Below are 144,179 nucleotides of genomic sequence, written 5' to 3' on the forward strand. Positions count from 1 at the left end.
TGTTTACAACACTGGAAGACCTAGATTTTGCAGATGATATTGCCTTATTATCATCTCGGCATGATCATATGCAAGAAAAGACCAACAGACTCAGCCATTTCGCAAGCCAAACCGGACTCCAACTCAACACACAGAAAACAGAGGAAATGAGATTAAACACCTCATCTCAAAGAAAACTAGAGGTTGATGGAAATGAAATTCAAAAAGTTGATAAATTTATTTATTTGGGCACAGTCATCAGCACTAAAGATTCTACACAAAAGGACATCAAAAACAGATTGGCAAAAGCAAGAACATCATTTCAAAAACTAAGGAACATCTGGAGATCAAAGCAATACAGCCGAAAAACAAAAATCAAATTATACAATAGCAACGTAAAACCTGTTCTTTTGTATGGAAGTGAATGTTGGAGAGTTACGAAAGCAGATATGAGGGCACTTTCTTCATTTCACCACAGCTGCCTCCGACAAATCTGCAGAATATTTTGGCCTAATACCATCTCGAACACCAACCTACTAAAAATGACAGAGTCGTCATGTATAATCGACGAGATAACACAGAAGCGCTTCCGGTGGCTTGGACATGTTTTGAGAAAGGAAAACTCAAGCATAACAAAAACAGCCCTTAGATGGACACCACAGGGAAAGAGACCAAGAGGACGTCCCAAAACAACATGGCGGAGGACAATAGAGAATGAATTAAAAGACCTAAAGATGACATGGGGAGAGGCAGAAACAATGGCAAAGAACAGAACAGAGTGGCGAGGACTTGTGTTGACCTTATGCTCAGATCGGAGCAAAGAGGATAAGTAAGTAAGTAAGTAAACGTGGAAATGTATGTATATTTCTACTTTTATATGCCTTCAGATCTGCAAATATTTGTTTAATTTTCAATTTAAAACAGTGTAAATCTCTTTCACTTTCGCCTTTTCTTTTCCAGTGTTTGAGAGGTATTCTTTAAGTGTGGATTTTTCTTTGTCGACATCGTCGAGGTCTAATTTTCTACAAATAAAAAAAAAAAACAATTTCAATGTCTATTTCCACCTTTGAAAGTTGTAACATTTTTATAAAGAGGAAGCTTTTAAATGATAAATTAGGATCAGGATAATTAAAGCTTAATTTAAAATACACGGGGGCCTCGGTGGCCAATTGCAAGTGGTCAAAACAAAAGTAGTTATATTACTGTAATTAATAGCCAGTCAACACTCAGAATGTGAGTTCGAACATTGCTCATGCGGGTGCACTCGACTCCAATCTTAATTGACTAGGATCGTCAGTTTTCCTATCGAAGGTCGGTTGTTTTCTCCGTGCACTCCGGCTTCCTGCACCAATAAAAAATGGCCGCCACGAAAAAGCCCAAATGTGGCTCTAAAAAGTGGCGTTTCAACACCAACAATCAATCAGTTAACTACACGGTGCTGAAGACAATAGAAAAGAAAAATATATGAATGCAAAATACATCCCGAACAATTCAAAACAAACATATATCTCATAGACATGTAAAAAGAATGAAGTCCTCGCTTCTTTATGGATGGCAAAAATTAGCAAGACACCAGTAAATGCAATAAATGTGCCACGATATTTCGTCATTCTAACATACTATTGATTCAATTTTATATGCATTTACTTTATGAAATATTTGAATTCCCACTTTGCGGTTCACTGAAAATGTAATAGTGATCGGCGAAACAGGGTGCATGTCTTCACATACTCTTGATAAATAAGAGATAAAGATGATTGTGTTTTAAAAGCTTTAGTTAAAGCCCTGGCATTTATTTATGATACACGTGTATGAATGCTGTAGAATGGACATATTTCTCGTTTTTATATTGATTATCATTTGACCGTTGGTTTTCCAGATTGAATGGTTTTACATTACTAATTTTTGGGGCCCTTTATAGCTTGCTGTTCGGTGTGAGCCAAGGCTCCGCGTTGAAGGCCATACTTTGACATATAATGATTTACTTTTATAAATTGTTATTTGGTTGGTGAGTTGTCTCATTAGCACTCATACCATATCTTCCTATATCTCTATATGGGAGACAGCTTAAAAATTTGAACTTAGAAATTTAAGATTAGAAATGAATAAACTTTATTACTTTATGAGCTTCATCCGTTATAATGCGAAACAATATATATATAATACTATAATATGCAACCTTTGTAGGCGAATCATATACATTCCAATTTTCTTGCATGGTTATTTTTTTCTCTTACATATATAGCTAGTTTTAAAACAAAATATGCATTGAAATCAAAAGATTTTCTTTCTTTTTTAAGTAGTGAAGTGTCTTTAATGAAAAATGCATTATGAATATCTGTCTTATTAAAATGAATGCAAGGAGTATACACAAACTCACTTTGTAAAATCTTTGGCTTCTCTTACTGTTTCTGGTAATTTCCTATTTAAGGTCTCTGGAAGGATAAGACAAAGTAGTCCCGCAGAAACGGAACAACCACCAAATATAACTAATGGTAAAGCTTGTCCAAATTTGCCTCCAACAACATCAGCCTATAAAATAAAGCATACACTATATGCTTTACCAGTATAGTATACTATATGGCAGGATAAGTCTGTAAATACACCAATCTGCATTCACTGTGCGAATCTGACTACGGACTTCCGAGTAATAGGACCCAAATGACATGTATCATCTTTATTTAATCTCCTTATTCATAAAATGCTTCCAAAGAAAAATTCTTATAAATATGTTGATGAAATTTTTATCAATAATCATTTACAATCAACATAAAACACGTGGTAAGGGTAAATATTACTTAAACTAAAATAGAACTTAAAGAAGAATAAATTTAACATAAATAGAACAGCATGTTCAACCATATCTTTGCGTACAGTCTAGGTCAAAAACATATAACGTACTGATTGAGCTACATATGGAGCCACCATTCCACCAATTCTTGCAATACAGGAGCTTAAACCCATTCCACTGTTTCGGACCACAGTAGGATACAGTTCCATGGAATAAACATAAATAATTCCGAAGGCTGCAGCTGAACCCATTTTTCCAATGATGGCTAAAGTTAGAGTTAATGGTTGCAATTCTGAAATATAGCAAGGCAAAATAATGATAGAAATGCAAAAGGTTTTCAAATTCCAAAGAAGATTATATTGTCATGGTATCTTATAAATTGTGTAGGAATGAAATGTTTCTTTTTATAGCGTTATTGTTTTGTTAAATTGTCGATGGATTCACATTAAAAATTCCCAGCTTCATATTAACAAATTTGTGCATGAGCAACGCTTTTACAACCATTTAAGATCATAAAATATTTCTTTTGATTTTTTATGGAATATTTTAACATTTTTGCTGATAGCACATGCAGTCGTATCATTTATATTTAATACAGAAATACAATTTCATATTGGAGTGTCTCTAGATTGTTGTCAACCAATGTGTGTATGTATGTGTATGCTCTGTAAGATTCCTCCGTTTTTCGGAGCACCCCTTCAGAGCTGCCAGGGTAGTGTAGTATCCGTGTACACTCCCTTTTAGGACTAATAAAGATGTGTCACTAACGTATTTACAACAATATCTACAAAAACAATCCCCAGCCAAACACAAAGGGAGTGCTAGGACAACGGAAAGTCTGTTATTATGGTGAAGGTAGCCGGAACACCCAACAGAAACAGATAAACCGAAGAGATATCAGTAGATCTGCAGGTCAAAATAGGGTCAACTTTGACCAACCTAGATCACCAAAGTAATAATCATAGTTGAAACCTCAGTCTGCGTACCAGAGAAGTGAATAGGAGGGTTAACATCGCCCTTCTCATGTCTGAAATTTTCAGCTCACAGATTCAGATTCGAACCGAACATTCAGCACTGGACCACGAACCCGCCTCAAAATCAAAATTACTGATTCTAATGGAACAAACATATAAAAAGTAAAATAGCAAAACAAATAAACCGAACTCCAATTCTAAACGGAAAGTACCTGATCAAATGGAAAAAATCAACGCTCAAACACTTCAAACGAATGGAAAACTACTGGTGTCTTCCGTCCTTATATTGAAATTAAATTTGTTTTTTTTTGCGGCAATATATTTAATTTAAACGAATATCACCTTACCATCACCTCCATATAGAACTGTAAATATTGTACATATACAAGCAGCGCCTCCAACAACCATACAGAAACAATGGATCTTTTTTCTTCCAGCGCGGTTTAATGTTGCCATAACAAGCAATTTAGCAGGAACTTCTACGATTGCAAGTATGAAAAAGTTTAAGTAAAAATTTCCACCAATATTGCCTCCAGTATGCATGGTTACTCCATAGTAGACCATAGCAATCACTATCCTGAAAATAAGTTGTGATTACTTCATATGCAATCCCGTTAAATCTATAAACAAATGACGTGTTTATAAATTTCTGTGAACGATGGTCAAATTATAATTGTAATTCATTTCATTTTATTAGTATTATCATTAACTGAACACAAAGTGATACCGATTATAACCTCGATATTTGGTTTAATTTTTGTATTCGTTTTATTTCTTATTTTCATACACTGAAATATAGCATTGAACTTTAAAGTATTTCTTTTTACATCCCAAGCGTTTTATTTGTTTTTGAAAGCACCTTTTTTTTAATGAAATCTGCATAACAGAAGCAGTATGCCATGAGACTACAGAAGTATATTATGAAAGATGAGTGCGTGTTTAAATTTATCTCTTCGACCTTTTGTCGGAAACGATAATTTATTTAAAGCTTTTTTTATCCTCCAACATTTACAAATCGGTTCTAATCTCTTTTGGTTTTAATCCAAAGGATGAAGACCAGGATCTTCCATCCTTATATTGGATTCCTAAGCTTCAGAAGAATCCTTATAAGGAAAGGTATATTGCAGGTTTTTCCAAGTGTTCCACAAACCCCTTTCTAAAGTTCTTACTGCCATAATCACTGCAGTCCAAGAACGGCTTCCGAAATATTCCGAAACGGCATATTCTAGAAGTAGTGTTATTCAGATGTGGATACTGAAAAATTCAAAAGAGTTATTGGTGAATTTACAATCTCAATCATTAAAACATTATACCAACATTAAAACCTTTGATTTTTCTACTCTTTATACCACTATTCCACATACTAAACTTAAAGCGCGACTGAAAGAACGCGTCAGCTTATGTTTCTTTAACAAAAAGGGCACTAGACGTTTTAAATATCTAGTTTTGGGCAGGAATTCAGCTTACTTTGTGAAAAATCATACAGAGTCAAGAAATAAATACACCGAAGAGGATATCACTGCCATGCTGGACTTTTTAATTGACAACATATTTGTTGAATTTGGAGGTTTGATCTTCCAACAGACTATTGGAATCCCAATGGGTACCAATTGCGCTCCTCTACTTGCAGATTTGTTTTTGTATTCCTATGAAGCAGAATTTATTCAAGGGCTTGTACAAAAGGGTAAAAAAATAAATAAGCCCAGTCTTTTAATTTCACCTTTCGGTATATTGATGATGTACTGTCTCTTAATAATAATAGTTTCAGTGATCACGTACATTTAATATATCCAAGTGATTTTTAGTGGAGTTCGTGTTGTTTCTTATTTCTTATTTATAAATGTTGATGTAAATGTCCTTTGGTTTGTGAGTCTTTGTTTACTCCTTGGTTTTGATTGTTATTGTCTTATAAAAATAGATCTATGAAATATAAAGGAAAAAAGACAACATTAAAAAAAAAAGAGGAAGAAATATCAACCTTATATTTATAACGTGACGGTACCAAAATTCCATTCAATTTGACAGTTGTTTTTAATTAAGTTTATTTATGATTCAGACAAAATTTTCCATTTTGTGTTTATTGTTTATTTGTTGTTGAAGTTTCATTATTGCGGAAATTGTTCCACCTATTAAATTTAAATTCATATTGAATCATAGAAAAACGGGTTTCAACAGACCTCCAAACGATCCGGAATGCTATAATAAGGAGAACCCAATTTGCATCCATGCTTAAATTCACATCCTTAAAAACCAAATAACAGATATTTTGTTTATTTTTTTCAAATATTTAGACCAATTTGACATTGGTCCATGCTTACTGTTCATTTTTTTAAGAAATGCATGCCTGTTACACATTTATTATTTGGTCATTTTTAAAAGACGACTTTTTGAGCACATGTGTCCGTAGATTTACCTTTTCTAGAGAATGCTTCATCTGTTGATATAGACTGGGAACGTTTTGTGTATATTTCAGATATATTTAACTACATTGAAAGACGTGCATAATGTTAAATCATAAAAAATACAAATCATTTAGTTTCAAAGAAAACGTGTAAAATTTCCTCAGCAATTTTTATCGAATAGGTGCAATTTGGGTACTCGGTGTAATTTGAGAACTGTGACATTAGGTGTATAAATATCTCATACGCAATTATACCATATAAAGTATATGAATCAACCGATTGTATCTTACAATTCTATGGTCTGGTCTACGGTCTGGGGTAAAATATGTAAAAGTTGACACAGAAAATACACAACGTAAAAAACCCTCCGGTTACAGCTAAAAGAAGAAAACAAGAAAAGGCAGTTTAAGAAACTATCAAAATATCAGGAGAACGTATTCACCAAAAAAAATTTTTTACGGGGAAAATGAAATAACTGAAAAGAAATGAAAAAGAAAAGAGAAAAATCTATAATAACATTAACGATACCATTTTTCCTGCACCAGATGCGCATTTCGACAATACATGAATCTTCAGTGATGCTCGTGGCCAAAATATTTGAAATCCAAAGCTTATATAAAAGGTGATCAGCTATAGTCCAAAAGGTCAAAAAAGAATAGCCAAATCCGTGAAAGGAATCAGAGCTTTGCATGAGGGAGATACATTCCTTAATTTATAATAATTTCTAACATTTTGTAACAGCAAATTTTAATAACAGAAAAAATCCGTATTTTCATGCCAGTACCGAAGTACTGGCTACTGGGATGGTGATACCCTCGGGGACTAACAGTCCACCACCAGAGGCATCGACCCAGTGGTAGTAATAACATTAACGGTACCATTTTTACTGCACCAGATGCGCATTTCGACAATACATGAATCTTCAGTGATGCTCGTGGCCAAAATATTTTCAATCCAAATCTTATATAAAAGGTGATCAGCTATAGTCCAAAAGGTCCAAAATGATTAGCCAAATCCGTGAAAGGAATCAGAGCTTTTGCATGAGGGAGATACATTCCTTATAAAATGATGGTGTTTTCTTCCGCGTCATCTGAATTCTGGTTGTTAGTTCTCTTATCTGCAATTATACCACATCTTCTTATGGTATACAGACACCTTTGTCATTTGATATTCACGTAACGTTGAACATTAACATTTCGCATTTTTTCCCCCACTAATCTAACAGAATTTCTTTCAATATTTACCAGTTCCATAGAAGTATGATTGTTCTTTTAGTCATTTCTAATGTAGAAAACAAATGATACACGTTAGCCGTCTTTGGAGTCTCCAATGTCTTTTCATCTATCAATCTAGATGGGATCTTTTTCTTGTTTACTTTTGCTATTCTTTGTATAATTTTTTCAGCATCATCATATTTTCCCATGCTTAATAGCCATCTAGATGATTCTGGGATCATCCTATGAGGAATTTAAAAACAATTCAATTATCATACAGATTGTATATATTATTTTAAAGCATTACCAAATATTTGAAAGCGTCTAGGTATTGTAATACCATGAGTATATAAACTCATCATAGATACCAGGACTAAATTTTGTATATACGCCAGGCGTGCGTTTCGTCTACAAAAGACTCATCAGTGACGCTCGAATCCCAAAAAGTTAAAAAGGCCAAATAAAGTACGAAGTTGAAGAGCATTGAAGACCAAAATTCCTAAAAGTTTTGCCAAATTCAGCTAAGGTAATCTATGTCTGAGGTAGAAAAGCCTTAGTATTTCAAAAATTCACAATTTTGTAAACAGTTAATTTATAAATGTAACCATATCAATGATGATTCATGTCAGCACAAAAAGTGCTGACTACTTGGCTCGTGATACCCTGGGGGAAATAAATCTCCACCAGCAGTGGCATCGACCTTTTGATATTTGTTTATGCTCTGACTTTTTTTCGGTATTCTTTTATTCTATTTTTTATTTTGATCAGAATTCACTATCAAAAACACTTTCCCATACTAATGTTTTAAATGGAGAGCAAAAGTAAACTATGGTGTCATAATATAACCTACAAAGAAGCAATAAAACGCGTAAAAGTCATAGATGTAGCTATGAATACATATTGGACAAAATGCTTATTATATTTCCTGTAGACAAATTTGATTAATTATAAAACAATGTATTCGTAAACCTACCACCAATAAAATAAGAAAACTGCGAATGGAGCACCGACTGCCAGCTGTACATAAAACCAGTTACGCAAAAGATACCCCATCAATGCTATATACATTATACCAAATGCAAAGAAGATATGTATAGGAATTCCGGTAAGGACTCTCTTAGACGGTCCAACATATTCCAAACCTTTGGAGAAAAATAAAGAAAATAGATGTGTATGAGTCGATTATGTCTATTTCACTTTTGCATAATATTTTTTTTAACTTTTCAACAGCTTAGAATTAATGATCATAAAAACACTGCGTGTTCTAAAAGTCAGCTAAATACTACACTGGATTTGAAAAAAAAACCTAAAGTATTTCGATTTACCAACACTCATTCATTTCAAAATCATTTTAAAGTCTCAAAGGGAAAAGGGGTACAAACGGGAACATAAGATTAAATATTCAGCAACAGACACCTAAAACCCAGAAGCAATATACAGCGATTATAATTTCTTTCAAACACAAATTAAGGAAAAAAATACCGTTTCCAAGGAGAAATTAAATATAGTCTCTAATCATATATTTTGTAGATAATACAGTAGTTTTAAATGTTTGATAAATAGCCTGCTGTTTAATCTGTATCTTTGATGCACACCGTTTATCACACCCCTAGTCGGATTTCTATTATATTGATCGATCTTTGATTTTTGGCTACCGGTATTCTAATGTTGCCTTTATTTATTGACAACAATATGTGAGCAAACCGAACAGACATTATATGTTATGTTCAAAACTACGGTACAGCAGTCAGCATTATACTATGATATAAATCAATATAAAAACAAATAACCATGTCAACAATGAAAAACTAGAGGCTCTAAAGAGCCTGTGTCGCTCACCTTGGTCTATGTGAATATTAAACAAAGGAAGCTTATGGATTCATGACAAAATTGTGTTTTGGTGATGGTGATGTGTTTGTACATCTAACTTTACTAAACAGTCTTGCTGCTTACAATTATGTCTATCTATAATGAACTTGGCCCAGTAGTTTCAGTGGAAAATGTTAATAAAAATTTACAAATTTTATGAAAATTGCTAAAAATTGATTATAAAGGACAATAAATCCTTAGGGGGTCAATTGACCATTTCGGTCATGTTGACTTATTTGTAAATCTTACTTTGTTGAACATTATTGCTGTTTGCAGTTTATCTCTATCTATGATAATATTCAAGATAGTAACCAAAAACAGCAAAATTTCCGATTCAGGGGCAGCAACCCAACAACGAGTTGTCCGATTCATCTGAAAATTTTAGGGCAGATAGATCTTGACCTGATAAACAGTTTTACCCATTGTCAGATTTGCTCTAAATGCTTTGGTTTTTGAGTTATAAGCCAAACTGCATTTTACCCCTATGTTCTATTTTTAGCCGAGGCGGCCATCTGGATTTGATGGCCAGGTCACCGGACACATTTTTAAAACTAGATACCCCAAAGATGATTGTGGCCAAGTTTGAATTAATTTGGCCCAGTAGTTTCAGAGGAGAAGATTTTTGTAAACGATAACTAAGATTTACGAAAAATGGTTAACAATTGACTATAAAGGGCAACAACTCCTAAAGGGGTCAACTGACCATTTCGGTCACTTGACTTATTTGTAAATCTTACTTTGCTGAACATTATTGCTGTTTACAGTTTATCTCTATCTATAACATGTATAATAATATTTAAGATAATAACCAAAAACAGCAAAATTTCCTTAAAATTACCAACTCAGGGGCAGCAACCCAACAACCGGTTGTCCGATTCATCTGAAAATTTCAGGGCAGATAGATCTTGACCTGATAAACAATTTTACCTCGAGTCAGATTTGCCCTAAATGCTTTGGTTTTTGAGTTATAAGCCAAAAACTGCATTTTACCCTTATGTTCTATTTTTAGCCGTGGCGGCCATCTTGATTTGATGGCCGGGTCACCGGACACATTTTTTTAAACTAGATACCCCAAAGATGATTGTGGCCAAGTTTGGATTAATTTGGCCCAGTAGTTTCAGAGGAGAAGATTTTTGTAAAAGATAACTAAGATTTACGAAAAATGGTTAAAAAATGACTATAAAGGGCAATAACTCCTAAAGGGGTCAACTGACCATTTCAGTCTTGTTGACTTATTTGTAAATTTTACTGTGCTGAACATTATTGCTGTTTACAGTTTATCCCTATCTATAATAATATTCAAGATAATAACAAAAAACAGCAAAATTTCCTTAAAATTACCAATTCGGGGGCAGCAACCCAACAACGGGTTGCCCAATTCATCTGAAAATTTCAGGACAGATAGATCTTGACCTGATAAACAATTTGGCCAAGTTTGGTTTAATTTGGCCTAGCAGTTTCAGAGGAGAAGATTTTTGTAAAAGTTAACGACGACGGACGTAGGACGACGACGGACGCAGGACGACGACGGACGCAGGACGACGACGGACGACGGACGACGCCGGACACCGGACGCAAAGTGATGGGAAAAGCTCAATGGCCCTTCGGGCCAGGTGAGCTAATAAAAAAGCATATAGACACTCTTTTGACAAAGCACATATTAAGCAAAAATGAAAATATAAGGAAACAAAAATTAGAGTAATGGCATACAAGGAACGAACACGTATCAATATATATGTTTTTGTCATTTTGTTTATATAATGGTTGATGTATGTTATTAGGTCTTTCCACCTTTCATGTGGAAAGACCCATTGATTTTGTTCTGATTATTTTTTTTTTCTTCCACCTAATTTTTTTCTTGCGGTGTAAAAATGTTTCAAAAGATGTCGCTTAGTTTTTTTGTATATGAGATCATACAGTCTATACGCTTTTGAAACTCACCCTGTTTAACCGAACACTTTTCTTTGTAAGAGTTATCTCCCCAAACACTGTTTTTCTTGTTATCAGATCTCCTCCGCAACCGTAAAAGAAAGCGACAAATTTATTTTTCCAAATTGCTCGTTATATCCTCAGGATGTTACGTTTTATTTTGACCGAAGCTTTACGAAGACCCCATATGAGAGTAATTTCCCCTTTTGTATTGAAATAAGTGAAATAAATTTGTAACTGGAAAACCATAAGTGATAGAGGCCTAGGGTCTTTTGATTTGAGGCCCTTGCTCAAAAAGTATGAAAATGAGGTCAAGGTCAAAGGTCAAGGTCATGTTCAAATTTTTGATTTTGGCTTGTTATCTCTTATTTTCAGAAATCATACAAGATATCGACAAAATATTTTCACACAATTGTTAGTTACGACATGTCGTAACACATAAATTTTAGTCAAAAGGGTACGTAGACATTTGACGCGAGTTTTCCCCCTTTTTATATCTAATATCATACGTATGGTAATATAACTCATTAACAATATAAAGTAGAGGACTAGAGTCTTTTGATTTGAGGTCCTTGGTTTATGACCTTGAAATTGAGCTCAAGGTCATATGCTAATTAAACGTTCTAGATTTTGACCTTTGCTTTTACCTCATATGAACACATGATAAAGCCATGGGACTTTTTGCATTAAGTTGTAAGCAATGTGACCTTAAAAAACACAACCGGAAGTGACCTTTTGTAAACCGGAAGTAGCTATTTTTTGTACTATATCAATGTAAAAGTATATAGAACCATATATTTTTGGAATCAGTGTCAAGTAAACTATCAAACAATACCGGAAGTAAACTTTTTAAACCGGAAGTAAAAGATTATCTCCCTTTAATATATATTTTTTTATAGAAACCATATATTTTTTTAATAAGCTTTCAAAAAGCTGTCATTTGGCGCTAAAATTGACATTTAAAACCAAATTTTAATATTTTCATATAAAAAAAAGGTCTTAACTGGTGGAAAGACCATCAATGGTTCTCTGAACAATTGGTTTTTAATTATTATTATTTTTTTTTTATCTTTTCAAAAAATTATTTTGACTTTCGAATTAAAGATAATGTATCTTGTTCAGTGCTGTATGTTGACTTTTAAATGATGTTTTGTTGTTATGTTGGGTTGCTCTCTCATTGACGTTTATATATAACATCTCCTATCATCTCCTATCATATACTATACATACTCATGACACAACATATCATAAATCCACCGTGATGTGCAGCACCAATCATGAACTCAAGTATTACAAATACTAAAAAACTCTGCGAGAAAGCAACGCCAACAGCCATTGCCAATGTTATAGCGGTTGATATCAAAAACGTTTTTTTTCTTCCAATTCTGTAATAAGAAAGCAAATTGAAAACCGAAATGAATTGTTATTTTTTCTATTAGGGTAAATTATATTTTTCTTTAGTTTCAATTGGGTCAATATGAAATGCAACGTCCATAATACGTTGTCTTGTTTAACACTCTATACTAGCCATGTTTTGCTGTTTCTTATCTAGTAAGTTGTAGCAGGTTTCAATGAATATGTAAAGATAGCCATATTTATACGATGGTATTTATAAGGTTGTAGAAGTAGTGAAGTGACTTAAAGGAATTTGTCAAAATATTACCCATTTTAGCATATAAATTGATCACCTGTTTTGCATATAGCTATCAAAGGTACCAGGATTATAATTTAATACGCCAGACGCGCGTTTCGTCTACATAAGACTCATCAGTGACACTCAGATCAAAATATTTGTAAAGCTAAACATAATATCTTTCTCTGTCTCTCTGTTTGCCTGTCTTGTCTGTCTCTCTCTCTAGTTAAATTTTCTTACTTGTCTGACAATATACCAAATGACACATCACCAACAAGAACTCCACCATAAAATATCATCTGGGCATGTGATCTTTTAATTGCGTCATCGCAAACAAAGTTCATCTGCAAATACAAACCTAACTAGTATAGGGATAACGTTTCTGTGTATAAGTTTATTCCAATTATATTCATTGTTCGCCCCATTTGATAGTTTAATGTTCCTCGATCTGGTAGAGTCAGGCTATTTTCAACATTGACCCTTGATTATATATTCTCGACAAAAAACTAACTCTCTTGTTTTTCGATATTTTTTTATTTGTTGTAGAGCATTAAGTATTGCCTTGTATCATATAATCAACTATTGTCAGCTGGAATAAATCGTTTGATTTGAATCGACAATTGATTTTGAAATTTCAAATGAGTTCGAGGACAATGATGGATTGCAGTGTACAACGTCAAGGTAGTAGCAATTATTATTTTCGTTTCAGGACGAGAACATGTAAATGAGGTATGAATATTAACCTAACTTTGTGCTAGACTGATTTCTAGCTGGATTTTAATGTGCTAGTTCATAGACAAACAGTCCAAATCATATCATTCTATCCGGGTTTCTTAATCTGCCTCGAGACGTGACGACTAGTTTCTCCTCCAAAATCTCAAGTACTCAGCTGAGAAAGCAGCAACTACCGATTACCATGTCTATAAATTGTTTGATCCCACTAAGAAACAAACCCACAACCTCCAACACTAGAGGCGAGCATATTTTACTGAGCAGGCTTGTTGATTAAGCTTATACCACAAAACCCCTAAAGCGATTCCAAATAGTCTTTAAGATAGTACTGACTATGACACAGACCTTTGAAGCAAATGTTTCATGGAAAGTGTTGGTATCATACACCCATTTGGAACATTTGACCGTGTCTCTGGTGTTATTTCTGTACTGGTAGTAATGACAGCGATCATACTTGTGTATCTCATCATGAGATGGTGGAATTGTTTTGTTAATTTTACTGGCATGCTGGTTGTTCTGTACATTGTAAGTATCATTGTTCAAACCAGGTATCTGACATCTAAAATTGAAATAATAATATACAGTGCTATTTATGTAAGAAAGCAGATGAACCAGGGGTATTTCAAAGCACGTCTCGTCCTTTAAATAAAAGTTCATTGAAAGATAACAAGACATTGTTGGTTAATATTCCGAATCAATTCCACAAGAAATACACGATGGTTTTGGGGTATAGATTCCATTTACTGACGTTGTTTATAATAGTAATAACGTTTGATAGTATACTTTTATTTGTCTTTGCCAATTATTACTTTTAACTGTTAAGTATATTTTTGGCAATATCAATTTGACGTGGCTCGTATTTTTTTTACATTTGTATCTATAGTTTCTGTTTGTTTTGTTCACACATCATTGACAATACAATGGAATTTTATGCGAATATTATACAAGTTAGAGATTTAACTAGCCATAAAACCAAGTTTAATCCACCATTTACTACATAAGAAAATGCCTGTACCAAGTCATGGATATGACAGTTGTTATCATTTCGATTGAAGTGTTTGATCTTTTAATTTTGTCATTTGCCTAGGGCATTTCCGTTTAGAATTTTACGGGTAGTTTGGTTATTTTTGTTATTTCATTTTTTAAATGCTTTTTTTTTTAAACAAATGACAGATATAACTACCAAACTTTCCTACGTTCCATTTTTTTTTAAAATAGTGTGTGCGAAACCAAGGTAGCAGTTGATACCTCCGATACAACAGTTATAAATGTATATATTAAAACAAATTTAAAAAAAAAAGAAAATTATTTATTTCTTGATAGAAAAACGATATAGGACTAAAATAATAAGACTGTTCATTACGATACTTTTGTCTTCATCTTTCAAGGCTACAGAACAGTAAATTTTGGTGTTATCAAATTCTTACCTTGTTGTATGCAAGAACATGTTAGCTTTAAAGGCATTACAAATCTTTTGTCAGTGACATAATAAAAGGCAATATATAATAAATTCTAATGAATTGTATCAAGATTATATCGATACTAATTATCAAAGCATTATTCCCCCATTTCACGATACTTATATTGATAAAGTTAACCCGTCTAGAAATCATCTTTATTAATATTTTTATTTTACTGATCAGGCCTGTTGATCAAGCTTATAATCACTCATTGCGTCTGATAGTTTTTGGAGCAAAACATAATTTGGTGGGGAAGTTTGAAATCTCAAAACTAGCTTTAGATGTGTCTCCACATGAGGAAAAATAGCATTTGTTGGTTTATGTTTATCATAATTTAATCATTGAATTAACTGGTGCTGAGAGGAGAACTTTTTATAGTTTTATATTGCTACTTTTTGATCATTTAGCAGCATTACGATTTTGAAAGAAAACTTATTATCTCGGTGTCGTCCTGAACATGCATGACATATGTGCCACTGGATGTTAAGCAACCAACAAACAATCAATATTGTGTCGGTGTTTTTGTTTATGTGTCAGAGTCTATCTATATGCTTATTGTTATCTTACTGCTTTGCACGTTTGCAAATCTGTCTCCGCGTGTTGGTTCAGCTTAGGTCTCATATGATATCACAATGAAATAGTTCCGTCCTGATATAACCATGTAATATTTGTTGCTGAACAATAAACACCAATCTTTTCATCCTCTTACTCATCAAATCAAAATTATAATTATAACACAAAATTATTTAATTTTAAGTTCATACCTGTGTTTTGGAGCATGCATAACAAAGACCAACATCATCATATAGCATCCCGTACTGATAGCTGGCAAACATAGCAACAAATAGAGACGTTTCTGGTAGTATCCAAACTCACCGATGTGTTTTAAAATGTCATCAAATTTCATGCTTGTCTATAAAATATGTCAATGTCATCAGAATGTATATCAATATTCTCATCAACCACAGTATAATGTATTAGAGATATACACATATAAATTTGCATACAAAGTATAAAACATAAATACTATTGCACAGAGTCGACATAAACTGGTTACCCAGGAGAATCTACGCATTCAATAATTATTTGAATGTGCACAAATTGTTATATATTTTACTTTTAGGTCAACCGTAAATTTTAACAAGACGTTCGCATTGGCTAGATTTTACTACTAGAAAGCCTTTTTTAACATATTGTTATTATTTAGTAAGGTTTTACATAATTTATTTATAGCATTTAACATACATGTCACTATAAGTTCAAGTTATGATTTTACAAGCACTATCATATAATGACATCTAATATATGCAAATTATGTCAAAACATTTCATTTTACAAAACATTCAAATACTGTTAAAAGCTTCAGGTGTTACATGATATTTTTTTGAAAGAGCTATATGATGTTAAAAAGACATCGCTGATTGTTTTATAGATAAAATTGTTAAACTTATTTTGAACCGATTTAAGGTAGTAGGGCAAATTTGAAAAATCATCTTTACAACGAAATAATTTCTTGTTAACACTCAATTTTCCCTTATGGGCACAAATCTTATCAATTTACAAATGTCATGTGCAATGCATAATCTATTCAAGCTTCTTATTGTAACTTCTTTGTTTTATTCTCCTTAAGGTGGTACCCAACACTTTAACTTAAATTAATTTGGCTCGTTTATTTTTCTTAAAATTTTGACAAAGTATTTACTTTGACCCTTTGACAAAAATATAAAAATTTCAAAAAATTTGAACCAACCGTTTTATCAGAAAAATTACACTGGTTATATAGCAGTTTGACCAACACTTATTTTGATCATTGAGAAACTTAATATTTCTTAACAACATAACGTTTACTTATTAAAACGTTCAGCTGATTTTACAGAGTTATCTCCCTGTAGTGTTAGGTACCACCTTAAGTAAAGTAAGTAAAATGACGGGTCAATTACATGTTTATCTAATCGAACTATCCTATTATAACAAATTTAGATTGTTTTAAAACTTTAGTCAACAGACCACTGTCAGTAGTGATAACGAAAGATTTACTGTCCATCTAGATTAAATTACAATAAATAAGCATCAATTTTAAAATATTATTATTCACTATAAGATTCGTGCTGTTATTTTCTAAAAAAAAAAAAAAGTCAGTGTCTTTCTTAGAACTTCGGTATCCTTAGCTTTTTAAGTACGATACAGCGATTTGTTTTAATGCCCCATATAAAATACTATTTATTTCCATTGAGGACTTCAATAGCTCCTATTAAAAGGTCATTTACAAATTTTATGCAGATTCTAGATTTATTTTGTCAACGATTAGAAAATCAACAATATAATTTCAATACTAAATATTAGAAAAAGTCAGAGTATGGCTTTAATCGCCATTTCTGCAAAACTAATATCTCGAAAATCAGTTCCATAACCTATTAAAATTTTAGCTTATTTTGTTCCTTATGTTCTTCTGATTTATAGTATCAAGTTAAAGATTTTTTAAAATTTTCACCTGGCCTTATTGAGCGAGTCATATTGATTCTAGGTAAAAAAAATTATGGTAAAGCATACTTTAGATAAGTTTCCAACGGATATACTCCTATATCAAGTACAATGTATATCCTCCATCTTTTAATGATGAATAGAAATTGAAATGTTTGTTCATTAATTATTTTCTCGTTTTGGACATGCATGATAATTGCTACTGCTCGAAAATCAAAAAACCGTTAGTCACTCGAAAATACTTTTAAGTATATCATGACGTACTGTAAATTGGATTAATGATAAAATTGTACAGAAGTATTATTAAAGTGTGTCAAAAGAATCGGTATTGTTCAAGCACATTTCGCCTACTATCATTGTCAAAACACCTCTTTGCGTCGAGCAGTTAACCAGGATCCAAGACTCAAGCAAATGTGAGGTGTTGATTGCCAAATAAAGACGTCAGGGGAGGATCCAGCCACTTTCAAAAGGGGGTTTCCAACCCAGGATATAGGGAGAGGGTTTCCAACCATATGTCCCCATTCAAATGCATTGATCATCCAAAAATGTAGTTTCAACCCTCGGAACCCTCTTCATCCGTCACTTGAAGATATGTCCATATTCGACATCATTCAATGAATCAGTTATGTCCATATTAACTTAATACAAATGACATATCACCCAAGGAGTGATATGAAAATGTCGTACTATTGCCAAATGAGACAACTCTATATATACTGGCTCTAAAACCAGGTAAAAAAAGTAAAATAACAAAAAATACCGAGCTCCAAGGAAAACTCGAATCAGAAAGTCCCTTGTTAAATGGCAAAAAAAAAAAAAAAATAGCTCATACACATCAAACGAATGGAAAACAAGTCATATTCCTTACTTGATACAGGCATTTCCTTATGTCGAAAATTGTTTAAATTAAACCTGGATTTGATCATATACCAAGTATGTCTCTTATCTTTAATAAAAAATACAAATTGAAATTCATTAATTTTCTCAAAACATGCATGAGATATTTTCTACTTACCGAAAAGGAAACAACAATCCACCTCCCCCTGAAAATGCCAGTATCAAGTGAGGAATGTAACTGTTGTTTTTCACTCGTTAAAAATACTAGTATTTAAAGTCTTTTAATATATTGTCAAAAAAGTTTAAAAAGTTAACATCTTACCTGGTATACAAATCGTCAGGCCAGAAGGAAAATATCACCAGATCAGTCACTTATTATAACAACCATGAAGAAATGAATGACAATTATTAAACAGTTATATTATAAATGTATGCACTTCATGTCTACAATAAAGTATTTTCGCATGCGTGATGTCCATTAACCGTGAATATATTTTGCACTTTTATCATAAATGGGGAGACTTTAGTGAAAAGTATTTATATTCTGGATTTTATTGTTAAGAATTTTTGTTTAAAATTTATTTTGTTTACACAAATTTGATTTCATGTGGAATAGAATTCCTGCTTTAGTGCGAAAAGTAATTTTTTATTGGGTTCAGTTAAATTACAAGTAGGATTTAAACCAACATCCAATCTCATAGCTTCTATATATGTTTTTAATACAAACACTTAAATTTCACGTAAAGATACACATACTCAGCAAACCAACTTTTTTCGACTAGAGCAACATATACTGAGCAATCAGCAACATGAGTGTAATCATAATAGACATATCCGAAACAGGTATTTGGTACGACAAGATCCTGTTTGTCAGTAGCCAATATCTGAAAAAGGCCAAACTGCGTACAATTAATTATCTATAACTACTATACAAACAGATTTAACTAGTGGCGTGGATAAAGACAATGATTCTTCACACAACTCTGGCGATGTAATACAAAAACACTATTATAGAAAAAAATCGGGAAAACATCAGTGCGACCCATTGAAAAAATCAATAACACGTACTGAAGGGACGAACAAGGTACGGAAACCAAATGGAGATATGCATTTAAAAACACTTAAATTATATGTGGTCAACAACACTGGCAATGAGACATTTGACAGAATTATGAATGAAGTACTTACGGTACAATTTATTTCTGGACTAATCATCTGTAAAGATCAAACTAATAGTAACAGACCTATGGTCTACATTCAAAATGGTCAACCCTAATGAATAAGAGTTAATCTAGTTTGTTAATCAATAATCATTTGACAGTATGAGTGCCTTTGTTTACGATTTTACTGTACATGTATCAAGGTAGAAGGGTCAAAATTTAAATCCTTAGATTTTTTAAATACTAATTATTTGTCAAACTGTTGATAATATATGTATCAATCTTTTTCAAAAACATAATAAAAACTATAGCTTTCTTTTGCAAAATTGTCAAAATTTATATATATAACGATGAAAACCCAAATTCTGTGCGATGAAAAAACTACATCATACAATTTTAAGATAAAATATGAGAAGTTAGCTTTAATAAAAGAGGGACGAAAGATACCAGAGGAACAGTCAAACTCATAAATCGAAAATAAACTGACAACGCCATGGCTAAAAGTGAAAAAGACAACCGGACAAATAATAGTACACAAGCAACAACATAGAAAACTAGGGGTGATCTCAGGTGCTCCGGAAGGGTAAGCAGATCCTGTTCCACATGTGGTACCCGTCGTGTTGCTCATATTATTAAACACCATGTAAATAATCTAATTCGGTGGGTCACATTCATGAAAAGGGAAGAGGATTGTAGTAACAAACATATCTAACAATATGAAAGTAGAAAAGGGTGGATTGAACCTGGTTTTGTAGCTAGCTAAACCTCCAACTTGTATGACAGTCGCATCAAATTTGATGCGCGAACATGGCAAACAGACATAAAAGGTAAACATGTCAAAAATAGGGATACAGCAGTCAACATTGTGTTATGATCTTAATCACTATAAAACCAAACAAACAAAAACAACAAATAAGCACAAAAAACCATATATCAAGTTAAACAACCTCATTCATTCCTTTTTGCTATACGATTTTATTTACTTCTAGTAATCCACCCATAAAGGATTGAATTATTGAAAGTACTGTAACCGAATCCTCACCCTGGCAGGCACATGGTTAGGTCAACATTAACTCTGACGTAGAATATCGCATGTGACGTACATCAGTTGATCAGCATGTAAACGTCACAAGGGTAGATATGAAACATTTTTGTCGTTCAAAGTATGAACATAATATAGTCCTTTCAGGCATTTCATCTCCTAATCTAAATTAGAATTTGCCCTTGCCCTTTTTGCCGCTTGTCTATATGCTTATTGTGAATTTCTTCCACTTAATTTTCCTGTTGTAAATGTATTTGAATACCTGATAAATTTGGAATATAAATATGTAGCTGGACAAAAGAAAATGCACGGTAATATGTTTATTTTTGTAAACAATGAAACATGGATAGTTATCATCTTCCCTGAGTTAATAAAGAACTACCCGTTGCGCAATTGTTTACTACTGATAAAATATTCAATATAAATCTATTTATATGAGAGAATTTATTGTGATATGAGAGCACCAACCTATCTTTTTTTCACCCAACTATGCCACCTGAATTTTCTTTTTTCGATAAAAATTATGAACACAATGTAGCATTTTATAGAATTGTTGGATATGTCAGTTTTCTAAATCATCTAGCTTTGTTGTGAGATAAATTCATGCATTAAAAAATAAAGAGAACGAAAGAGGTCAGCGTAATATTTGTTTGTGTTTAGTGATGAATGTTCATATTTGATGAATTTACAAAATTAAGAATTATTAACATTTAAGCCTTTATCGTTCTGCCTTCTTTGTAAAGTATGATTCCGTCGATATAAGTTTGATTGAAGCAAATGATTTATGAAAATTTGATTTTGAATATACTGATGATGGAGCAAGAAACACTTTTTTCTCATCAAATTTATTTACAAGAAGTGATATTTTTTTCAAACGCAGGTGAATATATCCCTCTATAATCCGACCCCCTGAATTTGCCACTAGTTCTCATGATTTCTTTGCTGAACCAAAAGAAGTAACATTTAAAAAAGGTAGTAATTTTATTATAAGTATTTTTAAATGTATCTTAAAAGTCTATTTTGTATATTTTCACAATAGATCACCTTGTTAAGATTTTGTATTCACTTTCTGGCAAGTATTGAATAAGACCGCAGACCGGACTATGATACCATGTTTTAAGCTCAACAGTAGCTCCATTCATGTTGTTTCAGATATTTTATTTGACATATTACCATGTTTTGAAAAAAAAACTAGCATTTTAATTAAATGCCATTTCCCCCATCTTTTTATTATAACAGATGTATAATATATATATCTACAAAACCAACCACTAGTTCAATATGAAGATTGCGTTTTTAGTATTATTCAAAATTATTTATATTATGTGTGAAAGAAGAACAAACCGTAAAACAATTTTTTTAGCTGAGTTAGAAAATTTTCTTGTTTTTTACTAGATATCACTATTGTGCTCTATATGTTTTATTTTTCTAAAATGTGGTAATATACAATTTGATAGAAATTGCAATCTTTCTTATTTTTCTGTTTGAAATCTGACTTGGAATCTTGTATTAATGTACAATTTTTGATTGAGTTAAGCCTGCCAATTGATATTTTAACGTGTGTTTTTCTATGTTGTGATGTTATGCTATTGTTTCAGAAAAAGGGAGATGGTTTGGATCCATTAAAACGTTTAATCCCGCTACGAATGTTTGCACCTGTCCTAAGTCAGGAATCTGATGTACAGTAGTTGTCGTTTGTTTATGTAATTTATACGTGTTTGTCGTTTCTCGTTTATAGATTAGACCGTTGTTTTTCCCGTTTGAATGGTTTTAAACTAGTAATATTGGGGCCCTTTATAGCTTGTTGTTCGGTGTGAGCCAAGGCTCCGTGTTGAAGGCCGTGCATTGACCTATAATGGTTTACTTTTTTAAATTGTTATTTGGATGGAGAGTTGTCTCATTGGCACACACACCACATCTTGCTATATCTATTAGAACGTTTTTAATTAAACTAAATTATGTTGATGAGTTTTAACATTTTACTCTTGAACACATGTCATTCATCAACGTGTTGATTTCCTAAGCAATCATTTTGATGTCATTTCCAAAAATTTTCTTCTTACCACATACTATCCTATGTTTTAAACATTTTATTCATTAAATTTAGCTTTTCCTACAACCTGTTTATATCTTCGATGATTTTGAGAAATTTGAAATGTTGTGTGTCATATTTTTAAAGCATTGATTGAAAATACTACTATTTTGTTCAACTTGTTTTTCTCATGAAAGTTCAATATTTAGGTGTGAAGTAGCAGAATGAAAAATATTGACCTACATTGTAATTTTAGTTAGTTTTTAAAAAATAAAATCATAACAAAATATGTTGGTTCTTGTTTTGCACTGCAAGATGATGGTTGTCATACTTAAAATGAAAGACATACTTAGTAGACCATATAATTGTTATTTCTTGATAAGGTTTAATAGAATTTATTTTTAGAATGTAACATACATGTCTTTTGAAGTTCATGTTACAAATCTACAATATATTAACATCAAATACATGCATATGACAATCAAATTATTATTTTTTCTTTCCAACAAACATTGATATACCATCAAACGCTTGTGGTTTAAAATTTGATTAATGACTCTCAGAAACCGTTGGTTGTTTATTTCAATAAAATTGTCATACTTATTTTGAACCTATTATTTAAGGTAGTCAAAATATGTATTTAACATCTTTAACACGAAGTATTGTTATTATTCGAAATAATAATGATTTTATCATCCTTTGCATGGATTACCTAAGACGTATTTGACACCCTTTTTTTGAATTTTGAGTCCTCAATGTTCTTTAACTTTTTACTTGTTTGACTTTGAAATTATTTTGAACGGAGCGTCACTGATAAGTCTACTTTAGTCAAAACGCGCGTCTGCCGTATCAAACTATAAGCTTGGTACCTTTGATAACTAACTATACTCCAGTGGTATTTTCCAATCTCTCTTTACCACTCAAATTCTTATTATTTTACAAATGTCACGGTCACTGCACAGTTTACTCAAGCTCATTATTGGTTTTTGTTTCACTTTTTAGCTTTTCTCATCACTTGGCGTCCGTCGTCCGTCGTCTGTCGTCGTTAACTTTTACAAAAATTTTCTCCACTGAAACTACTGAGCAAAATTTAACCAAACTTGGCCAAAATCATCATTGGGGTATTTAGTTTAAAAAATGTGTCCGGTGACCCGGCCAACCAACCAAGATGGCCGCCATGGCTAAAAATAGAACATAGGGGTAAAATGTAGATTTTGGCTTATCACTATGAAACCAAAGCATTTAGAGCAAATCTGACAGGATCAAATTGTTTATCAAGTCAATATCTATCTGCTCTAAAATATTCAAATGAATTGGACAACCGGTTGTTGGGTTGCTGGCCTCCCATGGCCAATTGCTAATTTTAAAGAAATTATGCCGTTTTTGGTTATTATCTTGAATACTATTATAGATAGAGAAAAACTATAAACAGCAATAATGTTCAGCAAAGTAAGATCTACAAATAGGTCAACATGACCAAATGGTCAGTTGATCCCTTAAGGAGTTATTGCCACTTATAGTAAATTTTTAACAATTTTCATTAATTTGGTAAATATTTGTAAATTTTTACCAAAAAATTACCTCTGTTACTAATGGGCAAAGTTCATTATAGATAGAGATAATTGTAAGTAGCAAGAACGTTTAATAAAGTAAGAACTTCAAACAGATTATCATCACCAAAACACAATTTTGTCATGAATCCATCTGTGTCCTTTGTTTAATATGCACATAGACCAAGGTGAGCGACACAGGCTCTTAAGAGCCTCTAGTTCTAATTGCAAACTGATAAAAAGATGAGTCGTGTTGTTTTTATTATATCAAACTGTCCAACATGTTTAGAATGTTTCTACCAGAGCAACAGACCATGGAGTGCTTGCGCAAGTAAATTATTATTCTAGATTTGTGAATCGCCCATATCATTACGAATACTCAATTTTAATCTTAAAATAAATTAAAAAAAAAAAGAAAAATGATTAAATACTATTATATTCCTGATTTCTAGTGAAGCTTTAATGTGTACATTGGACTGAAATAGTATCTGACGATGCAGAAATGTGAAAAAATAAGAAGATGTGGTGTGATTGACGATGGTAACACTTGCCACCACAGGTTTAGAGGATATAAGTTTAGAAATCACATTAGACTTATAAATTATGATAAAATGTCTAATTTAGCAGAAATGAACACATTCTTAACATGTTTTGTCAAATGAGCAGTTATTACTACATTGGACTTGCGTCTCATGATGTCTTGTCAAATTCATAATAGTAAATATATTGGACTAAGTATTATTATGTTTTGTCTAATGAGCAGTATTTACCACATTGGACTTGAGTCTTATGATGTTTAGTCTAATGAGCAGCAGTAACCGCATTGGGCTCGGGTCTGTTGATGATTTTTTTCCCCAATGAGTAGTAATTACCATACTAGACTTGAGTCTTATGATGTTTTGTTTAATGGGCAGTATTAACCACATTCAACTTCGGTCTGATGAAGTTTCGTCCCATTAGCAATAGTTAACACATTGGACTTGAGTTTTATGATGTTTTGTCGAATGAGCAGTATTTACCACATTAGATTTGAGTCGTATGATGTTTTGTCTAACGAGTAGTAGTTACAACATTGGACTCGAGTCTGATAATGTTTTGCCCAATGAGGAGTAATTTCCACATTAAACTAATATAAAAATAAGGAGATATGGTATGATTATCAATGAATCAATCCACCAAAGCTAAAATGAAGTGAAAGTAAGTAATTAAAGGCAGCAACTGTACACTCTTCAATATGTATTCTGATGAATTATCCAGCGAGGCAGTTATTAATGTATTGTCAAATTAAGTTGAACGATTCACATAGTCTGATTACATATTATCGAATGCAGCAGTACACATAAAACTAAGAGATGTGGTCTGAATGCCAATGAAACAACTATTAAAAGGGGTCTCAACTCAAACAGTTTAACAGCTTAGCAGTTTACCTGTGACGTTACTTTTTATGTCCTCAATTAATTTTTATTAGTTATACGTTGAATATCAATATTTTGAGAAGTTATCTTAAACAATGCCATCTAAATCTTTTATTTTATTAGATATTAAAAAGTATAAATAATATTAATTAAACATATAAATATATATAAGCAATGCATATTTTTACTTTTTGATGCCTTCAGACCTTTTAATATATATGTTTTAATTGTCTAAATGAAACAGTGTATATTTTCGACTTTTCGTTTTCACTATTCGAAATGTTTTCTTTTAGTTTGTTGTTTTCTTTATCCGTATCGTCGATGTCTAATTTTCTAAAATAGAAAGAGCAATTCTTAATTGACTACTTTAGTGTACTCTTTTAACATTATAAATCAACTTGAATGGAAGCTTTTAGATGAAAAAAACTAAATGCAAAGAAAAAATGATAACTGGCTTATTGAAAATCATTTGATAAAAGAAAATTACTAGATGCAAAATATCAGTTGTTTTTGATTCGTCAATTGTTTTATCGTCTGAAAGAAAGTGTACACTTTGTCGTCATGCACCAAAAATAACCGTGAACGTCATTTTGCAATAATTTTTACCGTTATTCGTCACGAAGGTAACCCCCATCATTACCCTCTTTAAATCGTTATATTTATTTCATTTAATGTGTCTTTAAAATTTAGATACAAAATATACTAATGACACTTATAGCTGAGGTTCTGGGTTTGGTTTGAAAGAATCAAGAACAACGGATAAAATATGCAAAATAGATGGCATAAAAAAAAGAATTAACAAAATATGTCAAAAAAGTAAAAAAAAAGAGAATAATGGGGCATTCAAAGAGATAAAGAAAATGGGCCAATTGAGAATATAAATGGGGCACTCCAATATAAAGAATGGAAAATAATTGGGAGTCAAGTATGAAGAAAACCCTTTAAATAAAACACATTAGAAATTAACTCCCAGACCAACTTTAAAAGATAATAAGAAATCAGTATTGTATGAAATAAAGAAAAGTCATTGGAAAAAGAAATTCAAACGTTTCTTTATCATATATTTCAATAACCTTATTAGTAACAAAACTTACTGCCAAAAAAAAAAAAGTGACTTTTAAACGAAGTCAATATTTTTAATAATAACATATATTGTTCTTAAACAAAATTATAAAATCATTCTACATGTGTCATTTACATCTACATAACTTCATATCATACCTACAACCTACATGTATTGAGCAAAATCAATTTACTTGCATGATTGCTATGTTTATGAAACAGTAAAGGTGAAGTGCATTGTATATGTTAGGTTTTGTTTTCATTTTTATGAAATATAATTGTTTGAAACCATTATGAATATTTATCTTATTAAAACATATGAAAAAAGTAAAATCGCAAAAGAAGTGTAAACAAACTCACTTTGTAAAATCTTTGGCTTCCCTTATTGTTTCAGGTAATTTTGTATTAAGGGTTTCCGGAAGGAGCAGCAACGTAGTCACGCAGAAACGGAGCAACCACCAAATATAACTAATGGTAAAGCTTGTCCGAATTTACCTCCAACAACATCACCCTATAATATAAAACAGACAGTCTATGCTTAACTGGTATATAGTTCAACTTCAGAATATGTTGATATGGAAATACGGAAACATTTCCGATGTTTGTCCTTATGTAAAGGATTTAATTGTGACGTCATGTTCAAGGTAAAAAAAGAAACGCTATCATCATTCAGGTAAACGTTGTTTTTGATATTTGATATTTACATTTGATATAACTAATACATGTGTATATTTAAACGATGAATATCCCTAGTCGGCTTGTAATTCTAATCGAAATCTCAGGTTGATTTTTAAGGTAGGACTCCCAGGAGAACACATTTTGTTTGGTATAAAATAGCATGCTGATATAATTCCAAACTAATTTTTAAATGTAAGGCATTTATTTTTGAATTATTTAATTAACTGGTATTTTCTTCCGTAATCAAAAACATCAATTTAGAGGAAACAATAGGATATTTCCTCTTATTTTACTCAAAGTCCCGTGATAAATGATACCGGCAGAAAGAAAAAGATTTCTACGCATATGCGTCGAAAAAAAGGGGAAATAGTTAACGATTTTGAGTTCATTATTTTTTTTTATTTTACTACTGTTCCCATTGCAGATTAGCTGACAAGATTGTTCTTAAAATAATCATACGGCAAACACTGTGTAAATATTGCTCCATAATTTTAACCCACACGATGAGTAATAATATTGTTATAGTACGAATTTGTGAAATCTGTTTTTTTGCATGTTTCATGATTTGCACATAATGTTTTGTACGTATGTATAAAATTCTTGTATGAATGCTTCAAGATTTCATGAATGTATGACTATTGAACAGCGGTATGCTACTGTTGACTTTTTTATATAAACAAATGACATCAATATTAAAATCACAAATTATGTTAAAATGGAAAAGCATTCAGTTTTGAACAAAACATCATTGATGTTAAACCAAGTCCACTGTTTCGGACCACAGTAGGATAAAGTTCCATAAAAATAGATATAAATAATTTCGAAAGCTGCAGCTGAACCCATTTTTCCAATGATGGCTAAAGTAAGGGTTAGTGGTTGCAATTCTGAAATAAAAAAAATACAGAATGATGATGAATGTTGATACCATAAAAGTGTCGAATACAGAAGTTTGTATTGTGATTGGTCTATATAAAATAATTATGTTGTATAGATTAGACACATTCTTACGTTTTCGATTAGTATCTGATGAATTGTAATGGCATAAAAGTCTGGGCTGGTAAAATGGGAACAACTGAAAGAACAGTTAGAATATGTCGACAGTATAACTTTGTTGTGCAAATAATGCATAAAACACAAATAGAATACTATTTTTAGTTTAACAAACTAGGAAATTCGTTCCTTTATTACCGTTTCAAGACAATAACAATCAAAACCAAGGAGTAAACAAAGACTCACAAAACCAAAGGACATTTACATCAACAGTTATAAATAATAATTAAGAAACAACACGAACTCCACTAAAAACATGGAGTGAAATCAGGTGCTCCGGAAGGTTAAGCATTTCCTGCACCGTATATGGTACCAGTCGTGGTATTTCTTTGTTCAGTTCAGTAATGATGGAAGGTTATTATGACTGAGGAAGAATATCAGATATGATTTCTGACACACTTTTGTCATAATGGTCAATCAGCTCATGATGGCGACCGTAAAATTTCTTGAGTGATGACCTTAATTTGATTGATTCATAGCCCTGTCTTAGCAACTTTTGAGAAAGCAGTATTCTTCGTTCAACAAAATCAACGTACTTAGAGCTAGCTCTAGAGTAACGTATAAATTGAGACACATATACTCCATATGCATGTGCCGCTGGGGTGTTGCTTAACAGAAATGGAAAGTTAACTTAGGAAAATTAAAATCATCGCTTTTGTCATAAACTTTGGTATTCAACCTACCATCAGTAGTCATTTCCAGAAGAAGGTCTAAATATGAAGTAGATTTTTCTGTGTCGGTAGTTTCTTTAATTTCAAGTTCACTTGGATATATTAAATGTAAGTGATCACTGAATGTAGTATTATTAAGGGACATCAAAACATCAATATACCGAAAGGTGAAATTAAAAGACTGGTCTAATTTCTTTTCTCGTTTCTGTACAAGCGCTTGGATAAATTCTGCTTTATAGGAATATAAAAACAAATCTGCAAGTAGAGGAGCGCAATTGGTACCCACTGGGATTCTAATAGTCTGTTGGAAGGCAAAACCTCCAAATTGAACAAATATGTTGTCAATTAAAAACTCGAGCCTGGCAGTGATATCCTGGTCGGTATATTTTTTCTTTGACTCTGTATAATTTTTCACAAATTAAGCTGAATTCAAGCCCAAAACTAGATATTTAAAACGTCTAGTGCCCTTTTTGTTAAAGAAACATAAGCTGACGAGTTCTTTCAGTCGAGCTTTAAGTTAAGTATGTGGAATAGTGGTATAAAGAGTTGAAAAATCAAAGGTTTTAATGTTGGTACAATGTTTTTTTATGGAAATATTCTTTATAAAGCACAAAAATGTCAGTATTCACCTCAGAAACTAACAAAACCTTTAAATAGACTTATTAAGAAGGGATATAGTTACGATACTGTTGTCAGGTCATTAAAGATTGCATATTTTGGCGTTAATATTGATTCACTTATAGGGTCTTTGCATCGGAACTAAACACATTTATTCAAAAACCAGTTATTGGCATGACACGGGTTATGTTCTTCTCATATATGTTATGATGGTATGACACTAAACCCCTAACGGGAAGAAGTGTGCCTGATATTCATATGATGAAATCATAATCTTTCAATCAGTTTAATTGAAGTCTGGAGCTGGCATGTCAGTTAACTGCTAGTAGTCTGTTGTTATTTATGTATTATTGTCATATTGTTTATTTTCTTTGGTTACATCTTCTGACACCAGAATCGGACTTCTCTTGAACTGAATTTTAAATGTGCGTATTGTTATGCGTTTACTTTTTTACATTGGCTAAAGGTATAGGGGGAGGGTTGAGATCTCATAAACATGTTTAACCCCGCCGCATTTTTGTGCCTGTCCCAAGTCAGGAGCCTCTGGCCTTTGTTAGTCTTGTATTATTTTAATTTTAGTTTCTTGTGTACAATTTGGAATTTAGTATGGCGTTCATTATCACTGAACTAGTATATTTTTGTTTAGGGGCCAGCTGAGGGACGCCTCCGGGTGCGGGAATTTCTCGCTACAAAAGAAGACCTGTTGGTGACCTTCTGCTGTTGTGTTTTCTATGGTCGGGTTGTTGTTTCTTTGACACATTCCCCATTTCCATTCTCAATTTTATTTAATGATTGAGATTGTAAATTCACCAATAACTCTTTTGAATTTTTCAGTATCCACATCTGATTAACACCACTTGCCGTTTCGGAATATTTCTGAAGTCCTTCTTTGACTGCAGTGAGTATGGCAGTAAGAACTTTAGAAAGAGGTTTAGTGGAACACTTGGAAGAACCTGCAATATACCTTTCCTTATAAGGATTCTTGTGAAGCTTAGGAATCTATAAGGATTAAAGATCCTGGTCTTCATCCTTTGGATTAACACCAAAGGAGATTAGAACCGATTTTTGGGTTTCCATGTTAATGTTGAGTGTACATAATATAAATTTGATGACGCAAGGGTTATGCATGAACAATTTCCATTGGACGCTTCTTTAATTTTTTTTTACTATGCAATTAAACTTTAGATATACTTATTTTGTTAATGTAACTTCAATAGCCTTTCCAGGATTTGTTTTGACGTGACAAATATAGTTATATAGTATAACAAGCTAAGCTTGAAATGCCCCCCCCCCCCCCCCCATTAAAATTTCAAAACCCTAATCCGTGATCATTAATATACATTAAACAGCAAAATAAGCATTGATGCAAGATCTACACAAAATATTTAGTTTAGGAACCTTTGGTTTTGCCAGTTTCTCTTCGACTTATTCTGGGTTTTTGCTGTTCCTTTGGTTTCTTCTATCTTTTTTCATGATATTTTATTTGGTTTATTTAGCATGCAACAAGTTTGTGGCAACGAATAAACGACTAATTTTAGTCGAAATAAAAATACACCTCACCATCTCCTCCATATAAAACTGTGAATATGGTACATAGACAAGCTACACCTCCGACAACCATAGAAAAACAATGGATCTTTTTTCTTCAAGCGTGGTTTAATGTTGCCATTACAATCAATACGGCAGGAACCTCTACGATAGCAAGTATGAAAAAATTTAAGTAAACATTTCCGCCCAATGTGCCTCCAGTATGCGTCGTTACTCCATAATATACCATAGTAATCACTATCCTGAAACAAATTGTTAATAATTTATGATTTAATGCAAACAAATCTATAAAAACAATACTTGTTTATTAAAACATTAGCAGTTAAACGTTTGTCAAATTACATGGAATTATATTATTTAATTCATTATATATTTGAATCACATGTAGTATCAACTGATAGAATGCATCAATATATCAATTACAAAATCGATATTAATGCTCCTCTATCTTCTGAAGCACTCGAGATTGATGGATTTTATGTTGCTCAGTCTGTAGTTGTCTATGTAACATTAATGAACTTGTTTGATTTTTGTCGTTTTACGTTATTTGCGATGGCATTGTGGGTTTCTCTTTGAATAGATCAGCCTCTTTATAATATGTTCCGATCGATTGATTATGTAGACAACTGCGTATCTGTTTTGTTTTCTTATAAGATAAGTCAATCAATTACGGTTTTATATTTCAACAATTTTACAAAGGATCTATAAAATGTAAACCAAAAAAACAAAAGGAAAGGGCACGGAGCAATCAAAGAGCTGGACAGTTACTTTAAGATTTGAAAGAAGTGTAATTACATAAAGGCTTAAAGCAAAGATACAGAACATTACGTATGACCCAAATAAACAAAAATAGCATACACTAGAAAGTAACAGTAACAACGTTTATAAAAAATACAAACGGGTAATATTAATCAAAAAAATTAAAAACAAACACATGACCAACAGGTGAAAGCAAATAAAGGCAATAAAGGCAATAGTAGTATACTTTTCTTGAACAGCCATAAATCGAAACTGAGGGAACAACATCAACTATGGAAGACATAAAAAAAAACCGAAACAACAGAAATATATGAACTGCTACAAAAAACAAACACCAACATACATAGAAATGGAATGTTTTATAACATCTGCCTTATTTCTTACATGGAACATAGCATTTTCAGAAACAAATGGTTGTTTGAACCTGGATTTATGGCTAGCCAAACCTCCCGCGTGTATGGCAATGTTGAAATGACAGCTTAAATGACAGCATAACGTGACATAAAAATAGTATATCTCATCATGTAAACCAGAGAAAAACAACAAATACATAAACCTCATTTATGACAGTAAATAAAACAGCAACATAGAATTATGAACTGTGCGCCACATGAATATATCAACGCCGCAACAGGAAAATTTCATTATTTGAATGTAGCATGGGGATTACGATTAGAATTGTGTTATTTGATGCATTTTCTTACAATGACAAGAATATTAAGATAGACATATAATTGTATTTACTAACCATGTCAATTGTTCTTCCAAATCAGACTGTGTAGTAATTTTTGTGCATATAGTTGCTTTAACCTTTAAATTATTTTAATGAACTTGGTGATAAGGTATCTTTACTTTTTCATACATAAAAAAAATAAAAATAGAATTGAAAGCATAAAACGATAAGTTATTAAACAAATAACCAATCAGAATTACAAATAAAACATTACAACTTATTACATGGTATTTCACATTTATTTCGCACTAATCTAACCGAATTTTTCTGTAAAATATTTACCAGTTCCATAGAAGTATGATTGTCCTTTTAGTCATTTCTAAGGTAGAAAATAAGTGATACATGTTTGCCGTCTCGGGAGTCTCCAATGTCTTTTCATCAATTATTCTAGCTGGGATCTTTTTCTTGTTTACTTTTGCTATTTGTTGTATAATGTTTTCAGCATCATCGTATTTTCCCTGTCTTAATAACCATCTAGACGATTCTGGTATCATCCTATGATGAATTTAAAACATATATGTATATCTTATTGGAAAAGTACGATCTAAGTATACTTGTTAAATAGTTTAAAGGTAAAAAATAGCAGGTGTGCTGGAGGAGTCCAAGTATTCAGTTTTTAAAACTTTTGATATTCGTTTAAGCTTGGACAATTTAGTTCTTTTTTATTCGCTGTTAGTTGTAAAAGAGGGACGAAAGATACCAAAGGGACAGTCATACAAACAGTATTATCAACTAAAAATACATCCTTATACTAAGGCTATTAATTGAAATCAAGAGTAAACTATATTAACAGCGTTTCATAAAAGTTTATAAAAAGCCATAAAAACGCTTAAAGGTAAAAAAAAAATGTAGCTATGGATTTATCAGACAAAATAACCTGACAAAATGCTTATTATACATCCCGAAGACAAAATTTATCAATTATAAAACAATGTATTCGTAAATTTACCACCAATAGAATAAGAAAACTGCAAACGGAGCACCACTGCCAGCTAAACATAAAACCAGTTACGCAGAAGATAACCCATTAATGCTATTTACATTATACCAAACGCAAAGAAGATATGTATTGGAATACTATTAAGCACCCTCTTAGACGGGCCAACATATTCCAAACCTTTGGAGACAAAAGAACAAAATGTGTATAAGTCTGTTATGTCCATTTCATTTTTGCAGTATGATTTCTTTTCTTTCCAACAGCTTACAATTAATGATGATATAAACACTGCGTGTCATAAAAGTAAGCTTAATACTATAATGGATTTAAAATAAAAATAAAAATATTTCGTCGGAAAACTGAGAATAGAATTGGATTTATGAACAATCATTCATTTCAAAATTCGAATGTTTGACAATATAACATTAGACCCAAAGGGAAACGGGAACATATGATCAATCAATTTAGCAACAGACAGCTAAAACCTAGAAGCAAAATATTGCGACTGTAATTTCTTCCAAAAATTTAATCAGGAAAATAAAAAAGATTTCCCAGTAGAAACCGAATAAAGTATCTTATCAAAAGCACAATCAAAGCTCGAGAACATCAAAACAACCGCAAACAACTGTCACATTCCTGATTTCGAACAGGCACTTCCTTATGCTGGATTAAACCAGGTTTAAAAGCTAGATAAACCTTTCACGTGTTTGACAGTCGCATATAACTACTTTATAATGAAAAATTTTGACTTTTGAAATCCGGTAAACTACTGTTGCCTTTATGTATTGACAACAATGTCTGAGCAAACCAAACAGACATAAAAGGTTAAAATCTCTCGACAGTTAAATTTTAAATATTTAAAACGCTCGGCGAGCTCACATTTTAAATTTGAAAATTTAACGGTCTCTATTGGATAAATATCGTATCACACTCGATGCAGTGGTAGAATCTATATATATCATAGCTCATTTTATCACATGAGTGCCATTGTTATATATACATACTCAGGACATAACAGATCATTAATCCACCGTGATGAGCAGCACCTATCATGAACTCAAGTATTTATTACAAATACTAAAAAAGTCTGTGAGAAAGCAACGCCAACAGCCATTGCTAATGTTATAATGCATATATGGTTAATAACAAAAATGTTTTCTTTCTGCCAATTCTGTAACATGAAAGGAAATAAAAAATAAACATGAATAGGTTTTTTTTACTATAAGGTAAATTGTATTTTTCTTTAGTTTTAACTGCCATACATCGATAAAGAAAAACATATTGTAATATAATTGGTGTCAATATAAAAATATAATATGTAATTCATTGTCTTGTTACGCCCTCTATACAAGCAATGATTTGCGGTTTCTTATTTTGTAAGTTGTAGCAGGTCTAAATGGATATGCAAAGACAGAAATATGTATACGATGATATTTATAAGCTTGTAGAAGTAGTTAAATGGTAAAGAAGAATTTGTCAAAATTTTACATTTCATACCATATAAAATAGTTACTGTTTTTGAAAAATATCGCTCTCTCTCTCTCTCTCTCTCTCTCTCTCTTAAAATTGTCTTACTTGTTTGCCAATATACCAAATACTACATCACCAACGAGAACTCCTCCATAAAATATCACCTGAGCTTGTGATGTTTTAATTGCGTCATCACAAACAAAGTTCATCTGTAAAGGAACACCTCATTTGGATAGAAATTACATCTCTAAGTTTATTCCAGATGTATTAATGTTATGACACTCATGAAAGAATAATTACATCGTAATCTTAAGGTGAAATGAACAATGTTTATTGCATGGTTTAATGTTCCTCAGCTGTTATGTAGTATCAGGCTGTTCTCAACACCGACCCTTAATAACGGTAAAAAATCTAATCTTAATATTCGGAGAAAAAAAATAAAAATAACTCGCATGTTTTTCGATGTTTTATTTGTTGAAGTGCATTAATTATTGCCTTGTGTCATATAATTAATAATTGTCAGCTGAACTAAATCATTTGACTTTTATCGACCATTGAATTCGAAATGTCAAATGAGTTTGAGGTCAATGATGGATTGCGATGTACAACGTAGCAAATATTTCAGGACGATAGCATGTAAAATTTGTGAAATGAAAATGAAAACTGCTAATGCTAGACTGATTTCTTGTTTGATGTTAATGTTCAAAGTTCATAGGATACAATCCACATTATATCATTCTATCTTAGTTCATTATTCTGCTTTGTGCCGACTAGAAACAGCACATACCAATGTTCATATCTATTGTTTGATCTCCCTGGGAAAATACACACAACCTCCAACACTGGAGGAGAGCATATTACCACGAAACCCCTAAAGCGATCCTAAATAATCTTTAAACAAAAATTAATATGACACAGACCATTTAAGCAAAAGTTTCAGTGAAAGTGTTGGTATCATACAGCAATTTAGAACATTTGACCATGTCTCTGGTATTATTCCGGAACTGGTAATAATGACAGCGATCATACTTGTGTATTTCACCATGGGATGGTGGAATTGTTTTGTTGATAATAGCAGTAGTAGTAGTCATCTTTAATAATATTTCTATTTTACTGAGCAGGCTTGTTGATAAAGCTAATAATCACTCATTATGGCTGCTATTTTTGGAGTAAAACATTATTTTGTAGGGAAGTTTGAAATCTCAGAACTAGCTTTAGATCGCCACATGTGCATGAGTCTGTATCTTTTGCTGGTTTATGTATATCGTTATGGTTTGACCATTTAGATAATTGGTACTAAGTTCAGATCTTTTATTCTTTTATATTGCTACTTTCTTGCTTACTAAGCAGTATTAGGATTTAGAGAGAAACCCGATTATCTCGGAATATTTTTTATGTGTCTTGGTCTATCTCTCTGCGTATTGTTATCTTACTGCTTTTCACGTTTACAGCCCGTCTCCGCGTGTTTGTTAAGTACAACAGTTAATTAGTTTTTATAAATAATCACATTGATATAGTCTGTAATATGTGTTGCTGAACATTAAACACTAATCTATTCATCCTCTTCCTTATCCCATCAAAATTATAATCATGGCACAAAATTATTTATTTTAAATTCGTACCTGTGTTTACGATGATGCATAACAAAGACTTACATCATCATATAGCAGCCCGAACTCATAGATGGCAAATATAACAACAAAAAGAGGCGTTTGTGATAGTATCCATACTCACCGATGTGTTTTAAAATGTCATAAAATTTCGTGCTTGTCTACAAAATATGTCAGTGTCATCAGAATGTATATCTGTATTCTCATCAACCACAGTATAATGTTAAAGAGATATACACAAATAAATTTAAAGTACAAAGTGTAAAATATAAATGCAAGTTCACAGAAGCGACATAAACTGGTTACCAAGGGGAATCTATGCATTCAATAATTGTTTGTATAAATGTGTACAACTTGTTATATTTTACTTTCAAGTCAATAGTACATCTTAGTAGGACGTTCGCATTGTCTACATTTTACCATTAGATAACCTTTTTAAACTATGTTGTCATTACTGATAAAGGTTTTATTTTTAGAATGTAACATACATGTCTCTATAAGTTCAAGTTATAATTTTACAAGCACTATCATATAAAGACATCTAATATATGCATATTATATTAAAAAAAATTTACAAATAAATTTAAGAGATTGAGGTGTAACATGATGTTAAAAAGACATCGTTGATTGTTTTTGTAGATAAAATTGTTAAACTCATTATGGACTTTTCACAAAAAATCTTACGAGTATCGTAAGTGAAATCTTAAGTCATTTTCACAAAGGCGGTCGTAAGATTATTTTTTATCTTAAGAGTATTCACAAAAAATCTTAAGATAAATTTTACTCTTAAGAGTAATCTTAAGAGTTTTAGGTTTTTCACAAAAAATCTTACGTAAATCTTAAGAGTAAAAAATTATCGTAACTTTAATAGTGCTATTACCCACTCTTAAGTATATATTTTAAACTTAAGAGAAATCTTAAGTTAATAAAAATGCTGCCTTATTTATTTTCGACTTGTAAACAGAAGAGCTTTGAGAAGAGATCGCGTTTTTCGTGACAGAACCGACGACCTTGATTTTCTTAATGATGACCAGCTAATAGCACGGTATCGTTTCCCCAGGCAGTCTATTTTAGACTTAACAGACACACTCAGAGATGCAATTGAAAGACCTTCCAACACATCAAATGCAATCCCTCCCAATATTCAAGTAAGTATAACACAACACAAATCACATGTTTCTTCCGTCTTGAAGTTGAATGTGCAAATTTGGATCTTTCTATCACGTCCGCTATGAAGTGAGTGATTGCAAAGTATGTTACGCCAATCCCGAACACTTACAAAAAATTACATAGCAAGACTGGTTGTACAGATTTTTTAGAATGTTAAAGATCAATAAACCTTTCTTTCCAAAGTCTAAAAGGAGTAGGTCCGGTAAGACCCTTATTTGGCCCCAAAATATAGCAGTTTTACAAAATTGTTAAAATGTAAACTTCTAGTTATCTATTGGAAAGAAGAATGGTTCTGCTACATAAATATGTGCTGTTTTTGACAATACAATGCACATATATCGGATACTAGCACCATAAAGTCATGCTAAACTACTGAAATCTTCACAATTTTAGCATTTTAGTTAAATTTTTGACGGTTTTTGTCTTAAATGAAAGTGGTCGCATTTGTGTTCATTCATAATATTAAAATGTAAGTTGTATTTGATGATAATACATAACATATATAAAGGTTGAGGATGAACACGGATGTGGCCACTTTCATTTTTGACAAAAACGATCTGAAAATTGACATTTTTTGGCATAGCTGATAGATTTTTCATATCTAAGCTAGAATCGGAGCCTTTTAATGACAAAATCAGTTAAAATCTTTCACATAAAATAATTGAATCAATTGAAATAGACACTTAAGTGTTTAAAAAGTGTTCAAAATCTTTCGTCAGATGAACCTGAAATTTGAGGCCAAAATCGGCCCTTACCGTACCTACTCCTTTGTCAGAGTGGAGCCAAAGTTCATAAGGTGCTCGAATATACCGGACTGCTCTGTACGATAACAATATCATATTGTCAATAATTAACCCGGTCTTTGCTATGCAACAACAAATACGTAATTTTCTACATCCAGCAGATCGATATTGATGTCAACATTGAAAATTAACACACATTTTCCACACGTAACTTGTTGTATAAATGAAGAAATCTTCGAATGTAAACTCCGTTGACGCTTTGATAAAGAGTGCTTTCTTTCACATCCGCATTTCTATCAAGTATGGCATGACAAGTTAACATTTAAAACAATGATTACTACAGATGGGAGACACACATAACAGAACAGTACAAAATAACATACATTGTTATTCGTAGGACATAGGAGAGACCATATGATAATTTGGATATATTGGACCAACTTGAAAACTGGGCCAATAATAAAAAATCTAAGTACATTTTTAGATTCAGCATATCAAAGAACCCCAAGGATTCAATTTTTGTTAAAATCAAACTAAGTTTAATTTTGGACCCTTTGGACCTTAATGTTGATCTAGACCAATTTGAAAACGGGACAAAAAATTAAGAATCTACATACACAGTTAGATTCGGCATATCAAAGAACCCCAATTATTCAATGTTTGATGAAATCAAACAAAGTTTAATTTTGGACCCTTTGGGCCCCTTATATATGTGTGTACTCACATTTTTTCCCATGATTTTAATGTATCCTCTAGTGGTGGTCCTCCTCCAGTTTTATTCACTACCTGGAGTCTGGCAGCCTCCTTCTTCTTTGCCAGGCTTTGTATGTCCTGCCATTTTTTGTTAATGTCAGCCACATCTCGTTTTATGGCCGAAGGTTTTACAGAGTTAACACTGGAAATCAATTCAAGATGTTGTTTAAAATGAAGAAAAAGCATGTTTCCTGTACTATCTAATATTTTATACATGATCATTTCTGACTAGTAATACATTTTTTTTTAAATTGGTATTCTTCTCCAGAATGTATAGGGGATAAAGCCATTATTCGCCGGTTATATATAAGGCAAACAATATCACTGGGGTGATAGTGAGCAATGTAAGTAAGAAAGTAAATTTTATTCAGAGTCGGCATATATATATACATAATAACAGACAAAACGAGAGCTCTGGTGAGCTATTTAAACAACTATAATAATTACATAGGTACGATAAAAAAAAGACACAGAAAGTAAGCTTTGGCAGGTTTAATTTATATTTTATTTCTTGAAATCACTGTTTCTATTATTTGTGTGTAATAAATATGACAAATGAGTTTATATGGGATCTGAAATCATTGCAGTAAATAGTTTAATAGTAAATGTACATGTACCTATCAGTTATCTCTGCATAACATTTATTTTTTGCATCATTCGAAACAGTCATACTAAACTTCCCTTTAATCAATCTAATATTGGCAGCGATACCATCAGTTAGATCATTGAGCTCACTTTCTGTCCAATTTGGCTTTCTCTTCTTTTCATTCGCCATTTTGGAAAGTGTAAACAGCAGAAGACATCCTGACAGTTCTCTTCGTACAACATGTCTAATAATTTGATCTAACCTTATATATCAAATGGTACCCATAAGTTAATGTTCACAAAGGTACACAAACGATATAAAAAGCCGATCTATAAAAATCTCGAGCAGACATTGTCAGTGCGATTTCACATTTATAAATTATTTTCATCCATAAATTTCTGTGAATGGAGCTCGGAAGTTGGAACTGGAAGATAAATAAAAAAAAAAAAAAAAAAAAGAGTCATGCAAGTATCACGATATCGACATACATAAATCAGAATAAAATATACATTTATGGTTGTTTGTTGAATCCAAGCAGAAATATCATTACTTTAAACAGTACCAAGCACCTTGTCCGTGTGCTGCCATTTTGGATTGAAGTGATAATCGGAAGTCGTCATTGCGCATGTGAAACAAAAGTGAAACAAGGTTGCTATGCAATTGTTTATCATCTTTACAACGAAATAGTTTCTTGTTTACATTCAAATTTTACACTTATTTTTTCTTATGGCCACACATCTTATCAATTTGCAAATGTCACGTGTAATGCATAATGTATTCAAGCTTCTTATTGTAACTTTTTTGTTTTATTCTCCTTGGGTAAAGTAAGTAAAATGACGGGTCAGTTGCATTTTTTGTCTTATTATAACATACTTTTTTTGAAACTGAGTCAACACATCATTGTCAGAAGTGATAGCGTATATATAAACCTTAACTATAAACTATTATTTATAACTATAAAATAAGTGCTGTTATGATATTTTCTAGAAAAGTCCCCATCTTCCTTACGACTTCGAGTCGTTAACTTTTTGACTACAATACCGGGTATCCACAACAAATGCTATTTGTTTATATTGAAGACTTCGATTGACCCTATTAAAAGGTCATTAACAAACTATATGCAAATTATATTTATTTTTTCAACGGTTAGAAATCCATATAATTTCAATGCTAAATTTAAAAAAAAAGTTAGAATAAGGTTTTAACTGCAATTTTTTTAATTCAAATATCTCAAATAGCAGTTCATTAAAAGAGGGACGAAAGATACGAGAGATAGTCAAACTCATATATTGAAAATAACTTACAACGCCATGGCTAGTAATAAAAAGACAAACAGACAAATAATAGTACAGAAGACACAACATAGAAAACTAAAAACAAAGCAACACGAACCCACCAAAACCTATGGGTGATCTCAGGTGCTCAGGTAGGGTTAGCTGATACTGCTCCACATGTGGCACCCGTCGTTTTGCTTATGTTATAATATTTGGTAGGTCACATTCGTGAAAAGGGAAAGGTATTTTAGTTACGACATAAGGAACATATCCGACATCATCTGTAAAACGGTTGTTCCATAACGGCCAACCAACTCATGATGGCGTCCGTTAAATTAAAGAAGAGATGATTTCAACTCCACCGTTTAAGAGTTTCCTTGTGAGCAACAATCCTCTATCAAAAACATCATGAAAGGAAATACAAGTCTGGGAATACCGCTTTAATTGGGAAATATATACTTCGTATGCAGGAGCTGCTGGAATGTTGCTACTTTGAAATGGAAAGGTCACAATTAGGAAGCTGAAATCATCTCCTTTGTCGTAAAGTTTTGTTTTCAAGCGACCCTCATCATGCTCATTGTCAATGTCTAGATGTAAGTCAAGATATGAGGCAGACTTAACTTCATCTGTAGTATCCTTTAGCTCTAGATCGATAGGATAAATTTTTATTATTTATACCTATAATTATTTTAGCTTATTTTGTCCTTTACAAATTTTCTACTGATCTATAGTATAAGTTTTTACCTGACCTTATTGAGCGAGTAATATTTATTCTAACTTAAAAAGGAAATGCTAAAGTATACTTTAGATAAAGTTTCCATCTGGTATCATATCCTCTTTTCCTTAATAACAAATACAAATTGAAATGTTTTTCATTAATATTTTTCTCGTCTTGGACATGCATGATATATTTGTAACTGACCGCAAATCAAACAACAATAAATTAATCGATAAAATGTCGATATTGTCCAAGCACATTTAGGCTATCATTATCAAAACACCTATTTGTGTTCAGCGGTTAACCAGGATCCAAGACTCAAGCAAATGTTACTTTTTAATTTTTCAAAAAAGACATAAGAGGCGGATCTAGTAATTTTCAAAAAGAGTTTTCCAGCCCAGGAATAAGGAAGGGGGTTTCCAACCATATGTCCACATTCAAATGAATTGATCATCCAAAAAAAGTGGGTTCTTACCCCCGGAACCCTCTCGATCAGTCACTGCAAAATATGTCTACATTCGACATCATTCAATGAATAGTTATGTCCATAATTACTGAATTCAAATGACATATTATCCAATGACTCAGTATTATAAAAAATAAAAGATGGCATACTATTGCCAATGAGACAACTGAAAGTCGCAAAAGAACAAGGTAAAAAAAAAGTGACGGAACAAAAAATACCGAGGAAGATTCAGATCGGAAGGTCTCTTATCAAATGTTAAAAAACAAAAGTTCAAACACATCAAACGAATGTAAAACCATTCATGTGGTAAAAGAATTTCCTTGTGTAGAAAATGGTACATTGTATATGATTAAACCTGGATTTGATCATATACCAATTATATCTCTTATCATTAATAAGAAATACAAATTGAAATATTACTCCTTTCTTATTTTTCTGAAAACATACACGAGACATTTCTTACTTACAAAAAAGCAAATACCCCGCCATTATTAAAACAATGATCACTTTAGTGTATACTTATAACATTATAAGTCAACTTAAATTGAAAATTTAGAATAGGAAAATCATAACTAAATGCAAAGAAAAAAGCTAAACGGCTTAAATCAAAAGATTTTTAGATGCAACATACGAGTTCCTAGCGTCCTTAGATACTGACAGGGAGATATAGAATTTTAGCCGTATTTGGCACAACTTTTTGGAATTTTGGATCCTCAATGCTCTTTAACTTTGTACTTGTTTGGCTTTATAACTATTTTGATATGAGCGTCACTGATGAGTCTTATGAAGACGAAACGCGCGTCTGGCGTACTAAATTATAATCCTGGTACCTTTGATTGATAACTATTTACGTTTACTGTCATCCAATCAGAACCATTGATACACATGAATTGCATAACAATGTACATTTTAATTCAAAAGGCAGAGAGCTTTATACTTTGAAATTAGAAACATTAGATATGCATGAACTTTATTACTTCATTGCTTCTCCTTTATATTGTTGACCACTGTTATATTATGGAACCATTTTAGATGAATCATATATACTCAAATTCAAATCACGATGGTTATGCTTATGTTACAAGTTTTAGAACTTGATGAAGTGCATTGTATATGTTAGGTTTTTTTTGTTTTGTTTTATGACATACAATGGTTTAAATTCATTATGAATATAAATCTTTCTAAATATATGAAATAAGTATACACAAACTCACTTTGTAAAATCTTTGGCTTCTCTTACTGTTTCTGGTAATTTCCTAGTTAAGGTCTCTGGAAGGAGCAGACACAGTAGTCCCGCAAAAACTGAACAACCACCAAATATAACTAATGGTAAAGCTTGTCCGAATTTACCGCCAACAACATCACCCTATGAAATACAGCAGACAGTTTATACCTAACTTGGTATATAATTAAATTCAAATACGGAAATACGTTAAAAAGGGGATCGAAAGATACCAGAGGGACAGTCAAACTTATAAATCGAAAATAAACTGACAACGCCATGGCTAAAAATGCGAAGGACAAACAGACAAACAATAGTACACACAACAAAACCTAGAAAACTAAAGAATAAACAACAAGAACCCCACCAAAAACTAGGGGTGATCTCAGGTGCTCCAGAACGTTTCCGATGTTTGTCTTGTTTTTAGGGATTTTAAATGTGACGTCATTTGCAATGTAACGAAAGAAACGCTATCATCAAACAGGTAACGTGTTTTGTTTTATATCAAAGACTTTTACAATACCAATTTGTTATAAATGATATCTTTAAGGAAGCTCGCTTGTCATGTTTTTGGGATTTTTGTCAGATTTTCTGAATCCTCTGGTTTTATCCATTTGAATGCCTTAAAAAAGAAATGCCAATTAAACCCCATTTTTCTTTAAATAAATCTTTTACATGTATAATGATAAGCCATCTGTAAAAAGTCTTATAAAATTTAAATCATTTTTTTTAATAGTTTTTGAGAACTTAAAGTTGTCAATGAAGAAGCTATGAAAAGTCCAGAGAGAATATTTTCCCACCAAAATATCAATGGCTAATATCTCGAAAACAAGCACATTGACCTTTATTATTTTTTTGCTCTTTTGATTTCTTTATTTATTCCTTATCAATATAAACTAGTGTTTTGAAGAATTTTTTTTTTTGAAACTGAGAAGGGAACTCCCTTAAGGTTGTACCCAACACATCCACTAAAATTTACTTGGCTCGTTAAATTTTCATAACATTTTGACTCAATATTAACTCGAACCCTTTGACAAAAATATTAAAATTTCATAAAACATGAATCCCACTTTATCGTAAAATTTTCATTGGGCATATAGCAGTTTCACTAACTCTCATTTAAATCATTGAGAAACCTAACATTTCCTTAACAATAAGAACCTACTGATTGATCTACATAAGGAGCAACCATTCCACCAATTCTTGCAATCCAGGAGCTTAAACCCATTCCACTGTTTCGGACCACAGTAGGATAAAGTTACATAGAATATACATAAATAAGAGCGAACGCTACAGCTGAACCTATTTTTCCAATGATGGCTAGAGTTAAAGTCAGTGGTTGCAATTCTGAAATAAAGAAGATACACAATGATAATGAAAGTGCATAACATAAAAGTGTCCATTACAGAAAATTTACGTGATGTAGTCAATATCAAATAAATACTAGTAAGTTTTATATGGAACGCGCGTCTTGTGTATTAAATTATAAACCTGGTACCTTTTGATAGCTAACATTCGTGTGTTTCTCTGTCCCATGTTATCTTTCATGTATTTGTATTGTAGTACTGTCATGCAATGTTGTCATTTTAATGCTATATCAACATTGCCATAAAAGCGGGAGGTTTGGCTAGCCACAAAATCAGGTTCAACCCACCATTTTTTTCTTCAATGTCTTTCACCAAGTCAGGAAAATGGCCATTGTTATATTATACATGTAGTTCGTTTCTTTGCGTGTTACATTTTAGTGTTGTGTTTCTTTTGTGTCGTAGTTCTCCTCTTATATTTATGTGTTTACCTTAGTTTTAGTTTGCAACCTGGATTTATTTTTTTCTCAATCGATTTATGAATTTAGAGCAGCGGTATACTACTGTTGCCTTTATTGATAAAGATTTGACGCTCATACTTTCGTTCTTACGTTTTTAATAATTATCTGATGAATTGTTACGATATTAAGTACTGAGCCAAATTAATGATAACAGATTAAAGACAGTTAGAAATGTCGATAGTCCGTATAAAAAGATATGCTACAACTTTGATGTACATATAATGCGTTAAACAAAAATATAAATACTATATTCTGTTTAACGAAAGAGGAAATTCGTTCCTTTGTTAGCGCTTTAACATGTCTAATGTTTAGTAGATATAGGAAGATGTGGTGTGAGTGCCAATGAGACAACTCTCAATCCAAATAACAATTAATAAAAGTAAACCATTATAGGTCAATGTACGGACTTCAACACGGAGCCTTGGCTCATACCGAACAACAAGCTATAAAGCGCCCAAAAATTACTAGTTTAAAGCCATTATAACGGGAATACCAACGGTCTAATCTATATAAAAAATAGTGTACATAAATTATGATGACAATGTTTATGTATAAACAATTTCAACTGAAAATTTGTAGACATTGAGTTATAAAAGACGCTTGTTTCCCTTTTTGATATGTAAAACACTTCAGATCTACTTAATTTGTTATTCATATTTCAATAATCTTCCTAGCATTTTTTTTGACGTGACAAAAATAGTCAAACAGTTTTAAAAGCGAGGCTAGTAATGGTGAAACCATTTGAAGATTTAAAAACCTATCCATGATATTGCACATTTTCTAGTACCAGAACACAAGTACTAGTAGTCAACGGTAGAGTGTTTTTAATCATAGCTTTAGTAAGACTTGTTTTGTGTCATATATAAGAATATCGTTACGAGCAAACCGTCATCTGTTCCTTGAATAAGTTATCACAGCATTTGAAATTACTATGAGATACCTGTCAAGTATTGAATCAGAATCTGAAATCACTTGCAGAGCGCATGATATCATCACCAGTTTCTAGTTCGGTTTGTGAGCTACTGGCTTTACTCACTATAGTAGTTATTGCCCTTTCAGATGATTTTTGACATTTTTTTTAAATGTTTTTTTGTTGTTGTAGAAACTGATAGAGTTCAGAATCGTGGGTATAAATCATCTTTTTTAAGATATAGGATTTCGCAATTTGTTCTATAAATTAACATTTGCCTATACTAATAAAATAAACATATGGGGCCACCGTTCATTTAAGCTCACAATATGCCTTCGAAAGAAGCATGCATGTTTGTTAAGGTACTTTTTTTTCTGTTGAACTAGTAGTAGTAAAAAAAGAAATGTCGAAATAAAAGAGAACTGAACTACAGAAATCGCTTAAATTTTACAATAGTTTAGTTTAAATACAGTTTATTTGAGAAAAAAAACCAAGATAGGTCATCGATGAGTTAAAAAAGTTATTTTTAATTTTAATGGAAAAAAAAATGCATTTTTTTTTACCAAAGAAGGATAATTTGGAGCTTTTTGAATGATATAAACATTTAAAAAGTTATCTGGTGCCACGAATTTATTTTTTGGTTGATTTTTGTACCATATCATAAAATAACAACTGAAAGTGTAATAAACAAAATTAATAATGAGTTATCAAAAGTACCAGGATTATAATTTTATACGCCAGACGCGCGTTTCGTCTACATAAGACTCATCAGTGACGCTCATATCAAAATAGTTAAAAAAGCCAAATAAATACAAAGTTGAAGAGCATTGAGGACCTAAAATTCCAAAAAGTTGTGCCAAATAAATTTTTTTTTTTTTTTCAATTTTCCTGATTTTTTTGTAACCTCGAGCCTCCTTAAATACATGTTTAATACGCAATAATGCACTTTAAACAGCAAAATAAGCATTGATGCAAGATCTACACAATAGCTTCAGTTAAGCGAATAAGACCCTTAGAAGTATTTTATTTTACTATAGGGTTGGTGGTTACTTTTCAATTTTTGCTGTTTCCTTTGTTTCTTGTGTCTTTTTTCTGATATTTTGTATGGTTTATAAGGCATCTAACACTTCTATGGGTACGAATAAACGACTAATTTTAGTCGAGATAAAAATACACCTTACCATCACCTCCATATAAAACTGTGAATATTGTACAAAAACAAGCTACACCCCCATCAACCATACAGAAACAATGGACCTTTGTTCTTCCAACGCAGTTTATTGTTGCAATTACAAACAATTTAGCAGGAATTTCTACGATAGCAAGTATGAAAAAGTTGAAGTAAAAATTGCCAGCAATATTGCCTCCAGTATACATCGTTATTCCATAATATACCATACCAACCACTATCCTAAAAACAAGTTGTGAATTATGTGTGATGCAAAGCAAACAATTCTATAAAAATATTTCCTGTTTATCAATAGCTGTAAACGCTAGCCAAATTACAATGTACTATATTAATTCATTCATTATATATTTGGATCACATGTAGTATCAATTGATTGAGTTTATATCGATATATCGATTATGCTTCTCTACCTTTTGAAGCACTGGAGATGTATGGAGTTTATGTTGTTGAGTCTATGTAACATTGATAGACTTGTTTGTCTTTTTTTCGTTTTTAGTGTTTTACCATGGCTTTGTGAATTCTCTTTTGAATTTTTTGCCTCTTTGTAATCTGTTCCATTGTTTGTTTTGCTTATAAGAATAGTCAATTGATTATTGTTTTATATTTCAAACATTTTACAAAGGAATTTATAAAATGTAAACAAAAAGACAAAAAGAAGGGAAAAGAGTATTTCAAAAGTTACATTCTGTATGCTGGTGTGATGTTCTAAAATATATCACGAGGCTTCTCTGAAACATAGGATTAAGACTAATGGTAAAGACAAAACCCTAACAACGCACCAAGTAATCAAATAGCTGGCAGATACCTTCAGTTCAACATGACTTAATAGAATTGAATTGTTTTGCACACACGACAAATAAAAAAATGTAAGAAGGATAAATGGGACAGGACATGATTTATGACAATAGGGACTATAAAAGTATGCCCCAATAAGTACCGACTATCAGGTTGTCAGTATATTGATATCGTGTATAAGTGGTTCTATACCTTCAGCGTCCTTTAAACCCTTGCTGATAGTTGTCTCATTGGCATTCATACTACATCTCCTAATGTTTATACAGACACATAAGTAATTTGATATACATGTCACGTTGAACATTGATATTTCACATTTTTTTCGAACTAATCTACCAGAATTTCTGTAAAGAATTTACCAGTTCCATAGAAGTATGATTGTTCTTTTAGTCATTTCTAAGGTAGAAAACAAATGATACACATTTGCCGTCTTTGGAGTGTCCTGTGTCTGTTCATAAATTATCCTAGATGGGATCTTTTTGTTGTTTACTTTTGCTTTTTGTTGTATAATTTTTTCAGCATCATAATATCTTCCCTGGCTCAAAAGCCATCTAGACGATTCATGTATCATCATGTGAGGACATTAATACCTTTATCTATATCTTAATAGAACAGTACGATAATTATTTTTGATAGATAGTTTTTGGTGTAAACATAGCAGATAAGCTGGAAGGCGTCCAAGTATTCAGTAAAAAGCATAAAATACAAAAATTAGATATGAAAAAAGTCGACAAAATAATTTGACAATGTGCTTCTTATGCATCAATATAACACAATGGAAAAAGAAATGACTGTATTATTAAACGAGGTTTGTGTAAACTTACCACCAATAAGATAAGAAAACTGCAAACGGAGCGCCTACTACCAGCTGTACATAAAACCAGTTACGCAGAAGATAACCCATTAATGCTATATACATAATACCAAACGAGAAAAAGATGTGTATAGGAATTCCAGTAAGGACTCTTTTAGATGGTCCAACATATTCCAAACCTTTCAAGGAAAAATAGAACAATATGCATTTAATGTTTTTTTTTAATTTTAATTATGGTAAAAGTGTAAATGCTGCATGACTTATGAGGTGAATTTCGTAAACAAACAGAAGCTGAAACGTATTTTTTTTTTATTATTAAAACCAAGGTCATGTTAAATAGGTTTATTAGGAATACTGGGAAATAAGTTCAACTAATTATGCAACTGTTACTGTCAAATAAAACGCGGTAGCTATATATAACCAAATATCGAACATGTTTTTTACATATTACATATGTTACAGACTTTTGAATACCTCGAACTTTCCTTTAATTTGTATACTATATTTCTTATGAATATTTATTGTGCAACATTTCCTTGATAATGCATCCAATGCTATGTAAATATTTAACGTATGGTTTTACTATGGAGGTCGAATAGAGGTAATTTATTGACTATATTAAGTTAAAAATTTCTAAGAAATATACTAAAAAAAAAATCGTAAGAGAAAAATAACCAAAACCAAAACAGAACATTTTAATTAGAGATTGAGAGGACAAACCCCACTTAAAACCTGAAAGTCATCAACCATTTACATAATTAACTCGAATGGCATGGCAGAATGAGAAATTTAAGAATCTGAAAATTCATTTTTACATCTGTTCGCGAGAAACTCCTTGCTTACGGCTAATGTTGGTAATTAAAATTAAAAGTCATACACAAATAAAATTTTGAACACAACACATTTTGTTGACGCATCTACAAAAAATATACACTACTTAAATGTTAATATATAAAATATCACTCTGTGGTATAGAATAAGAAGTTTATATGGGAAACATTAATTTGCAGCTGAAAGAGAAGATACATATGTTCATATTATATAAATGCAGCGAATCCGGCATGTTGATAAAGTGCATTTCTTAATGTTTGTGTCTACAGGACTTTGTAAATCTGCAAGATTCTTTGATCTGCAAACAATTGAATTTAGCATGCACATAGTGGCCATAATCTCTCAATAAGGTCCCACAAAGCATTTAAGAATTGAATGCTTCTTTTAGTAACTACATTGGGGTGTAAAAGCGTTGACCGAAGTACATTTTGTATGAACGCTTCATTCTAAAACTGTGCGCACGATTAACGCTTTTACAACCCTATAAAGTTACAAAAGAACCATTCAATACTTATAATTACATTTTTTAGCTTAAGGAATAACGCGAGATTGTAGTGTAGCCAATCACAATAACGTATTATAATGAAACATACATGTAATGTAATTATTAGAGCATACAAATATAAGTCACCCTAACATCATGTTGCCGTCTCAAGTAATACATGTATGATACTTGTTATTAAGGGAACTTAATGTTTAGGAGATAACTGTATTGTATTTAAAGCTGAAACGGCACCATTTTGGGTTTGATGATCGCAAATTTAGTTTTTTGGCGACGGGCTTGCAATACAAATATTGTTATCTACTTTGAAATGAAACTGACAGAGAACAACGTCAAATCATACATTTTAAATATGTCATACCTGGTCGCCGCTTGTGCGCACGTTTTCATAACATCAATTGTGAATTGGTAACATGCAAAGTAAGATAACAAAGATATCGAACTCAGAGGCAAAATTCAAAACAGAAAGTCCAGGATTAAATGGCAACTGTCATATCGGTGACGTTATCAAATCAAATTGTACGTTACAAACTATGTTGCATTAGAATGTTAAATATTGATAGTCTATTTAATTCATTGACAACTTCTTCTGACTGGAGGTGATTTAAATACATCTTTATTATGTTAGACCTTTGCAATTGATGTTTTGGATGTTTCGTTGGTTTGGTGCCTCATTGACGTGTACGTTACATGTCCCTTAATAATAAATGCATCATTGTTAAAAAGTAAATTATCAAATTGTGCTCAAAACGTCTTCAAATTCGTTAAAAGGCCATATCAAGAATGTTGAGGAGTATTGAGGATCAAAAATTCCGAAAGCTATTCTCAAAGGTAAGGTAATCTAAACATTAGGTAGAAAGTCTACATGATTCGGAACAATTCACAGTTCTGAAGACATACATACATACTCATGACACAACATATCATAATTCCACCGTGATGTGCAGCACCAATCATGAACTCAAGTATAACAAATACTAAAAAGGTCTGTGAGAAAGCAACACCAACAGCCCGACTAATGTTATAATGGTTGATAACAAGAATGTTTTCTTTCTGCCAATTCTGTAAAAAAAAATGTAATTAAAAATTAGAATAGATTATTAGTTTTATTTATCTCATGATATATTGTAAATTTTCGGGTTTTACTTTAACTCAACACAGAAAAGGTATTATAATATAAACTATTTCATTATGGAATACATCTATAATACTAAAATAACGAGGTCCAATTTGTCAGCCGTCATTGGGTAAAAACGACAAATCAAAGAATTCAACTTTATATATAGCTAATACAGGACAATGGTGTAGATTAAAAATTACACCACTCCAGACCCTTTTGTTTTCCACATAATTAATATTGCCAATAATTAACAAGTTCCGGGTCGAATCCGATACCGATACCAATAGTATATTCACCTGTTACCTATTACTTTATCTGTACGTTCCGCATCTGACAGGCGCACAACCAAACGATGTACTTAGGATTTTGCTATACACGGGTCATAATCACAGGGTTGACACTACTAAATTCAATCATTGTCAAATTGTTCCCTATTGCAGTATTTTAATCAGTAAGACTTTCTAAGATAACAATACGATTACTAAAAATCAGGACTTGAAATAAGGCGTATAGGTACAGTTTTCAATTTGTAAGCGGGCATGACTAAAACAGCGAATCAAGAATTCAACTTTATTTATAAATAATATAGGACAATGCAGTTGATTAAAAAATACTCCATTCCAGGACCTTTTGTTTTCCAAATAATTAATATAACCAATTATCGATAAGTTCCAGGTCACCGGGTTCAAACAGAAAGATTTGAAAGCAGAGAACACTGTGTATCTTATAATCGGCATGACTTTATCATATGACAATACCAATACTAAAATAAGGCTTACGAATAGTTATATTCTTTAATTGAGTAACGGACCCGCGATATCACGGGTATGTTCTAGTAGTTAATAATAGGTACGCTGTCCTCATAGTTCTCCGTATGAAACATGGGTTGCTGCTCTCATGAAATGTATAACACCTACGTTCTAACAAGATAAAATCTCTCTCTATCTCTTAATCCGAGTTTCTTACTTGTCGGATAATATTCCAAAAGAGACATCACCAACAAGAACTCCTCCATAAAATATTATCTGGGCATGTGAGGTTTTAATTGCAAACAAGGTTCATCTGTAAAGACACACCAAATTGAAATAAATATAAAATATCTGTAAAACAAATTCTTTCGAATATTATTTCTTTCATAAATTTCATGCCACTCGTGATAGATAGAGTGCATGCATCACCATTTTAAAGTGAAATAAAACGTAAACAATGCCAAATTAATTCATAATCTTTCTTCGTAATCCTACATATCGCGTATGAAAAGAAGAAAATGACATGCTTAACAGAAAAGCAGCAAATACTAACTAGCAAGTCTTTGGTTTAAACCCATACTAGATGGTAGCACGTGACCACGAGACAAATTAGGTGGTCTAGATAATTTTATTGGATAACTTATTATGACACATACCTTTGAAGTGAAAGTTTCATGAAATGTATTGGTATCATACACCCATTTAGAACATTTGACCATGTATCTGGTGTTATTCCTGTACTGGTAGTATTGACAGCGATCATACTTGTGTATCTCATCATGGTATGGCGGAATTGTTTTGTTTATAATACTGGCATGCTGACTGGTCTATACTTGATAAGTATCATAGTTAAAACCAGGTATCTGACATCTTTAATATGAATAATAATATACAAGGCGATTTTAAATTAAAAGAAAGATATGTCATCTACATGCCAAATTGTTTTTATACAATTGATAAATATTACTTATATTCTTTTTCATGTTTATCTAAAATAATATTAATAGTAACAAATAGAGCCGTTTTTGGTAGTATCCAATCAAACTTCATGCTTGCCTACAACAAAACATTTCTATGTCATCATATGCGGATGCATCTTTATTCTCGGAAATAAAGTTAAATGTGATAGAGAAAAAGTAAAATCACAAAAATACTGAACTCTGAAGATATTCAAATCAGACATTCCCTTATCAAATGGCAATTCAAATGATAAACAACTGTTATATTTCGGACTTGGTACAGGCATTTTCAAATGTAGAAAATGGTGAATTGAACCTGGTTTTAAAGCGCTAAACATCGTACTTGTCTGTCAGTCGCATAAATTCGTATATACAAATAGACGTATACAAATAAATTAACTTGCAAAGTATGAATCATAAATACGAGTGTGCAGAAGCTACATAAAGTGGTTACCTAGGAAAATCTATGCATTCAATAATGAATTGTATACATGTGCACAACTTTTATATTTTACTTGTAAGTCAACAATAAATCTTAATAGGACGTTCGCATTGTCTACGTTTTACCATAAGAAAGCCGTTTAAACACGTTGTTATAACTTATCAAGGTTTTACATAATTTATTTATAGAATGTAACATACATGTCTCTATAAGTTCAAGTTATAATTTTATACGAGCTGTCATATAAACATAACTTATGTATGCAAACTATATTAAAACGTTTGTTTTATATATAAATATATATATATATTTAAATACAGAAAAAGCTTGAAATATTACATGATGTTTATATTAAAAGGGACACTAGCTGTCAAATTAATTTTCACCGATTTGACACAATTCTCATATTTGTTTAATAACAATGTTGAACATAATTATTTAAATTATAAAAAAGTCCAAAATAAATAATTTACAGGACATTAGCTCAAAACATATTGCTTCGTTTTATATTTTTTAGTCTAGACGCCATCTAATTAACTGTCGAGTTGACCTCCCGAAGCGATATATACATAATAAATATAGATATAAATAGGAAGATAAACTCATGCAATAGATTCTTCTTGGTTTATTTAAGTTCATTTATAGATTAAAAACATAAGTAAATCATTATTTTTACCTGTATAAGAATGATTTTTTGAAGAATCGAATCAGTCAATGAAATGATTTAACTCTGTTTTACTTACAATGTTGACATTCTGTTCCTTTAAATAATCACAACACACACAATTCATGCGTTATTAATCTCTAGCTTAGGGGTTAAATTAAAATTCACATGAATACGAATTCCATAAGGTCGAATTATTCACTTGCAAGAAAAAAATCATCATCAAAGTTTCTTAGCTTATTTTGACAAAAATGGACCAAACTTGCTGATCAAATCAAATTATTATTTCCTTATTTCACTTTCATCAATCAATAACTCGTATCTAGTGCCTTTTAAATACTACACGATGTTAAAAAGATGTCATTGATTGATTTTGTAGGTAAAATTGTCAAACCTATTTTGAACCTATTTAAATCATGATGTACTGTAAAATGAATTAATGATAAATTGAACTGAAGTGTTATTATGGTATGTTAAAAGAGTAACACATTTCGTCTACTATAATTGGCCAACCTCCTCTTTGCGGTTAACAAGAATCAAAGCCTCAAGCCAATGTGACTTGTTGATTGTCAAATACAGACCTCTTAGACGAGTCCATCCATTTTCAAAAGGGGCTCTAAAATAACAACAAACAAAAACTCCATGGAAAATAGAAATTGAAAAGTCACTTATTTTAAAAATGGCAAAAACGAAATCTCATACACATGGAAACAAATGGAAAATAACTTATTCCTTACTTTGTATAGGCAATTTCCTTATGTACACAATGGTATATTATGGAACGCCACAGCTGTCTTATGTGGAATTCTGATATTATTTTATGTTGTTTTATTATTACTTACTGATAGTTTGTCCTTACTTAATATGGTTTTGACATTACGTAATGGTGTTTTAAAATAACTCAATATGGAATAGTCATTACTTAATGATATTTCGATATTACACGATATAGTTTCGTATTGACTTTATATAGTTTTGTCATTACTCAATATGGTTTTGTCATTACTCGATGTGGTTTCACCATTATTCAATATGGTTGTGTCATTAGTCAATGCGTTTCTAACATTTCTCTATGTGTATGTAACTTAACGTAATGTAATTGTTTCATTAAATGATGTGGTTTTGTTATTTCATAATCATGATTAGTCTATTCTTTATATGTTTTTAACATTACGTAATGATGTTTCAAAATTTGACGATTTTACACCACTTGATGTGTTTGTTTCATTATTTGATGTGGTCTTGTCATTCTTTGATGTGGTCCTGTCATTCTTTGATGTGGTAATCCCATTACTTGATGAGATAAAACCACGTGACCAATTCGGAAAAACCTGTTCTATTTTAAGATAGATTTCAATGTTGTATGTGCCTTGAATGTGTTTGGCCATCCATCGAATTAGTTCATTCGAATTAAAGTTTGGGCTACTGTTTGAGTTATACTTTGAGTTAGTTTTCGAATTCAAGTCATGTTTAGAATTAAAGTTCTTGTTAGAATTGAGTTTTGAGTTGGACTTCGAATTTGAATCACATTTAAAGGCAGAGTTCTAGTTACAACTTTGAATTTGAGTCAATTCTTGAGGTAGAGTTTGAGTAAGATTCGAATTTAAGTATCATTTAGATTAATTAAGATTTCGAGTTGAAATTAGAGCTATTTTTATATGTCTTTTAGAGGTCGTAATTAAATTTTCTATTGCGTAACAAGCGCTTTTGCTCGGGCTTCAGAAAAGACGGCTCCGGGGTCTGCGTACTAATTAAACAATGTTACAGTATACAAAACGCAACATAGGAGTTGAAATAAAGTACTGTTAAATGTGGTGTGATTGCCAATGAGACAACTATCCACCAGAGTTTAAATGCAGTAGATATATGAAAACATATATATAGTCAGCTACAAAAGGCCACCATGCACTATGTGAAAAAAAAATCACACGAAAAAACTAACGGTCTAATTTACAAAAGAACAATATAACACATATGTATACAACGACAACAATTGAACTTAATGCTCCTGACTTGAAGCAGGTATATGAAGAAAATGCACGTTGCAGAGTTTAACATGTATGTGAGCGATAAATCATAACCTAACATCGGCCTGTAACAGAAGTGTGAAAGCACAACACGAGAAAAAAATGTAAACTAGACAAAGTGATGCCCCGCACTCCACTCATTTAACCGCTTATACCCCAAAAAGGACAAAGTTCAATTTTTTTCTCCCAAAAGAGGAAAAATAATAAAAAGAAAAAAACCCTGACCCAAGCACACCTTCAATACATGTACAAACAGCCAGTAGAGTGATAAATTCCTAGCATTCAAACTGTAGGAGGAGTTATATGGAAACGCCCTACTTATGCAAGTAAATTTTCCCAAAAATAACAAAGTTCAACTTTCTCCCAAAAGAACAAATATTAATAGAAAATAAACCCTGACCACATGCAGCACACCTATATATGTACAAACAGACAGTTAAGAGAAAACTTCCTAGGATTCAAACTGTTGGAGAGTTATGCGGTTATAACTAGTCCATATTGAGATATATTAAAACATCATTACGTAATGTCAAAACCATATTAAGTAAAGACAAACTATCATTTAGTAATAATAAAACAACGTAAAGTAATATCAGAATTCCACATAAGACAGCTGTGGCGTTCCATTGTATATGATAACTTGGATTTGATCATATATCCAGTATATCTCGTATCGTTAATAAGAAAAACAAATTGATATAAATCTCATTTCTTATTTACAAGTATATCAAAACATGCATTTTCTACTTATCTTTAAGCAAACAACAATCCACGTACCCTACAAATGCGAGTATCAAGTCAGGAATGTGACAGTTGTTATTTAACTCGCCTACTATTATTGTCAAAACTCCTCTTTGGTCGAGCAGTTAACTAAGATCCAAGACTCAAGCACATGTAACTTGTTGATAGTCTAATAAAGACGGCATTGGCGGATCGAGTCATTTTAAAAAAGGTGTTCCAATCCCAGGATAAAGGGAGAAGGCTTCTAACCATATACATCCATTCAAATGCATTGATCGTCAAAAAAGGGGGGTTTAACCCCTGGAAACCCCTCGATCCGCCCTTGAAACTTTCCATATTCGACATCATTCAATGATTCAGTTATGCCCATATTGAATAAATTTAAATGACATATCTTTCAAGGAGTAAGTAATATGAAATTAAGAAGATGATGTGCTATTGAAAATGAGAAAAAACTCTATAAAACTGGCTATAAAACCAGGCTAAAAAGTAAATAACATGAAATACCGAACTCCAAGAAAAATTCAAAGTGGAAAGTCCATTATTAAATTGCAAAAACAAAATCTCATACACATTAAACGAATGGAAAACAACTCATATTCCTCACTTGGTACAGGCATTTCCTTATGTAGAAAATTATAGATGATTTAACCTGGATTTGATCATATACCAAGTATATCTCTTGATTTTAATAAGATATACAAATTGAAATACATCTTATTTCTTATTTTTCTCAAAACATGCACGAGATATTTTCACTCTTTACACATGTATGTTGGACCTACATTGATCTGAAGTCTTTAGATATATTGTCAACATTTGTTTATGAAGTTTAACATCTTACCTGGTATACAAGTCTTCACGCCAGAAAGAAAATATCACCATACTATGGATTCATTATTATTCGTTGGATACCAATTTTCGTGGGTTTCATTAATACAGGTGAACCACGAATTCAAATCTTCAACGAATAACTTATTTTCAATAGGTTTTGTATACAGAGATTGGCAAAACCACGAAATCATATATCCACAAATATGCAAGTTTTCAGCAATCCACGAAAATTGATACCCACGAAATTAAATGAATCCACAGTAAATGACAATTAGTAAACAGTTATATTATAAATGTATGCACTTCATGTCTAGTATGAATTATTTTGGCGTGCATCATGTGCAAAATGGAAGATATTTTGAAAATCTTTCATTGATGGGGAGACTTCTGTGTTTTTATTATTTGAAAGAAGTTGTGTTTTCACAAATTTGATTTCATATGGACTATAATTCCTGCTTTACTACGAAAACCTTTTTGTATTTGGTAAAGTTAGATGATTTAACGACATTGTTTATTATATATAAGAAGATGTGGAATTGGTGAATTTTGTAAACATTGGGCTTAAAGTGTTTTAGTATAATGTAAAAAGAGTCATATATAAACTCATTGAAAATAAGTCTTATACTATACAATGTTGTTAGTCTATAAAGTAAACAGCTTACTAGGTATACACATTGTCAGGCTAGATTGAATATATCAACTGATCAGTCACTTATTAATAAATGAATAAACGTTCATATGGATATCTATAAATCTCATGTCTGCAATGAATAATGTTCGGAGGTTTACTAGCATTATCCCTGAATATATTTTGCACACTTTTGGTGAAATTTTCAATAATAAGTTGGATAGTTTGAATAATTTCGTGTTCAGGTAGATCGGGTGTCATCATGTTTCTTGTTTTGTAAAATAGCCAGAAACAATCTCTCTTGAACTTTCATTTAATATGAAAAATCATAGTGTTATCATAACTTTTCTCCTTTTTTAATCAGATACCGACTAAATGTTGTTTTTCAACTTTGCAATATAATACGAGATATATTGTTAATCAGATAATGCAACCTTTATAAAGAAATGTTTTATGAATTTTTCTATTTTGTTTCGAAGCAAGAAAACGAGTCCCGTGACCACGATCTTTTTCTTTGACTTTTATGACAGCACAGCATGGGAACTATCTGTTCATATCTTATCGTAAATTATATCGCATACAAGTCGATTTTCACTGCTCAATCTCTTCAAAATTTGTTTAGTCCAACAATTTGAAAAAGATCTTGAAAGTTTTGTTTCTAGCAGATTTTGCCATAGGATTTCAATTACCACGATAAAGCGTGTTTCGAGTATAGAAGGAAACAAATATTTGAGGAATGAGAATACAGCTAACGCCAAAAAAACGGGATACAACAACACATGAAAGGTCTTTAATTACTATATACATCATTTGATAAAGGTGTATCCAAACTAATGATCGGAACCAAAGAAATCCCCAAGGCCAATCGGATTGTCTGGTTGTTTCTTAAAGGCACCAACACCAGCGTTAAATCTTATCTATGAAGCCTCATTACTGGAAGTTTATAACGAAAGAATGGAAAAATACGAAAAGAAAAATGTAAAGCATTAATGGCCAACTAATCCCTTGGCAGAAGCACTGCGCGGATCCACGTTGTTAAAACCTATATACCACTTTATTGCTATAAAAAAAACTCTGATAAAAGTGCAGTAAAAAGACAACTTAATAGAATTGAGAATTGAAAAAGGGTAAGTGTAAATGAGAAAAAACGACCAAAATACATCCCCAGGCCACCAATAGGTCTTCAACGGAGCGAGAAAATCTCGCACCGGAGGCGGGTTTGAGCTGGCCCAACAATAATATATACTACTTCAGCAGAATTGACGCCATCCTAAATTCCGAAACACATAAATGAACTAAAATTTTAAACTTGTTGTTCTGGAATTGGACGTGTACATTACTTCGGCAGAATTAAGAATGATCTGTAAGATTTCAACCCTCCTCTGATAGCTCTAGCCAATATGGTATAAAATAAACACAGCTTTACGAACAATAAAAGACAATTTAAAAGAAGTCCAAGTCTGGTGTTAAAATATATAAAAGAAGACACTTAGCAAAATGATAATTATCTAAAGAAGGACTACTAACAGTTTTTCTTCTTTTTTAATTAAGTTGTATTGCACCTTTCCTGTTAACAATTTATTCGTTATATAAGTTGTTCACATACCAGCTCCTCAGTTAATTTGATCAAAAGGTTATGTGTTCATTTTATTTGTAATTATTAATATTTTAAGAAGTAATCTGAAACAATGTCATCTAAATCTTTTATTTCATTAGATATTAAAAAGTATAAATAATATTTATCAAACATGTAAATATATATAAGAAATGTACATTTTATTTTGATGCTTTTAGACCTTTAAATATATTTGTTTTAATTTTCAAGATGAAACAGTGTATATTTTCCCCTTTTCGTTTTCACTATTGGAGAGGTATTCTTTTAGTTTGTTGTTGTCTTTATCTGTATCGTCGAGGTCTAATTTTCTACAAATAGAAAGAGCAATTCTTAATAAAACAATGACTATTTTAATGTACACTTCTAAGAAAAATATGGCAAAAAAAGTAACACAAATACACAATAATGGGGCACCTAAAGATACAAAAAAATAGGGCATTCAAATACAAAGAGAATGGAGCATTCAAATATAAAGAATGGTGAATATAAAGGGGCACTCAAATATCAAGAATGGAAATAAATTGAGACTCAGATATGAAGAATACAGACCCTTAAAAAAATCAAATTAACTCATAGAACAAACTTTCAATGAGAATAAGAAATCAGCATTGACATAAAAAAAAATGATTAGAAAAAAGTCAAAACTTTTCTTTATCATATATTTCAATAATTTTATTAGCAACAAAACTTGTCAAAAGAAAATAAATTAGTGCCATTTAAACGAAGCCGAATTTTCAAATAATAAATACCGACATATTTTTTTTCTTATTCAAAATTATGAAATTATAAAGTTATTCTACATAGAATGTGTTGTTAACATCTGCATAACTTCATAATGTACCTACAACCTACATGTATTGAGCAAAATATACACAACTTGTGTTTTCTACAATAACATGCAAGGCTTAGCAACCCAAAAGAATAACAAAAAAGAAAATATGATGCAATGAGAAGTAAAAAGAGAAGTCAACTTCACATCAACATCTCTAATAGTAAGAAGTGAGAAATTTGTGTTGTACCGTGATGCAGTTAACATGGCGAAGAAACAATGAAGAATGATCATAAAATTAAACAAAAGATCACCTTCTACATTCACTGCAGCCACTTGCAACCCTTATTTCAAAATTGCCATGCATTCGGAGGAGATATAATGTATATTGAATTACACAACCTTCGATCAGTGCTTAAAGTCTGAAGCAAAACAATAAGACAATTTCCTGACCACTGCTAGATTGTTTCTTCTCTATGTATACGCAGAAACTATAACAATTATTCCCATTTTCTTTACTTTTGTATATAGGGGGATGTTTTTTCAAATGTTTAAAAAATAAGGAGATGTGATGTAATTGCAAATGAGACATCTATTCATCCGAGTGCAAATGAAGTTTATGTAAACAATTATACGGCAACCGTACATCATTTTTAAAACAGCGAGAAAAAACTCATACCGTATAGTTGCCTATACAATGCATCGAAATGTTTGCTTGTTTGTGCGGATTTTTTTGGCAGTCGTCATTTAATTTTACTTTTTTATGTACATTGCAAGAAGATAGCTGTTATCAGTTATTCATGACATTAAATAGTTGCCTTTCGAGTACATTCCAGAAATCAACAAAGTGGAATTGAACTCTTCATCGTGTTCATTTTCTGGAGGCTATCAGATTAACTTTGTACAGAACTTCATTTTCTCTTCAACATGCCTTTCATCAAACCTACTATCAAATGTACCTTTTGGTCAATTGTTTCAAGAAAACTATACTTTAATTGTACTTTGTGCTATATATATCGATAAGTTTATTGAGCCCTTTTCAAACTTTTGATGTTTTTTCTTACGTCGTTTTGCATATTCCTGTCCGAAATCCGGAGCTCTTTATTTTGTGGTTGTTATAAATTGTTGCTGTATATCATATTTTGTTTTCTTTTTACTGATTTGTACATAAATCGTTAGGTTTTTTTTCATTTAAATTGTTCTGTCTTATATATTCTATTCATTGAAGATCAGAAATATTTACTACTGGAGCAGAGTGTGTCACATGCAGACTATAAGAATCACAGAACTGATCAAGTTTTAAATAGTGTTATTGTCTATTGTCTATTGTATTAGTGTATCATTTTGATATGTTCAGCATCCAGATATAATAATACTGCAAAAACCTTCCACATAACATATAACTAAAGATTACTGTATCAGTGGTTTTATAAATCTTATATGTAACCATGCAGTTTGAGAATTTACCCTTCAGGTTGACTTTGCAAGTGTTAGTGCAAACTGCATAACTCATAATTGTCGTACATAACCGAACTGGTGTGTGGTAATCTGCAGAGGAGTTCAATATACAGGTCGTTAAACTGGAATCATTCTTTTGTCGTGTGTTACATGCAAATCTTTACCAGGACATTGATAAGCACTGATAAAAGGCAATGGTGTAAAGGTGTAACTTGCGATCGGGAATGGTGTGAATGAATGGTGTTTGACATTTAAAACTATGCAAAATATTGAAAAGAACTGATTTTCATGAATAAATTTACAATATTGCGATCCCAATTCATTTAAAAAAAAAATAAAAACAAGAATGTGTCCCCAGTACACGGATGCCCCATCCGCACTATCATTTTCTAGGTTCAATGGACACTGAAAGTAAGGGAAAATCTCTAATTTGGCAATATGAATAAAATTAGAAAGATCATATCATAGGGAACATGTGTACTAAGTTTAAAGTTGATTGAACTTCAACTACCTCGATCAAAAACTTTAACCTGAAGCGGGACAGACGAACGGACGAACGGACAGACGGGCGGACGAACGGACGGACGAACGGACGCACAGACCAGAAAACATATTGCATACAAATATTTTGTAGTCGCACGCTTTCTTTGAAATTAGATTGCATTTTGGTGTAATGTGTAATGTGTAAGGTGTATGGTGCAAAGTGTAACGTGTATGGTGTAATGGCACAGGGTGTATGGTGTAATGGTGTTATGGTGTATGGTGTTAGTGGGAAGTTTAGACCATCAAAGTCCTGTACTTTCTCACTAGTTCAAATTATTATGACGTCTTGAAAGGATATCTTATTTTAGTTTTTGGCTTTCACCCCTAAACCCAATCCTACGACGCAAAAAAGCGTCAAAGCAAAAAATAGAACAGCCTTGGAAGACGTCATAATTATTTGGACTATTTGCTCACCAGAAATAATGCTGAGAAATACAATAAATGTTTAAATTAATCTGTTGTTAACGGGATATAGTCTAGTATTCTAAAGGTTCCGTCCCCTTTCATAGGTAACACCTACCTCATATTAATTTAAATTTAGAAACATTAGATGTTAATGAACTTTATGACTTCATTGCTTCTCCGTTATATTGTTGTTATCATATGATTTTTTATTATCGACTCCTAGGATTCAATATTAAGAATTGAACGATGGACAGTCAGGGCGTGAATTTTTCTTGCTAACTGATTGGAAGATATTACGAGACGTGAATAATCAAAGTTTATTGATTGGTTAGGACAATCCAAACCTAGTAAATGTCCTTCAATCCCGTAGAGTATCGGTTTTGTCCTCTCTATTTCATCATTTATATTCAAATTGCACTTGCAAGATTGCTATATTTATGTAACATTAATACTTAATGCAGTGAATTGTATCTGGTAGGTTTATTTTCATTTTCATCAAATGCAATAGTTTGAAAGCATTATGAATATCAATCCTATTAAAACATATGAAAGAAGTATAAACAAACTCACTTTGTAAAATCTTTGGCTTCTCTTACTGTTTCAGGTAATTTCCTATTAAGGGTTTCCGGAAGAAGCAGACAAAGAAGTCCCGCAGAAACTGAACAACCACCAAATATAACTAATGGTAAAGCTTGTCCAAATTTACCTCCAACAACATCACCCTATGATATAAAACAGACAGTCTATGATTAACTGGTATATATTTCAACTTCATCTGTTGAAAAAGAAATATGAAACGTTTCCGATGTGTGTCCTATCATTAAGGATTTGATTGTGACGTGCTGTTCAACGCAAAAAACAATTAAGCGATATCATCATTCATGTAACCTTTTTTGGTTTCATTTATAACTTATATATAATTATATAACTAATGCATGTGTATATTTAAACGATGAATATACGAAGTCGGCTTGTAATGCTGATCAGATTCTGAAATCTAAGGTTGATTGATCAGGTAGGACATGTAAGGCATTTATTTTTGAATTATTTAAATAATTGACAGTTTCTTTCCGTAATCAAAAGATCAAATTTGCAGGAAACAATATGATGCTCTTTCTTAATTAACTTAAAGCTCTGTGACAAACGAGACCGGAAGAAAGAAAGAAATTTCTACGCAGATGCGGGAAAATAAAAAGAGTAAGAAGAAGTTAACGATTTTGAGTTCATAAGTAATAATAAAATTATTATATGAAAAACAATGTCACCATCGTCTACCAGCTGACAAGATTGCTGTGGAAGAAAATAACAAGACATACATGATGTAAATATTCCTCTATTAGTTAAGCCCAAATAAACAGTATGTAGGTTGTAACAGCACAACACTATGAAATCTGCTACATTTTTTGTGTCATGAATTGTGCAAAAAAACTCATCATAGATACCAGGATTAAATTTTGCATTTACGACAGATGCGTATTTCGTCTAAAAAAGACTCATCAGTAACGTTTGAATCCAAAAAAGTTAAAAAGGCCAAATAAACTACGAAGTTGAAGAGCATTGAGGACCAAAATTCTGTTTAAAGTGTCTTATAAGTATGTTTCAAGATTTCATCGATTTATGACTATTTAACAGCAACATACCCCATCGTTGCCTTTATTTGGAACGTCTTATAAACATTACGTTTTTTGATTTAGTTAAGCCTTCTAATTGATATTTTATTGTGTGGCTTTCTATGTTGTGATGTTATGCTATTGTTTCAGAAAAAAGGAGAAAGTTTGTTACCATTAAAACGTTTAATCCCGCTGCAAATGTTTGCACCTGTCCTAAGTCAGGAATCTGATGTACAGTAGTTGTCGTTTGTTTATGTAATTTATACGTGTTTCTCGTTTCTCGTTTTTTTATATAGATTAGACCGTTGGTTTTCTCGTTTGAATGGTTTTACACTTGTAATTTTGGGGCCCTTAATAGCTTTTTTTTCGGTTTGAGCCAAGGCTCCGTGTTGAAGGCCGTACATTGACCTATAATGGTTTACTTTTATAGATTGTTATTTGGATGGAGAGTTGTCTCATTGGCACTCACACCACATCTTCCTATATCTATTGGACATCAATATCAAAACACGTGGTAATAGTGATTAATTGTATCAAATTTAATATCTGTACACACATTCAATGAATTTAACTTGAATAAAACAGCATTTATTAATATCCCGATTAATTACTCGTCCAGTTAGGTAAGATATACCAAGAACCTACTGATTGAGCTACATAAGGAGCAACCATTCCACCAATTCTTGCAATACAGGAGCTTAAACCCATTCCACTGTTTCGGACCACAGTAGGATAAAGTTCCATAGAGTAGATATAAATAATTGCGAAAGCTGCAGCTGAACCCATTTTTCCAATGATGGCTAAAGTAAGGGTCAGTGGTTCCAACTCTGAAATTAGAAAAAATCATAATGATAATAAATAAAAGTTTCGATTACAGAAGATTGTATCAGGATTATAACCTAGACACTCACACTAGCATACTAACGTTTTCGATAAGCATCTGATGAATTGTTCTGGTATTTTAGGACTAGGCAGGTAAAATGAGAACACCTTCAAGACAGTTTGTATATAATGCATAAAACATAAATATAGATTCTATGTTAAGTTTAATAATCAATGAAATTCGTTCCTTCATAAGCGCTTAATTTTTGAGTGTATGTATAATCTAATGGCACAATGTTTATGAATGAACAATTTCAACCTGCAACTTGTGGACATCGAGTCTTGAAAGACACTTTATTTATTTTTTCACTATTCAATAAAACTTCACATCTACTTATTTTGTTATTGTAACTTTTATAACCTTCCAATGATTTTTATTGACGGGACAAAAAAAGTTCCATAGTATAACAAGGGTAACTAGTAATGTTGAACCAATTGAAGGTTTTAGAACCTTATCCGTAATAATAGAACAAAACATAGTCCACATTGTTCAATTACCACGACACAAATTCTTGTAGTCAACTGAAGTGGGATTTAACATACATTTAGTTACACTTCTTTTATGGTCCCACTTCACACAGAAGACCACGAATATGTCACAACTGTTGTTACCATTATATCGCCATCCTTGTCTCGATTAAGACATGTTTGAATTGGTCATTACAATGAGTATTATGACGAGTGTCACTATTGGAACAGGATCTGATGACCCTACCGGAGTGCATGATATCATCACCAGCTTTTAAGTGTGGTTCTTGATGCTCAGTATTTAGTTTTAATGTGTGTTTGTGAATTTTAATGTTCTATTTAAATGGCAGGTTTAAACACACATTATTAAAAATTAAACAGAAATAAATAAGCATTAATGCAAGATATACACAAAACTCGAGGTGAGCGAAACAGTGTCTTAGAAACCTTTTGATTTGTTTTGGCGTTGAAAGCGTTTTTTTTTTCGACTTGCGAGTTTTGACTGTCCCCTTGGTATCTTTTGTCAATTTTCTGATACGTGTTAAGGTTTATGAGGCAATATATAAATTCATTTTTGTACATACATTAGGCCGTAAGTTTTCAAGTTTGAATGGTTTTACATTGTCATTTCGGGGCCATTTATAGCTGAATATGCGGCTTTAATCATTGCTGAAGGCCTCACGGTGGCCTATAGTTGTTAATGTCTGTGTCATTTTGGTCTCTTGTGGAGAATTGGCAATCATACCACATCTTCTTTTTTTATATATAACTTCAATAAGAGGGGTATGTTTTTTTTTGGTTTTATTTTTTTAACGGTATCAATCAAACATTTTTTTTTTAATACTTAACCCTTTCAGGTATGGGAAGAATATGGATTCAATAAGTGTTTTGTCAGCTGATTGACTAGAAAAAAAATGTCTTCATCTAATTGGTGATCCAAACATTAAAAAAAAAACCTCCCCTTTTGAAGTTAAATTGCCGTTCCCTAAAACGTCTGATGTGTAACAAAACTTCTTACCATCACCTCCGTATAGAACTGTAAAAATTGTACATAGACAAGCTACGCCTCCAACAACCATACAGAAACAATGGATTTTTTTTCTTCCAGCGCGGTTTAATGTTGCCATTACAAGCAATTTAGCAGGAACTTCTACGATAGCAAGTATAAAAAAGTTTAGGTAGAAATTTCCACCAATATTGCCTCCAGTATGCATGGTTACTCCATAGTATACCATAGCAATCACTATCCTGAAAACAAGTTGTGAATGATCTAAAATAAAATCTGAATATTTCTGTAGAAAAAAATAATGTGTGTATTAATTGCTGTAAATAATGGATAAATTGCAATGTATTATTTCATTTCTTCGAAGAAAGATTATTATTTGATGAAGAAGTTGTTATGGCCTGTCATGATTTCTTGATAGAGACAACTGCTACTCATTAAGTAGTTATTAGAAAAGCGTAACAAGTTGTTAAGCTGGTTAATTCCAATGTCAATGTTACGGATTCCATCACGAATTGGTAGGCTGGTATGTAACTTCTTTGTAATAGATGACCTAAGGTATGTTTTAATTGTCAAAAGCGTAATATCGTGTTTTTCCTCAATTGTGTCATCACCAAATAGTACTTTTTAAATAACTTGTATTTACACAGAGTACTGTGATTCATTTATTTTCGTGGGTTCCAATTTTCGTGGATTAAGGAAAACCTGCATGTTCGTGGATGTTTAATTTCGTGGTTTTTTTCGAGGTCAGCATACAAGCCTTTAGATTTTTTTTATTTGTTTAACATTTAATTTCGTGGTTCTCCAGTACTCACGAAATCCACGAAAATTGGTATCCAACAAAAAATAATGAATCCACAATATCATGATGGAAGCCAAAGTAGAGCAAGATCTTCGCAGCCTCCCGAAGCACCTGAGATCCATCCAGTTAATGTTTAGGGAGATAGTGTTGCTCAGTCTACAGTTATCTTTAAAGTACAAATGAACTTTGGTGTCTCTTTGTGGTTTTATTTGCCATGACGTATGAGTCTGTTTCACTTATTCCAACTTATTTTTGCGATCTGTTTAGATTGAATATGTTCACAGTTGCTTGTCCACGTTTTTGGTTATAAGATAAATTATTTAATAAAACTGAGAATGGAAATGAGAAATGTGTCAAAGAGACAACAAAGAGCAAATTTATTTGGAAAAAAAGAGAATATAATCAATGAAAATGACGAAGAGTTTACTTCTGGGTCCCTTGAACTCTGACTAATAGTTGTCTCATTGGCAAACATACCAAATCTCCTTATGTTTATACAGACACCTATGTCATTTGATATCTACGTAAAGTTATATATCAAATGTTTCACATTTTTTGGTACTTCTTTGAATATTTACCAGTTCCATAGAAGTATGATCGTTCTTTTAGTCATTTCTAAGGTGGAAAACAAGTGATACACGTTTGCCGTCTTGGGAGTCTGCAATGTCTTTTCATCAATTATTCTAGATGGGATCTTTTTCTTGTTTACTTTTGCTATTCGTTGTATAATTTTTTCAGCATCATCATATTTTCCCTGGCTCAATAGCCATCTGGACGATTCTGGTATCATCCTATGAGGAATTCGAAACATATAGATATCTTAGATGAAAACTATATAATTAAAAAAGTACGATAAAAGCATTATTGATAAAAGGTTTTTTGCTAAAGCATAGCAGATGTATTGGAAGGCAGGCGTCCAAGTCCTCAGATTGTACGGTCATGAATATTTTAAACTTTTGATAGGAGTTTAAGAGAGAGGCAAATTCAAACTCATAAGACAAAAATAAACTGACAGTTTTATGGCTAAAAAATACTAACAGACAAACAATAGTACTTAAAAATACGTAGAACACTAAAGACTGCTTATACGTTTTGGTACTCTTTTATTCTATGTTATTTGTATTAGAATGATCAACTAAAAATATATCTCTATACTAAGATATTCAATTAGGATCAAAGGTAAACTATAAAAACAACGTTTAACATGACATACAAATAACTTTTATTTTGAAACAGCTTTATCCAGATACATCTTACCATCTATGTTTAAGAGAGAGAAACAAACATATGAAAAAGCATACGAAATGCAAAAACGTCATAGATGAAGATATGAATAGTCGACAAAATAATAAGACAATATAATAGAAAAACACAGTAAATGAAGAATCCTTCCATGGTACAAAATCAGTTAATGCACAAAAACAAAACAATATGCTTAGTATGCATCATGACGTCACAATGGAAAAAAGTAATGACATAATTAATGAAAATAGAAGGTGTAAACTTACCACCAATAGAATAAGAAAACAACAAATGGAGCACCTACTGCCAGCTGTACATAAAACCAGTTACGCAGAAGATAACCCATTAATGCTATATACATTATACCAAACGCAAAGAAAATATGTATAGGAATACCAGTAAGAACCCTCTTTGACGGTCCAACATATTCCAAACCTTTCGAGAAAAAATAGAAAACATATGAGCATGAGTTGATTCTGTCTATTTTCCCTTTTGCATTGTGTTTTTGTTTTATTTCAATTATAAATAGTTAATGGTCATAGTGTACATGATGCATGTCCTTTATGGAAGGTGGATCCTTTAATAGGTTTAAAAGAAATAATACATATGTACATATTATAGTGCAGCAAATCTGTAATAAAATGACATCTTGTAAAAACATGATTGTAAAATGTTAGTGTTTAAAGCACTTTGTAAATATGCAAGATTATTTTGTCTGCAAAACGAATTGAACTTGCCAGGCTAATAGTGGCCAGGTTATCTAAATTACTACACATTGATATAAGCATTATAGCATGCAAATATTTACCACATTCACATCATGTGGCTGTCTCAAGTAATACACCTATAATATTTGTTATTTAGGGAACTTAATGTTGGTTACAACTAAAGAGATAATTTTATTGTAATTTGATTGGGGACAGCATTAATTGGTGATTTGATGATCTCAAAATTTAGTTTTCTGGTGTCGGGTCGTAGCTTGCAATACAATATGGTTATCTCCATTCTAATGAAACTGACAGAAAACAACGTCAACGCTTGGGCGTACATTTTCATAGCAATAATTGTGAATTAATGCCATGAAAAAGTAAAATAACAAAAAAATACTTAATTCCGAGAACAAATCAAAACAGAAAGTCTCTTATTAATTGGCAAAATTAAAAGCTCAAACACATCAAACGAATGGATGATATCTGTCATATGGTTGAATTTCCCAAATCAAAATGAACTTTACAAACGATGTTGCATTAGAATGTTAATTATTGATATTCTGTGACTCCTTTAATTCATTTACAACTTGTTTCTTCTCTACGTGATTTAACTTCAACTTTAAATTGTTTAGGACTGTATATTGACCACTGGATGTTTTAAATGTTTTGCTTGTTTGATGTCGCATGACGTGTACGACACATCGTCGTGCAATAATCATAATCGGATCGTTGTAAAAACCAAAATTATCAAATTATAATTTAGAAAAAGACGCTCTTAATGTCATCAAAAACGTTAAAAGGCCAAATCAAAATAGTTTAAACATATTGTATTTGCTTAAATGTGCAAAAGGGATGAGACACAAGTTAATCACACTGACATAGTCTTCTCCCAAATCAAGAACGTTGAAGAACAATGAGGACAACAATTCCGAAAAGTATTTTCAAACAGAGCTAAGATAATTTCAACATGCAGTAGAAAGTCTTGATGATTCGGAACAATTCAAAGTTTTGAATACATGCATACATACTCATGACACAACAGATCATAAATCCACCGTGATGTGCAGCACCAATCATAAACTCAAGTATTACAAATACTAAAAAGCTCTGCGAGAAAGCAACGCCAACAGCCATTACTAATGTTATAATGGTTGATAACAAAAACGTTTTCTTTCTGCCAATTCTGTAAATAAAATTTAGAAAAAGATTATTATTTTTGTTTCTATCATGATATACTGAGTTGTACTGTGCGTATTGTTGTGTGTGTTTTTATTCTACATTGACTAGAGGTATAGGGGAGGGTTGAGATATAAAAAAAAAACATGTTAAACCCCGCCTTATATCTGCGCCTGTCCCAAATCAGGAGCCTCTGGCCTTTGTTAGTTTTGTATGATATTTGATTTTAGTTTCTTGTGTATATATCGGCGTTTAATATCACTGAGCTAGTATATATTTTTGTGTTGGGGCCATTGTGTTGATGACCCATTGGTGGCCTTCTCTTTGGTCGGGTTTTCGTCTCTGTGTTACATTACCCATTTCCATTCTCAATTTTATATATTTTCGAAATTTTATTGCCTAGAGAACGCATGATAGTTTTTAAAAGAATCGTACTTATAATTTAATACGCCAGACGCGCGTTTCGCCTACATAAGACTTATATGTGACGATTAGATCAAAATCGTTAGAAACGAAACAAGTATACAGAAGACCAGCATTGATGACCTAAATTTCAAAACGTTGTGCTAAATACGGATAAGGTAATATATGTCTTGGATAAGAGAATCCTTCGTATTTCGAATAATTCATAATTTCGCAAACAGTAAATTGATTAAAATACCCATATAATATACTTTCATGTCAACACCGAAGTGCTGACTCCTGGGATGTTGATACTATCGGGGAAAAACGTCCACCAGCATAAAAAAGAAATATAATATAAGCTATATCATAATTGAACACATAGCTGCTTCTTATCACTTTAACATATATTTTTGTTTTAAGAAATATCTCTCTCTCTCTCTCTTCCCATCAAGTTTCTTACTTGTCTGACAATATACCAAACGAGACATCACCAACGAGAACTCCTCCATAAAATATCATTTGAGCATGGGAGGTTTTAATTGCATCATCGCAAACAAAGTTCATCTGTAAAGAAGCAACACATCAAAAAATGAATATTAAATATATCTGTAAAACAAGTTCTCTCCAATTATATTTCATTCATAAATATCATGTCCCTCATGAGAGTTGAAGTGCAACACCATCGTAAAGTGAAATAAAACTTAATCAGTGCTCACTTAATTGCATTATTTTAGGTTCCTCGATTGGATAGCGTCAACCTAAAATCTCTGTACCCAATTTTCTCTAATATCTTTGTCTGTCAATTTATTTTTTCATTTCTTTGCATCAAAAATGATTCTTGATCCTATCCGACGAGTTTGTCTTCTAATTCCTAAATTTAACATGCTTATCTGAAAAGCAGCAAATACCATGAGTAACAGAAAAGCATCAAATACCATGCTTAACAGAAAAGCATCAAAGACCATGCTTAACAGATAAGCAGAAAATACCAATTATCAAGTATTTTTGTTGGCTCCAGGCTCAGCACGTTATCACGAGAGCACCGAGGTGGTCCATATGATTTTATTGGAGAACTGAATATGACACAGACCTTTGAAGTGAAAGTTTCATGGAAAGTGTTGGTATCATACACCCATTTAGAACATTTGACCATGTCTCTGGTGTTATTTTTGTACTGGAAGTAATGGCAGCGATCATACTTGTGGATCTCATCATGAGATGGTGGAATTGTTCTGTTAATTTCACTGGCATGCTGATTGTTCTGTACATTGTAAGTATCATTGTTCAAACCAGGTATCTGACATCTGAAAATTAAATATTATATACCAGCCGATTTGTGTAATTATTAAAAAGATAAGTAATTTACATGGTATTTTTTTTTTTTTTTTATAGAACTGAAAAATATAAATATATGTACTTTCCCATGGTTCATATTTTCCCTTTCTATTGAAATAAATATCATCTTAACTATGATAACAATAGATACCTAAGGTATAACTTTTTTTTTATATATATATTGGTATATATATTAAAACAAGTTTCAAAATGAAACTAAAAAAAGGTCAATTAATTTTTCATCAAATTTTTCTTGGATGTAAGCTTCAAAGGCAACACATAACATTCCTCGATGCCTACATAAAGGGCAACTAACAATTTTTCTTTAATTGTAATACGAAGATATCCATTCATTACCAAAACATGATTCCAACAGAAGAAATTTAATGCAAAGTGATACTTCATACCCATCTTTTTACATTTATTCATTTATAATGCTTACAAGTTTAGGAACCATCTATTTTTAAAAGCTTAAGAATGTAATATTTCAAAGTTTCGTTGAAATCTGGTTCGGATATTACTTAAAAAAATAACACGAGTAAAAAATCAATGAATTTAAAATGATTATAATCAAACGAAACTCTGTTGAAAAATTATGTACTGAAAATAAGTAGTTTTTGATAATTACAATTTACAAATTTCACAACCAATCAGTGTCATCAGCTAAAATATTGACAAAATGAGTGAGAGGTACAGAGAAATGATTTACCAATAATTATTATATACATTCCATATCATTTTTTGTCTTTCCAAAATTCTTAGGTATGTGTTTTTTCAATAATTTATAACAAAAGAATTGAAATAATATGATTTTTGTTCTGGGCACAAAAATCGATAAGGAATAGACAACATGGCCTATTAGACACGTTAAGGCAACACATTTTTTTTTGTCCGTTCGTCTTTTTCATTTTTAGCCATCGCGTTCTCATTTTATTTCGATTTATGAGTATGTCTGTAACAGTTCTTCTGGTAACTTTTGCCCCTCTCTTATCAAACTTTCTAATTTAAACACAAAGCAATGTTTTTAAAGTTTTCTTTTATTATTAAGATTGGTCCAAATAACAACAATAATAATGTGGTTTGAATGCAAATAAGATAAATATCCACCAACGTTCAAATGAAGAAGAAAGCAATTCATATTAATCGAAAGTAAGAAAAAAATAATAATTGTGAAACTGTTGTTTTTATAATAGCTCAAAAATTGGGAAAAATTGATTAAGATTGGGGAAATCATTAAAATGAGGTACTTTTAAATGGTCGTAGAAAAAATGAATTACACCACCATAGATCTTTTCTTCATAAAGTCATAAAAACTCAAAATTCAGGTTAAGAAAAACAGTTTAATTATAGAAATTTATGACTCCTTGGGTGTATATCCTTAAAATGGTTTTACACATGTCATATGTGGGGACCTTTATAGCTTGCTGTTCGGTGTGAGCCAAGACCCCATGTTGAAGACCATACTTTGATCTATGATGGTTTACTTTTACTAGAATGGAGAGTTGTTTCATTGGCACTCATATCACATCTCCTTATATCTATATGTTTATAAAGCGTATAAATACAGTTTTGTTCATGGTAGTTTTTGGAAGAAACATTAATTTGATGGGAAAGGTTGAAATCTCAAAACAAGCTTTCATATTAGCTCATCACTTGTGCACGTATCTGCTCCACATTTTAAGGGTTGTTGATTTATGTTTATCTTAATGTTTCAATCATTTGGTTAATTAGTAAATTGGTGTTGAATGTAGATGTGTAATAAGTTTTATATTTTCTTCTTTCTTGCTTAGCCCGCAGCTTTTTGAACTAGGGAAAACTGACTATCTCGGTGTCAGATTAATCTTGGTAGGGGCGTGTCTATCTTCGGATTGTTAACTTAGCGGTTATAATACAACTTAGGGTTTATATGACCCCGTCCTGATATTATTATGTAATATTTGTGACTGCACTTTAATCATCTACAAATCCAACTCCATCGTCTACTTTTCATCTTCATTATCATCAAATAAAAATAAAATTCATAATCCAAAATGTTTAATCTAAAATCGTACCTGTGATCTGGAGCATGCATAACAAAGACCAACATCATCATATAGCACCCCGTACTGATAGATGGTAAACATAGCAACAAATAGAGCCGTTTTTGGTAGTATCCAAACTCACCGATGTGTTTTAAAATGTCATCAAACTTCATACTTGCCTACAACAAAATATGTCTGCGTCATCATATAAATATACATATTTTATTATTGTAAAGAAAAGTACAATGTTGTAGAGACATATACAAATAAATTACCATAGAAAGTAGGAAACATAAATACAAGTGTAAAGAAGCTACATAAAGTGTTTACCCAGGAGAATCGACGCATGTTATAATCATGTGTATAAATGTGCACAAATTTCTAGATAAAAAAAAAATAAAAAATAAGAAAAATACCAAACTCCGAGGAAATTTCTAAACGAAAAGTTCCTAAGCAAATGGCAAAATGAAAAGTTAAAAAACATCAAACGAATGGATAACAAACAACTGGCATAATCCTAACTTGGTATAAGCATTTTCTTTTGAAGAAAACGTTGAATTAAATCTGGTTTTATAGCTAGCTAAACCTGTCACTTGTATGACGGTCGCATAAAGTTCTATTATATCATATTGACAACGATGTGTGCATACAACAAATAGACATAATAGGTAAAAATGTCAAATATAGGGATACAGCAGTCAAAATTGTGTTATAATCTTAATCACTATAATAGACGGGTTGTTGCTATTCATAGGAATTCGAACATATAATAAATTACATTAGTATTATGCATATTATATAATTTGGTTTTAGAATGTAACATACATGTAATAAAAATCTTCTGAACTTCAAGCTGTAACCTTACATGAAATATCATATACAAAAAAAAAAATATATATGCAACTTATATCAAAACTGTTATTATTTCCAATAACATGTAATATATAAATAAATACCTTGAAATGATAAAATTTAAATTATGTTTGTCAGACGTCTGTGGCTGATGTCCTTGATAAAATTGTCATACTTATTATGAACCTATCTAAGGTAGTCAAACAGATATGAAATTTCATCTTTACAACGATACTATGCCTTGTTTATCCTCCACTGGTATTTATGGCCTCTTTACCGCGGAAATTCTTATCATTTCACAATTACTATGCATAATCTACTCAAAGTTTTTATTGCTCTTCCTAATTGAAATATAATAATTTACATTTATTTCTTGTGCCTGGGGAAAATATAAATATTTGTTCCCTTAAGAAAAAACATATTTCAAGAGGGCATCGCACGAGGAAATACTAGTATGACTTTTCGCGGGTGAACAAATCTTCATATCTCCAAAGTCCAAGGGAAATAATTGTTTTATTCCTCTGCCTATACTTTTATTTTTACTTCTGAACACAAGATATTAATATACATAAATGTTTTTTATCCGTAATTTTTTCATTGCCAAACACAACATACACAACGAAATGACTTTATTGGAAATCGGTCTGTGAAACAGAAATGTCCACATTCGACATCGTTCAGTGAAGCTGAAAATTCTGCATTGAAAATCCTTCAGTGAAGCAAATTACAACATTATACCTCGTTTAATGAAGTAGAAATATCCATATTGGATAGCTTTCAATAAAGCAGACATATCCACATTTGACATCGTGTAATAATGTAGAAATGTCAATGTTCCTTCGACATCGTTATATGAAGCAGAAATGGCAACACTTATTTAGACTTGATATTTTAAAAATATTGTCTAATTAACTTAAGTCTTCTGGCAAATATTATCCAAAAGGGCAGTTATGTCCACGTTGTATTAAATGCAAATAAAGTATTTTCCAAAGAGACAGTAATATCTAAATAAGAAGATGTGGTATGATTGCAATGAGACAACTCTCCAACAGATGAAAAACAAATGACGCAGAATGGTTAGCGATTTTCGGTCACCGAACGAACAAAGCCTATATCGCATAGCAAGCTATAATAAATGGCCCTAAAATTTCAAATGATAACAATTCAAGCGAGAAAACTAACGACCTTAATTATGGTCAAGCAATAAACGAAAAATAAATATGATGTGGAACAATTGCTAACAACCCTTGAATTACATGCTTCTGACTTGGTAAATGCACATACAGAATGTCGACACATGTCTTGAATGGATTTAAGTGTTTTGATATATGGTAAAAAGAGTCATCTATGGCCACACTGAACTTAAGTCTTATACTAAGCAGTATTGTTAGTTTATAAAGTAAACACCTTACCTCTGGTATACAAATATTCAGGCCAGTAGGAAAACATCACCAGTCACTTATTACATCAACCATAAAGAAATGAATGTCCATTAAATTAATAAACATTCATCATCTATGAATCTCAAGTGAAAATGAATCATGTTTGGATGTTGACATGCATTAATCGTTTTGCACTCTTATTGGTCAGATTTGCAATTACTATTTAGAAGATGTCGCGTGAAGATTTTTCCCTCTTGGACTGGATTGTAAAATATCAGGAAATAATTGGTCTAGAATTTTAAAGAAACATGCAAATTTCGAAATAAGAATGTACTTCATTTGCACGACTTTCCATCTTAATGAAGAAAATTATGTGTTTTTCCACATTTTTCCAACAGACCATATTTTTTTATTGTTTTTTTTTCCAACTTTGCCATAAATGAGAAGTTACTCACACAATGTAACCTTCAAAAAGGAATGTGTTATGAGTTGAGAATTCTCACGACTAATAACAACAGAAAAATAGACTTATCAAAGATACCAGGCTCATAATTGTATACACCAGACGCGAATTTCTTATACAAAAGACTCATCAAAGACGCCAGAATAAAAAAAAAAAAAAAGTGATCACGCCACATAAAGTACGCTGTTGAAGTGCATTTAGGGCCAACAATTCTCTTATCAGACTCACTGTAAGGACTCAGAAAATCACTTTACTGCGAATCATAGCTGATACAGACTGTTCGCGACCTTGTTGATAACCTAAACAACAATAAACAAGAAGTAGATAGGATACATCTGAACTACATACAAGTCTTAAAGCGGTCAGTGGCTGTATATATCATAAATATTTGAGTAGTCAATACAGGTTAACAACGCCTATAGCATACTAAGACATGACAAATTGTTGTAAAGGTTGATATATATTATTGTGAGAACAAACGATGTCTGACCTGACACAGTGGAATCTTTAACTGTTTATATCATCAAATGTACTGGTCATATCCATTTCAGTAGATGGACGGTATATCTTTATGACAATTTATAGATACAGTGTATCTACATCTGTAGATATGGGCAGTTTTATGCCTTTTTCATATGTACAGTGTTTATAAAAAAAAATCAGATTTACGGTTTAAACAATCTTTTCGAATGAACAGTGGTGTATATTGGTGTATATACATTTGCACAGATGTACTTTTTATATGTTGTAACTCATATTTGTTTTTTCGTTCATTATTTTTTTATGATATTTATCAATAGACATAGAGATATCAAAAAAGTTCACAAATACGCCCTGATATTTAAATTTAATAATGAAAAAAAAACCACACACACACGGAGAACAGTATGACGAGAACGGCTTGCTATGTCATTATCAATAAGCCAACTACCCAACAAGTGCAAATCGACAAGTAAGTTAATATTTACGGGTCATCGTACGGCCTGTGATCGTAAACAAAAACAATGAATGTTAATGTTGGCCTTGATATAGGATTAACTGTTTAAATAAATAAACATTATCTCAAATTATACAACCAATAACATCAATACTAAGGTACAAAAAAACCCAGTTTTGGCATTACCAATGAAGAAATTATAAGTTGGGAAAAAAAAGATTAATTCTCGATTAATTTTTTTACTTGTTGGTTGAAATAACGTGAAAACATACCTGCAATGTGGTGGAAATATGAACTATAACTAACTTTGAATATTTCAGTGGCTAAATATTTTACTATGGTGTTTACATTTAACCTATCATTATCTTATGTCATCAAACATGTAGATGATAGCATACAAATGGATAACTATCAAATCTGGACAGAAAAGAATTGTCAACATCAAAACCATGTATCTCTAGAGCAAAAGAATTGTCCACATCAAAACCATGTATCTCTAGAGCAAAAGAATTGTCCACATCAAAACCATGTATCTCTAGAGCAAAAGAATTGTCCACATCAAAACCATGTATCTCTAGAGCAAAAGAATTGTCCACATCAAAACCATGTATCTCTAGAGCAAAAGAATTGTCCACATCAAAACCATGTATCTCTAGAGCAAAAGAATTGTCCACATCAAAACCATGTATCTCTAGAGCAAAAGAATTGTCAACATCAAAACCATGTATCTCTAGAGCAAAAGAATTGTCCACATCAAAACCATGTATCTCTAGAGCAAAAGAATTGTCCACATCAAAACCATGTATCTCTAGAGCAAAAGAATTGTCCACATCAAAACCATGTATCTCTAGAGCAAAAGAATTGTCCACATCAAAATCATGTATCTCTAGAGCAAAAGAATTGTCAACATCAAAACCATGTATCTCTAGAGCAAAAGAATTGTCCACATCAAAATCATGTATCTCTAGAGCAAAAGAATTGTCCACATCAAAACCATGTATCTCTAGAGCAAAAGAATTGTCCACATCAAAACCATGTATCTCTAGAGCAAAAGAATTGTCCACATCAAAACCATGTATCTCTAGAGCAAAAGAATTGTCCACATCAAAACCATGTATCTCTAGAGCAAAAGAATTGTCCACATCAAAACCATGTATCTCTAGAGCAAAAGAATTGTCCACATCAAAACCATGTATCTCTAGAGCAAAAGAATTGTCCACATCAAAACCATGTATCTCTAGAGCAAAAGAATTGTCCACATCAAAACCATGTATCTCTAGAGCAAAAGAATTGTCCACATCAAAACCATGTATCTCTAGAGCAAAAGAATTGTCCACATCAAAACCATGTATCTCTAGAGCAAAAGAATTGTCCACATCAAAACCATGTATCTCTAGAGCAAAAGAATTGTCAACATCAAAACCATGTATCTCTAGAGCAAAAGAATTGTCCACATCAAAACCATGTATCTCTAGAGCAAAAGAATTGTCCACATCAAAACCATGTATCTCTAGAGCAAAAGAATTGTCAACATCAAAACCATGTATCTCTAGAGCAAAAGAATTGTCCACATCAAAACCATGTATCTCTAGAGCAAAAGAATTGTCCACATCAAAACCATGTATCTCTAGAGCAAAAGAATTGTCCACATCAAAACCATGTATCTCTAGAGCAAAAGAATTGTCCACATCAAAACCATGTATCTCTAGAGCAAAAGAATTGTCCACATCAAAACCATGTATCTCTAGAGCAAAAGAATTGTCCACATCAAAACCATGTATCTCTAGAGCAAAAGAATTGTCCACATCAAAACCATGTATCTCTAGAGCAAAAGAATTGTCCACATCAAAACCATGTATCTCTAGAGCAAAAGAATTGTCCACATCAAAACCATGTATCTCTAGAGCAAAAGAATTGTCCACATCAAAACCATGTATCTCTAGAGCAAAAGAATTGTCCACATCAAAACCATGTATCTCTAGAGCAAAAGAATTGTCCACATCAAAACCATGTATCTCTAGAGCAAAAGAATTGTCCACATCAAAATCATGTATCTCTAGAGCAAAAGAATTGTCCACATCAAAACCATGTATCTCTAGAGCAAAAGAATTGTCCACATCAAAACCATGTATCTCTAGAGCAAAAGAATTGTCCACATCAAAACCATGTATCTCTAGAGCAAAAGAATTGTCCACATCAAAACCATGTATCTCTAGAGCAAAAGAATTGTCCACATCAAAACCATGTATCTCTAGAGCAAAAGAATTGTCCACATCAAAACCATGTATCTCTAGAGCAAAAGAATTGTCCACATCAAAACCATGTATCTCTAGAGCAAAAGAATTGTCCACATCAAAACCATGTATCTCTAGAGCAAAAGAATTGTCCACATCAAAACCATGTATCTCTAGAGCAAAAGAATTGTCCACATCAAAACCATGTATCTCTAGAGCAAAAGAATTGTCCACATCAAAACCATGTATCTCTAGAGCAAAAGAATTGTCCACATCAAAACCATGTATCTCTAGAGCAAAAGAATTGTCCACATCAAAACCATGTATCTCTAGAGCAAAAGAATTGTCCACATCAAAACCATGTATCTCTAGAGCAAAAGAATTGTCCACATCAAAACCATGTATCTCTAGAGCAAAAGAATTGTCCACATCAAAACCATGTATCTCTAGAGCAAAAGAATTGTCAACATCAAAACCATGTATCTCTAGAGCAAAAGAATTGTCCACATCAAAACCATGTATCTCTAGAGCAAAAGAATTGTCCACATCAAAACCATGTATCTCTAGAGCAAAAGAATTGTCAACATCAAAACCATGTATCTCTAGAGCAAAAGAATTGTCAACATCAAAACCATGTATCTCTAGAGCAAAAGAATTGTCCACATCAAAACCATGTATCTCTAGAGCAAAAGAATTGTCCACATCAAAACCATGTATCTCTAGAGCAAAAGAATTGTCCACATCAAAACCATGTATCTCTAGAGCAAAAGAATTGTCCACATCAAAACCATGTATCTCTAGAGCAAAAGAATTGTCCACATCAAAACCATGTATCTCTAGAGCAAAAGAATTGTCCACATCAAAACCATGTATCTCTAGAGCAAAAGAATTGTCCACATCAAAACCATGTATCTCTAGAGCAAAAGAATTGTCCACATCAAAACCATGTATCTCTAGAGCAAAAGAATTGTCCACATCAAAACCATGTATCTCTAGAGCAAAAGAATTGTCCACATCAAAACCATGTATCTCTAGAGCAAAAGAATTGTCCACATCAAAACCATGTATCTCTAGAGCAAAAGAATTGTCCACATCAAAACCATGTATCTCTAGAGCAAAAGAATTGTCCACATCAAAACCATGTATCTCTAGAGCAAAAGAATTGTCCACATCAAAACCATGTATCTCTAGAGCAAAAGAATTGTCAACATCAAAACCATGTATCTCTAGAGCAAAAGAATTGTCAACATCAAAACCATGTATCTCTAGAGCAAAAGAATTGTCCACATCAAAACCATGTATCTCTAGAGCAAAAGAATTGTCCACATCAAAACCATGTATCTCTAGAGCAAAAGAATTGTCCACATCAAAACCATGTATCTCTAGAGCAAAAGAATTGTCAACATCAAAACCATGTATCTCTAGAGCAAAAGAATTGTCCACATCAAAACCATGTATCTCTAGAGCAAAAGAATTGTCAACATCAAAACCATGTATCTCTAGAGCAAAAGAATTGTCAACATCAAAACCATGTATCTCTAGAGCAAAAGAATTGTCAACATCAAAACCATGTATCTCTAGAGCAAAAGAATTGTCAACATCAAAACCATGTATCTCTAGAGCAAAAGAATTGTCAACATCAAAACCATGTATCTCTAGAGCAAAAGAATTGTCAACATCAAAACCATGTATCTCTAGAGCAAAAGAATTGTCAACATCAAAACCATGTATCTCTAGAGCAAAAGAATTGTCAACATCAAAACCATGTATCTCTAGAGCAAAAGAATTGTCCACATCAAAACCATGTATCTCTAGAGCAAAAGAATTGTCCACATCAAAACCATGTATCTCTAGAGCAAAAGAATTGTCAACATCAAAACCATGTATCTCTAGAGCAAAAGAATTGTCAACATCAAAACCATGTATCTCTAGAGCAAAAGAATTGTCAACATCAAAACCATGTATCTCTAGAGCAAAAGAATTGTCCACATCAAAACCATGTATCTCTAGAGCAAAAGAATTGTCCACATCAAAACCATGTATCTCTAGAGCAAAAGAATTGTCCACATCAAAACCATGTATCTCTAGAGCAAAAGAATTGTCCACATCAAAACCATGTATCTCTAGAGCAAAAGAATTGTCCACATCAAAACCATGTATCTCTAGAGCAAAAGAATTGTCCACATCAAAACCATGTATCTCTAGAGCAAAAGAATTGTCCACATCAAAACCATGTATCTCTAGAGCAAAAGAATTGTCCACATCAAAACCATGTATCTCTAGAGCAAAAGAATTGTCCACATCAAAACCATGTATCTCTAGAGCAAAAGAATTGTCCACATCAAAACCATGTATCTCTAGAGCAAAAGAATTGTCCACATCAAAACCATGTATCTCTAGAGCAAAAGAATTGTCCACATCAAAACCATGTATCTCTAGAGCAAAAGAATTGTCAACATCAAAACCATGTATCTCTAGAGCAAAAGAATTGTCCACATCAAAACCATGTATCTCTAGAGCAAAAGAATTGTCCACATCAAAACCATGTATCTCTAGAGCAAAAGAATTGTCCACATCAAAACCATGTATCTCTAGAGCAAAAGAATTGTCCACATCAAAACCATGTATCTCTAGAGCAAAAGAATTGTCCACATCAAAACCATGTATCTCTAGAGCAAAAGAATTGTCCACATCAAAACCATGTATCTCTAGAGCAAAAGAATTGTCCACATCAAAACCATGTATCTCTAGAGCAAAAGAATTGTCCACATCAAAACCATGTATCTCTAGAGCAAAAGAATTGTCCACATCAAAACCATGTATCTCTAGAGCAAACTTTAACTTCCATTGACCTATTCACTTTGTATCTGGATTGAAGATGGGCGTTATTCTAATTGAGAGAAACGATAAGAAATACTGAATGAAAATAAGATTTAACGGATTCAAGCATATGTGAAAATATAACTAATTTGTGTGCAAGTTACGTTCGAAAATTTCTTAGTTTTTAAATTACCTCTAACGTAATGAAAAGTTGATATGTTTTTCCAGTAATTCACAGACCTCAGATTATTCAACCTATTATCACTTTATATGACTATATAAAATATATAATTAAAAAACCTGATATAAGTGCCGGTGTTGTAATTTCCTGGAATTAAAAATGTTTGCATTTATCTCACCTTTAATTTTAAATCATTGAATTTCATCTACTACAAAAACCTAATGTTAATGACAGTACTTAAATTAATGTGTTCCTAATCAATTTATATTTATATTTACGTAGGAGACGCACAAAATTTAAATTTAAAAAAAAAAATGGGCATTAGTTGAAGTTAAATTTTGCCTGTTATACTTTTTACGAGTAGAGTGTGTAGTGAAATAAAAGTAAAGGAATACAACCATGTGAATATTTTTAAGATTTAAGACGATTAGCATGATTAGTCAACGACCATTTCATTTTCTTGAGGGGGAATTTAAATTAATAACTAGGCCTGGTAAGAACTGAAAATAAATAATTTTCACAAGACAAACCAATATTTTATAGACAGGATGAAAATTAATGTGCTGCAAAAAAAATTTCAGGATACATCTGTGTATAATAGTGAAAAAAATCATGGTTGGTGCGAAAAAAAACCGTAGAAAAAAAAAGCTTGTGTAGAACAAATACAAATAAATCATTTATACCGAAATAAATCAGTTACCCCAGAATATCATATGGTCATTACCTAATGGTAATTATTATTTGATATAAATCTAATTCTGTCCTTCAAAATAAGACGAACGGAAGCAACTCTCCCTATTATACAGCAATGCACATTACTCAGTTGATCCATCTAAATAAAATGCAGAACTCTGAGATATTTTTTTTATAAGATTGTGAGATAGTAAAAACGTTGAAGAAATCGAATTTTGACAAATCAAGTCAGTTTTCTCGTTTGAATTTTTTTTACATTTGTCATCTCGGGGCATTTTATTCTCGTATAACTGACTATAAATGCGGTATGAGTTATGACTATCATAGTTGTTTATTTCTATGTCATTTGGACTCTTGTGACTTCATTGTAGTTGTCTCATTGGTAATCGTACCAAATCTTCATGTTTTAAATTCATACTTAATTCATTATCACAGTTGCTTTCAGTAAAGGATTTAACTTACCTTTTTATGAAAAATCCAATCTGAAAGCCTTTACACTACGGGCTGCTTTTATTTTTTACTGACTTCGGATAATATTTGATAACAATAATCACATGTATGATCATGTAGGTTAAACCAACACAAAACATTAAAAAGGACAACAGGAGGTTAACAGTCGGTATTCAACACTTGACTAGTATCTCTATCATCTGTCAACCTTATCGAACCCATGTATATTATAAGGGTATCAAGAAAAACACATTTCAGTAATAACCAAAAGAAAAATACCACTGACAGGCCCGACTTGAGAAAAGCTCTAATTCAAAAACCTCACCTAAGTACATCATTAAAATGAGTGGGGTCAGAATATTTGTGTCAAGGTTTACAGTTGAATTTTAATTTAAAACCTACATCCGATCGTCAAACAGAAATTATCATTGGTAGTAATCATTGTGCAATCATCATGCATCTGCTTAGAACGACATGACATTGATGTTAAAAGAAACTAATTCGTCAGTTTCTGTAATGCTTTATACATTAAATAATAAAATAATATTTATACTTACTTCTTTTGCCCTGATTTGAAGAAAATCCTCTGGCGCAAGGAGTTAAATAACGCAAGACGACGTCATTATCAGAAATTACAAAATTCTAGTTCCATATACATTATGTTGAACGGTGAATGGAAAACATAGAATTTTCCATAGCCCAAAAAGTATTGCATGGTACTTTATGAAATATTGATAGTCTTCTGAATGCAGATAATACATCAAAATCCAACTATAAATGGTCATTGAAGTACCAGATCGAGATGTATATCGTTATGATTATAAAAGAGAATCCAGTGTTTTATTGCAACACCATAACCCATGATACAACACATACAAGTCATGTATGTATTATATCTCTCCATGTGTAATGAAGGGGGTATGTTGATATATTATCCAAAAGAATAGTATGTAGATAGGATGGATCTCATCTATTTTCCTCTGACATCTGAATATGATTTGATGGGAACTTTTTGCTGGATATGATCGTCTTTGCCTTTGGTTTTTATCAAGGATGACTCCTTTTAATTTTTTTTTTTTTTTTTTTTTTTTTTTTTTTTTTTTAAAGTTCTTTGATAAGAAGTTGATGGTTGGTCTGATTTTATATTCCATTAAAAGGTTAGATGAAGGGTTATTATTAAAAAAAAAAAAAAAAAAAACAACAAAGCTACGCACAAATTCATATTCTTTTAGTCAGTTTCATAGAACTTTGTCTGTTAACATCTCAATCTGATAAATAAACAGTCAGTCTCTGATTTTGTTATACTCAAAGAGCAACATCAAATATGCGGTGTTCAAGAACGTTATGATAATAATACAAGATGACCGGTCGTTCAGTCAGAGTTCAAAAGTGTTTTACCGTTTAAAAACCTCGTTCATACAAAAACATGTTTTTATTAAAAATTCTGTTCATTAGTATTAGTCTAGGCTGGATAGAATGAACTTCTTACCAGTTAGTAACTTGATTCAGAAATGTAAACAGTTTCCAATAACATGTATATTGATATTTTTAAGATAATCACTGTTTAAAGACATATGTTAATCTATTCATTCAGTGAAATCGCATGGCTACATAGGGAAAATTAATTAAATTTCACTCTTTGTAATGAATACTATAAATAATGATTTCTCAGTAATGAACTCAAAATTTTTTGACTAATAATTTCTTAAGTAAGTGTTTGACAAAGTTTAAAAAAATGTGTGTGTGGTTCTTTTATTCAAAATAAAACAGTTTATCCTGATAAGAATTTCTGAGTGGTGAAACGTGCGGTGCTTTAAAATAGGAGGTTTTTAAACTATACAATAAGACGAAAGTTATTTTCCTCGTTTCCGTCCCTTCAAGCAACTGGACCCTTTTGATTTTTGCGTAAAGATTACAAACAACAAAGCTTTTGTGATTTTTAACAACTCTTTACTTTCTATGAGTGTACAGAAATGTATATATAATTGAGCAACAATATTAGTTGTCGACTATCACAGTTGATTACAGTTCTACAGAAGAAAAGTAAGAGAAATAAGCTGACAAGGTCAACGACTGCCTGAACTTAAAGAGTAACGTAAGGGTACCCAAATTGCACCGAGTACCCAAATTGCACCTATTTAGAAAAAATAGCAATCTCTAGGATTCAAAGATTTCCTAGAGACTAAACAATTTGTATTTTTATGATTTGATACTATGTACGTCTTTCAACATAGGTAAACATATTTAGATATACACAAAACGTTCACAGTATTTATCAACAGATGGACTGTTTACTGAAAAAGAAAAATGTACGAAAACGTCACCATGCGACGTCATCAAAACGTCATCTTTTTAAAATTAGCAAATACAATATATTATAAGTATCCATTTCGTAAAATATGAAGAGTAAGCATGGACTTATATCATATTGTTCAAAATATTTGAAGAAATTAAACAAAAGCGAAATCGACTATTATGCATGTTGCGTGTTGCGTGTTGCATGTTGCATGTTGCGTGTTGCATGTTGCATTATTTCTTTTACATTTTTTGTAAAATTGAAGAATTTTTAATTATGATATATATATATACCAAGGAGGTTATATGACCTATGATATACATATACTTTTTGTAAAATTTATTATCAGTCAATGAATTTTCACCATATTTCTTTGACACTTTTTTCAACATCTGTCTTTTAATTAAAGTTTAAAATATTGTCATTGAGCTTATGTTTGTAAACTATATCTTATCTTTAATCAGTTTTTAATTTTTGACAATAATTTGCTATTTTCAGGAGTGTTGAGATAACCAATTGATTGTTTTTCTATACTTTAGCAGACTGATCATTGACTGTTAAATTTAATGTATGATTTTGTTTCAACTCTAATCATCTCTCATTACTACCTCTATATATATTTTTTTGATATCCTGTTCCTAAAGTTGTGTGAACTGGAACTAAATGCCTCATATTAAAAAGTATCCAAGTCCTGGTCAAAATTAAGAATGAAGGACAGAAAGTCACAATTCATTTTATCTGATTATTTAGAAAACACTTTTTTTGCAAAACAGTAAATAGTATTAACAAATGTTAAAATGTGAAAAAGTTGAGTATGTTTAGTGATGACTTTCCAAAATGGGGGTGGGGGTGGGACAAATAAACCGTTTCACATGGGCGTTCCTTAATTTTAACTGTTTTTAATTGTTGTATGGTGTCACTATTAGAGATCACTTCACCTTTAGCTTGATAAATTGATTATTTATTTTAGCCGAATATAAAAATCTGTATGTTGAGAGAAAACCTCTGTCTTTGAAAATAATTAACAGGTCATACAGTTCTATCAAAGTACCCATATCATCTAATTAATACTATCAGTCTCCAGTCTTGAAGGATATCTACAAGCATATTAATATACTGCAGAATAAATTTGACTCATTCATTCAGTTATGACATAAACCTCAACATTGAAACTCAAGTAAACTAAAGGAATGAATATTGAAAATTTATAGCCTTTGTTTTTAGATTCTGTCACTTCAACATTAAAAAAAGTTAAATTTACAGACACTGGTAAAAACATTACATACATAAGTTTGTTCTCGTGATAATTAATTAACCACACTTAAAAATTAAACCACCATTCATCTATCGAAGGTATCGTAGTATAATTTTGAATAACCTCATTGAAACAGCAATCGCACAACAACAAACTAAAAAGAAAGAAAAGACTTCCTTAGTGTACAAAAAATGTCCTTTAACTTTATTTTTTATACAACACGCAACATGCAACACGCAACATGCAACACGCAACATGCAACACGCAACATGCAAAATAGCAGTTCCCAACAAAAGCTCGGTTATTAGACTTTTGACGATGTGAATTTAAGCATGGATGCAATTTGGGTACTCCTCATTACAGAATCATGGATAGTTTGGAGGTTGATTCAAACCCATTTTTTTTATGACTCAATATGGATTCAAAACTAAATTGGTGTACCTATACAATGAAGAAGGACAGGGCTACAAAATAAACACAGTAAGGACATTTTTTTCTTGATCATAAAAAAACGTAGGTGAAAAAACTGTCAAAATAGGTGCAATTTGGGTACTGTCACGTTAGGTCCGGTAAGGGCCAATTTTGGCCTCAAATTTCAGATTTTGGACACTTTTTAAACACATAACTTGATTCAATTAGTTTATGTGAAAGATTTTAACTGAGTTACTCATTAAAAACGCTCCAAATCAAGCCAAAATATAAAAAATCTATCAAATGTGCCAAAAAATGTCACTTTTCAGAATGTTTTTGTCAAAATTGAAAATGGCCGCATCCGTGTTCATCCTCAACCTTTATATATATTATGTATTATCATCAAATACAAGTTGCATTTCAATATTAAGAATGAACACAAATGCAGCCACATTCATTTAAGACGGAAACCGTCTAAATTAATTTAACTAAATTTTCATGACCTACATTTTCATCGTCACAGGTTGAAAGGTACAAAATATGTCTAAAATGCTAAAATTGTGAAGATTTCAGTAATTTACCATGACTTTATGATGCTAATAGCCAATATATGTGCATTGTATTGTCAAAAACAGCCCAAATTTATGGAGCAGAAGCATTCTACTTTCCAGTAAATAACTAAAAGTTTACATTTTAACAATTTTGTAAAACTGCTATATTTTTGGACCAAACGGGGTCTTACTGAACCTACTCCTTTCATTTGCTTTAGTCTGATTATTATACCGTCTTGAAAGCTATTTTATTACTTTTGTTTGACACCTTACATCGACAAAGCAAAAAATAAAATAGACTTTCAAGACTTCACGTCATAATTATTTGGACTAGTCACTACATTTGCTTAAATATCAGTCAAGTGTCTAACTTGAGGAGGCACAAAAATTTCAGCAAAAAAATAAACATTTGTCTTTTTATTACAAGTCTTATTTATAACACTATTTGTTATTACCTTATAATATGGTACAAAAATCACCCAAAAAATCGATTTGATTTGGCCACAGATGACTTTTAAAATGTTTATATCATTGAAGAAGCTCCAAATTATCTCCCTTTGTTGCAAAAATGCCATTTTTGGGCATTGAAATTGAAATATCTTATTTAACTCATCAGTGACCTATTATTATTGTTTTTTTTTCAAATAAGCTGTACATAAACTAAAAACTTGTAAAATTTAAGTGATTTCTGTAATTTTAATACTTCTTATTCTATTTCGATATTTCATCTATTTCTCCTATTAGTTTCACAGAAAAAAAGGACATTTACAAAAATGTATGCTTTTCTTGGAGGCAGATTGTGAGCTTAAATGAACGATGACCCAAAATTTTATTTTTCTATTAATTATATGATGAAGTTTTTTTATAGAAAAATATAGCGAAATCCTATATTAAAAGAAAATTTGATGTATACCCGCGAGCCCCCTTAAATAAGTTATTAGAGAAAAATAACATGTGTTATAACAGATACTTTCATGAGTTGTCTGTTCTTTATTTCCTTATCTATATGTTTGTTATTTAAGAATTGAATGCTTCTTTTTGTAAATTTATTGGGGTGTAAAAGCGCTTCATTTTAAAAATGTGCGCACGGTCAACGCTTTCACAACCCTATAAAGTTACAAAAAGAAGCATTCAATACTTATAATTACATTTTTTAGCTATGATAATGAAAACACGAATGTTATATATTTTTTTATTTAATTCACCTGCGCACTTTATTGTTGGACCACGTGTTATCATGAATGAAAAGTTGTATTGAGCAATGCAACTGCTTACGGAAGAACACGTGATGTGCAGTTAACCAATCAGAATAAAGTATTATAATGAAACATACATCTAATGTAATTATTAGTTAATATATCAAAATATATTTTTAGTGGACTCTTGGGATTTCTTGAAAATTTGCGCAGAAACTTTTTTTAATGCATAACATTCAGCTTGATGATAGATTTTCCAATTTACTTAGAACATTTTTGATCAACCATGGTTAATCTCTAATTATAAAAAAGAAGATGTGGTATGATTGCCAATGAGACAACTGTCCACAAGAGACCAAAATGACACAGACATTAACAACTCTAAGCATGCTTTTGGGATACACTAAGTTGTAATAACAAGGCTTGTCCCAAGTCAGGAGCCTTTGGCCTTTGTTAGTCTTGTATTATTCTTAATTTTAGTTTCCTGTGTATGATTTGGAGTTTAGTATGGCGTTCATTATCACTGAACTAGTATATATATTTGTTTAGGGCCATCTGAAGGACGCCTCTGTGTGCGGGAATTTCTCGCTGCGTTGAAGACCTGTTGGTGACCATCTACTGTTGTTTGTTCTATGGTCGAGTTGTTGTCTCTTTGACACATACCCCATTTCCATTCTTAATTTTATTAGTTATTACAGACATGTAACTTATAAAATGAGACACTTGGGAATTACTGGGAATCTTGCTCAGAACCTCATTACATGCTCTGATCATTATTTCTTACAGTGAACTGAAATATATTGTGATATATGTCTGAGAAATGGCTTTAAAGAGATGTAGAAAAGCTGTAACAACACCCTTTACTTTGATTATTACAGGCATTTATATTTTCTGTAATAACATAGGTGTACTATACATGCTGAAGGACGGGTGTGGGAATTTCTCGCTGCATTGAAGACCTGTTGGTGACCTTCTGCTGTTGTCTTCTCTATGATGGGGTTGTTGTCTCTTTGACACATTCCCCATTTCCATTCTCAATTTTATGATTCGCAAATTATAAACTGTTGAATATATATCTTTCTAAAGTTTAGTATAGATAAAGACAATTATTATACAAATAGAACGTTAACTCGTATACAATTTAACAAAGTAAAGGATGTATATTGCCTCTTTGAAACATGTAACATACATGTACATATGTTATCACAGTTTTTTGATATTTTACCTCACAAATACAATGTATGTTATTTTTCTCTAATAACTTATTTAAGTTAGACCCTTGACTGTTTAATGTATTTTCATGATTATTGAAACACTTTGTTCATCTATTCTTTTAACCCTCCAGTAACTGATTATTAATCTCTCTTTTTTAATAAATACAAGTGTAGGCACATTAACATTAAAGATCGACGTGAAGCAAATTCCTAGACATCACAATAATTGTTAATATATGATTGCAAGGGGAATATGGATAAAGAACTTAAACTGTTAAATTAAACAGACGATAAATAGGCAGGGAGGGGGTTCCAACCATATGTCCCCATTCAAATGCATTGATAGTCCAAAACTTAAACATGTTATATCATAGGTTTATATTAGCAACTTATTGGACAAGTTAAAAAATCAGTGCAGATCAAACAGTTTTAAAAGAGTTATGCACCTTGGATACATTAATTATATGGACAATTGCATCATAAGTGCTTTCATGTTCAAAATTCTGCCCTGACTTTTATGAAACTTATATTATAGATTTATTTTTTCAAGAGCAAGTTCTGATCAAATATTTTTAATCATTGATGCCTCTTGGAACAATTAATTATAACAAGAATCATATTGCATTTGCTCTGAAGTTTTTATTGCTAAGACATAATGTAAAATATCTATAAACTTTTTTGAGAACCAATATTTTTTTTTTAGTTATTGCCCTTGAAAGTACTTTGGATAGATGAAAAATGAGCAGCACAGGGGACATTGGAACTTTGTTCCTTGACTAATATGCATAAACATAATGTATGTTGAATAAATAATCTATTATGTGATTTTTTATATTTGAACTAAGGCTCATGGACAAGGACTTGTCTTCATGCTCTGTGACACCAGTTTCAAGATGTGAAAACCATTTTGTAAGGAAAGAAGAAGATAGAAATAAAGAGATGGATAGATTGGACTCGATTTTCCAGTTGTCTGACTTGACGCTTAAAATTGGCAACAGAAAGCTTTATGTTACTCAGGAAGAGTTTAAGCAGATATCAGTTGTTTTTGAGAAAATGTTAACCAGTGACTTTCAAGAGAAGAAAAAGAACGAAATAGTTTTCACTGGGAAGGATTATAAAAGTTTTGTCTTGTTCATACGTGTAGCACATCCAGGTATCCAGGATCCATTTGAGGGTAAATAAAAACATTATTTAAATGATAAGTCACATATTCACACTGATATATAGATAAAACAAAAATTCCACCCAGAAAAATGTAGAGATGCAATCAAGAAGTTGCTATATTTCCAATAACTACAGTTGCATTAGTTTGAATACAAATTTTAGGCAACATTTTAAATGTCTGCAATGAGATATGAGGTACATGTATAAGTTTTTGAGACAGCATCTCATCAACATAGAACCAGATATTTTACTCATTCCCTATTCCCATTTCCATTCTCAATTTTATTGAACACTGCTATTTTCTATACTGTACAGGGATCTCCATGGATGAAAATTGAATGATGGAGGAACTTTCACCATCATAAACCGTATCTACGCTGTACAGTGTAGCGCGATCGACATAAGGATAAGTGAATATGCTCATTCATTGCTTTTTTAAATCATATTTATTTAAATTTTCATTATAAATTCTGTATAGAAGTATATATTTTTTCAATAATTGCCGTTTGTAACCCTTCAAAGGACAAGCCCTCATGCCCCCTCCCTTTCCCTTAGTCGAGAATGACCAATAGCTATCACGAAGGTCCCCATGTAGTTTTCTTGCTATTTTTGGTAATTGTTATGGGGGTTAAAAATCATGTGGAGCTTATTTTTCACGGACACTGTCAAATTCAGAGGTCATGAACCCATTACCAGTATTGCTGGTTTGCAGCAACGACAAAACGAGTCGTACGGGTTATGTAAAAGGTTTAAAAGATTTGTAAAGCAAACGTTGTCAAATGGAAAAAATATTTAATGACTTTATCTAGCAATCGATGCTATGCAACATGCATCTTTCGAGTCTGAATAGAAACCAAACGCGGATGTATCAATTTGATTGTAAAACTACGAAATGAATTCGGAATTACGATACGATATTTCTTTACAGGAAATATTAAAAGTTTTTCACTTTTTAACTTTTAAAGTAATTCTATATTATTGTTACAATACAGCAGTACTCGAGTTAATTGCGATGAAATAATAATTACTGTTTTACGTCTTATTTGGTACTTCTTAAAAAGGGGGATGCTGATTGATTAAGTCAAAATAAAAGCACGTGGTCCACTTGTTAAACTTTGTAACTGGATTATTAATTTACTTATTTAATCTGAATTATCATAAGCATTTGCGGAAACTTAGTTAAATAATTCGACAAATTAATCGTCTATCTTCAGATAATATTCTCCTGTCTGGTTTGTAGATCTACCTGAACAAGCTCAGGTACAAGTGATTAGCGATCTTAATCCAGATTTCCCTCAGGCGTTTGAACTGTATTGGATTATACTATAAAAAAGCCTGAGCGTTATGCAATTACATGCATTTAATTATAATTTGCTAAAAAAATGGCGTCAGGCTATAAAAACAATCACAGTTTTGAATAATGGCGGAAGACAATTGAACGATGGCGCGAGTCATTTGCCAATGGCGCAAGACATTTGAACGATAGCGGGGCGACATCGTTAAACAGGCCATGGAGATCCCTGACTGTATTGCCATCTCTATGTTGCCCAGTATTTGGACAAGATGTTTTAATAGAGACTACTATTTAATATATAATAATAGTTCATATAAAAAATAAAAGGAGATGTGATATGCAATGATATGATTGCCAATGAGACCATTATCCACCAGAGTTCAAATGATGGGGAAATACATTTTGTATTATGTGTCTTAAATTTATACATATTTGTTATAGGTAATAAAGTCTCACATGGCATTGATATTTCTTTGTTATAACAGATTCTGTATATATACATGATATACATTAAACATTAATCTATTCTTTAACACTTTTAAAAGACAATATTCTACCTTTTCTCACTAAATCCATGAAATAAGTACCATTTGAATAAAAATGAATCTCGGATAAATATTTGTTCTTAATTTATTTTTTTCTTAATTTTCAGAGGACACCATACACCAGATTTTGCCTCTGATTGATGAATACTTAGCAGAAGATGCCAGAATAAGGGCAGATTGGTATCTCACAAAGTTGGTGAAAAAGAAAAGTGACTCTATAACTTCAACGCAAATAGTCCAAAACATTATAGAAGCAGAAAAATACAAGTTACCTAAGTATCTCAATGCCTGCATGAATGTTGCATGTCGAAAGGTATTTAACAAGTTATCACATGATGCTGACTTTGAACATATTTCACTGGAGACAAGATTCAAGATTAGCCTACATAGATGGAAACTTACAGATGAATGCTACGACCAGGCAACCAAAGCGTACAGCATGAATCAGACAACAAAACAACTTGGGGAAGCTGTATATAATATGATCAAAAATAATTAAACTTTTCTCATGCTTATATATTGCCTATCCCTAAAGAACAAATATTATGATTTTTATATATATGGTATGAGAATAGCCTAAACATTTTTAAAGAAAATAAACAAAGGAGAGATTTTCTTCTCATTTTATAGATAGTTTAGACAAAAAGATTTAGATCTGTTTCGATTTCTTCATACAAAAAATAGGGTAGGTAGGTAGGTCAGTATTTTCATTATTTTTTATTTTTTTGCAACATTATTTTGAGTTATGTGGTCTTGTTTTTTTTATGGTCTCAGTTGTCCCTGCCATAGCCAAATTGACCCCATTTTTAATAATTGATTATTTAGGTTTTTGTAAGAAATAAAATGGCAGGACAATGAACATGATGAACATTTGGATGTCTAAAATTGCTTTTGAGACAAGTTCAGTTAATCTTTTCGTTTACAATGGAAATAAAATGGCTTAGGGTCAATGATTTAAGGATTTCAAATCAGGGACCATTGGGTAACCCATGACAGACATATATGTTTTTTTTGGCCATATCATATATCAATATTTATCATCCATTATATAATCGTATCCATTTTAGTAGATACACTGAAGTTTTCTCATCTTTGTTAAAATTTGTTTATGTACATATATATAAGTCTTTGAACAACAACCTTTTCTTGAAGTTAAGTAATATTTAATACATGTAGCTATTTATAATATGTATACATTTGGGATATCAAACATTAGATCTTTAAATGAAATCTTTCAGTTTTAAGGACAATATGTACATGATATAAATTTCTGAAATTCAGAATGCAGAAATTAATCCAATTAACATGATTAATACTAAAATGTAATTATTTCAAATTTAATTGTATTTATTGATCTGATAAGTTTTTCTTCAGTACGCTTTAACTTTCAGAGTATGACAGATACAAAGTCTTCAATTTTTTTTATTCCAATTTTCAAACAAAAAATCAGATATATTTATTCAAACTTTGGAATCTTTCTTTTATTTCCTCATTCAGGATTAATGAATTGTTGTCTCATGTCCATGCTGGTGACTGTTTTGATTGCTATGATTAGTTTATGATTATTTTTTATTTTATTTGTTTTATATAAATAGTTTTGTTGTTGTGTTTATATGATTTCCTTTTAATGTACTTTTACTAAAATTCATTGAAAAGTTAAATAAAAACACAATATTACCTCAGACACGTTTTCATTTAATACATATTAAGTTTTGTCTATTAAAGGTGTTTTTCATGTGAAATGGCTTTGTTTTTCATTTTCTTTTAAACACAGTTTTATATATTTACTTCAGACACATTTTCAAATAAATAGTTTTGAATTGATGTTGAAAAATAATAAAATTATGTCGGGTATAATGCTTTTGTCTTGACATCAGTTTTTTATTGCAGTAATTATTTTTTTCTAATTTTAATGAAGGTTACCTTCATCAAGAATAGGGATGCGTTTTAGAAACAGAAAAATCTAATATGGTACACCATTATTTAAAAATGGGTACATGTAAAGATATCCGATATAGGTTATGGAGTTTCTCATATTCATCTGGATCCGAATTTCGATAAACAGTAAAGTCTGAATAAATTTAATGAAGAGAAGCTTATATAGTATGTCAATTGTATGTTGATTTCAACTCATCAAAAACTTAAGAGAAAAGATGAGCTGAATATTATATCAGAAATGAGAAATTAATTGTTTATGGCCATGGCAACTTTGATCTTGCTTACTAAAAGTTCTTCTGTTTGATTTAAAGTTATGTTCTTTAGCTGTGACCATGCTGGAGGGCAAACTGGTTTATGTTCTTATTTTACTAACTAATTTGAAACATATTGTACCACCAAGTCTGGAGAAGAAATTTTACCAGACTGTAGAAATGAATTAAAAAGGCTTATGCAAATTAAAATTTTTCAGAAAACAAATGTTTAAAAACTGTAGCAGTCAACATAACAAACTAAAATTGGGGAAAGTTGTGCAGTTCATCTTTATTTAGGAGATACTTCAGGAATTTTGTCCTGTAACACTTAGAGAGATGCAGACTACATAAGTCAATGTAGATTGATAAGATCAAGTGCCTTAAGTAAAAACAAACAGCTGACATCAACCAAAATGTGCATTGAATACAAAACAAAAGAGAACTAAATCATGAATAAAGGGAATTAAGAAATGTCTAAGCAATATCATGAAAGAATATAGTTTTAGTCTCTGTAACCAGGATAAATTTGTAATCTAGTAATTTATTTGGTAAGTAAATTCCATATTGGGCTTGGAGTTATGCTATTACCCAATATGGAATTGACTGACTCCATATGTATCATATTATGTCACTAGCATACTATTGTAACATATGTGACTTTTAGAAGAGAAGCCTATCAAAGTGGTCAAGTTTTGAATATGCAGAACCTACTTACATTGGCCTGTATAGAAACAATAACAACTTATTAGCTTTTAATGTGTATTTTCTACATCTATTTGAATCGTGCATCATCAATTTCTTCGTCTGTATAAGCCTTTCTTTATTTTCCTCAACATTGTGTTTTCACTAAGGGACACAACATTGCACTATCACCCTAGATAATCCTATATGGAATTCACTGACCCCATACATATCGTATTGGGTCACTATCGAATTTTGTATCTAATAGTATTTGATTTCCTTTATTACTAATACATGAAATGAAAAATTGATGTCTATCCAAAACTTCGCACCCCATTAAAAGATAAAATTTTCATTTTTATTAAAATAAAAATTTTATTTTCATTTTTATTATTAAATATTTTTCTTATCCCAGCAGTAGATAACCTTAACCGTATTTGGCGCAGTATTTTGGAATTTCGGTGCTCAATGCTTTTCAACTTTTTACTTGTTCGGCTTTGAAACTATTTTGATTTTGTTGACGAAATGCGCGTCTGGCGTATCAAATTATAAGCCTGGTACCTTTGATAACTATTCACAAGAATTTTACTTTACGTGATTTGTATGACACATCTGAAGCATCAATGTTATACCTCGAAAGCAAGTAATATAAAGGCGCTTTAGATATATAGTATTTCTTTTTCCCACATTTAAATAGGAAATCAAACAAAAAGCAGAATAATTCCAAAGTACTTTACTGTCACAGAACAGTTGTGATACCTAAAATGTATTACTCATTTAAGTATAAAACTGTTACTTTCAGTTTAAACTTCAAATTCGAAAATTACTATGAAATTATGGTTTTGAAATAAAGTACCATAAAATTTTACAAAGTACCAACAAGTGCTACATTATTTAAGTACGTTTTCAGTACTTCAAATGTATACAAAAGTGAACATGCAAATGTAGCTGTGGATCACCTGATAATAATAAATCGTGACACAAAATGATTAGAACAAAGCTATCCTGACATTCAATGCCATATTTTCCAAATCGGTTAGTTTTGATTATTAAAGATTACATTTTGCGTCATATGAATTGAATGTCTAGAAAACAATTGTAAAGGAATAATGCAAGTCGGTAAGTTTTTGTTTATTAAAGACCAAACCTTTGTGAAGGAAACATCTTTAAAAAACGCGAAGAAGATACTTTAATAATGAAAAAAAGTTCCTTTCACGTAAGGTTGCTTAAGTTCAGAATGTCTCTAATTTCATTTCTTTACTACACACAGCATCATAACCATCTAATGACTTATTGGATTTTATGCCTTACGAATATATCATGTTCTTAAAGAAGTAAGACATATAGCTTTCAACTTTTATGGTTTACTGTTTCAAGGGTTAGGTATTGAACATCTTCACTGAGAAAAATTGGTTTCATAACCGTTAAGTTGTTAACTGCAATACATATCAAAAAGACGAAGTATGCGTTACTAAGTTTTTATGCATTTACAAAACTCGTTGCAAAAAATTACTAAAATACTGATCTCAAAACGAAAAGTCCCTAATTATCAAATGGCAAAATCAAAAGCTCAAACATCAAACGAATTGATAACAACTGCATCTTGATGTCCAAAAAGTTATATATCTTATTTTTGAGCCTGTTGTTTATTTCTTGCATGGTATCACTCTGCACAGAGTGTGATACACGGGTAACGAAAAGAAATGGTACGAAAATTGAAGTACTTTGATTGGCGTATCCAGCATAATAAGACGATATTACGACATATCCATTGTCTTTGTATTATGTCATTGATGACGGTCAAAGGTTATGACAGTGTACATTTCATCCATGGCAACGAACCTATGTGATTTATCCAATAATATGTAAACATTCACACTTTCACCTGTAATCTTCTTTTTGACAATTTTTTTACATTCTGAAGCGAACAATACGTTTAAAATACCCGATGTTAACATTAGACGCCGGTAAAAGATATATGATGTCATACTGGCATGTTCAAAAGACTGGATCGACGATTCGCGATTTTTTTAGTTTAACACAAAAAATAAAGGCAACAGTAGTATAAACTAGTATTCAAAAGTCATCTGATTATTCAATCGATTGTTAGAAAGCAAATCCGGGTCACAAACTAGAACTGAGGGAAACGCCTCAATTACAAGAGAAAAAAGGGGCAACAAGTTAGGAACACTAAAGTGCAGCAAAAACAAACGCCAAAAACACATAGAAACGAACTGTTTAATAACAACTGTTACTTTTCTGACTTGGTACAGTATATTTTAAGAACAAATGGTGGGCTAAACTTGGTTTTATGGCTAGACAAACCTCCCGCTTATATGACAATGTTAAAAAATATCGCTAAAATAACAATCCGTACCACGCGACAGAAATAGAACCCAAACACATGCAACAATACTCATCACTCAGAAACACACCATCAAAGATCTTCCATCAACGACAGACACCACAGGAATAAGAGTGTTAACATAAGACAAATAGGTTTAACAACTCTTGATTGTCTGTTTCTATTATGCATTGGTAAGGTCTAATGCCTTCTTGAAAACATTGTTCACAACCATTGAACAGACTCTAATTTTCTAATTCTAATTAAAACGATATTGATGTACAATTGTTAGGATATCATCACGTGTTCATTGACCGTTATAAAATGTCCGTTTCACAGATGATTGCAGATATTTTTCAATGTCGTAAGTACAATCTTATCCCTTTTCTCCGAATGTGACATACCGAATTATACTAATCATTGGATTTATACTAACAGGAGTACCATCATGTGGGCCACATATGGAGGAGGATCTGCGTACCCTTCCGGAGCACATATGAGATAATTCCCAGTTTTTGATGGGGTTCATGTTGCCCAGTTTTTAGTGTTCTATGTTGTGTTTGTCTCTATTACGATATTATTTACATCAAAATATCGAAATTTGGACGATTTCATCTTAAAGAAGTCAAATTAAAACGGCGTTGTTTACTTACTATTTTTAGTCAGAAATCCAATTTCCATAAAGTTTGCCTTATTTGCCTATGTAAAAATCTAGACATGTGCATAGAAAAATGTCCGAAACCTTTTCAGTTTCATAATGATACTACATTTATCCCGATTCTCTACTATTTAGGCGAAACGTATAGTCAAAAGATTGCAAAAGTATTACGTTCGAATGACATTAAAATTGTTAGTGTGTCAGAGCATTTTTTTGTATTTGTTAGTTTTTTTTTATACATTATGTTTTATGTTTTTGCTACTTTAATTGGAATTTCACAATTTCGTAGAATGATAAGAAGACTTTGTATATTATTGGATACATTTGGGACTTTTTATTTAAGAATTGAAGAACATTTTGTATGAAGCGCCGAAGCGCTTCATTTTAAAAATGTACGCACGGTCAACGCTTTTACAACCCTATAAAGTTACAAAAAGAAGCATTCAATACTTATAATTACAATTTTTAGCTATGATCATGAAAACACGAATTTTATATATTTTATTATTTAATTCACCTGTGCACTTTATTGTTGGAGCACGTGTTATCATGAGTGAAAGTTGTATTGAGCAAAACAACTGCTTACGGAATAACACGTGATGTGCAGTTAGCCAATCAGAATAAAATATTATAATGAAACATACATCTAATGTAATTATTTGGTCTTATAACAATATTGGTTGGAATTATTTATCATGTTTTTAAGGTAGCCTTGCGTTGCTGTACTTACAGGCAGTTACCTGTTCAGGTATACATGTTTACAATGTTGAATTTGACTATATAACTCGCTTAGATTCTATAGAGCGTCTTTATGTCATTTTTTTTTTTTATCTTTGTTAAAATATGTATCTGTTTTAAAGTGATTTTAAGATTATAAAATAATGTCGAGTGCTGTGTCTCAATGTTTGACAGTTTCACCTTTCTGTCTATTTGTTTTGTTAACAAATGGTTGTCAATATAATGGAATTCTATGCAAATGCCATACAAAAAAAATTGAAAACAATACATTTATTTTTATTAAAAAAAAAAAGCGCTTTTCTGGATTTGCCTTCATCAGGAACGCTTATATCAAAATATTTGAAATACGAGGATGTATAAGTACCGATTCGGAAACAGCTAAAGAGCTACATGACAACAAATACCTACAAGTGAGAGGTTTAGCTACATGTAGCTATAAAGATAGACATATATAGGTTTAATCCACTATTATCTACATTTAAGTTATTAAGAATTCATTCAAAGAAAAAAAAAAGTCGGATTGTTCTGTTATATTATCATTTGTATACGAAACATGCGTCTGACGTACACAATTGTATTCCTAATAAGTGATGAGTTTATTTATGAAACATGTATAATATATCAAGTTGGTTTTTGAATTTTATACTAGCTCTGACTTGCTTCAACTGTCCTGGGATTCGACATCCACGATTTTGTGAACACGTTCAAGAATGCTCTGATAATCAGGTTATATTATTTTACTAATATGAACTATAACAACAGATTTGGTGTATGGGTCATTCTTACAAATATTCAAAGCCTAGTGAGGTATTCTTCATTTTTTACGTGAATTACTTTACTTTTACGATTGATATTTTTCAATATTTTTCATAGACTTAATAGTCAGAGCGTAGACAATCTTTTATGACATTATGTCTGTAGATTTTTGTTTCTTTCTAGTTACTTTGCTGCCTCATTTTATTTTGTGATATAGGATTTTTTTATATGACACTTTTTATATTCAGAAACCTAATTATTGGTAGTTAAATACTTCTTTAAAATAACTTCATATTCCTCGTCTAGCTGTGTCCTTGAGTGAACCACAATATGTTTGATTTTCCCTAGATATGTGGTGTTGAGCGAATTACAGACAAAACAGGAGAGATAATCTACAAAAGTGGATGTATGACTCCAAACGTGAGTACAGTATTATGATATTGTCCTAACGAATATTCAGAGGATGTACATGATTCCTGAAAATAATGACACACACGTTAAATATCTCATACTACCAGTACATGAGTAGGCAATTTTATTTAATGCATTAAAGTTTATGGTGTTACTCTTGACAACGTTAAAATGCAGACCACGGTCAGTACTTAAATTACATAACGCGGAAAAGGTAATGATACTGAAAAGTATTTCATAGTTGATTATATAAAACGACAGCTGCTACGTCAATTGCAATATTTCATATGTTAAATATTCAAAATCATTTTATGCCGAGTTCACACGTTATTCGAATTCGATTCGCATTAACTAATTCGAATTAGTTTAATTCGCATTCGAAACGTTTTACGTCCTAACGTCAATTATAATTTGAATTGCAATGCGCGTCAAATCTGATTACTGTCCAAACGTTAACTTTTAATTTGTATGAACAATCACATATTTCTAATGCGAATTGGATAATTCGAATTAGCCAATTCGAATCAATTCGAATTAAAAAAGAAAAGTGTCTGAACGCGATTAGCGAATTCGATTCGCATTAGATTCGAATTCAATTCGAATTATATGGACGTGTGAACGAGGCATAAAATTTCATTAAATCTAAATTTCAATTTGACATCGAGTGTTTCCTTTGATTCGTATTCCTATACAGTACAAAAGCTATTTATAAGGACACTTTATGCATATAATGCGCCCAAAACACTTTTCTGGTTCAGGACGTCCAAAACCGTATACTTGAAACTCATTCGTCCCTTATGTTGTTCAAAAACAAGGCGGATACGATGATGCTCTGATTATCTCACAAAACACTAAGAAACAAAGTTTGCATTTCTTTTTGTTTTGTGACCTTTGAAATGAATATACTGTTAATTCTAATATGACGTTCTTCAAACGCGATGACTACACATCCGTGGTAAAATATGAATATATTGTATGACAGCTAAACGGTAATGTCACGATTTGTTTTTGGTGCTCCAAACTCACTTCCACGTCATATGTATTTTGAAAGAGTTACCCAAGTTCAATTAGTGTCAATGACGTCATTAAAGTTAACTTCAAAATAGACAATCTAAGCTTCCCAATTGTTTACTTTCAATTTCTATGTAGCAACATTTCAGCAGCGCCTGCTTATATATATATATCCCAGTGGATATGATATTCCCCAGTCAGTTTTAACACAACATTATAACCAAAATAACACAAAACAACATTGAATTTATGTCTTTATCTGCAAACTTTCGGCCCGCTATATCTCCATCAGAAATTAACTGCAACCAGAATTCATTTATTATTTTTCTGAAACGGTGATAATTTGATTGATTGATTGTTGGTTGCTTAACGTCCAGTGGCAAATATTTCATGCATATTCAGGACGAGAACAAGTTTACAATAAATACAATAGGTAGGTTGTTGTAATAGAGGCCATCTAGGATGATGGTCAGGGAAATTTGAACTGCCACTGGAAAATGAGGGTATATTGGATAGGGACAGAAATTTTGCCTTGCAACAGGCCACCTACGGACCCCTCAAAGAGTTGTTGCAAGGGTTCTTAACGTGCAAAGAGCGTGGCACTCTCTTTACACGAGGCATCGGATTTAACGTCCCCTTCTGACGGACGTGACTGCGAACTTGATACATCCCGCACAGCCAAACGGACGCCCCACTTCAGCAAGCGTTTTACTGCCGGTCGGGAGAAGACCAAGTGACCATATTTCTTTACCCCAGTCACCCTTGGGGTTGATAATTTGAAGAAAAAAAATAGTCAATATCATCAAGTGAACATAAATAGTACTTTTATTTTTGCAAACAGACATGTCACTCAAATACAGCTGAATTTAATAGCTCCCTTGCATGTTTCCAATGTTGCTCCTCAAACCTCTGTAATACACATGGATGTGGAGAAGGTATGTTTTATTATATCATTTGCTCAGCTTTATAAAAAACGAAGGATCAATTGAAATTACTTTGTGTTCATTGTCACGAGTCTAATCCCGTCCTTCGTAAACATAAAGAGACTATATTTTGACCGTTTTGGAATATTTGTTTCAATGATGATAACAGATATGTTCCAGTTGTGGTAACTCCAATCCCATCCCCTCTACCTCAAATTAGATCTATCGAATTAGATTTATAAACGGGTTTAACTAACACGAGCAACACACGTTCCACATGTTTAGCAGGGTATGCTTACCTTCTGAGCCACATGAGATCACACCCAGTCTTTTTCAGGGTTTGTGTTCAACAATATCAATAGAGATGTTCCAAAACTGATTGCCTTGCAATATAACGGAAAACGGAGTGTGTTGACAGACAAATTATACAGTTTGATAGTTTCAAGTTGCATTTTGTTTGTTTTTACACAAGTCTGTAATCGTATTTACATTAGTTTAAACACTAATATTATTTAGAGATAAAACTATAGTTCTCGTGTATGTTTAAATTTTTGTTTGCTCGACGATAACGCATTCTTTAAAATCGAATTCAATTTCGATACATAGACTAACGGATCGCCATTATAGCATTCTTATTATCGATGTGAAGTGATGTGTATTTCAATTTAATTTCTTTTTGCTTAATTCTCGCATTACAGATACTACGCAATATGATGGACGTATATGTTATACATGTCAAGGCGTCTTAACACCAGATGAGTGCCATACAGTGTCTTTTTGTAATCAGTTTGAGGTACGAAGTATATACAAATCTTATAAGACTTTTTTCTACCAAAAAAATATTTTTTTGCTCGGTTAAATTATTATTATACAAAAAAGTATATCAGCCGTGACAGAAAGTGGAAGTGTATAATTGGAAGTTGAAATATATAATGAGTATTGATTATCCAGGTATTCAGTCACCCTAGGTTGACAATAATAACGTGTTTTCCAGTTTGAACGATGCATTTATAGACTGTGTTGCGTTGAAATCAGGATATATGTTCCTATCCTTTAACACTCAAGAGTCAATTGAATAATAATGGTTATTAAGAAAAAAAATAATAACGATTTACAAATTATTGATTGTGTTCAAAGATAACCAATATTAAATTGTCAAAGTCCTCTCGGAATTTAATTGTTCTTGCTCGGATTTTATTTGCTCTAAATCTTTTGTTGGACTTGCTTGCTGTCTTAAAAGTTTCAGAAATTAGACGTCATAGGAACCCAAACAAAAAACAATTGAGGAACAAATCATGGTAACAAATGATAAACAAATCGTATGATTTCTTTGTGATTTAAAAGTGATAAAATTTCACATGCAATTGAGCTAACAAATCACAATAACAAATCACGAAGAAATTGCTTACAATTCATAATTACATCATAAACAAATTGTCAAGAAATTGTTTTGAAATCATTAACAAATCAGAGGTAATTGCTTTCCTACATCAAGCAAATCACAAACAAATTGTTTTCAAATCGTAAAGAAATTGTAAAGAAATTGTTATCAAATCTTTAACAAATCAGAAGTAAATCATATTCCTACCTCAAGTAAATCATAAACAAATGGTTTTCAAATTATTAAGAAATTATAAACAAATTGTTATCAAATCTTTAACAAATCAGAAGTAAATCATATATTCCTACCTTAAGCAAATCATAAGCAAATCGTAAATAAATTGGCATCAATCAACAATTCACAGATTAAATCATCCACATCCAGATCAAACATATGTTCTGCCCCTGAAACCACTAAACTTTGAAGCGCAATTGTCTTCATTTTACCTTAAATAGCTACTCCTCTAATTGTAAAAAGGAATACTATCTTTGGTTGCGGTTGGGATGAATTGTTCACTCTGTGTAAGTTTCTCTTACTTCTCTCCCGAATTTGACTATAACAAAATTTGAAAAACCATGGGCAACCGCGTGTACTTAGTAGAATGATGTCGAATAGGTGATGGCTCTTAGTCTTGGTCCAAATCTGCTACATTGTAATATAGCTTTGCCCATTTTGCCCGGGATCTGGTCAGTAAACATCATGCACAATTAAAACATTAAACTTGCCAGTGTATTATGTCTGCTGGCTCTGGAAGCCAGTCTTTAAATGAATGTTTCGATCTGTTTACACATCTTTTACACATTTTTATTTTGAAAATTAATCCTTACAGTACAAAATTATCATTATTATAATGAGATACTGAAATGCACAGTTTCTAAATTTTAATGGTTAATGTTTGAATAGTATTAGTTGAATATGTGAAATTATCAATATAGAGATTTTTTACCACCGTCATCTTTCATAGACTGAATAAAACTCCTGATCTTGCAACCTTCTTTGTTCAGTTAATATAGAACAGTATTTGAAATTTGAATTTGACCTCAACCGGAAGTTAGAGAGATAGATAAACAAAGAAAATTGGAATGCATTAACATTTTATTCATTGTAGCAAATCATCAATGAATCACACCATGATAGCTAACAAAGTTAACAAATCATTTTCAAATCATTTTATATGATATTCTAAGTTAACAAATCATTTTCAAATCATTACATATGATATTCTAAGTTAACAAATCCTAACAAAATCTCACCATTCTAGCTTACAAAGTTAACAAATCTCTTTCAAATCATTTCATACGATATTCTAAGTAAACAAGTCATAAATCTCTTCTTTTAAAGTTTGGACATTTTACATTATCTCCCTGATAGAGTTTGAGTATTTTACATTATCTCCCCTGATAGAGTTTGAATATTTTACCTTATCTAAATCACACTAAAACAGAAACAAATTGCTGACAAATCATACAATAGAAAAAAATCGCAAAGAAATCAGTTTTAGGGAATTTGGAAAATTCTGATTTGTTTATGATTTGTTTAATGAATCGCAAGCAAATGGTACTAACAAATCGCAGAATCACGATTTGAAAGAGATTTGAATACGATTTGAAAGCAATTTGTTCATTTATTTTTCTGTTTGGGAAAAGTTATGTTGATGTTCTGAGAATGAATTCTGAATTAAGACTAAGAGCTAAAATTCATATGCACCTCGAATACTTGTAAATTTTTAAATAAGTTTCTCAAATAACCAGATTAAGGCGGTCACCAAAATTTTAAAAATACACAAACGACATTGCAGTTTATTGAATACACAATTTGAGGTGGAGGTACCAAATATATACCAAATTCGATGCACTTTCAGATGAATTAAAGTACTATTTTTGAATATGTCCATGGCATTATGGGAATATTGAAATACTAAATTTCCATGACCGTCTCATTTGTCCGGTCAAAAAGAAAGTTGATTAACTCTCGTGACCCAAGACATTTTAGTGAAGTTCAAAGGTTAGGATCTCTTTTCAGTACTATCTATTGCAAGCGTTAACACACAAAGTAATCATAATGTGGGTTAAATTGTACGAAACAATCACTAGTAAATGCAGAGACATTATTTACTTTTTATTTTATATAATCAAATTGTAATCACAACAGGAAAAGTTGACCCGAGACCCTTCGTAGGTGTATGTTTAAAAAGCTAGATAGAAACTATCGACAATTAACATATGCACGCAGATCCCATGTTACGTAGAAAACGTAATTTACAAACAAAATGAAGTAAGCTGTATTATTCAGGTTTGAGAGATTGCACGTATATGTTGATGATAATTATACTGAATTTCACTTGTTGAATCATAAGCCAAATTTAACACAGGTGGCTAGCAAACGTTTGCATTTACCTTACTCTTTTCATTTTTGCAATTGTGAACAAAACATAATGAAAGCGATGCAGATTGTCTAAATTGTCAAAAAGCACGGAAAACACGTAATAAACCGTAATTCTATTGGCATTTTATATCCAGGGAGGTTATACCTACCAATCTCATGACTATATACATTTTTAAGTAATTTTCTAGATATAATCATGGATTTCCGTCCAAAATTTGGAACATGGAACTAATTTTAGTCGAAATACAGAATCGATATAAGAGGAGCTGGAAATCAGGATAAGACGTCTACCAAAGGACAAATCAAATTAACAAAACAGTCATTCTTGTTTCCTACGTGTTTAAACAATTGAGTACTAAATTACTAGCGACACTGTTTACCATGTTTACTAAATTAGAGTTTTTTAAAAGCTGAATTGTACTTGTATTATTTGAATAGATATGCTATACAGAAGAAAGGATTCATTTTGGAGAGCACTTTTATCACAGTGGCTGTAAAGAAAAGCATGTTAGTATACTATCTAAACTAAGATGAAATCTTATTTGTATGAAAATTATCAATTGCCTGTGTCCAAAGTTATTTTCATGATTATCCTCCCCTCAGAAGGCTAAGACCAAAACATTTGAGAACCAATAACTAAAAGCTCACAAGAGCCTGTGTCGCTCACCTGATTCTACTTTGGGTTTGGAAAGCATGTAAATTGTAAAAATATATTAAAACCATAACAGATGTAGTATGAGTGCCAATGAGACCCACAATGATACAACTTTCCGTCCAAGTCGCAAAGTATTTTAAGTCAGCAATAAATGTCTAGTAACGACCTTCTACACAAGGCCTTGGTTTTGGATCCAATCAGCTTTGCTTTAGAAGACACTTTAATAATTGTATGTGTTCCAATAGATTCCTTTGCTACATCTCATAAGGAACATTAATATTATGTTTGGTTCCAATCAATTCAAATGTTCTTTAAAAGAAGACATTGGTTACATATTTGCCCAAAGTGATCTATGTTAAACTAAGGTCCTCCTGGTTAGGTGGCCATCGTGAACAGTAAATCGGTAACAACACTTCGTCAACACCGCATAAGGAACATTTATGTAATGTTTGGTTTCATTCCATTCATAGCTCCTGTAAAAGAAGCATTTGAATGTATTGCCAATAGGGTCTTAAGTTTAACTAAGTCCACTGCTGGCGACCATCTCGGATGAGGTTCGGCTACAAAGTAAAAGCAATCGGTCAGCACCTCGTTGGGAAGATTTATGCCATGTTTGAGTCATTCGATTGAGTGGTTCTTAAAAAGACCACATTTGTATCTATTTCCCATAGGGTCTTTTGTTGAACAAAGCCTCCTTCTAAAAGCCAGCCATAATTGGTCAACAATTGTCAGAATCACCTGTATTGAATACATCGTCAGAATTGGATTGACTCTCCTGTATTGATTACATCGTCAACATCGGTTAAGAATCTCATGTATTGATTACACCGTCAGCATTGGTTAGAATCTCATGTATTGATTACACCGTCAGCATTGGTTAGAATCTCATGTATTGATTACACCGTCAGCATTGGTTAGAATCTCATGTATTGATTACACCGTCAGCATTGGTTAGAATCTCATGTATTGATTATGTCGTCAACATCGGTTTAGAATCCCATGTATTGATTACACCGTCAGCATTGGTTAGAATCTCATGTATTGATTACACCGTCAGCATTGGTTAGAATCTCATGTATTGATTACATCGTCAGCATTGGTTAGAATCTTAACTGTTATATCTTCAAATGGGTTTATATCTTTTGTTTTGATTACATCGTCAACATTGGTTAGAATTTCTTTTATTGATTACATCTAGCCGATTTGTTCCTTTATTCTTTGGTTGACCATTATGGAATATCCGTTTCTCAGATGATATCGAATATGTTCCTTATGTTGTCACTACAATACTGATTCCTTTTCGTGAATGTGACCTACCGAATTTGATTTTTACAAATTTACAGGGTTTGTAATAACATGAATAACACGACGGGTGTCACATATGGAGCAGGATCTGATTACTCTCCGGGAACACATGAGATCACCCCAGTTTTTTGTTTTCTATGTTATGTATTGTGTACTATTTTTTATCTTTTTGCCTTTGTCTTTTCAGCCATGGCGTTGTCAGTTTATTTTCGATTTAGGATTATAAAAAAGAAGATGTGGTATAATTGCCAATAAGACAACTCTCCAAACGATATCAAATGGCACAGAAATTAACAACTGTAGGTCACCGTAAGGTCTCATGAGTTTGAATTTTCCTCTGGTATTGTTTGCACTTTTTCCATATCAGTTTTAATTTATGTATCATTCATTCATATAGATGTTTTAATTACGGACGTTATTTATTAGAAACTGATTAGACTTTCTAGCATATATCGTTACAAATAATTTTTCTTATAGTTGCGAACTCTGTTCAATTTTCCGCCAACAGAGATGCTTCCATAATATATAACTCGCTGTTTGATCATGTTGATACGCTATTTCGAAGATTGCAAAGAGGGTTGCTGCTTAAGTTACAAGGAAGCTTTCTGTTGAACACATAGGTCAAAGTGAGGAAGACTAAATCATTTATTCAAAATTTTACGGACGCAATAACAAATTGTTTGACGGTTAGGGGAAATCTGCTTCAAAGTAATTGCTGCAACCACAATCTCCTGCTATATTTCTTGATAGAGTGTTGATGTTGAAAAGGAAGCTAGCTACTACACAAAGAGTTCCAAGTTGTAAATTTGAAATGATTCCTTCGACTAATCGCCAAGTTTATTATTGTACGAGCAACAAAACAGGATCGGAGCACATAATATCTTCCCCTGAATTTGTAAGGGTTCGTGTTCCTTAGTTACAGACAGATAGATAGAAAATTGTATGCCATATACCATCCAATACCATCCAATCAGAACCAATGGTACACATTTATTACATTCGAATTAATTATAAAGTGTATGTCCAGAGCTCCGTAAGCAGTTGTCGCATATCATATCTTTGAATTGATTTGTGTTGGTATTATAGAAAAAGGGTGTCAATGGCATGCACATTCATATTTATTCATAACTTTTATAGTACCCGGATGATTCAAAACCTGACAAATTTTATAGAAAATATTAGTTGTAATAGACTTTGTTTTGCCCTAAAGATGTCTTTTTAATGTTGGAATGTGGCTCGTTGGTATTTACACTACACATACTTGATTTCCAGGAAAAAAAATGACCTAACACTGAAGTAATGCGTTAAACTGAACAAAAGGAGGTGTGGTGGTATATTCAATTGACAACAATAGCTAAAAAGACACATAGCCAAGAGGACAATAGACAGTCTTCGACAACATACAGTTGGCGCGAGGGAATTTATCTCCCTTTCAATTCTATAATGTCATGTCCTGTCTTGATTCTAGTGTTGAGCTGTTTGTTGACGAAACGCGATTCTGAAGTACCAAATGTTGATCCTGATATTTTAAATCGCTATAATTTCGGTCCTTTTTTTAATCAGCTCTGCAACGTTTGTACTATGATTGGAATGTTTAAATATTTGGTATTTAATATAACTGATGAGATAATATTTTTTTACTTTATAGGTATGTGTTGCGCAGTATATTTCAAATCCTATTATTGGTCGACGAGAAGAAAGTGAAAAAAGATCAACAAGCCATCTATTATGTTGTGATGAAAATTTGTGTAACAAGAATTATCAGCTGATAGCAACACCTATACCGTCATTTACAGCAAGTCGATATCCCGTCCAAACACAGCCAAACGGTATATGTAATTCACGATTTCTTTTATTTTGTGTGGAACTAACTTCGTTTATATAGGAGGTATTTAAACGTCCAAAAGAAAGGCGAATGATACCAAAGGAACATTCAAACTCACCTTTTTATAAGCTTGAACTCTATCTGTCGCTATTTCCATAATCTGCTAGAATGTGTACATTTATGTTTTGTATGTCATTGATATATATAAAATTGTGAGTTCAGCTTCCTGTGATAATGAAATTGTATGACCAAATTTGACTTTAACTCCGCTCATGTCATTGAATTTGCGATCCTTATATTGTTTTTTTTAAATAGTTTGTTTCTTTATAAGACTTTTCGATGATTCAAAATCATTGTATACACATAAGAAATCTACTTTCATTGTTATTCGATATGGTTTTATAGGAAATTAAAAATCAAATATCAAAATACCTATGCCGACCTGCAATTTTGCTTAGATAGTCATCTACCCTGACAGCCCTATTTTGACACCTTCCGTTGAGCCTTTTGATAATATTAATAATAATAATTATAACAATAACAATAATAATAATGATTTCTTTGTTCTAAGAGAGTAACTCATTTTGATTAAACCAATCCCCATGAAGGCTCTCTACATACAATATTAACTACATGATTAAATATTTAATCTAATAAAAAAGAGAATTTGCGGAGAATAACATTCACTATCATTGCAGGAGAAACTTTAACCATAAGAGTTTTGCTCCATTAATGGCAAATTGAAAAGTTGGTAATTAAAATGCAAATATTAGATATGTGTTTAAAGGAGCATTGGCTGTCAAATTCATGTTCACCGATTTGACTCAAATTTGATTTATAATAGACATGTTACGAAAAGGTATATTTTCGACGCTGAGGTTGACAAATTAGATTTTATATTTGGGGACGGTGTCCAAACATTAATTATAGGTAAATTTAAATCCTGTGCGTCTTGGTTAATTTAAATCACATTTATATAGAACATCATTATGTCACATCCTATATGAACAATGCTTTTTGTGATATTGCTAACTATCATAAGACATGAAAGGTGTACACATGCAGGAGTGGTGGGTTTGGAAAGGGGGAGGGGCTGAGAGTTATACAAGTTCATTCGATTCTTGATTGGTAATATACATATATAATAAGCCAGTCAGATATTAGTTTTATTGTTGTATTACAGTTCCTTTAAAAGTTCAATTTGTCGCTCCCCTAATCCCACACAAAGCTCTACAGTCTGGTTTATTTTTTCTCTCGGGTGTTTTTAAGCGACTTATAGCGTGTTCGACATATACCCGACACTCTGATATACATTTACATTTTCTTCTTTCTGCTCGTGGTTTAGCTCTTAGTTGATGGCGTCTGAAGGAGGTAACAATGGTTGATCGACATGGATAAATTTTATCCGCCAATATGACAAAACTCTAGGGGATAAAAAACTGGTTAGTAGTAAGTCATATTTTACACAAACCTCTTATCGTTCTGAACATGCATGCAATATTTGCCACTGGACGTTAAGCAACCAACAATCAATCAATCAGAAACCCCTTATAAAGATAATACAAATTGAGCTGAAACTGGAAAAATTGGAAAAATACATGCCATCGAAGCTATATGGCCGATTTTTAGCCCTGACGTTGTCAGTTTATTTTCGATTTATGAGTTTGACTGTCCCTCTGGTATCTTTCGTCCCTCTTTGGCAAGTGAATAAGTCATCATCGATATTTGAGGTTGTTTTGATCAAATTGAAGCATGCTGGCTGCTAAAAGTGAATTAATATTTCACTATTTCAATTTCATTAATGACTGAAACAACGAAAATCATGATATAAATTTCGTAGATAGTGCCCTTTTTAAATATTTTTGATAATGCATTAAATCACTTATTTTTCTTTATACAAATTAACAGTCTCATACATGAATTGCAAATTTTTCTCCAAGTTTGCAGATTAAGGCAAAATTTGACCGATAATGTTACTACTGTAATTGACAAGCCAAGATAGCGGTATACAGTCAATCTACCCTAATTTAGATCAAATCCTTTACTAAAAGCATTCAGAGAAGTAACAAAAACATTTTCATCAAAGATTTACTCAATCAACACCATAACAGCTCTTCTTTTCAGATAAACATTTTGGGGAAAATGTATACTTGATTACACCGAATAATATCGAAGCATATTGAGAAGGTAGATATGTCACCCACAATAAAGTAAACACATACTAGTTATTAAGCGTTCCCGTCGTGTGTAAAACAAGGATGCATGTACTCTAAGGCAAATACTATGACAGAGAAAGTCAACCATAGATAAATTTGTATAAACAAAGGCGGTGGTAAAATACAAACCAAATATGACAAAGGAAAATACCTGACATCTAAACTAGTTTACAACCAATTAAAAATCTACGACACTTTTTTAAGATGGTACCAAACACCTTGACTAACATTGATTTTGCCACGTTTAATGGTCATAAAATTTTGGCAAAATGTCGACTTTAATTTGACCCTTTGAATTTAAAAAAAAGAAGAAGTCTAAGCTTAACCAAACACTTTATGGTAGGAATTTCATTGGATATACAGCAGTTTGACAAACACTTATTTTGAACACTGAGAAGCTGAATATTTCATTAACAATAGAATTAAAACGTTCAGCGTGTATTCACAGAGGTAGCCTCCGTAATTTTATATACCACCGTAAGGTGTAATTTTATAAGAACTTGCTTTTAGTAAATCCTGATCACTGTCATTGTCTAAATGGAGGAACATGTCAAAATGTAAAAGGGGATCACAGATGTATGTGTCGGCATGGATACTATGGAATTCACTGTCAAAATAAAGGTAAAACATCTCTTAATCAGACTAATTCACTTCACAATGTCTGACATGTCTCATCCAGTTTAAATTAAACATCACACGTTTATACAAATGTACACACACACACACACACATATACAAGGAAATTGAAAAGAGAGAAGTTTTTCGTACATTGATTATCAAAGCGTTTGGTTGCAGAAAGAAGTGTGATTGTATTGTTACAGCAATACAAATCACACAGGAATGAAATACATGTACTTAAGTAAATAAATATGTACATATAAAAACACAGCAACACATACACATTTAAGGAATGACTGTAATATTTTTTCTGTCCATGAAGAAATAACATAAAAAAATTTGTGCACACTGAATAACGCGCGTAACGGGTTATTTAACAGTGTGCACCACATTTTTTTATGTTATTTCGAATAGACAGAAAAAATATTACAGTCATTTCTTATAATTTAATTCTAAATTCCATTTTAAACCGTAGTAAACCTTGAAAAAACGTTGATGACATCACGGTCACATGACTAAATTATGTCTATGGTCTGATAATAAAATAACGTCAGCCAACCAGAAGACGCGTTACATCCAAAATTAAATTATTGTATAATATATATGGATATCAGCACAACAATGTTAAATCTGCAAATTTTCAGATTAACATTGGTTTGCTGATATTTAGAGTAATTATGAACATAATGTCTGTTTTCAACCGTGCATCACCTTAACTGGTGATCCAATTAAGACATCTGTCGTAGAATTGTCACTTGTTTAGACGTACTCTAATAACTATTTCTGTGAATGCATCTTACGATCCTTTACAATAGATAATTTAACTAATCTGCAATCAATTCCAACTTCATGCCTAATAAATCATGTATGTGTTACAAATCTAGATTTTACTGACGAGGAAAGGAACACTAGGTTTTTAATTAGGTCTAGGTGGCCGGTGGTGTTGAAAACTAAACACAGTACATGCGGTGTTTTCCTAAGATCCCAATAGCATGAATACCTATTAGAACTACACCTTTTCATTAATCCTATTTGGGGTCAAAGTTTTTAATTTTCTTATCCAAAATCTTTCCCGAGCGAGTCTATCACCCGTAGACCAATTAGTGTTATAGTCTATGAGTGAATTGGTCAGTCGATTTGGAGCTGCGTTTTTGTTGCCAAGGGATCTCAAATGTAGACTGAGAGGACGGTCTTGCATTCATAGTCGATACGATGGCTGTTCATACGTTAAAAAATAATGTTCTGACTCGCAAACATACTATTTACCACATTTACACTGTAGGAGATACATTTCATTTGCAATTTTGCAATTATGGTGTATTCCCTACCAGAAGAGTGACTGTTAAAAGCCTTTATATTCAGCATTTGCTTGAAGTCAGACATCGTTGGTTCCCGCATCCCTTTCAAGAGCTCAAAGACAAAGAGTCTGATTTACAGGATAAATCAGCTCTAACAAGCGATTCTTTAAGGCTAGTGGATGCGGCTATGGAAAGATCTTGAATAATTTAAGAATTTTTTTTCGATTTCTTTCCAATTTTCGTGGATGGTATGTGATACTTTGTCAAATCGAATTTGAGATGTTAAGTCAGCACATACGTCATTCTTTTGTTGACCTGTTTGTCTTTATACTCTAAATGTTCATCTCGGCTGATGTTGATGGCACGAGAACAAGCCTACTCAATGTTTTCTTCTGTAGCTCCGATTTTTTAGATGATCTCAAAATTTATGTAGTCGCCTTTTTCAAGGATCAAAAGTGGACAAATCCGTTTTATTCTTATGACCTGACTAAAGGGAATGCTCTTGGTACAAGGCTGACATTTCATAGGAGAAAGATGTTTGTCTGTGCTCTGGCAATTCACATCTGTGAAAACTTCATCTTTCATTGCGTTACATTGTTAAGAAATGCGATCTATGAGTCAGAAAATTCCAAAAGTTAATTTTATTTATAACGTTGTCTTGTTTAATGAACGTATTGAGTTCTTGTTCCGTGTTCTCCCACTTCATGTCAATATTGTCGATGAATCGGAATCAAGAGAGAGATTGATTAAGATATGAATTGAGAATTTGTATATTATACTCTAAATATCAACACAACAATGTTAGATCTGCAATTTTGCTGAAGCAAATTGTGTTCTTCCTTCGCCTGTATTCGAACTTATGCTGTTTGGGATATAGAGATAACAACGCCTGCACTGTGTCAAGCGCTCTAGACCAGTCAGCCAACATTATATGTGTTTTACCTGTTTACTGCTTGGATTTGTCGTAGAGTCAACCTTAAAATATTCCCAGAGAAAAAAAAAACAAACATATAGTGTACTTGTTTATGTCATTTGAAACCATTTTAGACACGAATGAAATTGGCCTTTTCATACAGGGAAGTATATTTCACGTTTATCACAAAAATGAAATTTCCATTGCATAAGAAAGGTTCCATCACAAGAATAAATATTTAGAACATTTAGATAGTAAGCAACAATCTTTCGATGGTGTCGAGTCGTTGTGGAGAACGATAATGTACACAATAAATGAATAAAATATACGTCTAAATATGCACAACATCAAAACAATCATAAAAATGTCAAACACAAAGAGTTCAATAATCTTTATCTCTCTACAAACAAATTAATTAACGTCTCCTCGGAGACGTTATAAAGAATTGAACGAATGACAGTCTGCGGCTGAATGCTTCTTACTACCTGATTGGAAGATATTACGAGACGTGAATAATTAAAGTTCGTTGATTGGTTGGGACAATCCAAACCTAGTAATGTCTTTCAATCCCGTAGGGTATCAGATATGTCCTCTCTAATTTAGCAATTAGATTTTGCCTGGTCATTAATCATGGATATTGGTACACAGGTAACTTTTATCTATAAATAGCCGAATCTTCTGGAATTTTGTAAACACACATCGTTAAACGATATACTACTTTATAACGTGTGACCCCGCGTGTGTGGTAAAATTTGTTGATTGTATGCAAGGCTATTCTGAATGAATTAATCTACAAAGCGAGACCACTTTCCATTTCCATCAGCTTAGAGACGGCTATCCTTTTTTGAAAAGCTATTACTTGTTGGTAACTAAAGATTGATAATTTCATTAGAGTGTAATCATTATATAATCATAATAATAAAGTATTTTCAAACGTCGAATATGCGTAGTAATACATCTCAAAGTACACCGACAAATTTTGAACACGTGAATTTCACGGGAAAAATTCAAGTGAACTTGACGTTAATCGAGCTTATACAAGAAATTCAAGTGGAAAGGCTTACGTAAGGCTACTACGGTGACCATTCATAATTGAATTATGATATAATTTAATTCGAAGGCATCAACGCATTTGCAAAAATTGATAATGCCAAGTCATGAGGCATATTAAATATTGGTTTATACGAATAGACATCTTTATGTTGCAATTAATTACTGATTCTATAAACGCAAAAATATTTATTGACGAAGAATGTCCTTAAATGTTTCAAAAGTTTGATGACTTTTTTAGGCACAGAAATTCCCTGCTTCAAAGTGTTCATTTTGGAACAGAAGTGGCTTGTCAAACGAGAATCAGATGTATTAGTTGCGGGGAAGAGTACAGTCAAAATGACCGTCCAGGATTTTACAAAACATGACAAAAAGTCTGTTACCATAACAGAACACAACTATACATATATTCTTGATGATACAGTAAGGATACCTTCTGATGGAACTGGTCAGCACGGAGCTCTAATATGTGCAAATGATACTGCATCTATGTATGGTTTTTATGATACTGTGTACGGTGGTGAAGGGTACTTGTCTCTACCGGCTAAATACCAATCTACTCAGTATGTTATTCCGTCTTATAATATAGATAATACACACAGCCGTTATTATTCATCAAGAAGCATTGTGGCTATCTCACCCTTAAACACAAATACAGTTGTTCACATTCTGTTAAAAAGTGATAATGGTCCCATTACAGTAAATAATGCAAATTATACTCTAGATTCCTCAATAAATATGGTCCTTAATCCCACCGACACCTTTCAGTTTTCACATACACATGATTTAACTGGAACTTTAGTGACATCGTCTGCGCCAGTTTTCGTTATCAGTGGAAGCAACTGCATTAACACATTTACTAGTAAATTTCCTGGTCGACTCAGTGATTGTAACCCATTAATGGAAATGATATTACCGACAAATCAACTTGACTCGTTGTTTATAGTTCCAGATATAGCTTACTATCAATGGAGCACTGTAAGGGTGTTGTGTATCAATGCAACCTCAATTATCTTTAGGAATAGCACAAATGTCATAAATATAACGCTTACACCCAGAGAATATACTGACTTTCAACACAGGCATATTTCATATATACAGGCATCGGATGACGTTATCGTTACTCTCTACCCTCATTATGAATACTTAACGTATTTTGATTCTTTTATGATGACTATTCATGGCGTTAATCAATATTTAGCTGAATATCATTTTGCTGTGCCTTCAAAATCCTTTAACAGTTCCATAAGCATTGCAGTGCAGAGTAGTCAAATAGGTGGGTTCATGCTGGATAATCATCGTATCACAATTTATATGTTCAGCATTTCCCATGGATCTGATGATTTCAGCACAGGAAAGGCCAGTATTAAACCTGGGGTACATCATATAAAGCATTTGAATGGAGTAAAATTCGGTTTATGGGTATATGGTAGTAAAATGCATTCCGCATATGGATATCCTGGAGGAATACAAATTAAAAATTGATTAAATAAACCAAAAATGTTGTGTTTTTATATTAGCCATTTTACTTGAAAAAATATAGTTTCATTCAATGCAAAATACTTAATTTGATCCAACAAGTATATATGGAAAATTGATATAAAGTAGTGTTGTCAAATCGTCCGACCGATTAACCGTTTAACCGTTTATATAGTACCCTACAAATGTACGTTTGTATAATACGATAAATTGAAGCTTTCCCTTTGGCATTAAAAGGCTTGTCTGTGGGAAGTCCTGTCGAAGATTTACTTTTGTTAACGTAATGAAAAACCTAAATGTTTCGCGCCACGTTTTTAGATTAGACACATTTCACGTCTCCTAGTGTGAAAAGTTATACTTTTAATACAGATTGACAGTATTCTGACAGTGTCCAATATAATTAACAAGAATTGGATATACGTACTTTTATAATTTTGAAATTACAAAAGTAGTTGTAAATCTTAAGGATTGATATTGTTCACTGTCAAATGATTATAAGATATAAAGAATTTGGGAAAAATGAAACTCAGCATACGCATGATACATGTCAAACAAAGCCCAAATCAGTAACTGTAAATTAAGCGCAATATGAATATTTCAGAACAAACGCTTTCCCTTTACTAAATAGAAACGGGAGTATATGAAGGAGATATACAAACCCCTTAGTCAACGAAAAACACAAAAAAGAAAAATCGGATAAACAAACAATAGTCGTCGAAACAGTTTATAGGCAACTAAAATTGAACAAAGTTACCGAACTTAAACCCTTGAAAAATTGTAAGCATGGGAATGGGGGTCATGTATCAGGTGTAGTTTACCTCATTTTATTAATGGGAAATAGTTATCATTCTATGATGTCAAAGACTAACCAAAACTCATGTTGCGAAGTTTTTTGATTTCACTTTCAGATATTTTGTCATTTAAACGTACATCTCACATAAGTGAACTTAAACAGTCGGAATCCCGGTTGAAATAGAACAAAAGAATCGAAGCTTTTTGTTAGAGAAGGCGATAAATGCTTACTGTAATGTTTACTATGGTGACAAAAAATTTAAAAGTTAATAGAAACAAACAAAATTACAATTTTCTTCTCAATTACGAAGTGTTTTATTTTAAAAACACCATTTGCATAGGTTTTCAATTTATCTAGTACATAGTTAAGCAAAACAATTAGATATCAAGTCGACGACATGGGTATCTTTCAAGTTGGATGTAGAAAATGCATAACCTCCTATTTTTATTTTAATTTACCACGGACGGAAAACATATCAATCTATTAGTTCAGTAATTTTCGTGTCTGCCCTTCCATTATGTGACTCAAGAAAAAATGGGTAACAATTGTATCGAAAAGAGAGAACCGAGTGCACCTTTTTATGTTAGGGCGTGTTTGAGTTGAATATTTTGTCTTGATTATTGAGTTGATATCGTACAAAGCAGGAATATTTCATACATCGTTTCGCTTCAGATTCTATCATGTTTATATATCAAAGCTACAGGTTGACTTTATAACATAAAAAAATCACAGTACTAAAAGATGAAATATATGGGTCAAGTGAAATACCTATCTAATGAATCACAAAAACAGAGTACAATGTAGGTATGTTCAAATATCTAATTTTTTACTGAAAGTACTTGACGAAAGTCTTTCAAGTTGGATGATGAAAATGCATATCTGCGAAAAATAATATTTTTTTGTGTGTGATAACCAGGGTTTATAGTCTTCAACCACTAAAAAAATCTAATCTAATTGAATATTTTGTCTTGATTATTGAGTTGATATCGTACAAAGCAGGAATATTTCATACATCGTTTCGCTTCAGATTCTATCATTTTTATATATCAAAGCTACAGGTTGACTTTATAACATAAAAAAATCACAGTACTAAAAGATGAAATATATGGGTCAAGTGAAATACCTATCTAATGAATCACAAATCCCACGAAATATTTAATTAGAATTTTTTTTAAATGTTTAAGAATTTTCGAAAATTTCACCTGACAACCGATCAGACAATAGTTTTAAGTTGAATCAATGCAGACAAGATCATTAACTGATGCTCATTAGCTGGTTGATACATTTGTCTTTTAAAATACAACTGACATATAAGGATCGTAATGGTGCAATGTGAATACATTTATCGGTTTCCGAGCGCAAAATTGGCAGCGCGTCATCCCTACAATGGCTTCCATTTCTACGATTGTGAAAATGAACTGGCGTAATGGGGAGATAATTTTGACGAAGTAGAATCCTGACTGAAAGTTATGGATACTACCATGTCTTTTTCATATCTGGACTTTTTCTCTCCATATTGTCACAAATATGGACGTCTTCAGACTTTAATAAATTGATAAACGCGATAATATACAATTTACAATTCTGAAAAGTAACATTCCTTCTACTCTCTTCTACATTATTTTCGTTTACATATCTCACTTACTAAACATACGTTACTCGTGTACACCTTAGTTATTTGGCAAAACATTTCGGAATTTTATATTCTTAATGCTTTTCAAATACTGTATTACTTAAAACAAGGGATATATGGTATCCATTTATGACACAAAATCAGCACACACATAACTATAACACCCAACAAGCAAAGGTTTTATATAAAGTCCACAATGATGCTTTCTACATGAAGTTTTAAAAAAACAAGTTGCTCTCAAGAGCCTGAATCGCTCACCTGTTATTTTTTTACTTAAATCTTTCATCAATGGTTATTTTTGCTCTTCAATATGTATTAATGAGTGGCTTAAAAATGACATATAAATGTTCATTGTATCTGCCATATTTTCTTCAAAGGCAAATAAATGCATTTAACCAATATCTACCATTTCAGCCATAGTCTCTATGTTTCTTAACGTACAAGTAAATTAAAATACAAAGTGTTTTCTAGTTTCTTTTGAGAAGATTTTTGAATTTAAAAAAACATAAACAACTTGTGTAAAATTGTCCTTAAAGAGCAAAAACTTCTTAAGGGATCAATTGACAATTTTGGTTCTTCAACATTTTTGTAGATCTTACTTTGCTGCACATTTTTGTTGTTTACAGTTTATCTTTATCTTCAATAACAATCAAGATAATAACCCAACAACTGCAAAATGTCCTTACAATAACCAATTTAGTGGCAGCAACACAACAATGGGTTGTTCGGTTTGTCTAAATATTTCAGGGCTAATAGATCTTGTACTTTTAGAACTTAGGTTTCACCATGTCATATTAACTCTAAATGCATTCGTTTCTGAGATATAAGCCAAAAACTGCATTTGACCCTTATTTTATATTTTAGTCATGGCGGCCATGTTTGTCGGTGGATCAAAACGTATGAAGGTATTTGGCCCAGTAGTTTTTGAGGAGAATATTTTTGAAATAGTTAACGACGACCGACGACGGACTACGACAGAGACCAAGTGATGACATAAGCTCACATGGGGCCTGTCGGGCCCCGGTGAGCTAGGACCGATAGAAACTCTCACTTCATTGCTCAAGTTTAAGCCGACCCTAATACCAGTATGAGCGAATTTCTTAGCATAAATAATTTGCAAGGTATGAACCAGGTTTAATCCACAATTTTCTACATAAGAATATGCCTGTACCAAGTCAGGAATATAACATTGTTATACATTCGTTTGATAAGTTTGAGTTTTTGATTTTGCCTTTGATAAGGGATTTTTCGTTTAGATTTTCATCGGAGTTCAGTTTTTTTGTGATTTTACTTTAGGATAGACTTTGTAAGATATAACATTGATTAAAAAAAAAATATACTAATACGCATTGGATAATATAATCTAATAACAGGGGAGAGTTGTCGCATTGGAAATTATACCACATAAATGAGTTTAGATTCGCATATCAGTTGATACATGCAAAGCAGAAGACGCTTTTTATATCGCAGCAGCTGCTTTTGGAGTTCGTGCGATTACTCTGTTTCTTTGTTTGTGTTTATTACCTTGCTACGTCTCTTCCTAATCGGTTTACGAAAATTGAATATCGTCAAAACTACATTTTGCTTAATTTACGGTCACTTTCACAAATATTAATTGATTGACCAATACGCTGTATTAGTGGGTCTACTCACTTGTGATATCGTATATTCTGTCGAGAATCTTTAGATTTTAGTCAATTGAACTGTTATTCGACCAATTTTGTCGTATATACGACTATGACGTTTCGACGGAGTGAGAATTCACATGGTGGGCGATGCATATATAGCAGGATACGCTCACCTTGTCGCTTCTTTTTGGGTTCCTGTGGTTCCCTCAGCTTTCGTGTTTTGCTTTGGTTTACACTTTTTAAACGATTTACGATATTTGAACGTCAGTTAAAGTCCCATCGCCATAATTCAAAAACGAGGAATGATGGTTAAGATTATAACTCGATTATTGGGCGAGTGGAACATATCGGTGATTATCTGTGTCAGATATATTTCATAGCCGTCAACATAATAGCGAGTGCAGTAGAAAGTAATATAATTGAGAATGGAAATAGGGAATGTGTCAAAGAGACAACAACACGACCAAAGAGCAAAAAACAGCCGAATGTCAGCAATAGGTTTTCAAAACAGCGAGCAATCCCGCACCCAAAGGCGTACTTCGGCTTGCACCTTAAAATATGTACTAGTTTAGTGAAAATGAACTTCATACTTAACACCAGGCATATAATATCCAGATAGTATTGCATAAAACAACAATACGTAAGATCGAATATTTATTCTAAAATCTCTTCAGTGTTGACACCTACAACTTCCATCGACACAATGTGCTCGTCCTCCATGATTTTGACAATGTGCGTGACAGTCATCACGTGTGGTACAAGCTAGAAATAGAAGATATTTCATGCAAATAATACGTTTAAAAAACCCAGAGTATATAATGAGAATATATGAAATATCAAATGTGATATGTTATCTATAATTGAGAATATGAATTAAGGATCAAATATTTGTTACGCTTACTATTTACTTTTTGAAGATATTGAAAAACATTCAAATGTTTACTAAACAATGAAAAATTCATAGTCAAAGTCCTGTATTGGTTTTAAATTTTGCTCCTTATTACTCTTCATTACGGAAAAACAATTTTGATATGCCATAAATTTAGTAAAAACTTCAATATATTTTTTTGTTACAGAGGATTCCTTTTATAAATGTTTAGAGATCTTTAACTAAATAAGAATCTATTATAGAGTAACTGCCTCATACATACTGAAATGGCTTTGTTTGATTTATTCCTTAGGAATGTGGATTATATTCATGTGTAAATGAATAATAAAAAATAACAGTGCAAATCAACAAAATATACTTAGAACTTACCATTACCGGTGTCGGTTGCACATGTACATCTGCTGTCGATACAAGCCAATGTTCCTTGAGAACACTGTGTCAGAGTGCAGCCCGTGGCTAGTCTACAGTGCTCTGCGTAAACTGTAACTGTAAAATGAAGAGAATGTATTTTTTTTAGCAAATTCTAAAATAGTGTTTTGTCTTAAATACAAATATGATTTCCCAAAAGATGTTATTGGATTACACACAAATTAATCTTATATTTTATATCCTACAGTTAAGTGAATACATCAAATCGTTGCAACTAAGTGATAGAATATTTATTGCTATCACAATTGTGTCACCCTCGGATAAAGCGTTGGAAAAAGAAATGAGAAGTCAGGTAAGTTCAATTCATTTTTTTCAATTACATTCTATGTTTTCCTGACAAATGAATTTTGAAATACTGATTCATAATAAAGATTCTACTATTTGATGCTGAATGTAATCCTTTTTTAACTTTTCTCTTGAAGTCGGAAACTGACCGAAAGGTCCCTGTTCAGAGAAGTGTGAATTTGAACATTTGAAAAACGGAAACTAGAATCGGGAGACGAAGAATATCAGATACCCAACCCATAGCATACTCTTGAACAGAAATTACTATTTTGTTAAAATCGAGCTTTAATACTAGGCACGTTTGTATTATTGTCAATAATGTTATGTTTAAATTTAAAACGATTTTTAAAACGTTGAAAACATACTTTCATAAAGAACTGGAATTTATCAAATTATACTTTAGAGAAAAAATATAGTGGCAAAATTCTTGATTGGTAAATGACAAAACTGTGACATTAATTTATAATTTTTGGAGATTATGTCCATGCAATGGTACGTAATTCATTATTTAGGAACCAAACAAATTTTTAAATTAAGAATTTATAAGCAGCATACTTTCTGAATGTTAAAGGCCAATACTGTCAAAATCGAATTTATTTATGGATCATAACATTTTTTTTTAAACTTAAAGGACACTTTCAAAAAGTATCTTAGTTGAAACACGGAAACAAAACAAATCTCCTTTTGAAGATATTAATGTGTATACTATTAAACGGTAAATTTTACATCTTTTTTCGTACACTGTCAAAAAATGAACTTTGCAAGTTTCAAATTAATCTATAACCAGAAACGATTTTGTAAAGTGGATCTATTATTATCGTTCTGAAACTAAACAACTTTCAGATAACTATAACAGGCACATATCTTGAACGGTTAAACACAGTCAAAATATAATTTGACCTGTATTTTTTATGGTTCAACACTATGTTTAAATTTCAAATATGTAGTCAATGTTTTTTTAATTGTTTCCCCAAAATCAAAAGTAGTGTGGTGGACGGACAAACAGATGGACGGAGATGTACATCTTTATTTTCCCGCCTACTCCCTCCATTCTTCATTTGTAGCGGAGATTATGATAACATAACACATAACACTACACATGGCTTATTTCATAAGATTTATCAAAACTGTTGTGAAGTAAATGTCTGCTTTTAGCTACAATTAAATAATTACGTACCAAGGAAAACTAATGCGAAACACAGAACGACCTTCATTTTCTTGCTGTTTGGTTAGTAATGAGCATAATCTTGAGATTTTCATATTTATATCAGAATAATTATTGTCTAGGGTTCAATACATTACTGATAAGATTTCAGACTAATAATAGGTGTACTGAGAATATCACAACATGCTCTTTGTGATACTATATTTTGAACTTGTTTTGTCCAGTAGTCAATTATTCATGCACGTAGTGCATCAATAGTGTATTCAAACTCCCCGGCAGTTCCAGTTCCGATCCGCATACGGGCCCGAATACTACTCTACACTAATCACTGCCTTCGGCTTTTTTCGTTACGCGCTCTTCAAGCGGTTTGACCCGGATTGACCTTTTGTTGCTACTGAAGCAAATATGGCTGAACATTGATGAATGAGGATAATTGTTATTAACTTTACCAGTATATATGAATAAAAACACTAACCGTAAGTAAAATGCACTCAATCCAAATAATTTTACAAAATAAAAATTTGCAAATTTCTGTATCGTTAGGTCGAAGAATTCAATTCTGGCATGAAAACTCGATCGACTTTGTTGAAAAAATCTTCGTCAATGAATAAACATAAAATATGATCTTCTCGTCTGTGAAGTTGAAAGAACACTTAACGCTATAGCTTTTGATATTAAATTGGACATACTTTTAATAAACTGGCACCCAATCATCAGCTAATAAACTCGTTTGAAGAACAGAATACAATGTTGGGAGAGTGGCTAAATTTTACCCGAGAAGCTGCTCCATGTGGAATTAAAGATATTTTACAAAAGACAAATTTGGACTCTATAGGGATAAATTTAGGATTTCCTGGGAAAGGGGTGCAAATAATGCCAAATTGACACATGGCTTCAAATACATTATTTAAACGAACTTCAGTAAGGGCTGTATTACATGTATATTATATTAAGACTCTGTTTACTTACCAATCTCCGAATTTCTCAAAACTCAATTTAGATTTCATGGATAAAAAAAATAAAACAATCATAAATTATTATAATTGAAAAATAATATAGGGTAACACACACATTACTAAATTTGTTATGCAATTTGCTTTTATTATATATATGTCACCATGGTCATGTATGTATTAATTTACAATATTCTGGATGGGAGCATTTCCATTTCGAAATTACTATATTTTATTGAATTATTATCCAGTCAATTTATAGTCTATACAATATAATAATAATAACCCCCCCCCCCCCCTCCAAAAAAAAAGTAAAATCTTTATAATTTTGGTCCAATTATTCTGTATTCTATTTACCCGTTAAGAACCACATTTAGGCCAAATAAATAAATATGTGTGTTTCCTATTTCCCTCTGTACTAAACCCTATATGTTTTAAGCTTGGAAATAGCTGCCTACCTTAAAGTTTTTTTTGTAATTTTCCAATAAGCACTGTTTAAGTCAGATTATCTCTCCCTTAGACTCAATGTAAAAAAAAAATGTTGAATTACATAAATTCCCTACCTACAATGTACCTACCATTTATTTTCAAAGATGTAATAGGAAACACACACAGTATTTTATTTGGCCTTAGCCCTTATATATACAATGTACATGTACTCTTAATAAACCTTTTATTCCTGCAATAAAAAACACTTTTGACTATAATTCTAAGACGCCAGTAATCAATTCTAATGTTTTTATTTTTATCTTACAGATGGTGACAAAAAAGATAACAGCACAGTGTTAAGATTGAATCAGAATGAATAAAACAAAAAGATTATAATAGGTATTGGGTTTTTTTTTAAATATTTTTATTTGCATGGATTAATTACTTTATCAATTTATAAAAAAATACTATTTAATTATCCTGCCTTGCATGGAATAATTAATTATCCTGCCTTGCATGGAATAATTAATTATCCTGCCTTGCATGGAATAAAATGACAACTTACATTGTTCTAAAAAAAAATGTTTGTAAATAATGAGTAAAATTAATGCTCAATAACAATGTTTAAAATGTTAACATCAAAACTGATTTTGATTTGAAGCCATATTTTATGAAATTGATTAATGTAGACAAATCTTTTTTATAGTTACAAATGTAGGTGACACTTAAACACTCAATATCTTTCTTTAATTAGTATAGTAGGATGATACAGATTGATGCCTGTGAAAGAATTATAAAAAAGGTTGCATTCAGTTTTTTATTGTCAATAATACTTCCCTCCCCCTATTTTTCAAACTTTTTATATGTTAAATAATGCAGGTCCTTGCATTTCAACAATTTATTTTTAGTTATACTCATTTTATTATTTCATTAATTACTTTCAGCTCCCTCAACCAGAAGAACTATGAACACAGTTATTGATTTCTATGTTTCCTTGGAGATTTTAACAGTTATTGTTAAAACTTGAAATCTAACAGAATGAAAATTTGAGAAAATTTACATATACAGTGTACATGTACATGTAGCTTCAATATAAATCAACTGATACACCGTAAGTATGTCTTCTATATATGAAAGTTATAAATTGGTTTGTTTACAAAATTTATTTTTTACTAGATATATTGGAGTAAATACCGGACCAAATTATATATTAAAGCAAATACTCACAAACGTTTTTTTTTTTAAAATTACTAATATTCCTATATGGTGATATAAATTATATGATCAAATTGTGGATACAACTACATGGTTTATGCTATAAACTGTGAATATAAAAAAAGAGTATGTTGTATGATTGCCAATGAGAAAACTCTTCCAACAAGAGACCAAATGACAGAAGTTAACAACTGTAGCCTATAGTAGGTCATAGTACAGTCTTTAAAACAATGAGTAAAGCCCATACCACTCAGAGAGCTATAAAATACACTGAAATGACAAATGTGAAACAATTAAAACTAGAAATTTGGCCTAATTTATCATACATGTATGTACAAAATAATGAACGAAAAACAAATATGTGACACATCAAACAACAACCACTGAATTAAAGGCTCCTGATTTGGGACGGACACAGACATACATAATGTATCGGGTTAAACATGTTCGCTGGGACCCAACCCTCCCCTTACCTGGGACAGTGGTGTAAGAGTACAAAATAAAAACAAACTATAAAATTCAGTTGAAAAAGACTTAAATCTTAACTCATCATGAGATGGATACAAGTAGAAATAAATAAAACCAAGAAAAAGGGGGCATGGTCAGGTACTATTACATACAAACAACTGAAAGACACTTAGTATAGATCTAGATTATTTACTCTAAGCACACTCAAGCTTAATAGATGTGAAAAATACCCTAAATCTGATAGGTCCTGCAACTTTTGACTCCAAAAAATTACTTATAAAGGGAACTCAATCTTAATTTTGTGTTAAAATTTCATGAGAAATTGTTCAAAGCAAAGGAGAAGGCCTAGGGCATTAAAGGACTATTTTTTGTCCAAGAATATATACTATTCCAAAAAACCCCATTATGTTTGGAATTGCATAAATTTAAGAAACATGAATTAAAAACATAATATTTTTTATACGACCGCAAAAATTAAAAAAATTTTGGTCGTATATTGGTATCACGTTGGCGTCGTCGTCGTCGTCCGAATACTTTTAGTTTTCGCACTCTAACTTTAGTAAAAGTGAATAGAAATCTATGAAATTTTAACACAAGGTTTATGATCACAAAAGGAAGGTTGGAATTGATTTTGGGAGTTTTGGTCCCAACATTTTAGGAATTAGGGGCCAAAAAGGGCCCAAATAAGCATTTTCTTGGTTTTCGCACTATAACTTTAGTTTAAGTAAATAGAAATCTATGAAATTTTGACACAAGGTTTATGACTACAAAAGGAAGGTTGGGATTGATTTTGGGAGTTTTGGTTCCAACAGTTGAGGAATTAGGGGCCAAAAAAGAGCCCAAATAAGCATTATTCTTGGTTTTCGCACAATAACTTTAGTATAAGTAAATAGAAATCTATGAAATTTAAACACAAGGTTTATGACCATAAAAGGAAGGTTGGGTTTGATTTTGGGAGTTTTGGTCCCAACAGTTTAGGAATAAGGGGCCCAAAGGGTTCAAAATTAAACTTTGTTTGATTTCATCAAAAATTGAATAATTGGGGTTCTTTGATATGCCGAATCTAACTGTGTATGTAGATTCTTAATTTTTGGTCCCGTTTTCAAATTGGTCTACATTAAGGTCCAAAGGGTCCAAATTTAAACTTAGTTTGATTTAACAAAAATTGAATCCTTGGGGTTCTTTGATATGCTGAATCTAAAAATGTACAGTATTCAGCAATAGCAAGAAATCTTCAATTGCACAGTATTGTGCAATAGCAAATATTTCCAATTGCACAGTATTGCGCAATAGCAAGAAATATCTAATTGCAATTTCAATTGGAGTTATCTTTCTTTGTCCAGAATAGTATTTGAATCAACTTAAATCATTGTTTTATACAATATATATAATTGATATTTCAATTGGAGTTATCTTTCTTTGTCCAGAATAGTAGTTGAATCAACTTAAATCATTGTTTTATACAATATACAATGTATATTCACTTTTACTACCGACTGATAAATTAAAACAATCTTTACCATTCAGTGATAACAAGCACTTTATTTTACATTTTAATATTTTATGATGTATTTAAATGAGTAGTTATTGTTGCAATCTCCATTATTAGAAATTTGAATTGAGATCAGTTTTGGAAAAAGGGAAAGGGGGATGTGAAAAAAAAAAAAATGGGGGGGGGGGGTTAAATTTTTCTCATTTCAGATTTCATAAATAAAAAGAAAATTTCTTCAAACATTTTTTTGAGAGGATTAATATTCAACAGCATAGTGAATTGCTCAAAGGCAAAAAAAATATTTTAAGTTCATTAGACCACATTCATTCTGTGTCAGAAACCTATGCTGTGTCAACTATCTAATCACAATCCAAATTTAGAGCTGAATCCAGCTTGAATGTTGTGTCCATACTTGCCCCAACCGTTCAGGGTTCAACCTCTGCGGTCGTATAAAGCTGCACCCTGCGGAGCATCTGGTTGTCTGATAAGGTCACAATTACATCATGAAGACGAGGACAAATATAGAATTTATGCAGTTTCCAAAACAACAAAATAATTTAAAAAAACTTTTATTATAACTATTGACATAATCTCACTAAATATAATTTTTTTCTTGGATGGGCACATTACAGTCTAAAATATAATTTTATTTGACAAAAAACAAAGAAAATTAAGAAATTTTACAAATTTGGTCTAAGTTTATTGCCATGGTAACTCTTTAGTTGTAAAAAAAAACCCATTATTTTCTGAATATGGTGTACCTTAGTCTAGTTTGGACAAATTTTGAAATATTTAGGATAACTGTTAAATTAGCAGTAATATCTGGGCCAAATAAAAACCTTTTTTAGTTAGCCCCTACTACTTTGAGATATTGAACAAAGTGTTGCCATAATGATTTTAAAGGATGGATGGACAAACAATGGCATAACATATACATCCCTTACCTACCAGAAGTTACAAAGTTATAAAAAAAATGTTTATATATTTTCAGATCACAATTATGTCAACCTAATCATTGGAAGTTTATCAAGTTACATGAGAAGCATTGAAAGCCTGCAGAGATTCTACATGTATAAATAAATGGAATAGACTCACACTTAAAAATAACTTTTACACAAGACTAATGCACTCTCAAACAAGGATTATTCATGTTTCAATGAGTGAATTGAAGTGCATACTAGCTGCTCATGAAAATTTGTGTGCATTTTTTAAATATTTATTTTCGTTTTATTGATTGTTGTTTTCAAAAATTTGTATGTCTTCATAAATTAATCATGAACATACATGTATTGTTGTTAATAATTAAGATAGATATAAAGAATATTTTTATCTCAGTTTTAGCCAAATGATACAGTTAAATCTGATTTAACTTCTTTCCAAATATATAAACATATGAATACAAGGAGATTTGGGGTATAGGTTCATTGGACAGCATCCCAACAACAACAAAAAACCACAAGACTAAAGTTGATTACAATTTTCCAAAACAGAATAGTTTCAATTGGCCATTCATCAAAAAGTGTGAATATATTTATAGCCCAACAAATAAAGATCTGCTATCAACAAAAAGAAAACAATAATAAAATTATCTCGCAAATGAATTATTATTGTGCAAACAGGGTTAACCCGATCTCAAAATGGATACATTATAAACGCTTTTGATTAAATAGTAGATTTTATGCATAAAAAAAATGCAGTATTACAACTGCTTTTACTACAATGACATTCATTTTTGTCATGAATTTGATGTTAAAATACTTATGGCATATATTACCATATGAGATATTCAAGCTCCATGTAGCTTTCAGTTTTTGTCGAGCGTGCGACTTTTGTCGCAGAAAGCTCAACATAGGGAGAGTGATCTGGCGGCGGCTGTGTATGCTAACTTCTTAAAAGCTTTGTATTTTAGAAGGTGGAAGACCTGGATGCTTCATACTTTGTATATAGATGCTTCATGTTACAAAGTTTCCGTCAGTCACATGTCCAATGTCCTTGACCTCATTTTCATGGTTCAGTGACTACTTGAAAAAAAGTTAAGATTTTTTGTAATGTGAAATTCTCTCTTATCATAAGTAAAAGGATAACTATATTTGGTATGTGCGTAGCTTGCAAGGTCCTCATGCCCGTCAGACAGTTTTCACTTGGCCTTGACCTCATTTCATGGATCAGTGAACAAGGTTAAGTTTTGGTGGTCAAGTCCATATCTCAGATACTATAAGCAATAGGTCTAGTATATTTGGTGAATGGAAGCACTGTAAGGTGTACATGTCCAACTGGCAGTTGTCATCTGACCTTGACCTCATTTTCATGGTTCAGTGGTCAAAGTTAAGCTTTTGAGTTTTGGTCTTTTTTTTCTAATACTATATGCAATAGGTCAACTATATTTGGTGTATGGAAATATTTTATGATCTATATATCAGTTGTGCAGGTTTTATTTGACCTTGAACTCATTTTCACAGTTCATTGCTCAGTGTTAAAGTTTTGTGTTTTGGTCTGGTTTTTTTAAACTACTGTGGATTCATTTATTTTCGTGGGTACCAATTTTCGTGGATAAGGGAAAACTTGGATGTTCGTGGATATTTAATTTCGTGGTTTTGATGAAGTCATCCTATAAGCCCATAGCAAATTTGTCATTCGTGGAACATTTAATTTCGTGGTTTACCTGTAACCACGAAACCCACGAAAATTGGTATCCAACGAAAATTAATGAATCCACAGTATAAGCAATAGGTCAACTATATTTGTTGTATGGAAGAATTGTTAGCTGTACATGTCTGCCTGGCATGGTTCATCTGACCTTGAGCTCATTTTCATGGTTCATTGGTCAATGTTAAGTTTTCTTGGTTAATGTTATGTTTATGTGACTGTTGAAATAAAGCTTTATATTTAGGACTATCAACATAATATCAATGATTAGTAAAGAAGGCGAGACATTTCAGCGTGTGTACTCTTGTGTTTCCTTACTGAATAAAAATTATGAGATTTCAATTGCTAGTGAGACAATAATTTAGCAGTGACAAACAGGCAATTGGACCAGATTCCTTTTCAAAGTTTTTGAAATATAAGCAATTGATTTACAGTACATATATTCATCACTGGTTTAATGCACACAACTACAATAACAATTACTGTTAATGCCAAGAGTATCAGGACATAATTTGGGTGTAACAGCTACCAAGGTATCTGTTAGCTTAAAACCCAGTCCCCAATCATGTATATTAAATAATTGAAATTGGTTAATGTGCAGTAAAAGTAAAGAGTATATGTACAATAATGTAAAAGAGAAGGGGTCAAGATAATGTTTTGATGAGCAGTAATAAAAATACAATAAAAATTAATGCAGCAAGGTTCAGTATTTCAAAGAATTATTTCATAGGTGTCTAGGTAAAATGTTTGAACAAGAATAGGATTCATAATTATTAGGACCATTACATCTACATATACCATTCATCTATTAAAAGGGGGGCAGGTTTGTTTTCTCTCTCGGAAATAACATAAATTTAAACTGCATTGATCAATTTGTTTTATACAACTGCTAGAAATTTGTGGTTGTGTAATGGTATGGTGATGTCATCATTGGGAGACATTTAGTTTTTAGACAATAACTAAAGTATAAGAGAAGGGATCTGTACAAGATGGTCCAACCGGTCCAAAATTAAAATTTTTGTTTGATTTTTATAAAAAATAAATATTAAGGTTTTTTTGTTATGCTGAAGCTAAGGTTCCATGAATTTAGATTTTGAGCCCCATTATTAAATTAGTCTCACATTGAAGTCCTAAGGGTCCAAAACTAAACTTAATTAGTTTTCATTAAAAGTTCAATTCTTCTGATTCTTTGATATGCTGAATCTCAACATGTAATTATATTTTGAATATTATACCATATTACATGTACATATTATAAGTGAAATATCCAGTTTTAAAACTTAAAGTTCTTAGTCCACATTCAATCTGTGCCAGAAATCAAGCTATGTCAAATATATATATATATATAATCACAATCCAAATTGAGAGCTGTATCAAGCTTGAATGTTGTGTCCATTATTGTTCAGGGTTCCACCTCTGGGTAGTATCTAGCGGCACCCAACCATGCCAACAGAGCATTATATTTTGGAAGGAACAAACTTATTTTAACAATTCACTTTTGAAAACAATTATTATAGATACAACGTACATAAATGCTGATTTCATGAATTTTCTTGTTTCATTACACCTCTAGAGCTGTCATGATTGATGAAAAGAAAGACTGACCATATTCATACTTGACTTGATGACGTCATAAAAAAGTTCAAGCGGTATCAAGCCTGCAATAACTCTTGGATGTGTGGTTGTTCACAAATAAAATAAAACTGAATAAACATTATAATTGCTATTGTAGGTAAGAAAATCTGGAACACATGTTAAAATATGTCACATTTTGTAAGGTTTGACATGACAAAATGACTGAGATTACTAAATAAGTTTTAGTCATTGCAGACTGTGGCACATGCAGGTTATACCTTATGACCTATAGTTGCTTAAATCAATATCATTTGAACTTTGGTGGATAGTCACATTAGCAATCATACCTGAACTCCATATTTTAATCATCATGTATATTACAGCACATAATGTGTTAAGAGTTTCTGTTCCAATCATTGTATAAATATCAAATGGCCAATATATTATGTGCTACTCAAGTTAGTGAACATATTGAAGGGCAAGTTAACATGGTCATTTGTTAATTAGTCACAAATGTGTTCACTATATGTCAATGATGCAAACTTTAAAGTTTATATATGTAGGGTTGTCTAACTGACAACCTCTTTACTTCATACTGAGAATGTCTTGTCATAGTGAAAGTACAAAAGTGAAAAGAATGAAAATGGCACGTACATTTTTATGTTTATGTTATTTGCAAAAACTTTTCCCAGAGAACCTTACTTCTATCTGGTATTTTTTACTAACAATGTTAAACCTTGAACAGAAATGATATGAACCTACAGTCTTATATTACATGGGAAGGGGCACTGACTGACCTAAAAAGGGGGGGGGGGGGTTGTTGTTTCCAGTCATGCTTCAGTGATTCCCTATATAATAAACCAACATTTACCAGGGAAAAAAGGGGGGGCTGGGCCACCCTGGATCCGACTATAAATGGATAAAAGATGTCCCTTTATGTTCATAATGAGAAAAGGAAACATGGAAAGGCTTGCATAATTTGGTAGACCAAACTTCCTCCGTTGACAACCGCATATTCATTCAAATCATCATTTGTACCTGTCCAAGTTTATGTTGCAGCATTTGGGCTTGTTTTCCCTTTGGACTTAGGAGGGACTATGCGCCTAACACACATTTCAATTATATATCTGATTCACGTTTCCCTCCATGTTTACTTTCCAAAGGGTTCGGGGAGATAACTTAGATAAGAATGCACACATAATAAAGGTCCTGTGTGGGACGTAAATTTAATGCTCATTTTTTAAATCTAGGAAAAGTTGTTTAAATTTTGGGAAGAAATTATCAAATTGAAGTTTTTCAAGACGGTAACTAATGGTTCTGAGGAAATTTATTGCGTAGATAATCGTTCCAAAATTTGGAACGAATTTCGAAAGCCGGTGGCAGTGATTGATGGAGTAAGGGAAAACAGTTCCGGAACGGAAACGATCACTGTCCGGAGTTTGTAGTGTATTTGCACTTCGGTTTAACATCGCAATTATTCAATTTGATAAGTATTTCGTCTCATATAGGTCATTTCTAATCGATCACTAAAAAGAGAAAGCAGTTGTTGTATGCATCACTGAAACGTAGCACAAGTGTTATATAAATTTGAGACTCGTTCCTTTTATTTGCAACTAGAAGACACCCGCGAAATCGCGGGCATTCAGAGCGTAGTTTAAAGTATCGGTATGTAAAGTGTTGTTGGAAGAATTTTGTTAAATACAGAATGACTGGAGAATTTCAGCAAAAGTATCATAAGTCATAGGTTATTGGGGACAGGAAAATGTTTTTTTTACCCTCCACCTTTATTTCCAAAGTTCCCAATTTTTGGTTTTCTATCAATTTCAATATGAACATACATTTAGTATGTTATGAACATTTATTGAAGTAAGGAGCCTGTAATTCAGTGGTTGTCGTTTGTTTATGTGTTACATATTTGTTTAGTTTCGTTCATTTTTTGTACATAAATAAGGCCGCTAGTTTTCTCGTTTGCATTGTTTTACATTGTCATTTCGGGGCCTTTTGAAGCTTAGTATGCGGTATGGGCTTTTCTCTTTGTTGAAGGCCGTACGGTAACCTATAATTGTTAATTTCTGTGTCATTTTGGTCTCTTGTGGAGAGTTGTCTCAACATGGCAATCATACCACATCTTCTTTTTTTTTTGTAACCAATGAATTTCGTAAAAGATTTAATGACTGGAGAATTTCAGAAAAAGTATCAAAAGTTCACATGAATAATTTTAGCTCTTATCTGTATATTATGAACATTCATTATTATATAAATAAAGCGTATTTACTTTCAATTCTAAGTTTACTAATCGATCCATGGTGATCATTGATATAGTATACAGACCCTCTCTATTTAATAAACTCTGTGACTGCCGTGGATAGTAAACTTGAAAATGAAAGCAGATAAAATTCTGAAAATACACTTTATTCGTAGTATATGTATGTTCAAAGTATACAGAAAAACGCAAACCGGAAGTCTAATCTGACTTAAAATTTCGTACAATGACGGGACAATACCCGGATGCCTTTTTTCTCGTTTTTCTCCTAAAATAACTCAATCTGAATAATCATATGAATGGATGACAAATGCGACTATGCACTGTACTTATAGGACACAGAGGCGTGTTAATTAATTTATTGTGGAAAGAAGAGAAGCGACACCAAAAATGAGGTCTTCTCGTTTAATAGTATAGAAAACTAAGAGTCAACAGGATAATATATGGTGTGAGTAATTCGCTCTGACCCAAATGGGAAAAAGTAAAATCACAAAAATGCTGAACTCCGAGGAAAATTCGAAACGGAAAGTCCCTAATCTTTACTGACCCCATATAATTCGTATAAGGTCACTAGCACACAGTATAATGGATTTATCTTACCGTGTGTTATTTAGACTAATGATATATCGAAGAGATTTTCGACAGGCAGAGCCAAAAATCATAATCAATTCTTTGTATACTATACATGGTAAAATTTGGTAAAGGTTTTAATTTGATTTATTGTTACGAAATCACTGACTTATTAAAAACAGGATATCACACCCTAATTTTGACGATGGTGTTGTTTATAGAGCCCGTAAAGTTAAGACTCATGTTTATTCGTTGATCCCTTGAATATGCCTAAAAGTTATAAATTTACCACAGTAATACGATCTTTGAAATTGTTTTTATTGGCAGTAACCTTTTGATTTTGAATAATTACGACATAATTAAAGTTTATTACTTTATATATGAAAATAAGAAGGTTTGGTATGCCAATAAGAGATATATTCACAAACGTATTAAATGAAGTTGAAGTAAGCCATTATAGGCAAACATACTCCCTTGAACAATGAGAAAAACTATGCAAAATATGAAAGTTAACAATTCAATCGAAATTCAAAAATTCAAAAGAAAACTAACGGCATATAACTCATAACAAAACAATTAACAAAAAACATAGAAGATAAACACGAAACATCGTCAACCACTGATACATGTACAGTTGCGAGAACTCATGATCCTGCATCATGCCGTTACTGTTTACATATATATTGTCATGGCACAATGTCGTGCCTTTCTCAGACTGTTTATGACATCTTTGAAATTACTTCATTATACGTGTACCGGTTAATATGCTAAGAGAGCATGTTTCATGTGTTACTGGTCATTGGCTTTGAACTAGCTTCCAGTAACTACGAGTACTGTTATATCTGCGTTTTTTGTTTTTATGTTAGCTGTCTGTATGGACGTTAAGATATATTGAGTTTATACATGTGCAACTTATCTTTACATGTTGTTCTTTTTTGTGTGTGTTTACGCCACTGTCCACTGTTAAGTGAATGGTTGAGCGTCCACAAAGACATTTAACCCGTTAAATGTTTTATTTCCCTCTGGTAAAATTGACATTAGATTGATGTGTTCATTCTTTTATGCCCCTCTTGATTATTTGTTAGTATTTGCATATCCTTGGCTTTATTTTCATTTTGTTTTGAGCATTTCTGATGATGATAATTCCACACAGAGGTTCGGACGCACTAACATTTATCAAAAATATTATTTTCATTTTCTAATCAAAATATTTTGCAGCTTATATGATGATCAATAATAAATACAAATTTCATTGGTTTATTTTAAACTATTATTCAAAATACAAATATACTTTAACGGTCGAGAATATTTTTTCCGATTTTAAGTTTTCTCTGGTATTAAAAGAAAAGGACAAAGTAGACAAAGCCCTAAACGTGCATCAAACAAGAAAGATCAGATTTGAACGTTCGATGACCTTTAAAGATAAAAATAGGCAGAAGGTTGAATATCTAATACAAAATGAAGGTTGTTATACTCAGTATATTAGTTCTGTTATGTAAGTAGCACTATACATTTCTGAATATGAGAATTAACTATAACGTTTAATTTATTTACTTTTACAAACTCAGATTTATCAGTTTAAAATTTTAAACATTTTTATTTATAGTGGATTGGGAAACAAATTCTTAAAGTTTATATATAAATCCCTTTCAACTTTCCAGGTGCGAGTGCTGCACCGGAGTTTGAAATCCTATCAATAAGGGGGTAAAAATATACCAAAGTCGACTATCACAGTAGAGCTTCTCTCGAAGAGAGAAGCGACAGGAATGCAACGCATTTTCCTACTTTTTTTAAAAGGGACGTTTTGGGTCGGAATAAACGCTATCCGTCAATTACAAAACATATTTTTACTTCAATTTACCATTTAAACTTCTTTTCGGTTCACTAATTATTCATTTACAGCTTATTTTGACGTCCAGACAGGACTCAAGATTTTCTGTAACTCCATGACAGGAAGTCCTAATAGAATGAGGATCGCACTGAATATATGCAAATGTAGTATTTTTATGAATTAAATAAACAGTCGAAATAAATTATACAGATTTATTAGGCACTTGCTAGTAATTTATCCTAATTTATTATGATGGTAAACTATTTAAAAACCCGGTTCTTTTATTAATTTAGATTGTTCTATATTAGCTAAGGGAAATAACTCATCTGAATAAAAGGTTTAAAAAACGCGGGAAATTAAGACTACTCTTTATCAATGAAGGGATCATTTATATGTTGAAAGTATTTGTAGAAATGGGGGATATGAATTAAAATGTTATTAAAGGGAAAACATAGATATCTTTGAAATACAAATAAATATGCACAGAAATTAAATATTGAAAAAAATATGAAAAAGATTTCAGTAACCTTTGATTTATGCTTCTAGAAAAACAATATAATATCAATAGATGGTGCAATGATAATCAATCGTTTTTGGGTATTTCATTGGTTCATAAAGTCTAATAAAATATGTCTGTTAACTCTTAAAAGAAGATTTCAAGGTTTTATATGCTTTCTTATTCTTATGCCAAAAGAGATATGATGAATCGCATATGTATTTTTTCCTTACATAAAATTGAGAATGGAAATGGGGAATTTGCTTTTTATGGATAAATCTAGAATTCAGAAAAAAAAAAAAACAAACGCGGAAAAATTACTGAAGTTATTCGTTTCAATCTTAAAGAAAAAGAATATAAAATTGAGAATATAAATTGGGAATATGTTAAAGAGCAGACATCAGCCGAAGTCCACCAATGTGTATTCAAAATCCCGTACCTACAGAGGTTGTCCTCAGCTGGCTCCTAAATAAAAGTGTGTACTAGTTTAATAAAAATGGACGTCACTCTAAACTCCAACATATAAATCAGTGGCGGATCCAGAAATTTTCATAAGAGGGTGCCCACTGACAGCATAAGAGGGGTCCGCTCCAGTCATGCTTCAATGATTCTCGATATAAAGAACTAAATTTCCCTCACAAAATGGAAGGCCCCGTCCCCCTGGGCCACCTATACCTGTCTCTGTAAATGAACTTCAATTAAAAAAAATCAAGACAAACAAAGCCCAGAGGTTCCGAACTTTAAGGACAGGCGCAAAAATTTGGTGGGATTAAACATGTGAGATCTTAACCCTCCCACTATATACCGGTAACTCTAGCCTATGTAGATTAAAGAAACGCATACGATTGAAAAAAAGACGTTCATCCTCAACTGTATCAGCCCTTTTATATAAAAAAAATAAATAAATATATATATATATATATATCAGCTGTACAATATAAAGAGTAGCGTTAAGATCTTGCAATACGATTTTTTTTTAATAACCTGGCATATTTAATTCCTAATCTAATGGGTGAGCACTGATTCTTGAATACGTATGAAGTGCCTCTCTTAAAATCAATGATATCTAAATATTGTTATTTTTGAAAGCAATCTTTAAATGATAACTAAAGTTGTCAGTATTCATCGATCTGATGAGTTCACCCTTTTCAACTAATTTTTGCCCCCCCCCCCCTTTTCTACCCCCAATGATCTAAGTCAGTTTAGCTGCATGCATGGTAGTTTAGTGGTTGTCTGTCGTATTTGTTTTTGTCAATAGTTTTGTTGTATTTCATCAGTCCTACCTCTCTCCCAACCAATATAAAATAGGCATCTATACTATTAAACGAGAAGACCTCGAGCTCATTTTGGGTGTCGCTTCTCCTCCTTCCACAATAAATTAATCATCATGCCTCTGTGTCCTATAGGTAACATGTATAATCGCATTTGTCATCCATTCTTATGATCATTCAGTTGGGGTTATTTTGGGATAAAAACGAAAAAGAATGCGTCCGGATATTTTCCCGTCATTGGACAAAACTTTAAGTCAGATTAGACTTCCGGTTTGTGTTTTTCTGTACTTTGAACATACAAAGACTATGAATAAAGTATATAAATTTGCTTTCTGCTCTCATTTTGAGTTCTAGCATGTATCATCCTTGCTTAACGTGTTTCAGTTTGGGTTATTGTGGGAGGAAAACGAAAATGAATAATATTTGCTATTTACTATCAATTAGACTATCAATTAGTTTACAGTGGCGGATCCAGAACTTTTCATCGTGAAGGGAGGGGGGCACTGACTGACCTAAAAGGGGGAGGGCGTTCCTCTCATGCTTCAGTGATTCCCCATATAATCCACAATTTTTATCAACGAAAACGGGGGCAGGGCCTCCAGGCCCCCAATGGGATCCGCCTATGGTTTATAATCAACGGCGGTCACTGCGGATATATTTCTGTACATACTTACATAAATTAACTATGAATAACTGTATTTGTTATAATTTACTATAAATTCCTTTTCTGTACCTTGAATATACAAAGACTATGAATAAAGTATATAAATTTGCTTTCTGCTCTCATTTTGAGTTCTAGCATGTATCATCCTTGCTTAACGTGTTTCAGTTTGGGTTATTGTGGGAGGAAAACGAAAATGAATAATATTTGCTATTTACTATCAATAAGTTTACAGTGACAGACTCAGAAATTTTCATAAGGGAGGGGGCACTGACTGACCTAAAAGGGGGGGTGGGGGTGGGGGTGCGCGTTCCTCTCATGCTTCAGTGATTCCCCATATAATCAACAAAAAAATTTCAACGCCCCCCCCCCCCCTGGGATCCGCCTATGGTTTACTATCAACGGCGGTCACTGCAGATATATTTCTGTATACATACATTTACTATGAATAACTGTATTTGTTATAATATATATATATATATATATATATATATATATATATATATATATATATATATATATATATATATATATATATATATATAGGCGTAAAAAATAATTTTCACATGTGAAGAACAGTTATCCTGAAGAGTCCCAATGGAAGGATGAAATCGATAGAATGGAACTGTTAACTTTTTACTTATTTTATTATTTTATTTAATGAATATATATATATATATATGCAAGTACCTTTGACTTTTGATACCTTTCCTGAAATTCTCTGTATAGTAATTAAAGTATATATGCATGTTCATAGAGTACAGATAAACAGAAGGTATAAAAATCGGTATTTGGAAAATAGGGGGAGGGCAAAAAAATGTGCCCATTCCCTAAGTACCTTTGACTTTTGATATCTCTCCTGAAATTCTCCAGTCAGTATATTTTTTTTACAGTTTACGTACGCTCTATTTCCCCGCGATTTCGCGGGTGTGTTCTAGTATATTTTTATTTATGTAGTTCATAGCAGTGAAACCTCACTCCCGTGATATGCCAAAGGGGGAAACTGAGGATCTATAGTGATAGATCAAGACAAAAAAACAACAACAGCGAACAGAACAGAATGGCAGTTGACATGCAGTAGGGGATCCAGCAGGGGGGGTATTGGATCCCTCTTGTTTAACCAATCAATGCATTTGAATGGGGACATGTAGTTGGAACTCCCCCCCTCTTTTATGAATGGTTTGATTCACCCCTGACACGTAAACGCCCAAATTAAAAGAGGAATAAAATACCAAGTCCCGTGAAACGAAAGAGGGACGAGGGATAATGACTGACCAGTTGCAATGAGTATGTGTAACAACTCCAATATACTGAGACAAATATCCCGCTTGAGAAGAATACTGGAAATGAAGACGGACAACCACAAATATTATAGGGAACCATGTTGGATCTTTTTAGAGAAATGTTCCTATAGACTTAGGACAGATGCATTGTCGGAATAATGAGCTGTCAGGATAATGGGTTGTCGAAGTGATAGACTGTCGGAATCATGAGTGGGCTTTATGAGTAATGGGCTGTCGGAATTATGGTTGTCGGACTAATGGGTTGTCACCAAATTTCCTATAGCTTTAAATTTTATGTGTCAGTTTATTTACGAATAAAAACATTTAAAAGGGTTCAGATTGTGTACTATTTAAGACACGTAACCAATGCATTCACAAGTTTGATAAT

The 144,179-nt window shown here is 32.0% G+C and overlaps 4 protein-coding genes, 1 long non-coding RNA gene and 2 pseudogenes across 7 annotated transcripts; 3 read left to right on the forward strand and 4 right to left on the reverse strand.

Annotated features, from left to right (window-relative positions):
- Positions 1 to 827: 827 nt before the first annotated feature.
- On the reverse strand, positions 828 to 15,914 carry LOC143048044 (organic cation transporter protein-like). Its single transcript, XM_076221479.1, has 10 exons — positions 15,748 to 15,914; positions 13,869 to 14,082; positions 13,032 to 13,135; positions 12,389 to 12,543; positions 8,334 to 8,502; positions 7,391 to 7,603; positions 4,092 to 4,321; positions 2,881 to 3,062; positions 2,360 to 2,511; positions 828 to 1,001 (listed from the first exon to the last, which is right to left on the reverse strand). Exons 1-10 carry the CDS (start codon positions 15,888 to 15,890, stop codon positions 890 to 892), a joined length of 1,674 nt encoding a protein of 557 aa, XP_076077594.1. The 5' UTR covers positions 15,891 to 15,914; the 3' UTR covers positions 828 to 889.
- A 12,036-nt stretch (positions 15,915 to 27,950) lies between these two features.
- On the reverse strand, positions 27,951 to 35,235 carry LOC143049541 (organic cation transporter protein-like; annotated as a pseudogene).
- A 13,200-nt stretch (positions 35,236 to 48,435) lies between these two features.
- Positions 48,436 to 54,495, reverse strand: LOC143049542 (organic cation transporter protein-like; annotated as a pseudogene).
- Positions 54,496 to 60,287: 5,792 nt separating this feature from the next.
- LOC143048043 (organic cation transporter protein-like) lies at positions 60,288 to 85,194 on the reverse strand. Of its 3 annotated transcripts, none has more exons than XM_076221477.1 (11): positions 85,067 to 85,194; positions 75,073 to 75,221; positions 72,777 to 72,990; positions 72,147 to 72,250; positions 71,134 to 71,288; positions 69,662 to 69,830; positions 68,732 to 68,944; positions 67,367 to 67,596; positions 65,644 to 65,825; positions 63,959 to 64,110; positions 60,288 to 60,521 (listed from the first exon to the last, which is right to left on the reverse strand). In XM_076221477.1, the coding sequence occupies exons 2-11, from the start codon at positions 75,213 to 75,215 to the stop codon at positions 60,419 to 60,421; spliced, it is 1,665 nt and encodes a 554-aa protein (XP_076077592.1). In that variant the 5' UTR covers positions 75,216 to 75,221; positions 85,067 to 85,194; the 3' UTR covers positions 60,288 to 60,418. The 3 variants fall into 3 exon arrangements, with proteins under 3 accessions (XP_076077592.1, XP_076077593.1, XP_076077591.1); XM_076221478.1 differs by lacking the exon at positions 85,067 to 85,194 and adding an exon at positions 78,949 to 79,031; XM_076221476.1 differs by lacking the exon at positions 85,067 to 85,194 and adding an exon at positions 75,999 to 76,126.
- A 1,763-nt stretch (positions 85,195 to 86,957) lies between these two features.
- Positions 86,958 to 95,484, forward strand: LOC143048045 (uncharacterized). The gene is made up of 3 exons (XM_076221480.1): positions 86,958 to 87,097; positions 92,823 to 93,151; positions 95,088 to 95,484. Exons 2-3 carry the CDS (start codon positions 92,827 to 92,829, stop codon positions 95,477 to 95,479), a joined length of 717 nt encoding a protein of 238 aa, XP_076077595.1. The 5' UTR covers positions 86,958 to 87,097; positions 92,823 to 92,826; the 3' UTR covers positions 95,480 to 95,484.
- Positions 95,485 to 98,842: 3,358 nt separating this feature from the next.
- Positions 98,843 to 119,841, forward strand: LOC143048046 (uncharacterized). Its single transcript, XM_076221482.1, has 10 exons — positions 98,843 to 98,969; positions 101,559 to 101,600; positions 102,240 to 102,316; positions 102,695 to 102,766; positions 104,610 to 104,703; positions 105,390 to 105,484; positions 108,896 to 108,964; positions 112,066 to 112,246; positions 114,969 to 115,079; positions 118,579 to 119,841. The coding sequence occupies exons 1-10, from the start codon at positions 98,960 to 98,962 to the stop codon at positions 119,820 to 119,822; spliced, it is 1,995 nt and encodes a 664-aa protein (XP_076077597.1). The 5' UTR covers positions 98,843 to 98,959; the 3' UTR covers positions 119,823 to 119,841.
- A 7,067-nt stretch (positions 119,842 to 126,908) lies between these two features.
- Positions 126,909 to 132,476, forward strand: LOC143048047 (uncharacterized). The gene is made up of 4 exons (XR_012969723.1): positions 126,909 to 127,114; positions 128,348 to 128,419; positions 128,965 to 129,131; positions 132,187 to 132,476. It is a non-coding gene; the product is annotated as an uncharacterized LOC143048047 (long non-coding RNA).
- The last annotated feature ends 11,703 nt before the right edge of the window (positions 132,477 to 144,179 follow it).

The sequence above is a fragment of the Mytilus galloprovincialis genome, chromosome 10, assembly GCF_965363235.1.
Source record: "Mytilus galloprovincialis chromosome 10, xbMytGall1.hap1.1, whole genome shotgun sequence".
NCBI classification, from domain to species: Eukaryota; Metazoa; Mollusca; class Bivalvia; order Mytilida; family Mytilidae; genus Mytilus; species Mytilus galloprovincialis.

Coding starts and splice junctions, on each gene's coding strand:
- LOC143048044 (XM_076221479.1), bottom strand. CDS start 15,890: ATGAAATTTGATGACATTTTAAAACACATCGGTGAGTTTGGATACTAC. Junction 14,083..15,747: donor ATGCATGCTCCAAAACACAG/GTATGAACTTAA, acceptor TTTCAATTTTAG/ATGTCAGATACCTGGTTTGA. Junction 3,063..4,091: donor AGTTCTATATGGAGGTGATG/GTAAGGTGATAT, acceptor GCTATATTTCAG/AATTGCAACCATTAACTCTA.
- LOC143048043 (XM_076221477.1), bottom strand. CDS start 75,215: ATGAAGTTTGATGACATTTTAAAACACATCGGTGAGTTTGGATACTAC. Junction 72,251..72,776: donor ATGAAACTTTCACTTCAAAG/GTCTGTGTCATA, acceptor GCTTCTTTACAG/ATGAACTTTGTTTGCGATGA. Junction 67,597..68,731: donor ATCATACTTCTATGGAACTG/GTAAATATTCAA, acceptor ACTTGTTTTCAG/GATAGTGATTGCTATGGTAT.
- LOC143048045 (XM_076221480.1), top strand. CDS start 92,827: ATGGACAAGGACTTGTCTTCATGCTCTGTGACACCAGTTTCAAGATGT. Junction 93,152..95,087: donor TATCCAGGATCCATTTGAGG/GTAAATAAAAAC, acceptor CTTAATTTTCAG/AGGACACCATACACCAGATT.
- LOC143048046 (XM_076221482.1), top strand. Junction 102,317..102,694: donor AAGAATGCTCTGATAATCAG/GTTATATTATTT, acceptor GATTTTCCCTAG/ATATGTGGTGTTGAGCGAAT. Junction 112,247..114,968: donor CGTCCAAACACAGCCAAACG/GTATATGTAATT, acceptor ACTTGCTTTTAG/TAAATCCTGATCACTGTCAT.